At 44.2% G+C, this 144179-nt stretch overlaps 1 protein-coding gene across 1 annotated transcript; it reads right to left on the bottom strand.

Annotated features, from left to right (window-relative positions):
• Positions 1 to 25124: 25124 nt before the first annotated feature.
• LOC138497686 (carbonic anhydrase 2-like) lies at positions 25125 to 127882 on the bottom strand. Its single transcript, XM_069621298.1, has 8 exons — positions 127849 to 127882; positions 126815 to 127016; positions 122714 to 122911; positions 70476 to 70594; positions 50671 to 50763; positions 41155 to 41217; positions 40419 to 40574; positions 25125 to 25929 (listed from the first exon to the last, which is right to left on the bottom strand). Exons 2-8 carry the CDS (start codon positions 126846 to 126848, stop codon positions 25810 to 25812), a joined length of 783 nt encoding a protein of 260 aa, XP_069477399.1. The 5' UTR covers positions 126849 to 127016; positions 127849 to 127882; the 3' UTR covers positions 25125 to 25809.
• Positions 127883 to 144179: the final 16297 nt, after the last annotated feature.

Raw genomic sequence — 144179 nt, 5'->3', positions numbered from 1 at the left:
CGTTTTCGCCAGTCGATCCTAGGATTGTTGGTCTCCAGCCAGGGTATTCCCAATATCATCTGGAACTGAGAAGCACCGATGAGATCGAAAGTAATGTCCTCTTGATGCCCGTCCTAACACAGAAGCTTGACTTTCTCTGTGTATTGTGTCATCGGGCCAAATGATAGCTGAGAACCATCCACAGCAGTGACGTTTTCCAATTTCTGCTTCTGTCGGAGAGGAAGGCCTATTCGGAGAGCCAAATCTTGGTCAATATTGTTACCCAGAGCTCCACAATCAATATATGCCTCCAAGGCATGTATTTTTGATGGTTGCTTGTGATTCATCAAAAGCACTGGAAGGACTAGATGTGAGGTCTGTACGAATTCCTTTTTCATGCTCGACAAGCGGACTCCTACACTTGCTGGGCATTGGTGTTTCCCGAGTTCTGTTCTTCTTCTTCGTCAGTTTAGTCTGTTGCCCAAGCATTTTATTGTGTGGTTTTATCGGGCAATCACGGAGGAAGTGACCTGCTTGTCCACAATATAAGCAAAGCTGTTGTTGTCTTCTTTTTTCCCTTTCTACTTTGGTAAGGGGACTTTGTAATTCACCAATTTGCATTGGCTCAGACTGTTCATGTGGGTAAGTCTGATTCTGACAAGGTTGTACGTAAACGGACCGTCCCTCTGATCTAGCTCGATCCATTTTCCGATTCTGCAACCTATGATCGAGTTGCACTGTCAGGTATATGTAGTCCGCACACCTCTCAGGGGGATTCACCACTTGCGCCAACACATCCTTGAATTCTCCAGATAACCCTCGATAAAACAGTGTAGTTCTCTTCTCTTCTGGCCAGTTGGTCTGGGCTATGAGATGACTGAAGGTTGCAATATAGGTTAATAGATCTTGACTCCATTGTCGAGGTGACAACAACTCGGTGTCCAGAGCTTGTCCTTGAGTATGACGGGTAAACGATTTCTCCATCTCATGTTGGAAATTCCCAAAGTTCCAGAGTAAGTGGTCATCTTGATTTACCAAAGATATAGACCAGTACACCGCACTAACTCCTAAATATGAGAGCACAAACGCCACTTTGGCTTGGTCATTAGGAAAGGCCCTGGTCTGCACAAGAAATGAAGGCGACATTGGTTCATAAATACAGCAAACTTGTTTGGGTCGCTGATGAAGCGTTCGATAGGGGCTAGAGGCGCTTCTCCTGGAAGAACCACCTGAACCGGTGTTTATTATTGTGGTGTGGAAGAATGAGAAGAATTGGTCACTCCAGGCAGTGGAACCTGTCCTGCTTGTGCTTGTAGCATTTGCCTTGCCAATTTGTCAGTTCTTTCTCAAGTTACAATAAGATCCCTCCTTAATGCATTGGTTTCCTGTCTTGCAGCATGTACTTCAGCCTGTAATTCCGCTTGTAAGAGGGCTAACTGATCTGTTTCTGAAGTTTTCATAATGCCCATGCAGAGAGTATTAGAGGCTTTGCATTCTGTTATGCTCACCTGGTCTCTGCAGAGGTGTTGGGGCATGATTGCAGCCCTCCCTGAACTTGAATCACCCCTTCACGCCTCTCCCTCAGTAGAAACGCTGTGAGCACTGGTACGTGGTGATACTGCTCCTGTGAATTATGGAAGATAAGCTCTCTGTCCTGCTACTTCTGGCAGGGGCACGTCGAATGGGATCTAGTTCCTTCACTGATCCCTGATAAGGATTAGTCCAGTCCAGCTGCAACTATGCTTCTCCTTATGACTGGTAAGTATTTCTTGAGCTCTTGTGATGCTGTTTGTTCTGTTTAATGTCTTTATATGTTGCTCCTGTTTATGCCCGCAATCATGTCTCTCTTCTATTTTCTTCCCTTAGATGGAAATGCAGCCTCAATGCAGCTGTGAAACACGAGACGCGGCCGGATGGAAAATGGATGCTACTGCAATGTTCGACAGTAGGTAAGTGATGGTTTAAGGAAAGCACGAAGTATGGCGAAGCGTAACCTTAAACTGACTGTTTTTTCGATGTCTAACCTTGTCTTCTGTTTTTCCTTGCAGGCGCTGCTGACGATGGAGCGTGTCGTGCTGCGGTGCCAAGATGAAGATTTTGGCATTCCGGAAAGTGTAAAGATAAATACTTGGTTCACCGAAGAGATGTACAGGTAAGAACAGCTTCCCCCAGTTGGTAAGTGTGCTGGCAGGAAGCAGGATGTCCAGGAAGCAGGATCTTCAAAGGTAAGTCTGACCTCAGGCGACGCTGAGCGTTACGCTGCTTACAAGTGCAGAATAACGTGAAGCCACACCCTGCCACTCCTAGAGAGTGAGCACCTGAGAAGGGAATCCATTAGCAGCCACACCCAAGAATACACTTGGGGCTGCTTAATGGATGGAATGTTCAAGGTTAATGCATCCTGCTTAATGGACGGAATGTTCAAGGTTAATGTATCTTAAGTGCTATGTCCATAATATAAGCTTTTTGCTGTTAAATGGATGTTCTTGTTTACTTTTGTTCATGAGCGTGTTGCCAAATGCGCCAGGACAGTGTCCACCCAGGTCTCCTGTGCATGCGACCCCTGCATGCCTGTGCCCCTGACTTCATGACCATGACAGTCAGTCTCTTGGTCCAAATGTTCACCAATCTTCTTTATTTTTTTACTATTGTTCTATATTTATCATTCTAAACACAACAAACGCTTTCTATTGACATTTTTATAACCCCGCACATGTACATGTTTTCAATTTTACTGCGTACGCCTTCCTTGACTATTTCAGTAAGTTTAGCCCTTCTCCATTTTACTCAATTTTGGAGTTTGATATGCATTCTTCTATGGGCCTTGCCCCACGAATCATTAGCATCCCTATTTAGAGACTTTACTTTAGTGCGTACCCTTCTGACCTCTTGAAACTAGGAATCGAGGACTCTACTTCTTCTCTTTACAACCCCCCAAAACAAATCCTGTTGCTTTTTATACATATTATTTACACCACAATCCCTCCCCCTATTTTTGCCACCTTCGTCGTTCTACTTACATCTGTGACTCAGATCGAGTCCCTAAGCATTGACTCTCCCACAACCAACCTGTTCTCCTTCCGTCCACGGGGAACCTGTGGGGACCAGACAGGAATTTCATCAAAGGGGGACCTGCCCACCAATTCCTCTTACACGTGACTCTGTTTGCCGATCTCCACAGGAAGCTCTGTGGTAATGGCAGGAGGAGCCAAGCATCTGGGGGTCTGTGTCTGGGTCTGGCCTAGGTCAATTAGACAGTAATTATCCGCAAAGCTACCAAAATGTGCTCTAGCACCCTGAAGCACCTTTTGTGCTAGATGGAATTACAAATAATGATCTCAGACCAAATAATCGGACACACTCAAGGAATACAACAAAGTATTAATTTATTCTCATTTAATAAAGCAGGCCTGATGCATGCCCACTCACACAGTAGCTTGATTACATAGAGGTCTATACCACAATATGCGTCATCTATGATATTCTTTTTGGCAAATTAAATTAAGGGAACATATCTACATTTAGAACATATACAAATTAGTACATCATTGGCTGCCCCTTATATGTAGAGCATGCCCTGAACTACCTCTAAATACACATAGTACTGATTACAGTGGACAAAATACCAGTGGATCGGTCTATGCAACATTGTATGTTAGGTTGCCCCTTAGACCCACTAACTGGTTGGCATTCTATCCCAACCTTGGACTTTCTGCTCTTTTGCAGCACGTATATGAAACGTAACTTAGGTGTTTGAATCTTGTCAGACTACTCCCCGTTTTCCCGATTAATCTATCATCTCTCATCGGTTTTCCATAAACCAAAGTCTTCCATTTGTAGTTGACCTTGCAGCCTGCTCATTGTTCTGGAACATTCAAGGGAGTGTGAGCACACCACATCTTCATCTGAGGTTTTCTCCTCTTCAAAATCACCTGTTAGCAGACCACACATTTTTCCATTTTGACTTTCCATTTACTGCTATTTGATTTAATTATGCAGGGTGCTGTTACTCCTCTTGTCGTCTAGAGACGTGCCCACTCTACCTTGCATAGACTTCATACACTTTTAATTCACCAACCATTGGCTCTTGCAGATGTTTTCTTCACCAAACAATGAGGAATGTCACACATTCAGAGCTTATCCATAGAACTCCCTTTGTGCTATGTGCCTATTCCTTAATTTAGTATCCTTAATTCTGGGCCAACCTTGACTCACCGTTGGTTCTGCACACAGACCTATTCTTCTACATCTCCAGTTTTTACAGACTTGGTATGTCTCTGAGGTAGCTTGGTTGAAATCGACATGAGCCATTGTCCATTTTCCTATCATAACTGCCCTTGCCACATTATATATATCCCTCTATAGCAAGCCTCTATATGTTTCCCTTCTACCTTACGTTACTGTGTATTTACAATCATTGACCAGTAAGTTACTTCATCTTCTTTGTATTCACGATTACTTTAGCCTTAGGTACATATTTCTCTTGGTGCTTCAGTTACATTGTTATTCTTAAGTATTTTCATATTGTTTCAACATAGGTTTATATATCTTTGTCATCACATGACTCTGCTGTCGCCAGTTTCGCTTTAATGCTCCATAACATCCATAGTTGCGTGCTGGCATCCACCCATCTGGCATCCTTCCACACCTTCAGTGTAAGAGTGCATTCTGCATGGCTGTCTGAGTGCAAAACATCTCTCATACACTCGAAGTGGTATAGGAACGATGCAGGTGGTCCCATTTACTGCTGTTCTCTGACTATTTCAGTATGACAGTGGTGAGGGGATAGAAATTAGTGAGAAAGCATCCACCTGCTTCCCCACAGCTGTAATAAGGATTTGTGCAGGTTTACGCAGAAACTACTTCCCCGAGACAAGATCTTTTTTGATTAAGACCACATGCTAGTTGTGAAGTTCAATCCTATCCTTCCCCCGCCTTCCAAAGGGCACACACATTCTCTGCTACTAATTTCTGCAGTCATGCTTTCTCACAGATATTTGCTTTCTTCTGGGATTCCTTGCTGGGCAACATTTTATTTGTGGTAGCCCATTGGAGCTAAAGGTTAGCGCCAGAGTCTTCTGATATCAGTAGCCTGAGCATCCACACCCCAGAATTTGGATTATCAAGCAGCCACAGGCAGAGATATATCTGCAATGTTTGCATGGCAATATTGATTGCAGAAAGTCATTCTGACAAACCTGTTTACATTTGTGTCATACAATCGGCACGCTGAATAATGTCTTCACTTGTGTTTCTATGCAAGGGAATTATAATGTTTGTGCAATTATTGCTGATGGAGATGTGGCAGCATCTTAGAGCTAGAGAGAGAGAGAGAGAGAGAGAGAGAGTGTGTGTGTGTGTGTGTGTGTGTGTGTATATATATATATATATATATATCTTTGTAGGTGCAAAACTTTTTTATTTCACGCACAACATGCCACATATCGCCTTCTTGCACATATCTCAAACATAGTTTCCGGAGAACAATGTTACAATGTGAGTTGAAGGCTTACTTGGAATGCTCACCTTAGCATTCTATTTGTAGTTTACGTGGTTTCTGTTTACTTGTGGAGTAGGTTCCATGTTCCATGTAAAAGCAGTTGGTTTTGTGTTGTTGGAGAGTCCTGCTGGGCTCAAAGTTTGCCGCAATAAACTTCCTTCTCCACCCACCCAGTGTCTTTGTTATTACACTGGCGACAAGGGCAGCTAACCCTTTAACACCATGCATGCAAAGGCCAAGTACAGATCAGTCCAGTAGGATCACAGCGCCTTTACTGCCCGCAATGCATTTGCTGCCGTTTGCCTTTCCCAGGAATGCAGATCGGAAGGCCCACGGCGAGCGAACTTCTGAGGTAACCAGCGGTGTGTCCTGAGGCATCGAGCTGGTGCCTGCGCTCCCCGGAGAAGGAGGGGGTCGAGCGTGGCACCAGCAGCTGCATCTTTCAGTAGAGCCGTGCATCGGAGAGCATAGCAGTCCTGTATTGTGCCGCGCTGCCAGCGCTCCCCTGAGCAGGAGGGGGTCAAGCACAGCAGCGGCAGAAGAAACCGTCGTGCTGGCCAGCACTATCTTGTAGTAAACAAGGTTGAGCGCGGTGGGCACAGCAGAAGGAGAGCGCCCATCCATCTGCACAAAAGCCTACGGGAGGCCAACAAGGAGGTAAGCAGCAGCTTCCTGATCCCTTCCGGACCGAGCTGTGGGTGGAGCTACACACGCCCACGTGATCCCACTCACCAGGCCTCAGTCCGGATCACGTCAAGGGCGCGATCAGGACCTGGCGGCACATGCTGTGAGGGAGGCATGGCAAGAAACTGCACAAGTGGAATGCCCAGGAACGAGCTACAAAAGAGCTGCAGGGCATAGACGAAGTGTAAACTGGGTATAAACTGCGACATTTCAACCTTGGAACTAAAAAATAAAAAATAAAAAACAATAAAAGAAATTGGTGCACCTTTCTCAAGAGCAAGTTGCAGGTTATCCAAGTCACAGGCAGACTGTGCAATTTACAAGTATTAGAATAAGAGTCTACACTCCCTGCCCTATAAATCTCCACTTACCACTGCAGCAGTGTATTGTACACTTAAGTGATTGCGGACCTCCAATCAGACATAAGGGGCAATAATGCAACACAGCAATGCCCGTCCACCTCCTGCCTTTCTCCCTAGTCCAGGGGAGCCTCCCATAGCTTGGGATCTGTGGGTGGACACCTTCAAGGTGTTTTTGAGGGCGGCAGGAGGATCCAGATTGAGTGATGATGACAAAGAAGCTGCCCTTTTGAATTGCCTGGGAACTGAAGGGCTAAGAGTCTTTAGGCATCTTCCAGGGCAAGACGTGCGTGCCCCCCGTGCAGATGGAGGAGATGGTGGTGATGAAGGTAAGGGAATTATATTGGCTTATGAGACTGCCTTGGGAAAGTTGGAAGCACATTTTGGCAAGAGGACAAATGTGGTGTTGGAAAGATACCACTTTTTCTCAAGAGCTCAATGTGCTGGAGAGAGTATCGACACATACATGACAGCATTACGTTCTGTCATCGCATCCAGCAATTTCACCAGATTGACGGACGAGTACATCCGTGATCAAATCATGATGCGCACAAGTGACTCCAGAGTGAGGGAGAGACTCTGGATTGAGAGAGATCCACCATTGGAAAAAGTGATAGAGATAGCGGGAGCTATAGAAGAATCCAAGAGGAGTATCAAGTAAGTGACAGTTAAAAATAAAAATGTACATGTCATACTGACTAAGAGAGGGTTTGATGATCACAAAGCAAAGTTCAAGGACAGTAAAGGAGCGCCGGCACCAAGAGAAGGGTGTAGGAGATGTGGATGGCGGGGACATGCAACTGACTCGAAGGGGTGTCCCGCCGCCACCGTTAAATGCAGAAAATGTAAAGGGAGAGGGCATTACTCCCGAATGTGTAAGAGCATTGTCCAAAAGAGGCAGGCTGTCAGGATGGTTCATCCTGATCCAGATGAAGACAATGTAAATGTTGTAGGTTATGTGGGAGACACCAGATCTGACCCTGGGAGTGAAGTTGTACGCGTAGGAATGTTACTGAGTGTGGGAAGTGGTCACGGGAGGAAGGGTGCATGGGCCACGCTGACCTCGAATGGAGTGCCAATAAAGATGATGGTCGACACTGGTTCCCTACACTATGATATCTCCTGAGTTATATGTGGCAAGCTACCACAAGCAGGTGGCTGAGTTGCCATGTGCATATGGACCAGTGCCAATAAAGGTGTTGGGATGTGAATGGGCCATCATTAAGTATGAAGGGCGTAGTACCCGTGGAAAGTTGTATGTGGCCCACAAGGGGGACTCTGTGGTAGGGTGGGATGAACAGGCGGTTCTTGAGATAGAAATACGGCCAGGGAAGGCCATTCCTGTTCTAAGTGTGAGTGTGGATGGAAACATGAGGGGGCAAGAGGCGTTGTCTGCAGAGTATCTCAAAGAGGCCTTTCCCAGTGTGTTTACTTCAACCCTGGGAATACTGAAGGGGTTTTCCCATGAGATAGTGTTCAAGAGGGGTGCTGTGCCGAGTGTACACAAAGTGAGGATGGTTCCCATGTTAGCCCGAGAAGGGCTTAAGGATGAATTGGTCAAGCTCCGGGAAGCTGGTATAATTGAGGAAGTGGAAAGCTCTGGGTGGTTGGCACCCATTGTATTAGCAGTGGCAGAATGAGGATGTGTGTGGATCAAGGGATCTAAATGCCAGCATATGGGTGGACAGGCATCCCCTGCCCAACATAAACAAGTTACTCGCATTGGTGGGAAGGTCTTGATGTTTTTCCACTTTCAACCTTTCAACATATCTCTTGCTTAGTTAGGGTAAACGTCCATGAATATAGATTTTAAAACATTTTTACTAACAGCATGCTATCCATGAAATAGTAGGTAATACATTTTATAGTAAATGTTTAGCTCCACGCAATCAGATGACTCGATGTGCCGTGTTCACTCTTCACCTGTCATTGTTCACCTTTTGCAAGCACACAATGCTTCCCAGAACAGCCTATGCAACTGTTTGCACACACTTAGATGGATTTACTTTGTATTGAGTGTGACATAGAAAACAATATTTCAATGGTTTGTTTTCATGCCAAATAATGTTAACTAGTTGCCTGATCGGCTTGATTTTTGCTCAAGCGTACCCTTGAATTATAGAGGCTTGTTCGTCTGTTAGGATTTTCTGCAAGGTGCCAGACCCACACAGTCAAATCTGGGATTGTTCAGACAGCTGTCAAACGTGAAAGGTTAATGGGGCAGACACAAAAGGGGAAGAGTAGGGAGGTTGGGCCATCCCACAGAGTCCTGTGGTCCTGATGGGATTGGGATGGAATGGAGGGATTTAGTAATGTGATTAGTAAAGTTTTTGATCCGAGTGGCTAAAATCCATACTTGTTCACAAAACTTCTCACTAGCCCCCAATAGAGACTCATAGAATGAAATGCTTAATAAGGGTGCAAAAGCCAGCAGGCAGGAATATCAAGAATTACTTTTAATGGGGGTGCTGTTGCTCAGCTGAGCCATGCAGAATTAAGTGCCTGAGGTTCTGAGCCAACCCTGAATTATCCTGCCAACGATATCCATTCCGAGCAGAAAGAATGATGAAATTCCTGATGAAATGGGTTCCGGGAGAGAAGAGCTACCATGACGAGTGATATCCCTTCAGCAGGGACCCTCTCAGTAAGGGATTCGGATTGCGGCCCTTTGCGGTGGTGCAGGGCAGTGCCATTTTGTTTTCCTAGCAATGAAGCAGACACAGTTATCACTGGAGCAAGTGCCTGATTTGGAAGGTAGGGACTCGGGCCCAACTCCCTTCCTCACCTTGAGCATCGGCCAGGTGTTTGCACTGGAGAGGAGGGACACAGGAACTTGGTGAGTGGAGTGACAGTGTCCCATCAGCCCGTGAATAGGACCGTGGATGAGCAGCATCAGCACTCCGTGAAGTGAGATGCAACGGGGGGTGGTCTGGCAGTTCTGCCCAGGATCCCACAATGCAAGGGGTCCAATCACACCCTCAACCTGCATGGACTGACGGGATAACTGCCTAGTTCATGAAGGGTTGTCATAAAACCCTCATCTTCTCCTTCAATTATGATCTGCGGTCACCGGCTGACATCATGGCCCTCAGAGAAGAGAGAGAAGAATCTTTCAACTGCAACATCAACTAAGGATCTGGAAGTCTGGAAGATTGTGCCCTGTGAGGATAAGGAGTGGCTGGTTCAAGTTGGGACTATGTCCTTTTGATCACACACAGTGCTTTGGAAGCTGCCATCTGAGCAACCTAGATATAGCCAAGGATAAAGGGAAAAAACAGGGATTGCAATGCAAGATGGACCAATACACGGTGTCCCACTCCACCCCCACACAAACTCCACAACCTTTGGCTGGCATGGAAAGCGACCACGCGCCACCTACCGCTTTCTCGCTTAGAGATGTAATGAGAGCCATCACTGACTCTCGGACATCCATGGACGGTAAAATGGGTACTATCAGCTCAAATGTGATTCTGCTACGTCATAAGCTCCATAAAATATTGTCCAGGATCAGGGAGGCCAAGAAACCTATTTCCAAATCTAAAGACACCCAACACACAATTGAACGCCAAGTAATTGATATGTCTAAAAAAATTTAAATGATAGATGACTGAATTGAGGAAGTCGAGGGTAGATACCATAGAAGAAAAGTCAGAATACTCGGACTCACAGAAACATCTAAGGGACCAAGCCTGGAGCTTTTCCTTGAGCAGTGGTTGGTGGGGATGAGGAAATCAAAAGGGCTCTTGAATTTCTTCTCCATAGAGCTGGCGCATCAAACACCATCTGGCCCCCCAATACCCAGGTTCCAACTGAGAATTATTTTGGCCAAACTATTGAACTATTGTTAACTGTGGCGCGATTCAGCGTATGGCACACAACAGGGGTGCCACTGAATATAATGTAGCTAATATTGTATTTTTCCCAGACTATACTGGAGCAGTCCAGAAATCTTGTCAGTCATTTGAATTTGAATCCATCAAGAAGAAATTTCAGTCCCTCAAACTGAAATAAGCCCTTTTCTTTCAGGCTCAACTTAAAATCTATCTGAACAGGAAAGAAAATATCTTTATGGACCCTCAGAAAGCATGGACTTGGTTGGAAACACACTGATGGTGGTGAAAGAGTCAAATAGAGGTCTGGCAGGATACAAGCAAGAGCAGGCCGGAAACACCCCATACTACCACCGATCCTATCAGAGGAGACCACGGATCTACTGGATGGACAGGCCCCTGTCTCTTGGAATATAGGCTGAGAACCCCTTCCAATGATATGACAGTCACATACATTTTGCAATTGGACAAATCATGCCATCAATGCAGAGCCTAGTGGGCTTGGCAGCGGTGAGAATCCCCTCAAAGTTGACACTTATTGTTACTTGTTAAGTCAATCATGCTGGCAGGTTGTAAATTTGGACAAAGGGTACTTTGAGTTGGGAGGAATAAAATAGGGTGGAGAGTAAGCGGGTTGCATTGCTGTTGATATGGGTTAGCCATGCTACTAAGGACTCTTGGTAGATCACCCCTGGATGGTTTATTATGCTTTGATCATGCATACTGACCCTTCACATTGGTTACAGATACGCATAAATGCCAAACACTGAAAAAAGCAGGCTTTCATTCCTTACATAGAAAGTCTATGGCCTATGTGACCAGATTAAAAGGGGAATGGTCCTAAAATATAAATAACAGGCACACACCAGATGCTGTCCTACATCAAGAGATGCATTTAGCAGGGATGGAATGTAAGTTCTTTAGAAGGACCAGCTTTCTTGGTACAGTATCCAACCGATATGTGGATCATGGAGGGAGACTTTTATGATGTGATGAACTACGAGTAGGACATCATGCACCTTCAGGGTAGATCCTTGGGCACACATACTACATTTTACACCTTTACCTCGGCAATGGGTATGGCTGACATATGGAGATCACTCCACACCCTAACTAGGGGGTTCTCTTTCTATTCTAGGGAGCATGTCTCCATGTCACGGCTAGAATACTTTATTGACCGCAAACCAAAATGTATAGACTTACTGCAGCAAGATTCCTACTCAGGGGCATCTCGAACCACTCACCATTGCTGATTGAGTTAAGAGGAACTATCCCGAGATTGCAGAAAACTCAGAGTCTTAATGGTTACTACTTGGGGTTCTTTGAAATAACTAAAGGCTTAACAACCAAAACGGAAGAGTACTTTACCATTAATATGCTGTCAGTAGATTGTCCACTAATGTTGTGGGAGGGCTTTAAAACTGTGATACGCTGTGAGGCAATCTCACTGCTCTCAGCGTGACTCAAAAACAGGATGAGAATCATGGAGGAAGTAGAGGCTGAACTAATGCGGCTGGAAGGAGAAGTTTCTCTCCACAAACTGACACTCATAGAGTACTTCTAAACACTAGGGAGAAATAGCGTAATCTTGCTCTGGATAATGTGCACCAAACACATTGAGCCAAAATATAACGAGTATTGTGGATAAAGCGGAGAAATTGATGGCATAGCTAGAGAGACAGGACGATGAATAGAGATATGTTTGAGAAAGAAGATGAACGGGAGGAATAATAACAAACAATAGGGAGATAGCCGATGAATTTGATAAATACTATGAGTCACTTTACCAGAGTCCCCGAATCCCAGATACTCTGGATAACTTGGACATCCTTGACATTCTCATGTTGCTGCAAACCACAGCACAACAAAAAATGAGTTGGACTGCGGTATTACAGAAAAAGAGATTGCTCAAGCAATCTCAGATCTCCACTCCAGAAAGGTACAAGGACTCCTTTCCTGGTGGAAATCTGGAAGAAGCTCAGCAATAAAATAATGAAACCCATGCTTGGCCTCTTTCAACAATGCAGGGAAATGTACGAACTGCCTCTGAACCGTTACCAAACTTCAACAGTGATTAACCCAAGAAGAATAAACTACTGAATGCTCATCGTACAGACCCATATCACTCCTTAATGGTGAAGATGCTGGCCAACTGACTTTACAGGTAATTGACCCTGATCAATGCAGGTTTCTACTCGATAGGTCCACCCAAATTAATATTACGCAGCTTCACGTGGCTATAGACAGGGCCCCAATCATTTGATGCCGAATCTCACTCCTCTCCATCGACTTTGAAAAAGTGTTTGATTCAGTGATTTTCTATGGAAGTTAATGGTGTGGATGGGATTTTGCACTGACTTCATATGGTGGACTAGGTTGTTATACAAGAAACCAATGGCGGATGTCAATGTTAATGGAACATCCTCCAAGTCACTCCAGTTGGAAAGGGAGACAAGATAGGGCTGTCCTCTCTCTCTGTTCCTGTTCACCCAGGCCATTGAACCTTTGGAAATCAGGTTGAGATCCGACCAGGCCTGACAGGGTTTTGGGTGGCCCATGGGATACCAAGACAGAGTGTCATTGTATGTGGATGATCCCCTATTTTCTTGGGAGACCCCATTCGATCCTGTCCGAGTCTGACACCAATTCGCCAAGATTTTTGAGCAATCAGCAGACTCAAGGTGAACTGGCTTAAATCAGCACTGTTTCCCCTGCAAGGAGATGACCTAGCAATCCCCCGAGATGTAACTACCAAATAGCTCGAGAGACATTTAAATATCCGGGCTTACATGTATGTGGGGACCAGCAGGCATCTCTCATGCATAAGCTGGAATCGATAACTTCCTGCTTCTTTGGAAATAACTACCGATATCATTGTTGAGAAGGGTTACGCTCTACAAAATGCTTATGCATCCTAGATATGTGAACATCTTGCTAAATACCCCCATCGCTATCCCTAAAATTTAATTTGATAGACCTGCCCTGCCCTACTTACGTTACAGAACTCTGTCTAGAAGGGGTTGCGGGGTTCGTTTACCCAATATTAGGAAATTTGAATGGGCAATAATATAGCTTGATTTTGCATGCAACTGTACGCGACGATGCGATGATGTCATTCCTCCGCTATTTAAGGCGGCATCTCTCTCTAGCTTCATCATTCAACAGGAAGCGGTTCCTGTGGATGAAGGCGCCGGACCACAATAATCTCCAGAAAAAGAAGTAAGTAAATTGAGGATTTTGCTATGGCTTTAGGATTTTTTTCTTAAAACCACCATTATTTCTGATAGTATTTATCCTCCAACAGGAGGATCCATTCCTACTAAGGGATACAACTCGCTTCCTACCCTCCATAGTCTTCTACACCCTTAATCCCGGATGAGGGAAACTGAATAGAGAGGACCGTTGACTAGTTTATTTTGAATACAACCCTCCTTGGGGTAAGTTCTATTTATTCATTCATTTTTTATCCATTGAATTAAAACTATTCAATGTTCTAATTTCACTTATATATGTTTTGCTTTAGGAATCCCGCCATTCTATTGTCAGCAATTTGGTTGACAACAGAGACTTGAATTTAATAGAATAGATGGATATTCATCCTCCCAGATTGTGTACTTCCATCGTTGATGGACTGTTTTGGATAGAATTTTGCTAAATTCTCTTTCCAAACTTTTGCTCATCATTAGCTGCCTTTTTTTCTTACTAACAGACCCATTGGCCCTTAAATTGTATAACTACACATTTAAAAGATTTTACAATAACAAACCTATTCTTTGAAACAATAGGATATATTTTGTAAACAAGTGGTTATATGTTAAAGCACAAGCATCCAATATACTGTGAAATGCTTTGAATTGTTGTCTTTTGTACAAATACTGTGTTAATTGTCATTACCACCAGTACTAATGTATTTTATTTAAATATTGTTTTCTAGATAGAAAGTGTTGAAAATTTTTCCTGAAGAAGTGATTGTTCACGAAACGCACCGGGCCACCATTAAAACAGTTAAACTTGATAAGGAAATCCTATGGTGTCTATTTTTCGGATACACACATAAATCTTAAATGCACATGAACTGTCTATTTGAAGCTTTATGAATTAATGTGTTCTCACAGAAGAATATATATACATATAAAAATAGTATGTTTTTTTTATAATTTTTAGGACTCACTGTGAGCCACCAATAGTGTGCAGGGGATGGGAGTTCCCACAATTGGGAACTAGATTGTTTTTGTGAATCCTCTTTAAACCCATATGAAAAGCTTTTTCGAGCCATCGCTATGATGACTGTCAAACATAACATTGCAATGATAGGAGTGATGTAATGCCAAGCTATGCAAAGTGGTACTCCGGCATTGATTTTTGTATGATGGTTGAGGAACATATTTACAACACCCGGCGCGTGGCCCTACACATTTCAAAAGATCTGGGATAAGCGGAGGAATGCGTGACCAGACCGAGAGGACCGTCCTGGGGCATGGGGTAGCCCTGATGTTTTTTTGTTACAAGAAAAGGCCACAAAGGTGATGTTCCACCTAAGGGCCTGTCATGGGAAATATCAATAAAATGTTTCATTAATGAAAGAATAACTTTTAATTATACAGGCATTACCTGAATGGCTAAATGGGGTAAAGATAATAATGCATGGTAGGCTTGCTAAATAAATCAAAAGAAATATTCTGTTATGGACAACACTCAAACAAGGCAAGTGACCCGTATAATGCTATGCAATCCTAGTGGTTAACTGAGTGCTGTGGTTTATAGCATATCTCTTTCACAATATTCTCAGGGCTTAATTCAGCTTCTCAACCACATTGTGTACCTATGCTCCCTCTTCTTCCTCTTCACTGTCTCCTGTTGACTTTGCTAATTATTGTAACACTATGTTTTCTCTTCTTCTTCCTTTTTTTTCTTCCTCCCCTCTTTAATGCTGTATGCTGTCCATTCCACCAGTTACTTTATCCTCTTTATCCCCAGTTTCTAAATCCAATACTGTTATTCTTCTACCCCCTCTCCTCACAGCCTCCCCTCTCGATCCTCAACCTTGCCCCCGTGTTTCCCAGGTCTATTCCGTACTTCTCCCATTTCTAAATTCCCTTTGTGCTATCTCTCATTCTAGTTCTATTTTCCCCTCTTTACTAATATATGGCATTATGATTCCTAATCTAAAAGACCTCTCTTGATGTTTCTCGTCCAACTAATTTGCACCTGAGTCCCCTTCTCCCTATACTCTCTAAAGTTTGCAAAGATTAGTCTGAGTACTCTATGCTCAAGTCTCATTTTACCTTGAGCACCATTCCCTCTTTCATCTTTGTCAGTCTGGTTTCCATCCATTTCACTACAAATTGATCTGCTTTACTCTATACTTCTTCCATCTACTTTTTTCTTGTCACACTAAACTATCTTCTACCCTTGTTCTTCTTGACCTCTCATCTGCTTTTCATACTGTTGTTCACTCGACTCTTCATCTTCTCTTATATTTGTGATTTTCTGGTTCTGTTTTGCAATGGTGTTGATTATTCTTAGGCTATTTGAATTACTCTGGTTCCAGGGCAGGTGCATATTTGTCAACTTCCCCTCAACAATATGATGTACCTCAGGGTTCTGTGCTTGGTCCCATTCCCATTTCTCCTGATACTATTCATCCCTTCTCTATTATTGACTCCCTTATTCACTCTTGTCATTTCTATACTAATGACAATCACATTTTCTCTCCTTTTCTTCTTTTTCTGACTCTCTTCACTTAACTCTCTATATCTATCTTAAACAATCCTGGACGAATACCCACTTCCTTCATTTCGATTCCTCCCAAAATGAGGTATTGTTTTTTTCTGCATGATCCATCCCTCCTCCAAACCCCTCTACTTTCCACTCCTTTCCCTCACGCTTCATCTTTAGGACATGTAGATATATGTGCTTCAAATAAAAGTGTCTTCCCAAAATTAAAATGAGTGAATCTTATAGTGCCAAACTGCTTTTTCTTGCCCAGTTATTTAAAGTCTGCATATGTCTTCCTAAAGACCCTGTGTGGTAGGTTTCTTCATGGAACTATGCTTAATAGTCAACTTACTGACCCCCTATTTTTTTTGTCTTTCTTCACGCTGGGTTTTAATAAGCTCTCCCAGCTCAGAGTGCACCTCTGTGTTGTGCTGTGTATCTCCCCTGGACTGGGATTCACCCAACGCTCACAACATTTTCTCCATCCTGTACCCTTCCCTTTGTACAGCTTGTGGTGGACACCCCTGCAACTCCAACCATCTCCACGCTCCCTCTCTCCCTTCCTCAACTGCCTTGCAAATTCGGACCAGAGGAGATTCTGGCAGACAAACTCCTGCATACTCTCTCCTTTTTACCTCCCTCACTTACTTTGTGAATTTCTGGTGCCAATTATCCTGCTCCCTCACTGTCTCACTTTCCTGTTACACCCACCCTCCTCAACTCCCGGGGCTGCACAATGATGCTGCTGCATGGTCACAACCAGCACTGTGATGATGTAGTCCATGCATTGAGCAAGAGTTGATGATGCACATGTTGTGAAGTTGCAATCTGGCTTTTGTGGCAAGGGAAGTGACCAGGCCTTACTTTTGTGTGTGAACGGATGTACAAAAAGCAGCTGCAGGCTTTTCTGACTTCTTGTCTACAATGTTGTCTCCATTTTGAGAAATGTGGAGCTGAGCAAAGGCCAGTGCAATCATGTGGAGTATTAATAGAACCAGAGTGAAACATGCAAACAAAGGTAGGTTTAATAGAAGGTGCCTGCAGAAGCGAGGTTTAGTAGGAAAAATGGAAGCAGTCAAGCTATGATCAGGTGGAGATTGAAGCAGTTCCAATCCCACCGCACAGGTTTCCGGTTTGGGAAACTGGATGGAGGGCATGTGGTTACTATATTAAAGGCAGGGAAGGATATATAAGTACGGAAGGAGTAGAAGACTAGGAGATACCAGGAGGCTAAGAAGAATACAAGAAATGTCTTTGGGCTTCAGTGGTCAAGCAAAATGAGGTCAGAGGAGCAAGACCGAAACATACTAGTATTGCATATGAGTCAAGAGGACACAGAGTAATAGGGGATGATTGGATGCGTGTCACATATAAATACAGTTATTTGAAGAGAAAGACTGTAAAGATATGTGATAATGTTTTTTATTGGCAAAGTCAGCGATTCCAAGTGCATATAATATACCGTCAAATATGAGATAATTGAACAATTCTCTTACAACTGGGTTTGTACAGCATCCTTCTCAGAGCCTTTCCAGTCAGCATGGATCAGGACTCCTTAACCTTTTAATCCCAAACTCAAGCACGAGTTGGTGCACAAGTACAAAGCAAGAAAACACTCTTTGTACCCTGATAACAACAGATGATTGAGGGGGAACAAACAGGTAAAAGACAACATAGCAAATTGCCAATGTGATCAATTCACCATACATATTCCGGACGTATATTCATGCAAAGGAACGAAGAGCGGCAGGCGCAAAGAAGATACAGTTTATACACCCCCCCTGAACTGGTGTAATTCGAAGTTAACATTAGAGTGGGCTAATCAGGGGGACAGTTGCAGGGCATTTTAGGGCATACCACAGTATTTTTTCAAATACTATCTAGCTGCTCCTACCCGAGAGGGTGAACCCGGGAGAGGGCATCAGGGCCTGGTTCAAATGTGCATCATCCTGAGACCAGAACTGGAGCATTTCAAAATGCTATCAAGCAGCTCTAATTTGAGAGGGTGAACAGGGTGGGAGAGCTGGAGAGGACAGGCCAACTTCTAAGGAGTGGCACATCCATCATGAGAGATGGGGCATCAAACCTCTCAGTCAGGACGAGCCGCCAAGCCAGCCCATTGAAAACACAAAGCCCTCCCTAAACTGTAACAAGCAGCTGTGGGCGCACTCCTCAGCTGACTTTATTTGTTAAAAGGAAATGGGGAAGTGGTTTTCCCTGGACAGTTCGTGTACATTGGCAAACATGTACAATGGGCCATGCAAGGCAAGGGGCATTTTGGTCCCACAGCCTCGCATGGCCCAGCAGCTCTGAATATGCGTGGGAGGTACTCTTACCCCTGCCCTCACATTCAGATAACCTGGGGTGTCACTTCTTTCCATCTCTCTCCTCCCCGATAGTTCCTGTCTCTTTTTTCATTTCCTATGTATTGTATATACATGTTATTGTGGCCTTTCACCTCCTTGCCTCTCTACTCTGGTCTTATTCTTCTTCTCGACTTCTACCCTCACAATATCTCCATCTCTTAGCTGTACCTAAACCTCCCTGTGCTCCTTCCCATTTCTGTTCCTTTTCTCTTCTTGCCGCCAAACTTTGGAACTCTCTTCCATCCGACTTGTGCTCTTCTCCCTCTCTCCAAATGTTCCATTCCCGCTTGAAATCTCACCTTCTTTCCTCCCTCTCCTCTGTTTGGGGAGGAAGAATAGCTCAGGGGCAACGTGTTAACCTTTAAAGCAAGGCAGGAGGCCCAACACATGTTCCAATCCTGATCCCGCACTTAAACACCACTCACTGGTATTGAACGTGTTATAAATGAACAATAAAATAAATACATTGCGACTTGTTACATAATGTCAGTTTCTATGTGCTCGTTTTGTCATTTTCTGTACAGCATTTTGGTGAAACCGCTATTTATATTCCAATACTTTTTTTGTTTAAATAAATATGCAAATTTGTAGGGTAATTCTGGCTAGTATTGTTCCGGACTGCATGGATATGTACGGGAAAAGTCATCATGAACATGAAATAGAAAATGCTCCTGTGCACTGTTGGTGACTTGCATCTATTGGATTGTTTCATGTGTTACCCTCCAATACAGAATTCAAACTGTGCAGCTGTTGACCCAAAGCACTAGTCTAACCCATTATTTAAAACATGTTCTTGGTTGGTTCGGGCTCCCTTGCTACACTGGTGCCCTCGCACATTTTCGTGGGGCACATTTACACTCCTCCAATTAAAAAATGTACCAGCCGCTATTGCAGGTGCTGTTTGCTGGACCGCAGCATTTCTAATTTTCATATTACAAAGGACCAACCAGCGGGGGAGCTAGAGGACCCGTTTCCAATGAGCAGCACTTTCAGTGCTGGACCATGTAGGCCAGACTGCTGCATTCTAAAATACTATCTAGCAGTTCATGTGAGGAACATTAAAAGTCTGCAAATGGCCCATCTTCACCGCCATTACACAGATCTCCTTTCTTCTTTCATGGATAAGAATTGATCACATAGGAGATCTTCACACCTTTCATCCTTGGGCCTCTCAGCAGTGGGAGCAACAACACTGCATAGAACGCAGCATCAAAACTGGAACTGTCTTTGTCAGTGGCCTTGAGCTCCTACAAACTGCTACACCACATCCCATGTCCATATAGTGAGAAAAACATAAGTATATCTCAACATATTGTTGCATACATTCAACAGTCACAGGCAATTCAAAGTGTGAGTGGGCAAACAGAAATATCATGCAATGTGAACAATACACACCATTCTCTAGTGCTGGAAACCTCCAACCATCTTCCCCTGCCGCCAACCTTAAGCTACAAACGATTCTATGCACCATTCACAGCGTACATGCTTCAGGACCCAGTTTAACCCCATGGGAGGCCATGGGTTGGCCATCCTTTTGGATCTCTTTGTCAGGCAACCGCCAAACGGAGACCTGCACATCCTGTGGTCCATTGCCATGCCCCTCGTTTATTTGGGCCATCCACTCTTCGAGGGCAGAGCTGGGGTCTCAGATACTGCCCCCACCACCAAGAAAACCACTGCGACTCTTGACCCCCTCAGCCGCTCTACATATGCACCCTCATCCCAGACACGGAACATTTAACAATATTGAGATGTGAATCCTGTAGCCCCGAGATTAGAGTCCTTGCATGTAAAGTCCCCCACCACTCCCTCACTTCTCTGATTTAGGATATTGTGGGCAGTTTTTGGTATGCTGTCCCTGCGGCGGCCCTCATGTTCGGGATCATGCCCACGGCCCTGCTCCCATCAATTTCCCCAAAGCCTTCCTTGGCTACCACTGGCGTCAGAACCCATATGCTGGCCCGTCCACTGCTTCCTGTTCGTGGCCTGGCCGCGCCCGCAGGTTGCTCACATTGCCACGCTTAATCCCCAGGCTTCATTCATATTCCTGTGTGCCCATCCCAGCAAAGGCTGCATCGTGTTAGGCCCTCCAAGGCAGCCACACACAGTGAACAGTCTCTGTGGCTCACCGCCCACCTGTCACAACTCTTAAGTCTTCATTCCTTCACTTCGTGCACACTGCAGAATGGGTATCATTCCCTCCAACAGATGAATATGGTCATCCGATAGTCGGTCCTTTTTTTTAGTTTGGGCTATTAGGTGTCGGTTGTGACACCTTTAAGCCTAAACTATTGCATTAGAGTACAGATAGAGGAAAGACATGTGAGGAAGGACAGACTGTCTATAGGTGTTGTTTGGTTATGAGCCCACCCATTGACTGTCCATGGCCATGCTAATCCCTATGGCTCTTCCCGCCCATTTCTGCCCCTCTGCACCCAAACTGCTCCGTATGAGAACTCTTTGGGTTCACTTTAATCAGGCCTTATCATCAGACTTTGCACTCAAAGTGCCTGCTCGAGTTAATTGTAGTTGTAAACACACTGTTGGTGTAATACAAACTTCTTACCAGGACTGCCTTCAGCCACTCGATTTATAAGCACTCTGGTCATTCACTGAAGTCCTGCTAAAACAAGCATTGGCAAAGCCAACAGTTTTGACTTGTGTATAAGTATTAGGCATTTGCCAGGCCCTACTATTAGATGGTAGTCACGCCATTTTGCACTAGCATCAAAGGACACTTAATAACAGTAGGGTAGTGCCTGGCAAGTGCCTTTACCCTGCCTACACAAAAGCCTAAACTGTTGGCATTGCCAATGCCAGTTTTGTTTATTGACACAGTGGTAGTTCAGCAGCGTTATCCGGTTGCTTCATTCCTGCATAGTATTTTGTTTCGGTCGAGCTTCACAATCAGGAAGTTATTCCAGGTGTTAACTTCTGATAGTTCCAAGGTACATTTCTAGGAAAACCATTTCCTCGTTTTTTGTGAATCCGATGTTCTTGTCTGTCACTAAATTCTTGGATGTTTTCAATATTTCTTGTACAAAAATCTTATTTAACAGAATTTATATTTTGCATACATCTCTATTCGACAGTCAAGACTTTGTGAACCCTCTACAGATGTTTACAGCTAACAATAGTCATAATGTCCTAGGAGCCTGTATTTGTTAGCTATTCAAATCTTCCTATCTTTTTGCAACATGTATGTTCTGTATGACAAGTTCAAGATGATGGGAACACTTTTTTATATTTCATCAAATGTATTTTATAGTTTTTGAAAGACAGCAAGGTACACACGTTAGTGTGCCTTCTTTATCCTGACACAGTGGTTTCAGTGGAAAATATTCACTGCACACATCCATTTTTCAGTGGAGAAACATAATTACAAACAAGTGCCTGCAATATATACTTGTAAAAGAATTTACAGATAGAATGATTAGAAAAAGAGCTCATCGTTTACTTGAGGATGGGATGGGGTTTAATGGCGGGTTGCATAGAGTTTCATCCTCCATTTTACTTCTGCACTACATTCAGAGAAACCACTGGAACCCCTTGCACAACTGAAGACTTTAGAAATTCTGGCAAGAGAGCTGCATGAAGGTAGGGGAAAAGAAGGCTAAAGCGAGTGATAAGGATTGACTAAAGAGGGTGGAAACAGTATGAGATAGGGCCGGGAAAATAATTTGGAAAAATCCAGGAGGGTGGGTTGTGCACATAGAAATGTTGTTTCTCAATCTATCAATTAGTGTGCAAGTCCATACCATTGGACCAAATACGATTTGTTTTTTTTTTCCTGGGTCTCCAGTTGGATCACCAATCTTTTCTCAAGACCGGGAGGATAGCTCAGGGGCAACTCTCGGCTGGGAGGATAGCTCAGGGGCAACACGCTCACCTTGAAAGCAAGAGAACGTGGAGCAACACAGGTTCGATCATCAGGTCCGCACTTAGAAACCTCTGGGTGTTAAGTGCGTTATAAAAAAAAACATTATTATTATAATTACAGGCTAGCTAATCTGCCAAGGTCCATTTGCCCTGTTTCACTTCTTGCCCGTTTCCTACTTACTCTCGCCTCAAGACTGCTCTTTTTGCACATGTGAGCACACAAACAATTCTCAACATTTCCCCCTGGCTTGTTTTTATAGAGGGTTTGCTTACTATATTTATACAATATATTAACTCAGTGGTAATTTGGACACTAAGAAATGGATCCCGGGTGCCATTTTGAACATGGATTAGGGGTAGGAAAGAAAGAGGTCGAAAAAAAATGCAGCCACGTTTCTACGCTGGCAGAGTTTTATCTTGTATCTTATTATGTCGTAGTTTGAAATGTGTCATGGTGAGGGTTGACATTAAACACAATGCATATCTTTACTTGCTTGTTTCTAGCACGTGATAGAGATTCACCTCCAAACAAATTCTTTACACCTGCTAACCCCCACAAATGGAGAATTTCTGAAGTCACCGATTCTAAGCATGCCACCACGGGTCCCACAGCTCAAATGAGGAATGGATACCCAAAAATGAGTTTAAAAAAGTATTCAACTCATGCACAAACAATCGCTTTGTCCCCTCAGCATCTGCATAGATTCCCCCTTAAGATGCCATCCTAAAAGGTTCCGCGCAGTGCTAAGTTAGCTTGGTTGGTCCGCTAGAAAACCACTAGGCGCGATTTTAACCAGGGAGATGCATCCCCGGAACGGGGCAAGGGAGCACCACTTCTCTGATCCCTGCCATCACTCCCTTGCAAATACCACCATGCACATACTTTGAGGAGTCAGGATTGGGATGACACCCCAAAAACTCTTTGCTACATGACTATATCATCAGATCTTCGGGTTTGGACATGAGTGTGATATGTACCTGTAGTTAGTCCACAGCAGATTTGTGTGCGCAAATGGAATGTCTTTTTTATTTTCTATTCTTAAAGGTCCTTTTTGGATTGTCACTGTTTTGGAAAAATAAGGATGTTTTGTGGAAAAATGGTACGTCATTAATTTTGAATGATTCTGTATGGATTTATGATTTATTTTATTTAATTTCTATTAGATTTGGAATGGGATGTTGCCATACAATCTGCACTTAAACAAATGCATTTAATAAATTGCACGTATCACACTTCCCATAAACTGGGCCCAAATGTCACCCTATTCATTTGTGGTTGCATTCTTTTTGGGAAGAGGTGGAACACAGAGCGACTTGGATTCTTTATATCTTTCAGAGCGTTCTCTCTAAGTGAATGTGCGCGTGTCTGTGTGTGTGTAATGTCATGGTTTATTCTCAAATTTCCATCAGAAGACTTACTGGGCCTGATTCACAAAAGCGGTTTACAATGAACCAATCCCATTGAAAAACGCTTTGTGAAACAGGCCCACTGAGTATTAACCAGCCTTTGGGACATTAGAAAAGGGGTTAATCCCTGAATTAAGATGGCTGCCTTTTTACAGAAATCCACTGATGTGTTCTTCCGCCATAACTAGGCTTCTTTTCGGTGTTAACTGAGCAATAACTGGAGGACCTCATATACAAAAGCGGGTTTTCAATGGTGCAATCCCATTGGAAATTGATGTGCTAATGAGTAATGCATGTGAGAGTTAACCCCTCCATAGACTCTGGACAGGGCATATACCCCAGGCCAAATACACAAATTAAATGTTCTCAGAATTGGAAATCGGAAATATTTGATTAGATTACTAGAAACTGATGGGACAACGTTGTGGATACCAACAATTATTACTATCTCCGCTTTTAACATATTGACAAGATTGTGTTTTCAATCAGATAAACCACATTTTAACACAACTTTCTGATGTGTTTCTCGTACTGAAGAAAACGTTTCCATGTCATTTCGCTACCATTAGAAGCCTTCAGTTCAGACTTATAGGAGATATCGGTCTCCTTTTAGAACAGTGGTAATATACATATGAAAAACTATTCGCTGCTGCGATCGAATTCTGCGTGGGCCTCAGCCAATCAGGATGCTTTGAATGTGGTGTGACAAACCAGTGTAGATCTTAAGTTTCCTTAGAAGATGAACAGGTATGGGACTGGACACGAGCGGGGGGTTGCCATTGGCCACGTTACTCTGACATGTCTAGATGGTTTGGAGGATCTCCTCACTTCTCATATGTACCCACCCTGCCTCTACCCCCAGCCCCTGCGATCTTACAGACAACCATGGCTTGTGCCCCATCTATTTCTTCATTTAACAATATAATGCGTTGTCTGTCTTTTGGTCTCACCCACTGTTTTATTTTCCGGTTTTAGAGACTGAAAGAGGACTTTGCACATCCATCTTTTCAACTGTTATGGTCCTCTAAGAGGTTTTTGTTGTTTTTCCTCACACTGGGAAAAAAAAATCCCTCTGAATGTTGAAGTACAGATTGTTACACAGTGTTGCAAAATATTACCTGATCAGTTGGCATGTGGGCTTTACTGATTGTTAAATGTCACTATCCCTGTTTAACAGCTGGACACTCCTCATCATGTAAAGCATTTAACAGCCAGTATATTCTTCAGCTACAGGCTACAGGTAGGTCTAAATGCATCTGTACAGTTTCAGAATATCAGCTGTTTAGGTTTCAATTATCAAGGCTATCTTATAAAGTTTCCTCGTTCAATATATGTCATTAATGTGTGTTGGTGTCAGTTTTGACCAAAAACAGGGTGTAATAACCACAGCTTGAAACAATACTTTTAGTTTTCATTATTGCTATTTTATTAGAGACATATGGAAAAGATATAGAAAATACAATCTGCATTTCTGTCATTCTTAAATTAAATTTGATTTCGCTATTTCAATACAGCTTCTGTAGAGTGCAAACAAAATGTACAAACAACACATAATTTAAGACTGTCAAATGTAGAAAGCACAAGGCCTTCAATTACAAAATAATCTCATCTATTCATAAATTATACTTTGAAATATGTACACTGTAGTATCATAAAATAAATTATGTTTAATCATTCATACCAGGTGAATCCTATGTTGATAGAATGTAATCACACGGTCATACTTCACATTATTTTTAGGTCATTAAGCATTCCTGTAGTAAGAATAAAAGTTCTAGGGTTCAAAGGCTTATCAAAAGCAAGTAGTGACTTCTGCTAATGATTGTAACTGCTCTCATGGGCCATCTGCATGTTTTTGTAATGTGTAACATGCGTTGATGGACAAGCAACGTTAATAGTACCGGTTATTACAAATCGAATGGAAGTGGAGACTTTGAGCGTATCACCACCATTCCCATTACATTGCATAATAATAAACTAGAAGGCAGAGGAAGCACGCAGATCAGCGGACAAGCTATTGCCTTGTGCTTTATGGCAGGCCTACTTTACTTAAAGAAGAGCTATCCCATCGGAGAACGTAGTGCAAATTAATAGAAAGAGGCTCTAACTTCTCGGCCTTTAAGAGGTTGCGGCGGGCGATAATTGTTCTGCATGTGACAGGCAGTCTCGTTCTCGTGATTGAAATAGAGGCACCGCAGCTTTGCAATCTAAAGAAAGAAACAAAACCGGCATCAGTTTGCGAGTCAGGGGCATATTTTGTGGAACAAAAACTCTTAATATTTGTTAAAAACGTGAAACATTTGAAAGCATAATGCACAAAGAAATACATATGTAGATGTACTCATAGGAGTTTATCAATCACACGTATTTACGGACATAAATGCCAGTAAACATAATTACGGCTTTCTTTTTCAAGGAACACATATGGCATTATTGTAAAACAAGTCATTCATACTGTGTGCTAATATCCCACTGTTCTCCCCATCATCCCGTATGTAGGATAATTCAAGATGGATGCCAAAAGAGACTCTGCAGAGGCATGCAACGTTCTACAGAGCATCTTATGCAAACATACATTGGTTTAGCTCTACTGCAGAAATCTAAGATGAGAGGGTTTTTATGTTTAATTTCATTTCATTCAGCTTTATTTCGACAATAGTCATAAAAGCATAGCACCAAACATCAACATATCAAAATGTTCGATCTGTTAGTTTCTCAAGATATTACAATAGGAGTTAACATACGTTCAAATGTGCACACTAAGAACACAATACAGGAAACCCAAGCCTTCACAAATCAAAATGTTAATACATTACATTACTACCTTTTCTAAAGTTCTGACTGCATTTATAAAGCTTTTAGGTGATGGCCCTTAATATGCTATAACTGCACAACAATAAATAAACAAACCAGATGCTATAAAGCATCTTCGAGTGATTGTATCCTTCTTGGCTAAGAATGTGTGAGGTAGCCTGAAACCACGTCTATACTGTCCCTTGTGGCCAGTGACTTGCAAAGCGTCAAGGCGGAGGACAGGGTACTGCACCCATTCACCCTCAGCCATGGTTTCAAATGTCTCTCACGAATATCAATGTACGTCAGGCAAAGAAATAGAAAACGGTGCAGGGTTTCTGGACTTTCTTTACACACACTACCAGAATCACAACAGTCTGAGTTCCAGGTCTTTTACGTTTCAGAAACATACAATAAAAATATGTAAGGATATTTAAAGATATCATTAAAGAAGTGCAAACTGCAAAACAAGCCCGTAATGAACCAGAACAAAAAATCGACTCCGTTCTAAATTCTGTAACAAGAGCAAAACATTCCATATTTTCTGTGAAACTGCAAAGCACCTTCTTCAAACATGTCCAGTGTACCGCAAGGCATTTCTTTAAACACCTTGCAAAATTGTAGATGCCTGGCGCAAGCGATATTTTAGACATACAGGTGAAGGTTTGCATTGACACCCACAGTTTTCAGATGTGCGCCCACACATTCAGATGTGTGAACACATTGTGACAAGCAATGCTTTTGATCTCCTTTTGAACGACCGAAGCAAGATAATGATCAAACTACAGGCAAATACGTGATGCAAGTAGAAGGGAGGACAAAACAAATACTGGGGTAGAGGGAGACCAGGGGAGAGAGGAGGAGTAGGAGGAAAAGAGGTGGAACCAGCAAGTGAGCTGGCAATGAAGTGTTCTTTGAAGAGCGGCAACCTCAGTGCAGGAGAGCTGGCCCACAGTTAGCATCCATTGATATGTTCCTCCAGATTACTAACCAATCAGGGGGCTGGGAACACTGGCTTTACTGCATAGTAAAGCCCACATTATATGCAGGCCACTAGTGGATCGTCCCTGTGCTGTCAGAGCTTGTCCAATAGCACAGCTGAGTAGAGCACTCACGTTAACATTTCTGCAGAGCCTGCTGATGCAGGTTCGAATCCCGGGAGGGCCAAACTCAGCCTTTCATCCTTCCGAGGTCGATAAATGAGCACCACACCCCCTGGGTAATAATAAGCAGCGCTCAGATACCTGAGGTTTCGTAGCACTGTATAAATGCAAAATTATTATTATTTTCTTCTGACCCCTCCTGCCTCCAATACTGACCCCCACAGCACCTACGGCCACACGCACACTCCCCCTCAACGTTCACCCCTGACACCCTTCAGCACCCACTTACATCACTATCCATTCCCTATTCGACCGCTGGCAGCCGGTTCAACCATGGACATAGAAAAGCAGCTCTGTTCCTATGTCAACGGTGGCCATCTTCGAAGGGTATTCAGTATGCATGCTTGGGGTAAAGCCGAATTTATTTAAAAAGTACAGACATGAGACCCCAGTTTCCTTGCCCGGGTGGTAATAGCTATATACACCTTAGAAGGGGTCATCACTAGGTGGTAGCAGCCCAGGTCCATTGTTTACATGGGCACAAGGGCTTTTGCCAGCCAGTGATGCTTTCCTTTCCACTTAAGTCACAGCTCATAGGTAAACAGGAGCCAATCTCTTCTATGGTTCTTTTCTTTGTGCATATCTTAGATTCTAGTATGGTCATGATGTGGCTTCTCGTGCTGAGGGGTTTTAAGACAGCTAGGATGGAACTTTGTTTTTTTTATAGCTTTGTATGTAACGCACATATATATATATATATATATATATATATATATATATATATATATATATATATATATATATATATCTTGTGCTTTTTCGAAGGAGTCACTTCCACAGTCATCAATGCTTGATACGGTTGAGTTAAAAGGATTACTCTTCAGTTCTACTGGAGTTTTACTAACCTAGAACCAAAGAATTCCAGATCCATTCAGTAAGGAATTGGAGGGTATGACGTAAATCCTCGACCCCACTGGAAACTTGGCAAAAACCAATGGAAAAGAAATGGCAGGTACAGAAAGAAAGGGACACTCGGCGCTGTACCTACTGCTGCCCGTCCTCACCAGGAAAACATAGAGATAGCTTTCCAATAAGTGCACGCTCTACGGTGCCTATTAACTGCAGGGTTGTACTGGGGCATAAAATGGCCTCAGGCACCAATGAAAAACTGGCGCACAGTTGCAAATAGCAATTCATTCCTTTTGTGACAGACTGTAGAGTACCCAAGGGGGAGGTTTTGGATAAAATGTGATGTAAATTGTGTATTGTAAAGAATATTTATTTAGTTACACTGGTCAAAACTACTAGCCGCAGAGTGAAGTAACCACTTTGACCAAAAAACCGGTTCCACAGTACGGAATTAATTCGACTTCCAAAACCCGCGGCTCAGGATTGTTTACAATGTCCCACAGCTGATGAGAGCAAGCCGCCATTGTTTGAATCCCGATGGACAAAAGGCCAAGGGACAGCATCAGTGCCTATAGAACTATGGTGACCAGAATTCCCCGTTTTGCCTTGTCCCCCTATCTCAAGATTATGTTCCCATTGAAAACTGCAGTGGTCCCGGTTTTTGTAGGAGGTCTTCATAGCTGGCAGGCAGGAATGCACAATCTCGCACAGTAGAAATGCTGCATTTTACAACTTAAGACAGTGGTAGTTTCTGATACATTAATTATAATAATATGTGTTTCTTTGAACAGTAAGACTTAAACCCCCTTCTCCTCCAAACTCTACTGAAGTGTAGTGCCTGGACAGCCACTTTCAAGAGTTTGTCCTACTTCTATGTCAGTTGCCACATCCCGCTTTTCTTACTTTTTAAATCAGGTCACCCTGTATAGAACAACACCTGGCCAAATAATGGGGTTTGCTGCGTGTCTGTTTCCACCAGTTAGCGGCACCGTGTACTGTGCTTAAAAAAGTCAAACACCATTGTCGCACTCTCTCGCTGGATAGTTTCTTTCTAAACTGGTCGCAAGCACCATTCGGATTGAAACAACTTTATTGCGAATTGCAATGTAATTTTGATGAATGACTTTTAAGGAAACAGAATCTGTGCCAGGCAATGCTAGTGTAGTGTGCCAGTTCAGTACACGCTTGCGGCAAAGGATGCAGGTATAATTTTCCTGGAGCGTGTGTCCTCTGTTATTTTTAAGCTGTGTACTGTGTAAGCCGAACCGCATACACTCAAAGTGAGGTGGCTTGCCAAGATCGTGGCCGGTTACGCTCACGTAGAACCTTGCGCCCTTCTTCTCAACTCCTGCTTGTTTTTCTTTTGTGTCTTCGTGCTTTGTCTTGGCATTTTGTTGTTGCTCAAAAAAGTAGATCTTTGCTGTTGCCTTTTTTGCTTGGGCATAGTGTTGCCTTTCCTATGGATCTTCGAGAAACCATTTGTGGTGTCCCGTATTGTAAAACAAACGGAGTGCTCCCTAAAACAATGCAAATTGCAACATTTAAAGGAAGCGTAATGATTTGAGTTTCTATGGATTTGATTAGGCAAATCTTGCGAAATATATTACCTAAGAATGATCCTACAATGATTTCCAGCCAGGGGTTTTTAAATCATTAAATAGACGAACCCTTGTGTAGTTCTTTGTTCACATAGACCAGTTTGGCCACTTCAGGTATGTCTTGGAGTTAAGTCTCATTTGTTAAGTTCATAATTACAGGTACATGTTCAGTACATAGCGAGATAGACCCATCGGTTCCGAGCACCCAGGGAGTCCGTCTCAACTGACAATCCTGGAACCCCGTGCGCGGACCATTCTATGGATGGCCTCAGAACACACAACATCACACACTTATGTCACAGCCATACAGGAGAGGGAAAGAGCATGACACGCCCTCTTTTTTTGTTAGATCAATGAGTTGGTGGCAAATTCGTTCATTTTTGCAAAGAAAACACTATTTTATTGTAATTGGTTCATTTATGTACAGAATTCCAGATGGGAGTAATTTGAAACGTCAAAGTGTAGCACATTTTGGGACACAAATCACGCCATTTGATTTTTGACAAATTAAATGTTTACGGTTTGTAGAAAGCAGGCATAGAAAAATCTTTGTCTTCCTAGATTGCTCTCTTCTAAAGTGACCTTATTGAAATTTCACTGGGAGATTTAGCATAAAACTTAGAGGATTAATTGCACTCTAATTGACGCAGAGTAGGTTCTACGTATTGCTGGCCCATTCTATCAGGACTCTGCTACCTGCTGGTTTCTTTGGCAACGCTGGAGACAGAGGCATACACAAGGACGCCTTTTCCTCACGAGATGGTGTTTGGTTCATGCCATTTTCGGAACCTCTGGATGCGGTCTAGTGTTTTCAGGACTGCCATGCGCAGTGCCACGTTCTGCGGAAGGAACTGAACAGTCCGGCTCCATATTACAGAAGAGACCGGTAGGTTCGCTGCGTCACTTCTATCCTTGAACACTGACACTTCGTAGTTCGTTCTTGCCTCCATTCCTGTCTGCTGAGTCTTCTTTGCTTGCTCGTTATTCCTGTCTTCTCATCCAGCCCTGCCATGCGGTCCTGCCCGCACACCGTCTGCTTTTCCTCATCTGCCTTCTGTTTTCTTGGTTTTCGCTACATTCTCTTGTTCTGGACATTCTCCCCTCATTACGTATTCTGCTTGTGAGCTCCAACTTGTTTGGCTACATCTAGAGTCGAATTCCTTTTCTACTATCCTTGGATTCCTGCATTCTACTCATCACCATGACCAACTTGACTTGCAACCCTATCAGGCAAACTACATACGCAGAACAGGGTTCTTTCTCCACTTGTGGGTTTTCCCCTTTTTGGGCTTTGCCCAAGCAGCGCTCGTAGCCTACAGTAGCATTGTGGCTATTGCACGTCACTTGGTGCATTGTCTCATGATCAACACAAATTGGAAGTGCTGCTGCCACCAGGTCAGTCCTTTGAGTACAGCTCTTAACACATTCAACAGCTTTATCTGATTGGTGTTATCACTGTGAGCTGTTAGATAAATAGAGGTAATTTAGTTTCCTGTCCCAAGTCAAAACAATTTCCCATTGTAACTAGTTCAACCGGGTTGTTGAAAGACAGGAGTCTTTAGGGGGGGTTATTATATTTGAAAACATTTTATTTCGTATGATGTGTTGACTTTTATAGTAGTAGTTTTTTCAGGCAAAATGCAATAACGTATGTTTCACGATGATCATGTGGTGTGGGCCAACGAGGGCATACCTGGTGCCTAATGTACCCCTCTGCATCTCAAAAAAAGTAGAATTACAATGTAGGAACATGCATTCTGATCCACTGCAAGCTTTTAAGGTACATGTGTTTGCCCCAGAAATGCCTCAATTCCAGGACCTTTGAGCCTACTACAGCAAGAAGTTAATGCAAGGTGCAAATGAGTAGGCTTGGCTCCACAATGTACAAGATCACGCGTGTGCCATTCTGTTGTGGGTGCTATTTATTGCACATTTATCCAAAACTTGATGCTAATATACAGTGTTACGCAAACTCCACGACCGTTCACTGTGCACTGCATTTGTTCGATAAGCAGCAGTAATACACATTTTATACATCAAGCCCTGTGTGTCCCAGTAGGACTTTTATGATTATAATTGTTCTTTTATAACGCACTTAATAGTTTCTAAGCGTAATACCGTGTTTTCCGACCTGTCTTGCTATGCATTGTCTTGCTTCCAAGACAAATGTGTTGTCCCTGAGCTATCCTCCCAAACATCATTGATTTTGAGTGAGTGATGTGATCATTGATGGCATCACCACCTGTGTTGCCATCATATGCTGTAATGTAATGGTGTACATGCCACACTGACACCATAAACAATGGCTGAGAGTTTTAGTGCACAGGGGCATTGCACGGGAGCATCTGAACGCCTTCCTGTCCTACAATTTGGCAGCTCAACACCATGGATGCAGATCTAGAAAACTACCGCTGCAAGAAACCCTTACACCACCAAGACTGATACTCCCAACCACTCACACCGCAAAGTATGCATGTTAGCAAGACGGACCAGGGTGGTGGGCTGCTCAATGAAAGACCCCGCCGTCTCTGACTTTTGCAGGTGTTAAACAATCTGGCGACTCTTTCCACAGTGCAGGCATTGATCAGGAGCAATGGCGATCCCAACAGCTCAGAGTTGCCAGAAAGACTGTGCAGAGGTGGACACAGGGAACAACACCTGACGCCCCTCCCCCATCTTCACCGAGACTGGCACTCTCTATGTATTCCACGGATGTGGGAGGAGTGTGGACAAGGGGCTGCTAAAAGGGAAATCCTGTCCTGAGACCTCAGAGTGGTTGTGCACACATTCTGAGACTCGTACTGGAGGGGAGCAATGGTGGGGAGCATTCAAGGTCTTTATGCAATCAAGATTTGACAGAGCCACTCTACAAGCACATTAACCTACATCTCCCAGCACCCCCTGCTCCTCCAAGACTGACACCACCCAAATTAAGAAGGACCAAGGCGCTGTGCTCCTAAGTGGGAAAGGACTCTTAAAGGCATGCTCGTGCGAGGGTGCTTGATAATAATTTGGAGGTAAAGCAATGTTTATGCCTGTTTATGCCCAATTGCATATGGTTTCAGGAGGGGCACATCTGTCAACGTCTTATCTGAATTTCATTGTGTTTTTCAGGTTTAGCCTATGAAGGTGTCTCTAAACTGGGAAACGATCAGACTCCGGACTCTATGAGAAAGCTCTGAGGTCCCCATCAGCTTCCAGAATTCCTACTAATCAGCATGAAGGCAGAAAGGAAATATATATTTATTTATGCTCTGTCTCACACTTAAAGATGGCATGTCCGTTAGATGTAGATATATAAAACATCATTACATTGGTAAATCATGCTTGAACGTTCGACAGTTCATTATAGAGCACACCCCTGAAGTGTTGGCCTTAGCAGAAACCTGCTTTTTAACATCCTAGGACACACGGTGGCACTTCTTTTTCACAAGGATCTGAGAGTTTCCATAAAATATGTTTCACTGATAACTGTTGGGCTGATGGAGGAACAGCATAGTGTTGGACCATAGACAATGGTTTCATGTCTATAAGCTCAGGTTCATTCTAATTCTTGTCAAATGTTCACTCACTCAGGAAATTATGATTCTTCTGCGTTTTGAAAGAGAGAGCTAGAGGAAATATGTATGTCCCGGGTCAGAAATAAAACTTTGTTGATGCCTCATTGAAAAACTTTTGTGAACTCTTGGGAGGATAGCTAAGGGGTACTGTGTTCGCCTTGGAAACAAGACGACACGGAGCAACACAGGTTTGATCCCTGGCTCCGTGCTTAGAAACCTCTGGGTATTAAGTGCATTATAAATAACCAATCATATCATATCAAGGGTTGCCATCTGACAATGTTATAGAAGACCTGACTCTTTTTATTTTTATTAATTAAAAAATGATGTGGGTAATGTGTCTCTGAAAGGGTGGTATGCTAAACAGGCCAGCTCTTGCAGTAAGCTCCATGCAAAAGCATAGGGAGCACATGTCCCATGCTGCATCAGTCTGATGTGCATTGTCTCCTCTCTAGTGGGACACAGCAGGTTCAGAGATCACATGCCCTGTTTGACAATTGCTGTGACACTAAAATCACTGCAAACACAGGCTGCACTTGCATAAGCACATCTGATCCAAACCCATAATAATTGAAGAGAACTAACAGTCTGGTGGCAGGTTACTATCTAAATGTACACCATACCTTGGTTTTAGTATGGTGACTGATAATTCAATCTGACTTGTTGCATACTCATGTCAACAAAGGAAGTCCAGGCCAGCCATGTACAGGCTGTGTGTATTCTCCCCAGGCAGGACTCCCTGTTTCTATTGCAACCAGCAGGATTAAAGGTGCAGGAATTGGCTCTCTTCGATCCCTTATGAGGTTGGGGTTGGTACACCTCTCTCAAGCCCAGGAATCTCTCAGCTGGTAAATCCTGGGAAATAAGCTTTAAAGAGGCACACCCTAAACAATAGGTAAAGCCTCATACCAGTTTGTTGCATACCAAAGGGTCTTTGAAGTTGCAGGCTTGGGAAGGGGGCACGCTTAGATAGTCAGACAGAATGGAAGTAGGGCTAGTCCATCTTGGTTTTCTGTGAGTTCCTCTCTCTTTCCTGTCTCCTCCACTACCTGCACAGCAAAGCACTTTGTATATGATTCTAGAAGGCAATAGTCGCTTGTTACCTTATCTATCTCCTGGGCTGGTAACCTTTCGTCTTCTGCTCCTCTTCACCATGGTGTTACTCAAAGTTGGTACGTTGGACCCCTTCTCTTCTCTCTATATACCACCCCTCTTTTTAGATTTGTCAAGTACTTTGCCTTCTCCTGCCACTTCTATACCAATGAAACCCAGATCTTCCTTTCTTTGTACTCCTTTTTTAATGCAATTCATGACATTATCTCTGCTTGTCTACTGGCTGTACAATCTTGCATACACTAACGCTTTCTTTATCTTAATCCATCCAAAACGGACATTCTTTTTTTCCATTCTAATATTTCCTCCCCTCCTCCTTTTTTTATTTTTACTTTCCTCCATCTTATATCTCTATGTCCTATGCTCCTCGGCATCTTGGATTCACTTTTGATTCTTCTCTTTCTTTCACTCTCCACATTTCCAACATTGCTCAGGTTTGTCATTTTCAGCTTTTTAATATTCATAAGGTTTGCTCTTTGTTATCATTTCATGCCTCAGAACTTCTCATGTACTCAATGGTTCTTTCAAGCTGTCTTGCTCTCTTGTGCTCTATCTATAGTTCCTCTGTTTGCACTCTTTGCCCCCTCCACCATGCTTCTACTTCTAATGCTTTATGCACTCTATTGCCTGGCTACCTTTTCAATCTCCCCTGCTCTTTTATAACGTTTGCATTGTTTTCAAATGCATGCATGATTAGGCCCCCCTGTGTCTATCATCTTTGGTTTCTTTCTACGCTCCTATCCGCTCACTGCAATCACAATCTCACTTCCTTCTTACTTGGCCCAACAGCTCCTTGTGAGACCTCCCATTTTCGGTCTACCTCCCTACTCTCTTCCAAGTACTGGAATTTGCATTTGCTTTAGCTGTCCATTCTTCTCCCACTCTATCTTCATTTCGTGCCTCTCTTAGAACCCATCCGCTGGCATCATAAATATTGTTTTTTTGTAATACATCAATATGCATTTTATAGTTTTACTGTTCAGCGCTTAGGTGAATGAGCTATACAAATTCAATATATTAAATTCAATAAATTAAACAGGGATAGGACCCTGTAAAACTGGCTTGCTTTTACCCAATATCCTGGTGCCTTTTGCCTTTCTACCTAAGGGGTAACTCACTCCTTCGTTGATTCTTTTGGATCTTTACCAGAAGAACTCATTTGGATCCTGTTGGGAGGGCAGTCCTTTCCAAAGTTTTCCAGTTGTGAGGTGAAGGAAAGTGTTCCAAGGCAGAGGTAAGCTCTGTTTCCTACTAGTACCCAGGAAACATTGGGGCTGAACTGCCATTGGACTAGGATCTGCAGTCTCTGCCAGCTGTATTGGTACCCAGTCTCCTCACTGAAGGAGAAGGATTCCTGCTGGTTCTAGCCAGCCCTCTCTCGGGTGGACATCAAGAGAACAAACACCAAACAAGTCCTTGTGCCCTTGGATTGTAACTCACAGCACCAGAAAGAGTGTAGCATTTGGATTCCTGCATTCTTTTGAACCATCATTGAAATAGAGTTGACTGCATGTGAATCTCTTGAACCAAAAAGTCCTGCAGTGCTGGTTTTGGGCACTTCTTCAAATGTATTCAAACCCATGTTGTTGCATTCATCAAACCTACTTAATGGTGCATCGTACAAAACAGAGCATGTCAACTGTTCTGCTCAAACAAAGCTTGCCACTGACAATGACTTCAAACCATTGCCTCTTTGAGCATTGTATTGAGCAATCAGGATCACAGCATGAAACTTCCCTGGACCATGACTCAAACCTCTGGAAACATCTTGTCATTCATTCATCGACTAAATCCAGCAGTTTCCAACATCTTGAACTGAATCGATCTTCCCTGTGATCTTGGTGAGGCCCTCAAACTGCATTGCTCGAACACCGCTTTCGAACTGCACAGAGCTCCACTTTGAACCAAACTGAAGCCAGCTTGCTACTTGCAACAGCATGACTCACTGCCATAGTAATTGCATCATCTACATTTGGCATGTTATGTGTTCTTTCCACAGTGGTATGAGGGGGTTCTTAGTGTGTTTATAGACCATTATATTGTGCATTGGTGTGTTGCATTAATGTTTATATATTTTTATAGAACCTGATTGGACATTCCTTCGTTTTGGACGGTTGTACTATTCCAGTTTGGATTGCAAAAGTTATCACCTGTGCATCCCTCTTAAGATTGTAGCCTGCCCTCAGTCCACTTTACCACAAATGGCGAAGGATGTATTTCTTGATTGTGCCTGTTTCACCTGTATAGTTGGGATGACTGTTGGTTTGTAGTAGTGTGGTGGCTGAGTACATGTTTTAGCCACTAATCACCCCTTGTACTCCTGCAGGGCAATAGGCATTTCATCAAACTTACATTCAGGCTACACGGGAAGCCAAGAGCAGTCATTGACACATGGGGATTCTTCATAATAGTAAGTATCCTTCTGAGCTTTTTCACCCGTTGCAATCAATGCTTACTCCTGATTGTCTTAGCTCCCCCGCATATGATCTCTCTAGCCAGGAACAGGCAAATGCTTTCCGTAATACAATTCTACGATAGGATGTTGAAATGTCTTATAAGCTTGGTTCCAACTCAAGCTCGCCATTAGTCATGATCTACTATTTCCCTGTAGTTCCTTTGAACTTCAGCTCAGTGCTGGCCAACTCTATTCAGCTGCAACTGTGTACACAAAAGCCCACTGAATTGAGAGCCAATTTGCATGTTGCCCGGACTGTAGAGGCCTGCATTACTGAAATTGCTCTCAACAGGACCCAGTTAGTCATTCTCCAATTGAAGGACGTCTAATGAAGCCCCTTCTGAAAACATACACCCTTGACCAGGCGGCACAATGCTCCTGCCCATAGATAAAGCTTTGGACGGTGAAGTGCTAAAGCAAATATAAGCTTATGAAGAAGCTTGCAGTCTGCTTCTTCCCATTCAATGAGGCTTCAGACCTTGTCATGGAATATAACTGATCATCTTGTAGGTGTGTGATAATCTACTGGTGAATGCAGGCGCCGGTGAAGCCTCCCTGCCAGTGCTCCTGCACCTCTTTGAAACCTTCAATGCAACCGTTTAAATCATTTTTAGAGGAAGGACCTGTGCTGTACGCCTAGAGAGACCGTTTTCAGGATGGAATATGTCCATCTTGTGGCATGACACCAAGCAAGCTTTTTCTCCTCATCCTTTTCAACTTTTCAATATCTACATGTGTCTGCTATTGCACCTTATTTCATCTGTTGGCATGGACATTCATATGGCGACAATGCTCACCTGTATCTTGTGGAGGATGACAGGCCAGATGAATTTGAAACCTATGGGCAGTGCCTGGAGACAGTGGGCAAAGGGATGAGGACTAATTCCCTTCAAGGTAATGCTGGCAAAGCAGAGAACACTTGTTTGGGGTGAGTGATGACTTTACATCAAGTTCATGCTCGATCATACCACCTGAGTTCTGTGACGAACATATTCCAGTGTTGGATAACGTGAATAATGTAGGTGTCATGTTTCAGTCCAGTTGACTACGGCGATTCAAGCACAAGTGCTTGTAAAAGCTCTCTTTTTTCTACTCCACCCTCTTAACCTTATGATGAATTATATTTGCAGCTCTGATCAGGCACTTGGCGTGAATGTTTTAGTAAACTCTCACTTGGACTATTCCAATGCATTATATGTAATAGATCCATTCAGGAAAATGCAGCGATAACAAATTGCCCAAAATGTCACAGTTACAATGGTGAGTGGTATCTGTAAGCCTAACCACATGTCCAATATGAGAAGCACGCTGCATTGATATGCTGTGAAGGCCCACATTGATTGGAAGTTAGGTTGTTTGGTGCATTAATGCCTGAATGGACACACCCCATTTACCTCACATTGAAAATCAATGTGCGCACCTCACATTGGCCCTCCGGTCCAGACTTAAGTTGTAGTGCTGAAGCCCACATCTGTGGAACAGCCTTCCAAAGGCCCTTTGTCTGGATGTTAAAGTATTCACTTTCCTTTGGAGCTCAGTAGCTGCTCATTGTACCCCTGCAATGCCAGGGCCTAAGAGATTTCTCTAAAATCTGATGCTTGGAGGTGATTAGCTCATTCAGATTGTGTCTTATGAATGCAGTTTTTCACTCACTTACTGTTAGATTGCTATTGTTTTCCCAATGTGCATTGACAGCCCTCACAGTTACCCCTGCACCCTACTGAAGGACTGCCTCCACTGGCTTGGGTCTTACAGCCATCCTACACCGCCATTCCCATAGAACTGTGTTTCGTTGAGTAGCCCTAATCCTGGCTTTGGTGGGGGTACCAGAGGGCCGTATGAGGGAGGTGCCGTTTTAAGCTTCACCCCCATGGTTTGGTATAACCAGAGGATCGCTGGAAGCCTTCATGCCCAGTCTAAAGAGTTATGAGTGAAGAGGTGGTTTAAAAAGAAAACGACTTTAAAGGAAATCAATTTAGAAAGACTGCTCTGTGACCACACAGCGTGGTCTTTCCAAATCGAACTGTGACGCACCTGCCACACACAAGTGCATGCAGGGGCTGACAGGAAACCCAGGACCCGGAAGCCGCACTGAAAGGGAAGAGCTAAGTGTATGAGTGCGTGTGTTTGTGTGTTGGTTATTTGTGTCTGTAGGAAGATTGGAGGAGTCTTGGGTGAAGAGGGGGTAGCAGCGGCTGAAGGATGGGGATTTGGGGCTGAAACCCCCCGATTTTGTTCTAATACCGCCAGCGGGGGAACAGGAGGGTGCTGAGATTGGTGGGGGGAGAGGCAATGTGTTTTTTTTCATTTTTTGTAGGTCAACCTATAATCGGCTGATAAAAATATTTTTTTTTTATTAAGCAACCTATAAAAAAATCGAAAAAATCACAATAAACCGTTTAAAGGCATATACCAGAATCAGTTATTTGAATACCTGCCTCATTTATGATGTAAATCTGTGATGCCGTGAAGTTTTTCATGGTTTTTAATAGTAGGTTGGCAGAGAGGACTGGCTCCATCTCATCCAAATGAGGGAATGCATCCGCCACAAATATGCATCACAATCTTAAACTGTTCATTATCTAACAGCAGGGCATACCTAGAAGCTTTCAACAGGTACAAGGGCAAACAGTGCAAACACATTTCTTTACATGCAGTATTGCAGTAAGGCAATGTTTAGCCTAGTTGTAGTCATTTTCCCCCGGTGCAAAAACACAATTAGGCCCTGATTAATGGAATGATTTGCTTGTAAAAAAAAAAAAATGGAATTATTTGCGTGCAAAACTGGGATTTGCGTGCCATTCTGACGCAACGCCCCATTCGTCAAACAGGGATTTGCGGGCAGAATCAGGGCCTCAAAGTATATTGTTTGAACTAGGGAAATATTTGCACTAGTGCTAAATGCACTAGCATTGGTGCAAAGTGTTTGCAGTGCCGCCCCAGCTCTAGGGAAGTGGTGCAATATTGGATTTTCTTGACTTGTGCACCTGGTTCGGTCTTGTGCTGCCCTTGTTTGCTAAATTCTTAAAGTAACTCCTGCAAACCGAACTACAAACAATAGACATGGGGCTGATTCACACAAAAACACTTTACAATGGCGCAATCCCATGTAATCAGACTCATAGCGCCTCTGGTCCACTCATGTAAAATCAGAGTTATAGATACCTGTTCGTGGCTCACACTTATTGGCTCCTTCAGCACGTGCCATACAATGCATTCTAGGAGGGGAGGAGTCGTCAGGGATCCCTGGTAGGTCCAGAAATCCAGAGTTGCCGGCAGAAGACCCGAAGGATCGAAACCAGTGAACGGAGCTTGTTTACCCTGCAGAGACAGAACAACGTCAAATGTCCATTACATTGAAATTGACATGTGCAAGCATCATAGAAGGCATGATCTGAGGGAAAAAGCCTAGACCGTGCTGTGTGTTTGCAGTTTGTAGAAAACCGAAAGGCACAGCTGCTGCAGTGAACCCGCTACAGTGATCATAACTTTAAAAATCAATTCCTGCGTTGAAGATGCTGGTCTCAGAAGCTTCTAATAAAGGGAGCTGCTGGAGGTATGAGCTGTGGCGCTGCGCTAGAGCACGTGCACCCTCCGGCCATTCCATAGAGCGCCTGGAGATTGCCCCTTGGTGATAGCCAGGGACGTTGCTAGGGGGGGCTAAGGGGGCTATAGCCGCTGATCTTTTGGTTGTAGCCCCGGATAGAATCTCAGGAGCTACAGCCAAAAGACTAGCTAGCCCCCAGTCCCAACAGTTCCCATATCAGCGTAGCCCCGGGTCCTTTCCAGACCTAGCAACTCCCCTGGTGGTAGCGGTGCGCGGTACAACATAGCAGAACCCACAGCGCTGCTATTCTTTGCAGGAGGGCCTAGAGCGACTCCTTCCTGCCGAGTGCTCTACCTGGGTCGGAATGAGGTCCAAGGCATCGATAATTGTCTGTAAGGCCGCATTTGCTTCTCCAATCTGCAAGAGACAAAAAGAAAGGTTTGAAATTGTCTCTGACACACTAACCCTCCCCAAACCTCCTGCCCCCGCGCTGATGAAGGAACGTTTTAAACAATGATTTGTCGCACCAAAATACTATTGCTTCGCACGTGCATTCATGGAATTGTGCACAGTGCTTCAGCTGCGTGAGTTTGTCAGTCATTTGCAGGAATAAACTGAGTGAACATACTCGTGCCGACCTTTTATTTTATTTTGGGTGTTTAAAATCGTGTGGATCAGAACATTTACTGCAGCAGGAGTTTTTGAAGTATGAAACGCAGTGGATAAAACAGGGCCAAATGACAGCATCTCTGTACAGTTGTAAGTGCAATAAGAACTAGGGCAAAAATCGCTCCAGTGCAAAAACAATCTTCTTCAAGTGCATTCTTGCCCCCAGGGAAAGACCTGGGACTAGGACACAGATTGTCCCGGGATTCAGTAAGTGCCAGGAATGGCTATGACAAGACAGTGGGCCTGATTCGAAGAGGGTTTTCCTATGGGGTTTTGCCATTATAAAACACTTCTGTGAATCAGGCCCAGTATACTTAGGTCTTTCTAAGGAGTCTGTAAGCAAACTTCAGAGAGTTAAAATGCAGCTGGAAGGCTCTTCTGCACCAATCCAGCACGGAAAGAAACAACAGGGTAAGTTAAAGCTCAGAGAGCCAGAGTGGCAATTGCCTTCCCAAACCGTAGGGAGATACTGATACACAGGGAATGGTTTACTGGAGAAAAGGTTCATCAACTTGCCGGTAAGGGCAAGACCAAACAACTAATGGTATTTGTATTGACCGTGGACCTGTTCTCTTGGACACAGGGTAAGAAGCTGGTCTGATGCAGGGTGGGAGTGGGGGCAACCAGCACAATTATGTGAGAGAGTGCGAGAGGGGAATTAAATCTCGTATTCTTAAATCTAGGCAGCTAGCGGTCACAACTGCAAAGATTGAGGCATCGGAATAGTCATGTAACTTTATTTTAACACTGATGACTAGAAAGTTCCTTGCAAAAGGGTGATTGCCCAGGGCGTGGTTTCGGTGATACCAAATTATCACTAAAAAATGCACTGTCCCTCTTGTTGTGGGATGGGAAAACCCATGCTTTTTGGGTTTTCTCTCAATTTCATGCAGTAACCCCTGTTGGTCTTGGGGGTATCATAAAAATGTTGTGGTGAAGCCACAACAGGTGAGGTCGACCGGTTTCGATGGTTCATGAGTGATTACCGACCATCTTCTTCAGGACAAGATCGATCTTCATGCTGGGGGTCGCGTAACTAGTTAGCATGGAGGAGTCTCGTTCCGATGCCTCAATCTTTGCAGTTGTGACCGCTAGCTGCCTAGATTTAAGATTACGAGATTTAATTCCCCTCTCGCACTCTCTCACATAATTGTGCTGGTTGCCCCCACTCCCACCCTGCATCAGACCAGCTTCTTACCCTGTGTCCAAGAGAACAGGTCCACGGTCAATACAAATACCATTAGTTGTTTGGTCTTGCCCTTACCGGCAAGTTGATGAACCTTTTCCCCAGTAAACCGATCCCTGTGTACCAATCCAGCACGGGCCATGTTAAAATGGCTGCTTATAGCAGGCCATACGTTTCAAAGAATTCTGCTTGGCGCACAAGGCCTTCCTTCAAACAGGCCAAGGTTTTCAGGGATACATGTATCCATTACAAACACTGCTGCTCGCTTTGTTCAGAGGAACCCAGACTTTTTCAGGTTCCAGATCTTAGGTATGCCAAATGGGCAAGACACGCATTATTATTATTATTATTATTATTATTATTACTATTATTACTATTACTATTATTACTATTATTACTGTTATTATTATTACTATTATTATTATTACTATTATTATTATTATTATTATTATTATTATTATTATTATTATTATTATTATCTCACTAGAAATTCCTCTGCATATTTTGTGAGGTACTAATGATCAGTTGTGTTTCGGCAAGCATCGAACGACACACCTGTTTCCTACATTGACACGGATAACACATTGGGAAATTCATCCATGTTTGGTCACACCGTGGTGCCTTCTGTAAGGGGTACGCTTCTGCTTTAGAAATCTTGTTCACATAACATACAGGATTTGGCGAATGAGTAGAAATGGGAACGGGACTGAGATCTGGGGCAAATTTGTAAGCATCAATTTGATACATTTTTCGAAAATTATATTTCAGTGCATTTTTGACAGAACCTATATTTATGAAGTCAGCCTGGGGATCCCTCGCGAGGATGCGAGGAGTACTCCACTGGTTGGAGTAAATACATTGAGCACCATATTGCTCAGGTATGGTTATATATGAAGCACAGCCCACTATTGCAACTGGATTGAAGTCTGCATAATGTCCCATGAGAGAAGATCTGATTGATCATTAATATATGCCTAATTATGTTTGTATTACGTCGATCGTGATCAGGGTCATAAAGGGCTATGTGAATAACATGAAGCGCAACATTACATGGAATTCTCAGTGAAAGCACAAGCCTCACCCACGCCCCTGTCTACCAATATGAGATTAAATGCAAAGTGCAGAAAAGTGCAGCAGGGTCAAGGCAATCAACAGTGCCTGCAGTCCTTGATCATCAAAAGAAAACACAGACAAACGATGCGAGTCATCACAAGATCAGCACGATCACACGAATCGTACCCCCAATTTCGGAAAAAGTGCTACAGGTACTTAGTAGGGAATGGTCAATTCAACCAAATTGGGCCACTGAAATGCTAGAATTCATCATCTGTCCAGTCAAGCTTGTTTGCGGTCACACAAGCGCATAGGATTAGGAGCCTCTAACACAGATCCCCATAACATGCCCCGCCGCCCTACTGGGACCCGGCAGGATGGCATTGTGGTATTGATGGAACAGATGGAACAGATTGAACGGATGAAGTGGTGGAATAGATGGAATGAATATAGAACGGATGGAGTGAATGGAAAGGATAGAGGGGATGGAAAGGATGGGATGGATGGAAAGGATGGAGTGGATGGATGGAGTGGATGGAGCGGATGGAGTGGATGGATGGAGTGGATGGAGCGGATGGAGTGGATGGAACGGGTGGAGTGTATGGAGTGGATGGAATGGATGGAGTGGATGGAGCGGATGTAGTGAATATATCTCTGTATATCCATGTATCTCCTATTTATGCTATTTATATGCTATGTACCTGTATCCCCATGTTATCTGTATCACATGTTTACCCCATCCATCGTGTCTCTTTATATACGTATGCCGCTATGTACAGCCCCCGTCCTGCTCTCGTGCTTTGTCGCAGGTGCTTTGCTTATAACCACCATATTACACTACTATGCTTACTCTCTCCTATACACCATCATTCAGCTAGAACACAGCTATACTATGACACATTCGGCCTAGCTGTTCTCATACTAATCTGACCCCACAAACACCTCATCATCCTAATTAAAACCAGCTAGCTGAGCACATACCGGCTAGCTTAGGTGTCTCCTCGGGCCTAACGCAGCCAGATCTCAGTCTGAGTGTCCACCCTCCAGACTGAACACATCCAACTGATTCCCTCAGCACCACACCTACCGCTACGAAGCAGCTATCATGCAACAACCACTAGAGTGGGGGTGCTGGGAGTACATAGGGAGCAGTGAGAGATGGGTAAAGATATATGGTTGTTTTGAAGTGGTGTGGTGGGGGCTGGTTTATAAACCGAAAAGTGGCCAGCGAAGATGTGTGTATCACTGGACATTTGGGTTGGTGAATCGGGAAAAGGTGCAGATCACCTCTGGGACTCATATTCTTAGTAGTCCTTCCTGCAGTGATGCATGCTGCTGTTATATGCCAGCCCCTCTCACCATTGGCCCGATGCTTTTTCAATAAGGTGACATATCGATGCCAACTGCGTGCCAGACTTACTAGCTGTTCAGCTATCTACCTGACCGTCAATCTACTCCATAAGAAGTCCTCCTTCCTCTGGACAACTCACCAAAATAACTCTTTCTACAAATAACAGTGCCAGTGCTTGCAACAGTTTCCACCCATATCCCAGACTGCACTGAAGCCCACTGCACGTTTTCATGTCTAAATACCCACGAACACATACCCCACAGCAAAGACGAAGAGGTAAAAAGGAAGGGTGGAAGACACCAAATATTACATTGCAACTAAAAACTAAAGTAATCAGTACAGATGAGGAAGGTCAAATTACAGTAATTGTCTCTAATATTTCAATTTTGAAAATGATTATCTGCACAAAGTATTGCGTTTTCAAAAGGAAGCCATCCATTCTAGATGGACATGCTAAAACAGGGTCATCATCCCGTACCCCCAGCACCCTAAAGCTTTGCTTGAAATTGCTCAGTAGAACAACGCAGTGCGATTATGAAAAGGTGAGGAAGACCCCATATCTATGTGATCCCATTATGTCCGCATTAACAACTCGGCATTCCCATGTTTTCTCCCTTTTTCTCCCTCTGTGTATTTCTTTGAAAGTACTCCCTTTCTCCTATGCCCCACTAAGTTAATATGTCTTTACCCTACATGCTGACTGTGGTGTATACATCTTACATGTTTTCAAATACCAAACTGTAGCACTGTGATATATGACCTGTGAAAGTCTAACACGTGCATAGATCATAGATATTCCATATGGAACACATATTTATTTCTTGATCATTTTTTAAGGCGCTTTATACAGCAGAATTGTGTTTCAAAGCGCCACGTTGAAAACATAAATATAAAATGTATGACCAGGGTTAGTGCGTGGCTCCCCAAAGCCTCCTACTGCTGCCAGAAATGCAAGCTGATCTGACACTTTTGCATCAACAATGCAATGCTTTTCAGATGAAAGACACCCTGACAGCCGTAGTTTAATGCTGCTCTGGGCCCCCGCACGCTACCCAGTAATGTCACTACGCAGTGCTTTGGTCGGGTTCGGCATACCGCACCCACAATGCAAGGGACGCACAGCCTTCATACAATACATCACTTTTGCACTTCATCAGAACAGGCGTGGGGTCGCTGCGAAAAAGTATGCTGCTCTCACAGCACTAGGATCGTTATAAAATAGGGCCCTCACTCTGGAGATGTCAGCTTTGCACTCTTTACAAAGCGTTTTTCAATGGGATTGCGCGATTGTAAAAGACTTTTGTAAATCAGGCAATGCGAGCATTGGTGCATTTACGGCTCTCTGCCCTGATAATCCTTCTTCTCTACATCACTCAGCTCTGCATCCAAGACATTACCAAAGTAAACACTCACGCATTCTGCCATTTCTTCAGGAAATGAACATAGTAAATACACCTTCATTCTGCTATTTATTCAAGAAATTAACATAGTAAATACTCATGTGTTCTGCTTACACAGTGCCAAAGCCCTTCTAAGTGAATAATAGCTCAGAATGGCAGAGACAAACATAAGGAACTTGAGGAATGGAAATCTGTCATCCCCACTGTGTCTGAGAGTCTGAGATAACCAATGCAATCCATTTTTTAATGGAGAACATGTATAGAAGAAATAGTAAACACTGTAAAAAAAACACTGCATTCACTTTCAACTATTGTGAGACACTGCTTTCTGATAGTTGGCATTTAAGGTGACACTAAGGGGTAATTCATGGATTATTTGCGCCGAAAAAAACGGGATTTGTGTGCCATTCTTCCCGCAAATCCCCATTTGTTAATGAGGAATTGCGGTCAAAATGGCGCACAAATCTGGGTTTTTTCGGCGCAAATAATCCATGAATTACCCCCTGAATATGGCACATGATATTATGGCTATCACCCCTAAATCCGGAGGAGAACATGACCAGTAACAGCCCGCCAGCCCGAGCCTAGGTAGGCCAGAGAAAAGCAAGGCCTTGCGAGGGCTGTGGGCTAGTACTGGCCATGAATGCCCCTGCCCCTACCACCCGACAAGGGGGTGATTGCAATTAGCAGCCCAGGCTCAATCTGATGTGTGAATAGTTTTATTTTTTGTTTTCATGGGATTAACGAGCTCCACGTGTATTGCATGAGCCCAAACTTCCATGAAAACAAAAATACAAGATGGTCTCCGCCATAGTAAATACATTTGATCTTATATTTATTTATATAGCGCTATACGCAAAAGTACTGTACAAAAAGTAAGAACGGTACAAATAATGTGGAACAAAATCGAAAGGCATAGTTTAAGCAGTAAGGAGACCAGAAAACAGAATGAGAAGACAAGGATCAAAGAGAGAGAGGAAGCACTTTCCAGTGCTACGGTGCCAAGAGGAAAAATAAGAACGTAAATGAAAATTAGAACAAAGGGGATGAGGAATAATAATAAGAATATGGGAGGATGTGGTGGGACATGAAAAGAGATAAGAGTTGAAAAATAGACCGGGCAAGGCTGTGCAGACATTTAAAAACTAAATACAGAAAATGAAATAACAGCTGTGACTCAAAGGGGAGCCATTGAAGAGAGGCAAGAGCAGGGGTGATAGAATCCCAGGAAGAGAAGGAGAAAAGAAGACATATAGCACAATTATAAATAGAGCGATGAGGAGAGATATGATGCAAGAAGCAGAGCGGAGCAGTAGAAAAGTCGAAGAAGGATTAGAGAGGAGTCAAGAATTCTTGTTGTAGAAAAAGGAAAGACATGGTCTATCCTTATGTACATTGAAGAGCTGGAACCAACAGGAGTGGGAGAGAGCAGAGATATGAAGAGAAACAGCACAGGGTGAATCAAGAATGACTCCAAAATTCTGTGCAGGAAGACAAATAGGAAAGGAGGAGGGCAAAGGAAATAGAGGGGGGCGGCAAAGGAGGAGGAAACATTGCTGCAATAAACAAAAGAACTTCAGTCTTGGAGAGATTTAGAAGAAGAAAGTGAGCCGCCACCCAAGACTGAATTGCAAAGCGAAAAGAGGTAAGAGAAGAGAGTATAGAGGAAAAAAAGAAGAGAATGAAAGAAAGAGCTACGTATCATCAGCATGAAGATGATGCCAAGAGCCAAAGGAAAAAAGGAGAGAGTCAAGTGGAATTGTGTAGAGAGAGAAAAATAAAGGACCCAGGAAGGAGCCCTGAGGAGCCCCATACTGGAGAGGAAGAGCAGAGGAGGAAAGACCAGCTGAGGACACTGAGTAAGTGTGGTTTGTCAGATAAGAATGAATCCATTTTAGCACAGCGCCGCCCACCGAAACCTAGACCTGAGAGGGAGCGGAGAAGAAGGAAATGGTCAACCGTATGGAAAGCGGCAGAGAGATCAAGTAAGACTAGAAGGGAGGATTGCAGAGAATAGCGAGCAGAGAGAAGGGAGTTACCGATGGAAAGAAGAGCTGTTTCGGTGGAGTGAAGAGGTGAAAGCCAGATTGGTAGATCGGAAGAACAAAAGAGGAGTTAACATAAGAAGAGATTAAAAGCAGCCGGAAATACAATTATTGTATGGTGAAATGTTTAAAAATGATTCCAATCATGCATTTATCTACAGGATCTCATATACCTTTTCTTGTAAGCGCACACTATGAACAGAGTGTTCTTTTTGCATTATGGAGACTATGGGCCTGATTTATAAAGCGTTTTCTAATGGGATTTGTAAAGGTTTTTGTAAATCTGGCTCTGCTATCCTCATTAAAGGAACTTCTGCACTCTGGCTTATTAAATATGGTGCTGGGCTATTACCAGCCTATACGACCTGGCAAGCACACACCTGATCTTTAGACATGTAACCTCAGCCTTGTTGCTACTAACACCCCAGGCTAATGTTTGCATTTATCAATGCCATTTTCCGTGTAGTAAATAATGGCCACGTGAGTGCAAAGCAAATATATTTCCCATCATAGAAATGACAACAGGAGACCAATTTGGGGCTGCTCGTCCGTTTCCATAGTCGCAGACAAGAAGGAGCGGAGGTGAAGGAGGAACTTCACCTCTGGTCTCTGAGAGCAGATAAGTTGGGCAAGGTTCATCAGGGAGGAAGGCAGATGGAGTTCAGGAGGGTGGTCCGTGGCCATGTATCAGTGAGCGGAGGGTGCAGACATAGGGCCTCATTACGTTTTTGGCGGTAGCCATGCCGCTATTGGCGGAATGGCTGATGCCAAAATTGGGTCCGGTTCCGGGTTCCCAGAATGGGGAATTACAGGGCCATTCCGAGTTCGGAGGGCCCAGTAATTCCTCCCTCCAGGAACCCGGGCCCGGACCTTCCCCATTCCCATTTCAGCCCCCAGAGGGCTCAATGGGAATGAGGGAGGGAGCAAACAAGGGGCCGATTACGAGCAGCCCGTTGTTTGCTCCATCTTCCCCTCGCGGGACCCGGTAAGCACGCCTGGTTTGACCAGGCGTTACTTACTGGGTCCCGCGAGGAGAGCTTGTAATGAGGAGGAACGGGTTTAACGGGTCCGCCTACTTTAGCTGGTCCCGTTAACCCGTTCCGCCTCACTTCTTATGAGGCTCATAGTCTTTGAAAATGGATATTTGAAAATGGAGATGTGCTAGTGGTAAGGTTTACATACAGGCTTTAATGAACGAATAAAGCCTGAATTCTTATGATTCTTATTGATTGGAACCTCTCCTGCACATGCTAATTAAATAAACAACAATGTGTGTGGGCATTACCTAACAGGAAATGGCATGCAGTCTCAGATTCCATGATCAGGCCTTAACGTGTGCCCCGGCAGCATTACCTGACTGGTAATGCCCCAGAGGAGTCTACAGCTAATAACGCCCCAGTATGCTTTCCTGGGAGCTGAAAGTTTTCTTTTTTTTAAAGTTGTGAAATAGAAATGATGCTGATGTCATTTCTCAACTTTAAAAACCTACAATAAAAAAGCCTCCCTTGGCCACAGGCATAAGTGATCTACATGCAGCCCTTACTCCCTTTCCACGGAACCCATTGCCGCTGGGGGGCAAGGGGCGAAAAGTAGGAGTCGGATGGGTCAGTGAGGCCGAAGGTAAGTATGGCTTGAGTCGGGATGGCACAGGGAATGGCTAAGGGTGGTGGAAGTGGTTAGGGGTGGGTTAAGAGGGCATCGGGGAAGTGAAGGCTTATCCCCAGGAGGGAAGATAGTGGCATCCCTCTTCTCAGAAAGCTCCAATCGCGGGCATTACCATAAGGTAAAGCCTGCATTCCAAGCTCCCTGATTGGCTGTAAGGCCCCGTTACATTCCCTCGATAATGTTCAACATGGATAAGCAAAGCATAATAAATGAATATTTTTTTCCGAATGATGGTTGATCACTTTAAGACAGGAAGGATAGTGCGCACTTGATTACATTTCTTAAGGCAGACATGCCAGTGCCTGGTTGAGGGAAATCAATCAGTTGTTGAAGTCAAGGCAATGACGCCAAGAGGCAAACGGAAAGGTAGACTATCATCGAATTCAATGCAGGTCAAAGCAGTGTTCTGTACATCATAGGAAAGTGAACGAAGAAGCAAAGAGAAGGCACCCAGCATGGAATGAGTGAGGAACCGGGTGAAGATGCCGGATACATACTGACCTTCAGGAAAACACCGATTACAGCGAGACCATCACAGTGCTTCACAGCTTCCCCAAATTTGGAATATTTTGTGTTCCAGTGGACCAAATGAAGCTGGAAAACATCAAATGTACTTTAATAGTCACTACGTGTGCAGCAGTAGCCTTTTATCAGACGTTTTGACAGAGAAGTTTGTTAAATAAGCTGATGAAATCGCATTAATTTTCACCTGAATGCTTCTTCATTTTTTCAACACTTTCTCCACTGGTTTAAGACCAGTTCAGCACCAACAGATATACCATCACACCTTTAGGGTCTGATTTGCAAAGCGTTTTTGAATGGGAAAATCCCGTTGAAAAACGTTTGTAAATGAGGATCTTAGTGTTGAACGCACACATGCTAACATTATCCATTGCATGCAGGAGAAGCTGGTTTCATCCTGGGTTTAATTTTGCATTCTGGGACTTGGAGCCCTGGGATTATAACGGGGAAGTCGAAGACTACAAGTCGCAGAATGCAAAGTTAAAACTGCGACTGGACTCATGCCTCCCGATTGGAAAGGATAATGTTGGCATGCATGTAAGCGGACAATCCTACCCTCTGAAACCCTGGAGGAGGTTTCCCTTTCCTACATCTGGGTCTAATATGTCGGCAGGATTCCAATTGCGCACCTCTTCATTCATAAAGGTTTGTCTACAGGAGTACATTGTGGTAAATGATTCATCAATAATTCAAAGTCACACAAATGATTTCTTTCCAGCGAGTTGGGCTGCATGGCTTCTGTCGAGAAGGCGCGATTGCCTAGAGTAAGGCTTTAGGCTAATGTTTAAACAAATATACGCAAGGCGTGAGTACAGATGGAAAAAAACTTCTATTCTGCCCCTTTCATGTTAGTCTCATTTATTTCTCGAATGCAGGTGCCAAGCCCCTTCGTGACAGTCTAACCCGTTGTCACACCATGTGTTACAATGAATTCATCTCCGTTTCAAAAGGGGAGTTTTTTATTCTGCGGCGTGAAAGTGCATGGGAACCCACGCAGAGGAGTCATCTTAGTTTCGGAGCCACGGCAGAGCTGGTGATTAAGTAACGTTTATGGTGCTGCAGGCAGATACAGAGGCAGTTTTGGTGCACTAGGTGGCACTCATTTGTTATAAAATCCACTGGACAGTTGGTGAGGTTCGTGCCAGGCATTCACTTGTTCATGCTGTGACTTCAGGTAAACGTCCTATGACAAGTTGACATATATGACCACCACGTTTGTCTTTGCCACTAGGTGGCATCTGACATCCTGTTTTCCCAATGCAGGTTTCTTTTCTTCCATTCCCACCTGCTTTATGCCTTTACTGTCTGGCTGGAATAACCCAGATCGCTCTTTTTGTGTAAATGCATCCCTGGGTAAACCACTTTGGTTGTCTTTAGCTTCCAAATGCACCTGCTATTGTCGAGCCCTGGTTAGTGCTATAAGCAAAACACAGCAGTAAATTACTATACCCACCCTCCGTTTGCTGTATTGCAATAGGGTTACTAATACACCTATTAAATGTGCATGCCCTGTGGCACTGACTTTCAGTTGCATTGTATGAACGTTTGCAGAAGCTCCACAGTATTTGCAAACATGCCTTAAGAAGCTTCCGGGAACGCTTATCAGTTGAACTTTGCCTACTTCAAGTCCATTCACGCACTGTTAATTAACCAATAGATTCGTCATGTCATTGCTTGTAAAACACTTGGTAAGACTGAGGCTGCTGCACATTCCCTTACTGTGTGCCCCAGGCTTGGCATGTGTGGGTGCCATCATTGTAAGGATATCTCAGTATGTTATCATGGGTGATATCCTTGTGGGGACGTGTTGACAATTTGCAACAACTATTTTATCTTCCCAAAGGGGCATCTTCAAACGAGAAAAGTGTGCTATGTACTAAGTTACTACATGTCCTTCCCCATCACTGGGACCTTATAATCTTTAAAGTTCTTAATATGTCTGCATGCCTTAAAATAATTTGATATATCACCTATTGCATATGATACAGGGCGTCCCACTGTACCAACCAATACATGCTTAACTTTTAGACTCCACTAATGAAACGAACTGTAGCACTTAATGCATGGAGTGTTGATTCAAGTCTATCATCTTGTTTTTTAGATCTTGCTGCAGGTAATATATTAACTAAAGGGTATACAGTTCTTTTGCCGCTGGATTTTTCGTCGCAGGACTTTTCATCGCTGTTTTTTTATCGACAAAAAAATCATCGTTTTTTTTTGGGGGGGGTTAAAAATTAAATAAATATTTGTGGATGAAAGGGAATATATTTTTTTTTTAAAAGGGCAGGTTGGAGGGCAACCCCCAAAAACAATTTCTATAAAAAACAGCGATGAAAAGTCCTGCGACGAAAAATCCCAAGCCAAAATAACGTAGAACCAACTAAAGGGTTTCCTATTTCCTATTCCCTAAGGTAGTGATACTTGAGTTAGGGAATGATAGCCCCACCCCCAGAATACTACGCTGGCTCCAATCAGCCTAAGAGTGACCTTCAAAGCCGTATGCATTACACACGAGCCCTCCATAATACAGAACCAAAGTTCCTACAGATTACAATCATCCACTATCAATCCCCCAGAAACCTCTGATTGGGCTCAGCTCTCCTCCTCAATATCCCCCCTTACAACTCCACCAGAGTTGGTGGCTCGGCCTTCTCTATCCTAGCTCCCACCATCTGGAACACTCTTCCTCTGTACATCCGATGCACCAAGAACTATCTTTCCTTAAAAAAAGTCCTCAAAACTTGGCTATTTGCTGCATTATCCTAAAACCTGTCCTTAACCTTCTAATTCCCAATCCGAGTACATGTACCCTCAGCACCAGGCGGCCCTGGACATTTCTGAGGCTGCCTGACCTCGCAGCAACTGGTGGTGCCGCCCATTATCGCGGTGGCCCAAACCACACACACTATCAAATAACAATCATGACCCTGGTTTCCCATAAGCACCACCAGCTGAAACACAGCCCTTCATATAGTTTTTTACAGGATTGATTAGTCACTGCACCTGGCATGTAAAGGAAAACAAGCAAATCACACTCAAAGTATTTGTGATAGAATCACCACCATTGCACTCAAACAGGTTGGGATGCACAGCAGGGACTTGTCATAAGAGGAATTGGGCCATGTCGCATGCCAGAAGTACAGGTGGGGGTTTCTCTTGCATCACTCTGGGAAGGCAACCAAAAACCAGCCCCGGAATCATGCAGGAATGACTTCAGGGATGGGCGCATATCGTGCCTGGATGAACCATAGGATGGGCCGCCTATGCTAAAAGTAACATTTGAGAAGGTTCAGTAACCACACAATATCTGGGTAGGTTCGCCATGCTATCCACCTAGAAGAGCCTGTTAGTGTAGCCCATGCTCCTCTGGTTGCAATTAGTTGAAACATAGACTGTCACTGTCGCTAACTGGCTTATTGCAGCCACAAGAATCAAAAGAAGAAACAATACCTGATCAGGCGCACACACAAAAAATCACCACTGAATCGGCTAGGTCCGTATAATGCACCACTCCGGTGGACACTGGCCGCAGGCATGGCTACCCAAACAAATGAAAATCCTGCAAGGACTATGACAAATTTGGTTGTGCTGGTCACATAATTCTATGCCTACTTATACCAGACTACACCTCCAGACCTCTGACATCAGTATGCAGTGAAGACCTATAACATGTTTGGGCACAATGAACACATAGCAAGTCTCTAGCACTCACCCCATCTCCTGACTCCTCTCCGCATCCATCCACACGCCTGACCACATGGGTTGCTCTCCACTGGAGCCTGGCCAGCCCTGCTAAGCCTTATTTGGTGAAATACACACACGCATTCTACTATTGCTGCCACAACCAGCCCATTGAGACCATAATAATGGTAAATGGCACTATATATAAATGACAACTACAATACAATACTCTGTCGATTGGAAGCCTGAGTTCAACCCACAGCAATTAAGACCTGTGACCTGCTGGCTGTACACAGAACTCTGCAGTAGATGCTTTTATCAGTTGTGTCATTTTAAGAGAATTATCAAAGTGGACCTTCTTGACCACAGGGGTGAAACATAGCACAAATATAAGCAAGCGCAAAATATTTTCTTCCGCCCTTCTGTACTCTTTGACAGCTTTTTCTGTACTCTTTGACAGCTTCCCCATCTTTTGAGGCCGGGTAGTACATTCACTCTGGGCCTCATGATAATAATATTGTAAGGTTACTATACATTTGGGACTACATTTTTCCAAGTGTCACAATAATTAATATAAGGGCACCCTTGAAATATTTCCACCACCAAAAGACACACACTGCCTTGTGGTCCTGAATGGTGGGAGCCGACTGCCAGCAGATGGGGTCTTTCCAATGGAGCTAGGTATAGCCTGTTACATTTGTATTTTATCACCCACAGCCAATCACCTTGGAAGTAGTCAGGCAACTCTGCCAACACAGGGATGTTCTTACCACAACCAATAAATGGTACGACGTTCATTCATCACCCGTCTTGTTTTTTCGCAGCACTTTTTGCCGAAAAATGTTTTGTAAAAAAAAAATAGTCAAAAAAAATATGGGGGGGGCTATAAAGGCTAGGTTTGGGTGGTGTATAGGTAATAAATAATAGTGGAGGGGAATTCGGGGGAACCCCCCAAATAAAATAAAAAATGCAAAGATGTACAGTACGCATCATTCTGTAGATATACTGTCTATGATCCAGAGGAAAGTTCAGACTGTTTCTCGAGTTTGTACACTCGGGTTTCTGCTAGCGATTTAGCCCCGAAAAGTTATATAAGAGAGAAGATTTTTGCTCTTTGGTAATGTTCATTTTATTTTCATAAAATGCATCAGCAATGCACGTTCGTCAACGGCATTAACGATTTCCTGTGGGAGGACTCTCCCACTACCGCCGCTCATTCCCTACTTCAGTTGTCTGCTGAACGTTGCGTATAGCAGCATACTTCCTGTGCTCGGTGTCCTCTTACTGTGGAAAGCTGAATTTTGCTACACAACTCTTACTCTATATTACCCCACACTACTGTATTTTCTGGGATCTATGAACGTTTTCCATATGGTTTTGGGAGAACAGCAATTTTGCACAATTTGTTTTAGCTGATTTTGCCGCTTTTTTATCACAAACAGCGGGGGATCCCCCCCCCCCCCCCCTTGCACAATACGCTTCCACCCCCCTCCTTGTGTATACCATACCCCAATTTACCAATTTACAAAAAGACCTCCCTGGACAACACCCTGCCAACCCCCCTCCTTGTATATACCATACGGCAATGCACCATCTGTAAGTTTGTGGTAAAAAAAAGGTGGCACAAATGGTGGCAAAAACGATTTGATGAAAATCGCTACTCGGCAACATTGTATATATTCTTACTCCCCGAGCCCTTTGGCAAGCGGCAGTTATAGCTGTACAGTTGAGCTCCTCCTTTGAGTGCCCCCCAGTCGCTCCTCACCACAGGGTTTATGTTATACTCACATCACAATACCCTACTCTTGCAAGGCTCCTGGTGGCAAGATTGCTCCCTCTCTGCCATGTTACTGTTCCAGGCATGGTGCTCCCAATATGACACCTTTACAAATGGCAAAGTAACTTGACTATTCTGGATTCTGCCCCTAAAATGCCCCTTTCAACGGCAGGTGGAGCACTTGTCTGCGTGGAAAGTGGAAACCCATGCGCCGTTGCCAGTTCGAGTCGGTGGAACAGATTGAGAAAGGAATGCTTCTGCGCTTCTATCTCCTGTCAAAGTTCATACACTTCATTGGCTTAAGTTAATAGTCAACTAGGACACGTCGAGTTGAGGGTGCGTTTTCCACAAATGATTAAAGGTGCCTTCTTACTTTATACAGAAATGCCACTGTCCTCTTCGCTCAGGGGTTCCATCCGGGGGGTGTGCCTAGGTCTAGCTGTGGTCTGTCACAATCATGGTGTGGTCTCTACCCCCAGGGGGTAATCTGTGCTGTGGCATTGATTTCACTGGGAAATGTGTGACTTCATACGTGAGATAATTTGGCCTAAAGTTCCTTGAACTGCTAATGCGCGCAGAAGCTTCATGTTTTGAAATGGGCAATCCATAAACGAATACTTTTCCGAAAATTGGCAAAAATGCAAATGAGCAATGTATTATTGTATGTTATTCTTTTACGTACTATTTAAAAAAATACAAGGAACGTAATTTAAAATTAAATCATGTTCACCCTGTGTTGCATTAATAAAATTAACCAGAACATATGCAACATATGTATAGTGTGAAGTTGTTCATGTAAGGTTGTGTGGGGGGAGGCAGAGATTGTGCTCAGTAATGGTTTTGGGCGCGTGAAGAACAACAGAGTTTTGAATGAGCAACAGACAAGTTTCCACAGAACGATGGGCACTAGTTAAAAGTAGACACATGTTTTAAACAATTTTGAAATTTTAAAATTAGGTTTGACCTGACCAAAAAAACATATTTCTAGAAGTTACTTAAAAGTGCCCAAAAAGGAGATCAAGATGGCCTCCAGCGGGAGGCGATGCAGTGTAAGGAGCTCCACTCATCCTCCCATTAGTATAAGCCATTCCTGATAAAACTGGAAGTACTCCACCACTTCCACCGACCGCCAGTGAGGTGGTACCCCTTGTGACCATGTTTGCCGAGCAGGCCGACCTAGGGAAGAGCCAGGGGGAGCTGGGAGACAGGGACAGAAGAGGAGCCCAGGCGTGGAGAACTCAAGGGCACAGAGGCGGACCGCCCAAAATCTGAGGTCACTGAGGGGTGAGCGTGGACCCTGGTGCAGGGCTGCAGCAAAGGGGACCGTTGATGCTGGGAGGCTCAGTGGGAGAGGATGCGTGACCCATAGAGCAAAGTGCCATTGGGAAGTCCGGAGGACAGAGCGGGCAGCCAAGTCAGGCCCTGAGGATGGACCGCTTGGGCTGATGGTGCTGTGTCAGTGGTGGCAGGGAGAAGCCGTTTGCAAACACCACAGGCCTGGACGCCATCAGCACCAGGAGACGTGACATGGGGATGGCATACATCAGAAGGGGTGATCTGTGAGAAATCCCTGTGGAGCCCTGAGAGCCAGGAAGTGCTGCACAGGAGTTTGTGTGGTGAGGAGAGGGGCCATGTGATGTAGATGTGGGGTATGAGGCAAGCGTCAGGGGCAGGAAATGGGGAACAAGGATTATTTGGTCAACACTAGTTGTAAGTGCCTGACACTGAATGTGAGCGGACTAAACTCCCTTCTTTAGAGGAAAACATTGGAGCTGATGTTAAGAGACCATAAACCGGACGTAGTGGTGCTGCAGGAAACCAATCTTCTGCACCGAGACCATGGAGGAGAATCCTTACTCAATTACTCATTCACACTGCAGGCCTCGGCCAATACCAAAGCTGCAGGGATCCTGTTTGCTTTTAGGGAGGGAAATGATGTCCAGATTGACAAACTATGGTGGATAGAAACGGCCGATATGTTGTGGCTAGGGGAGCATGGGGGAATGTTATTCACAATGGCATACATCTATCCCCAGATTCAGGTCAGGGTCGATTAATTGAGGGTTATCTCAGACACTTGGAGGACTTCATGAGGGGGAGGTAAAACTAATGGGAGATTTAAATCTGGTGTGGTCCCAAGATTTGGATAGGAGTTCAAATAGGAATCAGGGGGGCTGGATGGCTTCATTAGTATTGAAGAATCCATTCTCTAGCTTGCTCCTGATGGACGTTTGAAGGGAAATGAAAGGGAGGGCACACGGCTGCACCTTTTTTTCCAGTGTGCATAAAACACATTAACGAATAGACTATATTTGGGTGTCAACCATGCTATTGGGAAAGGTACGGAAGGTAGACATAAGCTCATTGGCATTAGTAGATCATGGTCCAATCTCAATGGGGCTGAACGCCCCAAGTAAGAGAGACTCCCTATGTCGCTGATCTGTTCTACTCAATTTGTTTAGGGATCCAGTCATAAGGGATTTAGATTCAGGGTAAAATCTCTGGTTTGTTTAAAGATAACTACTTTAACTCTACTGTAGAGTCAGTGAGGGTGGATTGATTTAAGGCAGTGTTGAGGAGGGGAGATGATAGCGCTTAAAGCTCAAAGAGGGGAGCAGATGAAGCCCCTGGAGATGCAACTATAAAAGGAACTGGAGGAAAGGAGATTGAAGGTGCATTCTTTTCCTTCCAGAGAGATGTATGGGAGTGAACAAGGTGGACAAAATGCTTGCGAAACATATTCCGGCACGACAGGGATCTACGGTAATTAGCTCTATTATAGATAATTAGTGCACCACAGTAACACGCACCGAGGGCATTGCACAGGCATGTGTTTAATTCTAAGGAACTCTATACACTTCTGAAAATCCAGAGATGATTGCGCAAACAGGCTATTTAAAACAGCTAAACCTGCCAAACTGGGGCTGGACGGTTTCCCAGCGGGTTTTTACAAAACTTTTAGTCAGCTCTTAGTTCTTTTTCTAACCAGTCTTTTTAACTCTTTTCACTCTGAGGTAAAAATAACTGGATCTATGGAGGAAGCCAAAATAATAAGAATACCAAAAAACAATAAAGACCCAGCGAAATGTGGCTCCTACCGCCCACTATTTCTGGTAAATATTAATGCTAAGATCTATACCAAAATACTGGCAAACAGGTTGTAGCCTCTCCTTCCAAAACGGATCCAGCGAGATCAATCTGACTTCATTAGAGGCCGTCAAGCTTTTAACAATTTTAAAAGAGTAGCGCTTTTTCTGGTAAAGGTCAAGACTAGTGATATCCCAGCAGTGTTGCTCTCCCTGGATGCTGCGAGGTCTTTCGGCGGTGTAGAATGGTCCTTCCTCTTCAGTACATTGAGGAGGATGGGCTTTGGGAGGGATTCATAACCATGATGATAGCTAACTATGTGGCTCCAATGGCCAGGTTCCTGATTAATGGCATGCTCTCTGAAGCAATAGGACTATGTCAGGGAACTAAGCAGGGTTGTGCCCCCTGAACAATGTTATTTGCATTATATCTAGAACAATGACATTTTGTTAACTTTGGCAGACCCCAAGCGCTCGCTAAGAGGAGTACAGAAGGAATTAATTTGGTTTGGGTGTGTCTTTGACTTAAAGATCAATTTAGGGAAATTGGAGATCTTGAATGCGAAGACTGCCTCATCAATTTTCTGGAAGACAAAAGGCATCAAGTATCTCAGGGTGGACGACCATGATCCCAACCACAACTAGAGGGCTTTGCCAAGCCAGCTTTCTGAGTCTCCTAACGTCTATAAAAAGTGACTTACAGAGGTGGAATCCACTTAAGATATCATGGTTAGGTGGCATTGCTTCTCTTAAAACAGTAATATTGCTGCAACTCCTATACTTGCTCCAAGCACTCCCTGTACATATTCTGAAGAGCTTATTTGATGCTTTCCATAGAACAGTCCAATCTTATGTGAAAAGATAAAAGTCCTCGTCTCTCGAGAAAATGACAGGCGAGTCCCAGGGGAAAAGGTGCCATGGGGTCTCCCAGATTTTCAGCTCAATTAGGACAGCGTGCAGATCTAGATAATTTGCAAATGGTTTACCGGGGACTATAGCAAACTTTGTGTTACAATGGACACAGCAGTGGTAAAACACCCGTTACTAGCAGTTGTAGGGCTTCCCAGGAAAGGCAGACCAGCTCATATGTACCCAAGTGATCACCAGCTGGTGAGGGACATTTGGGATAGATTGGTTGGAAAATGTCGCATTTCCTCATTCCCCTGCCCATTGACCCCATTGTTTAAGAACCCACAATTATTTTGCTGCGCATGGAGACAGGGGGTCTTGAAAGCTGGCCGGAAGGAGGATGTCTCAAACTGAGAGACTTGTACTCCGGCTCGGAAATCAAATAATTTCCAAAATGAAAACAAAGCTTCTCTTTGGGTAAGCGGGAACGTCATCACTATTTTCAGTGAAGACATTGGGCCTCACACGTATGATATGATATGATATGGCATTTATAACGCTCCTATACACGTGTTTCAAGGTGCGATGAGGCAAGGGAAGGGAACAGAGGGACGACAGAGACAACGATCTTACTAGACCAGGTGACATTCAGATCGTGCAAGTGCCGGGGAGGGGAGGAGTGGAAAAGTGTGAGGGGGAAGGGGGGGGGGAGAAGTGCAGTACATTGGATAGATCATAAATAAATAGAAACAATGAATAGGAACAATAATAAGAAGGACGGCCCGCTGGTGGCAGGTGCAAGGGTAAGTGCAGACATCAGGTGGCAAGTGTTGGTAGGGAGTTGTAGGGATACAGAAACAGCCCCAGAGTGCAAGGGTTGCCATGGGGGCAGCGCAGGTGTGCAACTGACATGGAGGGGACCTGGGCCTAAGAACAGAGGGTAGCCAGGTGACCAGTGCAGTTTCAGATTCCACCAGGTGTTCACAATAGTCAACAAACAAGCAGATACCAGAGCACTGACACTGTTAAAGAATTACCTTATCACGAATGGGGGTAAAAAAGGGTTGATTTCGGACATATATTGGCATCTCAATCTGGTGAACAAATAAAGTGGCCATATATGAGCAGGTATGTGAACACTACAGACAAAGACATCCAGGTGGCACAGTGGGAAAAACTGTGGAGACACATCCCAAGGCTGACAAAATAAACTAATGTATAGATGTCACTACACCCTGGTTAGTTTGCAGAAATGTATCCAAACTTGACATTGCAGTGTTGGAGAGAGTGTGGCCAAAGGGGTACATGGGCTCATATATGGTGGGAGTGTTCAAAGCTTCTGAACGTTTGGTGCGAAATTCGCGACTCGATCATTTCAATGTATAAATTAGATTTTGGGGGAAATCCCTTGAATCTCTTGTTGGGGATCCAAGAACAGGTGATGGAGCCTCCATTGAAAGCAGTGTGAAGGGCCGTGTCCCTATTGATCCAAGCGGCAATGCTAAACATAGCCCAGAGATGGAAGGGAGTGGAAGTGCCTACCTTCCAGGATTTGTTGAGTAGGATCTGGGAATTGGTACTGTTGGAATGGGTAACACACTCACTCCAAAATGATCACAAAAAAAAAAATCCCTGTGAATGGAGAGAACTCTTGAACTTCCTTTGGGGGCCGATTACAGATTCCCGGGATGTCCGCAGAGACTTAAAACACATTGGCTATTTGTTAGGAAAGTGTTCCATTCCTCATTGCTTGATCAATGACAGGTGTCCCCATGCAAAGGCAGCGGTGGTGGAAGAGGGAGGATTCGGAGGCGGTGGGTGGAATAAATGTAATAGAAGCATATTGTCCCCTCTTATCTGACGCTCTGGGAGTCTCATTTAAACAAATCAAGGAATGGTAATGCTGTGTTCTAGGTCCATTTACAAATAATAGTACTCTGGCTGTTGATTCCTGGGAAGGAGCACTTGCCTAACTTGCCCATTGAATTGTGTAATCCAGTGTGGAATCGAGAATGCGGAAAGTAATTGCAAACAGTTTCCATTGTAATGTGTTGCAGGTCCGTTTCTGCCATGCACCTTGATAATGGATATCCTGCAATCCTAACCTGGTGTTTTACGATTTGGTGTGTTTGGAAACATAGCATTGTGAAAAGTTTAGTATTTCCTTTGTATGTAGTGTATACTCTTTAGGGGTTAATTACTGGACAGCAAGGTTAAATAGCTTCATTTTTACAATATTTTTGATGAAGCCTTTTTCTTTAATTGCACATTTATCTTTTTGGGCTTGATTCCATGAACTGCACTTGCTGGAGCAAATTGATGAATGTGTCCCATTGCGTTTCTGCATTATTGTGGTTCAGCATTGCTAAAATGCACAGGGAAATATTGCACATGGTGGTAGCATATTGCGCTAGTTGTGTCCTCAGAGTTCCATGACCTTGTTTTATGTTTTATTTTTATTCATGGTTTACAACACAGACCTAGCTCGAGAGCAGCAGAACACTGTAATGAGTGTGGGTAGCCAGCGTTTAGGCTGGCAACTTTTAACAGTAGCGCAGCGCTCAGAGTTGAGGTATGTGTGTCGGTATGTGTGCCCATTGGAATTAGTACTTGGTTAGGTGTTGTTGAAAAGGTCATGTTTTGAGAGATTTGTGACATTTTTGAATTGTGGTGGCATTCAGAGCTAACACCAGCATTGAGTTCCAGAGGGTGGGTGCATGATAATAAAAGGATTGTTTGCAGTTCCACTCTTTGCAGACGTGTAAAGGTGCAAGCTGCTTGGTCGATGTGCTGCATGAGGAGTGTGTGCCACCAGATATGTGGAGTTTAGCTGGGGAGCTGCTAATGCTACTTCGGCCTCATTCCTTTATTTGGTGATGGAACTTTGTGGTGACTTTCAATATTCTTTTAAAGTATGAAATCCATGCATTTTCGCTTTGTCATATTCTTTCACTATGTTCTACCCTTTTAAAAATATTATTATGATCGATCCAAACTTCACACAGTAATTTAAATGTTTTCCATGCGCTAATATTATGTTTCCTCTCACTCTGGTCGCTATAAAACAGAGTTGTGGTTAATATAGTTTGTTTTTCTACTCTTTAGCTATTCATATCAATGTTATGAAATGGCTTCTACTCTACAGGAGTACAGGGATGAGTATTGACTGTGCTCCTTACTCAGCCCCATGCTACTACTAAACCCGCAGTGGCCCCAATCATAAAGGTGAAACAGGCACAGCATGAAAAGTATACCTCCTTCGCCTCTTTTTGTAACGTGGGCAGAGGGCAGGCTATATCTTCAGGGGGGTTATGAACTGATAACAGAACCTACGCAAACAGCTTTAGTGCAATAATTCGAAAAGAAAAGAATTTGTGATCACAGTTCCGTAAAATATAGGATCTTTAGTAAAAAAAAACAATGCTCCTGATTAACTAAAACATTAAAAACCAACACCTGCAAAAGAAACACAGAGCATGAAGAACTTTGTGTGAATTGTTGGTAAGCAGAGGTGTTCAGGTAAAAGGCTTGGCAGTCACTATGGTCTCAAACATTTGACCAGGGGCCTGGGGGGGGGGGGAGGGCCTCTTCATAGTAGCTTTGGTTTCTTTTCTTTCGAGGACAAAGAGTGTTGAGACAGGCTGCTAGGAGCTGTCTGAGGTCATGATTCAGCATGGGCTGGTGAGTTGGTCAACTGGATCAACACACAGTATGGTCGTGTAGAAATATCACTTCGCACAAAGAAGCTTGGGACAGGCTGGTGATGTCCGGGATGGTGTAGATCACAAACAGTTTAGTGAGGGAATATGGGCCCAGAGATGCTCCTTGCTGTCTGGGTTGCAAAGAGACCCACTCAAGGTTCTCCAGAAACAAGGTGAGGCCTTAGTTTTGCACCTGAACTCTAGGACGTTGCCTGGCATCTAGAGAGGGCAATTGGCCTCCACTGAGAAGGTTCCTGGTTCCAGTGCAGAGAGCAGATAGGCTTTGGTGCAACAGTAGTATCACTGGGGATGGTTAGGGGACAGAGCTCTTCTTTGCCTTGAATGACTTCTGTCTTCAACTCTCTGACAGAGGACTTTGCAGCCGGTTGTACTCCCAACAGAGGTCTAGTAAATCCTTCTTGCCATTGTAAGAATCAAAAAATGAATAAGAAAATGTGAGGTTTCCTCTCCTCATAAAGACAAATTATCATGGGTGATTGGTCAAGAGCAAGCCTGTTATAAGGGAGCAAAATCCCTACTGTTGTAACAACTGCCCTTTTCTGTCTGACATCACATCCAGGCTGCCTTGTCTCTAGGAAATGGGGAAGGAGAGGAGGTAGAGAGTCCTAACAGAAACCAAAGTAATGGAAGCCTTTTCTCAGGCTAGTTTTCCCTCCTGGTTTCTCTAACTACACCCCTTCCCATGCCTCATGACTTGAACGTGACTCTAGTGTTCAGCACCCTGGTGTGAGTGTGACTTTGATATGTCCATGCTGCATTTGAAGCACTGGTTCCAAGGAGCGCTACTGGGGGAGGTCCCTGTGAGTTGGGAGGCAGTTGTCCTTCCTACATGGCAATGAATGATGCAGCATCCTGGCATTTGTTCCGGCGGGAAGCTGTGGAGCCAGTCAGACCAGACACCAATATACATCAGTCCTGTGATAGCTGGTCCTTGCTCATGGATCATGATATCAAATTTCTGTGACAGTATAACTGTGTGCTCTCAGAAGTCAGCATGCCATAATTAGGCATGCCTTGTATTTACAAATGTATGTACCACCAGACTGGCTAAGGAATACCATTTTTAGATTTGGAAACAGAATTGCAGAAGATTTAAACGCCTCTGCCTACAGGAACTTGGTACTTCAGCAGCTGTGACCTTTAAACCTGTTCTGTGCCAAGGCAGGGGCTGAGCTGGTGGTGCCTGCAGGCAATCTGAGCGAAGGCATCTATGTGCATGTTAATTCTGGTAGGAAGCATTTATTTGGGAGGTGTCTGATTTGCAGACTTCTTTTTCAGAAACATAATTAACCCCATAATTTTATGAAATAAAAATGTAAAAAGCTGGAGCTACTCCAGCCTCACCTGATAGCATTCTATCACAATCAAGTTTAATGTTCTTTGTTACATCCAATTTCTCAGGAGATGTACTGCAACCTATCTACCTGTCACAGTGTGTCAAATCTTATTTTACAATGTTAAACATGGAGTTCATTGCCCAACGATCATATATGTTAGGTCTCATAACATTTGAGCCATTCGAGTTTAGTACTTCTCAGTCTTCTTCAGTGTGTATTGCCATGTTCTGTTTGGGTGTCATTACCAACTTTTATAGCAAATCTTCAGACCCCCTCTACATTATATACGATTATTTATCATTCACCGTTATAATGCTAGCCCTGAAGCTACTTGCAGAGGTATTTCACAGCATCCTTAATGACAGCTATATTTGACTAGTGAGTGCACAACTTTATTTTTCCTTTTCTTAGTAAGAATGGACACTTGGGCATATGGCTGCCTAGATCTGGGTAACATCGTGGATCACTCCAAGATATTATTACCCCCACCCTGCACTTTCTACTGTTATTTTTTCATCTTAGTGCAGCAGTATTAAAACAGTGGAGCGCGGTCCCGTGGGGGACCGCGGCCGCATCCCTGGGGGGCCGTGAGAGCCCATCATGAAATGTTAAAAAAAATATATATATATTTTAATTTTTGTTTTTTGTTTTTTTAGATTGGAAGAAATGGTCAGGGGCGACTCACATGGTCGGGATGAAGCATGGCACTGTTTCAGGAACCAATGAAAAAGTGGCCCACAGTTGTAAATGGATATTCATTCACAGACTGTTTGAATAGTACCCAAGGGGGTGCTTTGTGTTAAAATGTAAGTACGTTGTGATATTTATAGAATATTTATTCAGCAACAATGGTTAAAATGACTTACTGCATTGTGAAGTAACTCATCAAACGGGCCCACATTGGCCAAAAGGTGGCCAATTTTGACTGACCCACACTAGCATTTTGGATTTTTGGCACAGGCATTGCCCTATACACCAGTCCGAGCCTGGCAGCTCATCCATAATGGCGAGGGGGCACCCACCCAGTGGCCCCCTCACCCATTATGGAGGAGCTAAGGAGCCAACCCAGTGAAAAAATGAGCACTCCCTCAGTTGCTTTTTCCAGCTGAGGGAGTGCTCCTTGGACGGCTGAATTGTCAAAGGGAAACACGATTTCCCTTTGACAGTTCATTCCCCAGCAGCACATGCTCACTGAGCCATGCAAGGCTGGGGCGTTTTGCTTAGCCAGCATTGCATAGCTCATTGGAAATGCTGGCTGGGGCACTGCATGTCTGTATGTGTGATGGGGAGCTCCTGCGCCTCCTCGCACATACAGACAGAGCAGCCTGGAACAGGGCGCTTCAGCACCCACATGCAGGCCAATGCAGAAGGTATGTTTATGTTCATTTATTTTATTGAAACATGTGTATGGATTCGTCAATGCTTGTGTTATGTGTGAGTGTATGGTGAAGGATGCTCGTGTGAATGATCGAGTGATTGTTTTATGAATGTGTGTGTGTTAGTTTGTTTTGGTCCATTGAGCTGATTTTGGCAAGTGGTGAATAGAGGGGGGAAGGAGGGTTGTACAAGAAAAGCATTTTAAAAATGCCTAAATGCCTTTGTTGCACAATCCCCCTACCCACCTGCCAAAATCAGCTCTCCTTCTGAGGTGCTGTGGAGCCCAGGGGACAGGGATGGTATTTTTTTACTGGATTTCTATCATAGATATCAGTCAAAAATACCATGCTTTTCCCCTTGGCACCCCAGCGCCTTGCATACACACATAACCATGTTGATTGTGTTAGGCCTAGTGGGCCCAGGGGACGGGGAAGGTATATTTGTGCTGGACATCTATCATAGATGGCCAGTAAAACATGCCATGCCTGCCCTCTAGGCCCCCCGAGCAGTAATTGCAAACTGTTTGGATATTTACCCATTTTTTTTAAAGAATGCTCTGCAATGCAACATTTTAACCCATTATTATATAAAAGAAATTAATGGGTGGGACCCCCCGAACCCCTCCTTGATTGGTTCGGACTCCCTCACCGCGCTCAGTCGCTATGGCATTTTTTGGGGAAAAATAGTTATGCCCCTCTACTTAAAAAATTCACCAGCTGCCACTGGCTCTCGGACTGTGTTGGGAACGCGACCAGGGAGCCAAGGACTGTTGTGGGAGCACGATGAGCGGGAACCATGGGATAGTGGTGGCAGCAGGGTGGGGAGAGCCCAGGGACTAGTTAGGAGTGAGATGAGGGAGCCCAGCCACTGTGATCGGAGCAGGTGGGGGAGTCCAGGGACTATACTGGGAGTAGGGTGCAGTGACGGTGCGTAATACATACTGTCCATTTGGCATTTTTTGGGGGGCCCTGGCCCACCCAAACTTTTCTCAAAATTTTGAAGACCACTGGCATAGTGGATTTACAATGTGAGGCAACTTCTTTGATTGGCATGCTCGCCAGAGTCTCATATACAAAACAATTCAGTGTGCTTGTGTAGGGACATCTCACATTCCGCAGATATCTCTATAAAAAAGTTAACACCAACACAGAGGGACAGGGGCATGGGGGTCCCGAACAATTTATTGTTTTGCTCATGAGGGCCTTGGCATAAAAAGTTTGAAGACCACTGTCTTAGTGTGACAATTGTACAATGGGAAGTAACAATTCAGCCTGCTCCACTATTTTTGGCTGAGTCGCTGCCTCACTGGTACAATAGTCAAGTGACTGGAAACTAATTTGACTTGACTAATTCAACTATTCACAGGCCCCTTTTCCCAATGGATTTGTTAAATTATCGATTGGCATGTTTTCCACCGGGAATAACCCTTATCTATGTAATTCTGAACATTACTTAGGAGCTCTAGAGAAGACTTTGAAGCACCACTGTTGGGTGGATGCAGGAAATGCCTATATCAGTAGTTTCTACAGAAGGTTTAGGGGCATTCTTTGCCTTCAGTCCTGACATCTTACTCAGGGAAAAGTGTGGGTATCTCCTGTGCACAAAGGAAATGATTGTCCTGCTATGGGTCAGAGCACCAGAAAAGAATGCTTTTGCTTTGACAGAACGATTGAGAAGCATGAAAAGGTCAATTCCTGCAACTGATGATGCCCCATGACCACTGAGTGACTCAAGGGAACTCTGACTTCATAGTGTCCACATTAATCCTAAAAAGAAGTCTCTATGTTGCTGCAATTTGCTGAAGCTGTTTGGAAGTAGCCCTCAGAATATTTCTACAGCTACTGTTACCAAGTGCTCACACCTGAACAACATGAGGCAATCAGTTGTGATCGGATCAGAATTCAATAAGCCTGGCCATACATCTGGAGCCAAAGGTTTGGAATTCAGAAAAGCATTAAAACATATCTTCTTACTTTGCCCATTTGATGACCTCATGTTTACAACCCGAAACTTGTTTCCAGCTATCCACTCTGCGGACTTGCTCTTCATGCATTTAACTGCATTATCACCACTTAGCAGCTCTTGGATGCTATGTGGTAATAGGCAAACCTAACATTAAATATACTACTTAACCAAATTTTGATCTAAACCAAAATGTTTATTACCAGGTCAAAATGTTTGTATCCGTTTTCATATAAATTTGCTATATGTCGCAGATTAAAATGGCTTTCAGATTTGAGATTTAAAAAATCACCTACCTACCACTACCATTGCATGGAAACATAATGCATTGTCATTAGCACCTGGGTTTCCCACCACTTCTAAATATTTACCCTTTTCTTTTTCATGCCAAGTTCTAAAATGTGAACCCTTATCTTTGCTGAAATAACACAGCCACTTAAGGCCTCTGGTGCAGGGCGCAGGCTCAGTTCCAAGCAGGGATCACTGAGCCCCTTTCTCCTTATAAGGTCAATACATGTGGAACCATTAAAATGGGTCTTAGCAACACATATTATTACAGCACTTGAGAGCAGGAGGAATCTGGCATAAAGATGCGGTTTAGATGTGTGAGTAAAGGGGACAGAAGATTTGGCGTTTACGGACCAAGACTCTGGAACAACTTACCAAGAACTATCCGAGAAATTAAAACCCTCACAGCATTTCGTAGAGCCGTAAAGACCTATTTGTTCTGCTGAGAGAATATCATTTGGTATAGCTACTGAACTGTGTATGGCTGTTTCTGCCTGCTAATAGCCTCTGAAGAAACTCTGTTGTTGCATTTGTTCTTTGACTTCAGCGCCCAGATACGATTGATTTTCCTCAGGTGCACGGTATAAATAACTCAAATCAAATCAAATCAAATCAAGAGCTATCCTCGATACGCAGCAAATTATCTTTTTGAATGCCTTGTATTCAGCCCTCTTTGTTTGCCAAGTAATGTATAATTGATCACAACCACCCAAGATTAGCACATTCTGATCATATTCTTGCTTATGGGGATATATGTTCATGTTGTTAGTTGTCCATTAACCCATTCTGGCTTGGGGGACCCCAGCACACTGTTCAGTAACATTATAGTAACCCATTATGGTTGTATACTAATTGACCTTTTCACAATTGACCTTTTCACAATTGACCTCGGGGGAATTGACCTAATTTAGAAGGTCAATTAGGACATATATGCTGGGCAAACCCCCCGCAACCTCCCACCCAATCCAAAAACCCCTGCAAACCCCCATCCAATCCCCTTATATTATTTATAATCCAAAAACAACCCAATACATATATAAAATAACTAAAATAATATGAAGGTTAATTGTGCAGTAGGTCAATTAAGACCACTATAATTAGGTCAATTGTGCAAAAGGTCAATTGTAAAAGGTCAATTTGGGTAATACCACTCATTATAACATATTCCAACTCATTGCAACGAACTGTAAAGCACGGTTTGCCTCTTTCATTACACAATTTGTGGGGCCATTTTAATAATAGCATCAGATTTAATTTTTGAGACCCGCTGTTCAAAAATATTGTTTTGTGCAAATTGGGAAACCTAGCACTAATGCAAAACCAGACGTTCTTGGTGAATGTGGGGGAATTGGATGTGGTATTTTCTTTTACATATGTCTCTCCCTCTCTTTTCTAATATTCTGCTCTTGGTATTAATGTAGTTGTGTTAATGGACACGAGAAGGCAGCAAATGTTCACTATTTCTCAGTACACCATACATGCTTTCCAAACCCACGACTGGAAGCGATTATGCAGTGGTTTGCAACATTTGGCTCTCCAGATGTTTTGGACAACAACTCTGGTCAACCCTAGCCAGCATAACTAATGGTGAGGGGTCGTGGGAGCCATAGTTGAAAACCGCTGGAAAGACACAAGGTTGCAGAATCTTGTATGCTGTTCACAACACAATGCCACCTGTTCTGCAAGGATGAAAGCAAGAACCTACCTCTGCAGCATATTTATGTCCATTAACAGTATGTTCAGAGCCGTGGTCATCACAGTTTCCCCAGTGAAAGTGAAATTGTTTCAGCCTGTACATTCCAACGAGTGCTCCGCCGCTCACCACTGAAATACAATGAATATATATTTATATATATATATTTTAGTGTCAGGCTATTAGACAACCATGCTGATCCACGGTCCCCAGTGTTACGCACCATAATATTTTACTCATTGCCCCGGCATACAGTTGTAACAATAACAATCAGGCTTTTCAAGACGATATTGTCGAAGATGTAGGCTCACACTCTCTGATCTTGTCACCTATGTCCACTATCCTACATACTAAGCCACAGAAACAGTGGATGGATCATATCTGTGTTTCTATTCACCAAGGCACTGCTCTAACTGGAAGGGCCCTTACTGAGCAATCACCGCCGCTTGAGCAACTATCTTGATGCAAATGGTTCCTTTCATTTTCTGAAACTCCACTCCTCGAAAACTGAATGTCTACTCATCTCCCCACCTCCTCCCGGCTAAGTGCCCCCAGACTCTTTTCGGCTCTCTCGCGTTTGCATTCTCTCATGCATGAACTTTTCTGTCAAAGCCCATGGATTCCCCCAACACTTATTCACCCTGCTGGTCTTCAGGAGAATTAAGCGCCCTTTGAATTTGCTCCTACTGCCCACTCCCTGGTCATCTCCAGACTGCACTCACCACTCATCCCCTCTCCTCTTGTCTGGCTGCTAGTTTCTTTCCAACTTCAATACAAATGGACAACTTCTCTCAAGTCCTGACCCATCTTCATTGTCATCGTTTCGATACTCAGATGCTTTCCCACTCTTTTTATATATACTTGTCAAGGCTATCAAGCAACCTACTTACTTTGCATCTAAACCTGTCAACCCATGAGGGCTTTTCTGCACTCGAAGCAAAGGTGTTCTTTGGTTTAAGCAAATCCCAATCCATGTCTGAAACCAAATCAGCAAACACATCTCTATTCTGGAACTGCATTCTCCGCAACATCCCCCGACTCATAAATTACATCCTTTCAGGCTCCTGTTAAAGACTCACCTGGTCTCATCTGCCTATAGGTCCTGCAAATCTCTACCCCCTTCCAAGCCGCTTATGACCCAGTAAAGTGGAACTGTGCTAATGAATGATTCCTTTCCTTTGTCCAGGTTTAGCATTGTTTTCTCCTTACACTCACTCCAATCCTTTAACACTGGTGTCAGCAACCTGCAGCTCTTTGTGAAATTGATTGGAAGCCCGACCACAGACCACAATGTGTTATTTATGTATGAATTTATTTTGCATTTACAGTGCTAACGCACGAGGAGTGGATGCTGCCAAGGACTTTAGCTCTAACGTGGTTGCAGAGGCTCCCAAGTGGGAGCCAACCAATAGAACACGTTATTGGGCCATGTTCGTTCTCAGTAGAGGTGCTCCCACACCTTTTTGTATAAATGTTTAGGGATTTGGTTTTCACCCTAAATTACCCAGAGCAATCTAGATATGGACCCCTTGCTCACGGTGCTTAGAGAGGAACAGTTTCACCTCATTGATGAAGCTGCACAAGTCTGGGGTTGCTGTTGGTTCTCTTTTTCATAGGAGTATTGCCTTGCATTTTCCTGCTGGACTGTCCAGGTGGGTGGTACCAGACTGGTATGCACATGGTTACTTATCCTTTGTGATAGGTACAGTGAGCTAAAACATGGTTGCAGACCCTCCAGAGTGGGAACTGACCCATACAACAGGTTATTTGGCTATGTATGTTCTCAGGAGAGTGGCCGCCAGACCTTTTTGTATAAATATAAAGGACTGTGGGTTGAAAGATAGTGAGGATGAAGAAAGGAGAGAAGCCAACATGTCTACAAAAGGAAGGCAAGTATAGAACAAACATTGGTACTGCCAACAGTGTGAGCTTTTCTGTAGGCAGGGGAAAGGCACTTTGCATGCGCTGTCCTCGTGGTGTTACCTAGCCATTGATGGTAGCAGGTGCAAAATGATGACTGTACTTGGGAATCTAATAGGAGTGCCTGGCAAATGCCTAATTCTTATACACACGCCGCAACTGTGGCTTTGCCAATGCTTCTTTTTAACAGGACTTCATGGAAGGACGTGCATAGTGCTTATGAATTGAAGGGCTGAAAGCAGACCTTGTTAAGGCATTTTGATTACAGCAGTAGCAGGCTTACTGTTCCAATAAAGTCATTAACTCTCAGAACAGATCCCACGAGAAGGTGCTTTGGGCGCGGATCGCCAGGAACTGGATGGGAATGGCCATAGGGATTAGCATGGGTTTGGACAGTCAATGGGTGGGCAAATAACCAAACAACACCTACAAGTTTTGTGCCCCGCCTCATATGTCATTTCTCCCTATCTGTACTGAAATGCAGTAGGTTCAGCTTATACATGGCGCTAAGTGCCACCTAACAGCCCAAACTAATGAACCATTAATTAAACATGTGTTGAAGAGCAGAGTTTCCTTGTTTTTCTGAAGAATAGGTGCCCTTAAAAACAAGTACTGATGACTGCTTGAAGGGTTTGCAGAGCGTTTCAGCTCTACATGCCACTGGCGCTAACTGTTTAATTTTACTGGGCACAGCTACAGCTGACTACTTAATGCATGTGCATGTTTCTGTATTATAAGCATAGGCCAGGCGTTTCATAGTATGTGCAATCTAGCAGTATGTACACCAAACTGGTTCAAGATGTTTACATCTTTAGCTTTAAAGCTTGTTTGGAAATGTAAAATAGTATACCTTTATATGAGCCAAGTCATATGACAGAAGCAGCAGGTCTTTGAGTCCAACAATGTATCCACATCTGAATCTTATATTATATATCTCCCCTCTATGGAATGCATGTTTTCCTACTGAATATCAATAGCCAATTGCTTTGGCTTCATGACAAATAAAAGTGACACACTATGGAGCATTAGACCCCAAGGCCGTGAGGGGTGGCAGAGGGGGCAGCTAATCAGCAAAACATAGGGTTTATGTGCTAGTACAAGCTCTCATTGCAAGCTTGCCGGTGGCAGCAGTATCTCTCTTCCCGCTTCCCCGCAACATCTCCATCTGTGTAAATAGGAATACATGAAAACGTGGCAGCCTCCTCACTTCCTCCCCTACTCATTCAAAGCTGCTCCTTCTACCACACTGTAGGATGGCCATGGAAATAGAAAAGGGACTTTGGAACTCCTTTGTATTTTTTTCAAGGAATTTACATTGTGTTTGTTGTATTTGTTTTTGACAGCTAAATCTGCAAACTCCACACACACACCTGTTTTCCAAAACCAAACAGGGTGCTAATGGCAAAGAGCACACCTCGGTAGTCTGTTCAGACCATTAGCAGGACCACATAACCCTTGTGGAAGGCAGTAGGCCACTGCTGGATGTGTCGACCCACAGAGGTGTGCTTAAAATAGTAATTACAAGTACTTTGTACCATCCGTACAATACTTCCTCATGCTGTGTCCTACACTGTGCCATGCGGTAAACACAAACTTTCAGATAGGCCTGATATTGGTGCGTAAATATCTAATATGAATAACTGGATTCCAAGCAAAGCTTTTCACCGTGATGTCAGAGGCTAATATGAATAACTGGATTTCAAGCAAAGCTTTTCACCGTGATGTCAGAGGCTAATATGAATAACTGGATTTCAAGCAAAGCTTTTCAGAGGCTTCAGCAATTAATTGTGGGTGGACTACTTTGGTGAGTGTATTTCATATTGTAAAAAGCACGAGCGTGCAGGTTGTCTGCGCTGTTGGAGGTAACTTATACACTTGTTTTCAACTTTGAAGCAGCAATGAGACTGGCAATTTACCATGCTCAGATTTCCAAGGAGTAGAAAGGGGACCTCTAGAATAGTGCAGTCTCTTGAGGGCCCGACATACTTCTGCCATTCTTCTTAACAGCTGGTAATGGGGGAAAGCCCTTCTCCGTGAAAAGTTTAGGTGACCTGGAAGGCAAACGCAGGGCCCCTTTGCGCAGGGGAAAAAGGGGCATTATTCTAAAATAGTTGCCCTGGAGTGTGCGATGAGATTACTTTGGACATTGCCAGTTTGCAGCTGCTGCCACATTTATTTTCAGTAGCTTGGCATGAAAGATGCCAGTAGAATAAGTTCCATTCCTATACGCAGAGCCAATGCAAGGATTTATAGCACCCCGGGGTATGTGCCACTCTGGTGTCCACCTCCCTTGGAGTGATGTAGGTTGGTATTTGTTGTGCCCCCTGATCTCTCTCTGCTGAAGTTGTGCTAAGCGGCAGCCTATGTCTGCATGGCATATATATAATACATGGCAGCCTGAAATATCTGTATAAAAGCCGGGAAATAATGATCTTGACATCACAACTGACCTATAATAAGAAAATGACAACACAACTGCTCAGTAATCAGTTATTAAATTTCAGTTGTGATGTCACATTTCCTACTGCTTGCAGAAGTTCATTAAAGCAGTTACAAGCTTTACAAATTCCTTGCTTGTTAACTACTTTTGTGTAACACTTTACAGAGATGAATTGCCAAGGAACTGTTTATAGTACAATATTTGTTTTGTGCACTGCTGAAGTTCATCACGTGAGCAAGAAGCTGCATGGTATTACTTATCTTAAAGTACAAAATGAAAGTGTTTATTCAATGCGTTTCATTAAAGAGCTTAAACTATTTTCCTGCAACACATCTGAAGCTGCATTTTAGCTTTTTGTTATCCAGACAAGTTCTGCATTGATTATATAGATCAGCTAATGGAAGATCTCTTAATCTATTACTGCCCCCCCACAACCTGGTCACTACGTCCCTCAAGCTCTCCCCATTGTATAAAGCTCTCCGCCTCCCATCAAATCTGATTTCTTATCTATTATACGTTCTTTTGTGATCTTCAAATAACATTTTCAAACAAAAGAGCATTGTTCCTCCGGTATATAAATAAATGTCACAACAGAAATGTTTTACATTAAATCAAGGCAAAACAAAAGAGGTGATGGCTTGGGTGTTTAGAATTAATGTTAACCTCTGGCATTGGTCTGAACTGCCCTTTTTGGGGGGGACCAAGCCGGATTTGCATATGACCTTTCCCCTTCTGTAATGGCTTGGCAGGCAGAAGAGAGATGGTCTGGAGGGTTGCCCAGAGCAATGCAAGAGGTTCAGATTAATTCAAAACATTCCAGCCATCACCACTTTTGTTTTACATAAGTCACCCTGAGTGGGACGGGTATGCCCAGACGTGTGGCCTGTGCCTGCTGGGTCTAGAGACCCGAGCTACTCCTCACTGATGATGCTCAATGAGGCCAAAACATGTCTGAGGATGCCTGTGGTCTTGTGCAGAAGGGATGTGATCTTGTAGTTTGAGCTGGACTGCCCCTTTACGGGTGGGATCAAGTCTGATTTGCATATTGTCTTTCCCCATCTGTAATGGCTTGGCTGGCTGAAGAACGATGGTCTGGAGGGTTGTCCAGAGCAATGCCAGAGGTTAGAATTGATTACAAACCTTCCATCCATCACTTCTTTTGTTTTACATTAGATTAAGCAAGAGGTCATGTATTAAAGAGTAGGACAGTGTAGGGAATAATGGCATCATTATTCAATTAAATTGTTGCCTATCAAAAGGGGGTACACTGTGATGATTCAGACCCACTTTTCAGCATAACTTTTCAGTGACTTCCCTTCAGTCAAGGACAAATGGTGGGACAATGGGCACACTTCACAAAGGACTTCTCCCACTAAAAGTCTGGCTTGCATCCCAGCTGTTTATAACTGGAATTAAAATGTGGCCTGCCTGAAAGCTGTTGTCACTGAAGGCTGGGCTCTGTGCAGAGACAAATAGTGTTGACTGGTGAATGCCCAGAATGTAGAGTGGAGGTGTGATAACAGGGGCTATAATTAAGAGGAGCTTAACTTTGAAAGCCATACAAGAAATGGATGCCTTTCAGATTGAAATGGTGGCCCTCTTCAGATAAGACACAGTCCTTGTGACATCACATGGCCAGCCCAGCTCATTATCTACAGTGGGGGATTTCTGTGTAGCAAATGCATTCCCCATTTACGATCTATAGCCACCAACTTCAAGCAGCAAAACCTCTAACACAGACTAATAAAAACTTTGATTACAGGCTGGTCCAGATAGAGAGACAAATGGCCTGGAGGCAGGAGAGCTACCATTTGCCCAACCTGAAGATTTACTATTAATTTAAACTGACTATTATAACTCATGCCATTTTCTCAGCAACCATAAGTCGTACTGATTACATGTATGTTTCCTTTTTAGATAATTTCCAAGTGATTTTGGTGGTATAAAATGCATCTACCCGTGACTCAGGGAACTGTAATGGCCATCTAAGATGGGTTTCTGGCTGATCTGAAAATGTTCCAGGTTTAAGAGTTGGTGAATGGGTGGAGTGTAACATTAGGAATATGGATAATAAATTGCATGTTCCTGATAATTATGCTTTGGTGGAAAATTGCCAAGCGTCCATGCACCATGGTGTGGACCTGACTATTGTTCTATTAAAGTCCCCCGATTAGCTGAATCAGAAACATATATATATATATATATATTATGGCAGTTATTAGTAAATCACACATTTTTTGATTCATAAGTAATTTTAGTCAAAAATGTGACATGAGAACAAATGGCGATTACAAATGAGAATTGCCATATGTCTGCTCCAGACTCCTAAACCAATCCTTAGAGATGAGCTGGAGTTAGGAGGTGAGAGAAGGGTAACTGTCCAATCCTATTTGCGAGAATTCTTGTAGGGTACTGGCCAAGATTGTAAACTTGATAGTGTCATTTCTGCTATAAAAAAAGTAGATTCACTATCAGGAAGGGGAGGAGCTGCTGAAACGTACCATCATATAGCCACATGTAATCACCAAGGAAGATTGCTGAGATTGCATCTTGGTAGAGCTGTCTTTTTCAGAGAAGGCCTAAAGGCTGACTGGGTCCTTTGGTGGAGTGACCAGACTCCTGCCCTATTCTCCAAGAAGGATCTGAAATGCAGCTGGCTTTCCTGAACTTTAAACAGAGCCTTTCTATGTAAGTTAAACTGAGCCCTATGAAACCAAAAGGAGTCTGCTTGCCTTAAATCCCTTCCCTTTGTAATGGTTTGGGGGTGCAAAACTTTGTAGTTCCTTAGCCTAATTAACTAAAAATATTCATTTAGTTAATTCCCCTTGGCACAACACCACGGGGTGATTTTTTCGAAATTAGCAAAGCTCATTCCCGGTGTGCGCTCAAAACTATAGACTGTAATTTAATTGGGTGATCCTATTTGTCGTGTTGACCCCAACTTCTTTAGGAAGAGGCATGTCTTTGTCCCTAAACTAAACAAATCCCAAAACTGTCAGCTTCCCCAAGGCAGGCCTTGAAGTGGAGTAGAGGGAGTTCTGAAATCCCAAAATCCTCCAATCATCCCAATTTTTGCTTTCCAAATTTCCCAAATCAGTGCTTTAAGTGGAGGGGGTTCTGAAATCCAAAATTCTCAATTCATCCCAATTGTTGCTATCCAGCTTCCCCAAAAGAGATCTTTAAGTTGAGGCTGGTCCGAAATCCAGAATTCTTCAATCATCCCAATGTTTCTGTCCAACTTCCCCAACAGGGGTGGTCTGAAAAACCCACTGCTAAATCATCCTATGCTTATTTTGAGCAAAGGGTGTGGGTGAAATCATAATTGTCCAAGGCATTTTTACAAATCTGTATCCTAATCTGTAACCTAACTGCTAGCCTTTTAAACGTGCAGGAAAATCATAATTGTACAGCATTGCAAATGTAAAGTGATTTTATGCATGGACCAGTGTTGATGATGATTTAATTTGAAATTTGTAGAAAGAAAAATATTTTAATTTGTGTTTTTCCTAACCCATTGGTGTAATTCACTTGTGGAACAAGAAGTTAATTGTGAGCCACAAAGAAGGTAGTGTGTGTAGTTTAGTGTGATGTCTTTTACCTATAATTAAAATAAATACAAATATATTTCCTGTACACAGCCTGGTTCTTGGCTCACTGTGGGCACAGAGGGGGAGATTTCTGTGACTCTATATAGTCTTCAGTACGGCCAGTGCTAAAAAGAATTATGCAGGTTTTGCAAGGTTCCTTGATTGGGGGATGGGAAGGAACTCCCCAGGTTAAGGGTGATCTTAATATAACACAATAACAGTGTGTGGCCATGTATTATATGTTCTAAAATGCCTCCTAACATATGTAAAAAAGATATTGCTAGTCAACTCAGAGTTCTGTGACCTTATAGAGGAAGCTGGCCTTCAGACTCATTCCTCTATTTCACACAACTTCTCAGTGGCTTGAATATCTGTATAAGCTACGGCAGGGGGTACTTTATCTCATATATTATAGCACCAGTGCTGCCCATATGCTGTACGCTGTTGGCACAAGCTACCTAAACTTGCCCTTAATTGCTCGCAGAGAACTCTGTCCATTAGGTTCCAAACACTGCTTTTCCACTGCTTTTAATCTTGCAAGCCGGGAAACCATTTGCGGCCTTATGTGGCAGGTTCCTTACTTTGAAGTAAGACTCATGTTTGCTCACAGACTGCTAAATCCCATCCCCAGCGCCAGCTTCTGACAGTGTCTGGCAGGTTGACAATTTGCTCAAGGCTGCAGGCGCAATTGGTGCTGCTGCCTCCGCTTATTGGTTTAGCGCATTCAGCACACAATAACAGAGGAGCCAGTCAGAAAAAGGGCTGCTCACTAGTTTACTATAAACTCTCCAGTGCAGGGCCAAGTAAATTGTGCCGTAATGACTCATCAGAAACAGGTTTCCCTCCACAAAGATGCACCTGAGGATTATGTCCTATTGAACACAGATTTAAAAAAGTTTGCTATTTCTGCATGTATTGAAATACGCTTATTTGGAACAGAATGTTTTTTTTTTTTAAAACAAGTTTAGATGGTCTAGATAGCAGAGCAAGTATGAAAGGTTTTGAAAGCGCATGTTCCTACAGGAAAGGGACAGGGGCAGAGCCGGGTGTGGGGGTCTAGATGGCAGTTTTAAAAGCTGGTAGTGAGTGCGGCGATTAAACCTGCTGTTCTATCGACCCCTCCCCTCTGAGCCAAGGAGGCTACATAGCTATTATGCCTTGGCACATTAAATGCATCCCCTGTCCGGTCAAACGGTCGAAAATAAAAGATCGAATGACCATTTGATCGAAAGTCAAAAGGTCGAAAAAAAAGGTCGATTTTTTAAATTTATTTATTTATATATTTTTTTAATTTTGTTTGGTTAAAAAAAAAATATAAAGAAAAAGGGGGGTAGGTGGGGGAACCCCCCCATAAAACAAAAAAAAATTAAAACAAAAAAAAATCGACCATTTTTTCAACCATTTGACTGTCGATGAAATGGCATTCGATCATTTGGTTTTCGACCAAATGACCTACAACCAATGCATCCTTCATCCAAATTCATGAGCTGCTTAGTTACACAAAACTGCTCATCACTGGATGCCTGGGCCATCCAAAACCTGATCAACACAGCAAACTCTTTGGCTTCATCAAAGGGGGTCTTTTGATATTGCCTGGGCCGGCTTTTTTCCTCTGCCACTCTTCGTTTGATGCTGTCATCACGATAACTGTTTAAACATTAAGTACAAACACCACTCTTGAGATGATAAATTTGGCATACTCTTTCCATCAAACCCTTTCTCAAAAGATGGAGGCCCTCTGACTCAAAGTGGGGCTGGCACCGCCCATGGGTTTGGACCTGTGGGCTGAAATGCTTTGACAACAGTATTAAGCTCGCCACGTGACAGGGTGAAAGGCATCTGCAGGAATGCCTGACAACAAAACCCGTGAACTCTTCTACGATAAAGCATGGTTTTTGTTTTTTAAATACAGACTTGGCATCTGGGCAGATTGCTTGCGTGTTAAGTACTCGTCTCAACATGGGGCGATCCTGCACTTTGCAAACGCACGCATAGCCCGGCCAAATGTGGCCTTCATCCATTTGAGCTTCCGAGGTTGATACGCTGGGCAAGAATAGCATCTCTTATTGCAGCACTTAGAAGCGGTGGGAGGGCGGCACGGATTGCCATCTAAAAAGCCCTGGAGTAAAGTAAGGAGTAAATTCAGAAATCAATGATTCTGCGAGACACGCAATCAACAGGACACAACGCTTCCAAGATGAGCCTTGGGCCGGAAATGCTCTCTTGCAAATCCAGGCCTTGACTCTGAAGCAAGTCCTTTACAATCCCTTTAATTTCCTTTGTCTGAATAGCCAGACATACCCTGCGAGTCTAACAGTGTATAATAGTATAATCCATACAATTGCTATTGAGGTTATGGGTATTGGGGTGACACAAAATCCCCCCAAAAAATCCATCAAACTAAAGTATAACATATTATATTTAACCAAGATTCACATCCGTGGTTAAGATCATGCCACCATTTTGCTCTGTGGTATTACTGATTTAAACTTAATAAAATAAAAAAAACATTTAAAAAAAGAAATCAAGCAACGTGACTTTTTCTACCAAGAATCCCAGCAATGGGCCTTTACATTTCCCAGTTTCTGCATTGGTGGACTCTTGACATGGTCCGACGAGTAGTCATGGGCGGATAACCAGCAGATCTTTACGGGGCATGAAGATCTGCTGCTGCTACCTCTAAAAACCATGGGCCAGATTGATAGAAAAAGCACAAAGTCCCTGCAAAGTATTAAATGTATAAAACAACTTTGTGCCTACTTGTGCGCAAACGTGGTTTTCATGGAATTATAACCACAAAGTAACCCGAGGTGCAAGTCGTGCCCGGAACGCCCCCAAGATGGCCCCACGCAAACCAAAACCAGCGACATATACCAACCTTTGCGCCTACTTCATGCCCAACATCAAGCAACCCAGCAATACTGCGGGCCGTAACCCCGCAACCAAGGCAGCACCGTGGCGACACTGTGTACGAACCCCCATAGCCCAAAACTGCAACCCGGAAACCTGTCTACTATTTCTCGTAACTCAAGAAAGAGCCTGGTTGACCTGCGTACGAACCTCCAAATATCAAGGCAGCACCCTGCTAATCTGCATGAGTAACCCCTAACTCCAAGCGGCACCTTAAATACGTGCCTTCACCCCTAAATTGCTATGTAAACGTTACCTTTACATGTTGGATCCTATGCACATAGTGTTTTGCACCTCCTATCCTGTGGCTGAGAGTTCATGAGTTTTGCGTGTGACTTTTCCCGACGTGACGTTGCGCATTGCAATCCATTCATATGGTATGTTTGCGCTTGACTGGGTGTGTCATTTCTCTGTGTGGCCAGTCCATCAACATACCCACATTATTCCATGTTCTTCCTCATTTTGCAACGAGAATCGGGAATATGCATGTTACGCCAACTATTTATTTCAATGCGTAGGCATGTTCCACACTTTGTGGAGTGTTGCACAAAGCGCTCGACTGAGCGCAAAGATGTTATGGACCCGCTTGAAGGCCCGGAAATACACGCAAAGTCCGACCCATGAATCGATTAAAGGAGTTTTGCGCACTGAAAAGTGCACCAAGTCATTTTCAGCATGCAAAACATTCTTTGAATCAGGCCCTAAAACCTGTCATCCCCATGAGCCTCCCTGATGCCTTCTTCCACTTATCAAATGGACAAGCGCATCTTCAAGCCAACTGCTGTCACCTGATATCATTCAGAGATTATTCTCTTTAGGCGCTTCCATTTCTACCGGCAGGTTATCCTGCATCGTTTGTGCCTGTAGTCAGCTGGCCAATAGCTACATTAGGTGAATTCATCCTTTCTCTGTGAAGCGGTGGCAGACCCATGGAGATGCACCAGAGATTAAAGGAGAGTGGTGTCAGGTTTTCTATCAGAACCTGTCCACAGAGCTGACATCGTCTAGCCTAAGCAGCGCTAGACACATTTTCCTCAAGACATTGTTCATCTTTCTAGCTAAATAAATACTTGGCTGCCAGTGTGGGTTAAAAGAAGTCGACTAGCTATGTTTGTTAGCACTAGTCTCATTTGTAAATGTTGATCTGAGGTCAAAGTGTGCCATGCCTACAAAAGCAGACATAGCTTTGGTGCAACAGATACTTAGGTTGCTAATAGAAGCTCTCTGTGATAATATATAGGATAAAGCACCTGCTTTTTATAGCAAGTCACTGAAGAGTAATGTGGCCCAATACAGCTATGAGGCTGAAGGCTGAGTTCCTTTATAAGCTCACAGAGCTCTGAGGTGACTTGAAATATCATTTTACGTAGGAAAGGGAATATTGTATTTCTTTTAATACATGGCCATAGATTGGCATTCCCTTTAATACCGAGTGATCTAAGTGCTCGTAAACGATCAGGAGCGGCGTTCCACTACTTTTATTGTTTTACTGTTAACAGTTCCACTACTTTTTACAGCCATTTCGACCATTCTGGAACTGTTCTTTATGAAGTTAAAGCACCCTTCTCCAAAACCCGATAGCAGTTACAGCTAAACTGAAATCTGTTTCAACTCATTTGGCTGTCAGCCAGCTAGGCTACAACCCTTGAAAAATGTGCTGCACTTTGCTCCCTTCCTGTCTATTCTCATTCCACTACTATTTTACCTACTCTTCGATCACTGTTATTACCTGCCCTTTTGCTTATTGTAATGTAAGAGATCTTCCCCTTGCTGAAACATATCATTTTGAACACTAGATGAAAGGGAAAGAAATCAATCTGCAGCTCATACTGTGTTGCAAAAAATAGTTTAAGCGGTTTAATGACGTGATTGTAAAAAAGTGTTCATTTTGTACTTTAAAATAAGTAATAACATTCCAATTATCATGTGTTTAACTCCTGCAGTGCACAAAATAAACACACTACCATAAACAGTTGCTTATCAGTTAATGGCTCTAAGAGGTGACAGAGAGCCTTTTTCCAAGAAAGGAATTTGAAAAGCTTTTCACAACTTTAAGCTGTCACACTCATTAAGTGCTACAGTGGAAGATGGAATCCTGCTCTGTACTGGTTCAAGCAAAATGCATCATGACGTCACACCAGAAGCATAGTAAGTGATTACAGAGAAGTCGTGATGTCATTTTCTTATTACAGGTCAGCATTGATATCACAACTGGTCTGTAACAAGAACATTACAGGTTTTATACAGGTGTCATGCGCCAGATTACGTTTTTGCATTTGCATCCATTAGTTCTGGTTGGGCTTGCAAGGTCTTTACAGATAGGCAGCAAGTTCCCCTTGAAAATGGCTGCATTCTTGACTTAAAACAAGGCTTCAAGCAAGCATGTCCCATACAGCTCTCTGCGTCCGTAGGTCTGCTGCTGTTCAGCGGAAGCTGAATTTATTGAGCTGTCGCAGCAGCAGGTGGGTGAGGATACCATGAATAGGGGAAGGGTATTTCTACCTGTAGCTATCTGTGAGAGGGGTGTATTCTATATGCGTCTGGCCTTTTGGAGACTCTGGTGTATATTTCTGGGTCAAATGACCATTGATTCTGTCACCTGCCCTGATCACCCACTAAAAGCCACACACACGGACTGAAGGCCCAACTGGGCACATGGCCTGAGCAAATTGCAGTAATGTTTGAGACTGCTCTCTGCCTGCCATCCAGCATTGTAAGAAAGGTGAAATGAAAGCATGTGGCTTTAATGTAACAGGCAGCTCTTTATTTGATCCAATACGTTACCATTTCCCTAGCCCCCTAGCACTTCACTTCCAGTCAACCACATCCCCTAATCTGTCATGCCCTGATACTTGTTGAACACAGGGTAAAGTATTTCTTTGAGGGAAACAGAAAGGGGGAGAGTGTAACAGTGGCAGCATGAGAAAGGGAACATGGGAACCATTCGCAGAAGCCAGTGGTGCAGTGTACTTGGGTGCCATATTTTACCTGGTTATGCCTTGCTATTGCTTTTAATGCTCTGTTATCCCTTGCCATGCTTTTTCATGTCCTATGTTATTCCTCACGACAAATTGCTATGCATCGTTAGGCAATATTATGCAATGTTAGCGTCTGTCATACTATGTAAGCCCTAAATCTAAGGCCCTAAAATTGTTGTCAATGGACTGGAGCCTTCCATCCGACCACCCACTGATGCCTCACTGATATTCTAACTGCAACACCATGCAGGCTTACATGGGTTAACAATATAATGTGACCAGACACACACACCAGACACTCATTTTGCACTTGCCAATGACATAGCCAACCACACACCACATCAAAGTGAAAAATTATCCTGGCAGTGGAAATGAGAAAGGGAAATCCTACTGTATTCTAGTGATTTAGTATTCTCACCTGAATGCAAAGTTATGTTAATGTCCATTTGCAAATGCAATACATGCACCAAATGCCAAACGTTCTGCCATGTCTTGCTCAATGCCATGTTTTGTGTGACAAGTTAGTGCCACTGTTTACCCATCCACTAACATACCTGCTTTGTCAACAACTACCCTCACACTTATTTGCGTAGCTGGGTGTGCCTCTGAGTATCGTAGCCCCATATCTAACACCACCAGACAGGATCACAGACAGCTGCACTCTTTGGCTTCTGGCAAATCGCACCCTCACAATACCATATAGCAAGGTGATGGGATGCATGGAGGAAAGTTTGGAACTGGCCATTTTATGTACTCCCTTTGCATACTACTGCATCATAATATTGAGGAGATACTGCAAACTGCCATTTTTAAACAACAGTTGTTTGCATGTGTGAGGTGAAGCTTTAAGCTTTACTGTGCATGACTTTGTGATGAAGGCTCTTCACCTAGAGTATAGCTACACTCATCTTCACATCTTGCGCTTCTGACGTGTTTCCCTGTTGGCATATGTATGCGTGTTTTAGGCTCCCGCTTTCTTAGGAAAAGCGACTTTAGTAGACGGAAGTCATCATACTGCAAGTGTTCTCGCCTTCCTCCAAGCATATGTGAATTTTTGATGAGCATATGCAACTTCATTAAATGTATCACGTTATGCTTTCCTCCCTGATAGCACTGACTAACATGTAAGACTGCAGCTCGTATCAAAGGCTTGTGTAGTGGGTCTTTGTTCCCTGCTTGCAACATTGTTTCAGTATGATTCCTTGCCCTTTCTGGACAACCTCTTCCATTGCAATGCATGTGTTCCTTTGGGTATAAGACAACGGTGCATGGAGGGAGGGGGCTCTCCCTTGCACCAAAGTCTCGTACTGTCATTGGTTTGATGTGCCCTGTTGCTCACTTTTTACTAATAAACTGTTCACCAATCCACTGTAATAGTCAGTGTTAATTTTTCCACGATAGATTGTTACTAGTTTACTGAACCCTTGCCAGGACCATCTTCTCATCTACCTTCAGATATACTCCATGACTGCCCACCACACCCCAGGAATTAAGGCATCACACAGGAACATCATAAGTGCCACGTGGTTGAGTATATTACTGAGGTTTGCGACACAAATCCCACAACAGATAACATTTCCTTGTGTTTCACAATTGGTCACTGCCTGCCTTTCATGCCTGATTGTGACTCCTTTGGCAGGTGACATTTCCTTGTCTTCTAAGTATGATTTCTGCATGTTCCCATCATTGAGCACTCTCTGAGATCAACATGTTACTTCCTCTTCAGACCAATGCAGTATCGGTGGTGAGCACAGGTAAGCTCTCTGAATGAGCCTGATCTCTGGGATCACTTACTTCATTTTACGGCCCTTATCCATTGTATTTTTATTTGTGTCCCTCCTAACCCTCCCTCCCATATTTCACTATGCCCCCTCAACTATTGGCTAGCCGTACGTCAATGGGTTAGGTCAATCCAGAGCTTGACCCTTGGTCCACCGGAAAACTAGGGAATGATTAGTCCAGCACCAGAGGCTTAGCTTTAGGATTACTACCTTTACTTGGGGACTAGGTTAACTGTATTTTCGGCCCTCAACTAGAATGGCTCTCTTTCCCAAACCTCTCCCATATTGCTTCATGTGCTACTCACTTATTAGATGGCTGGCTGGGCTCATGTGGTTCACGACTTCCCTCTACAAATGTAACTTCTATAGAACACCCTTACCCGGTGAGCGATGGCTGTTTGCTGTCTCACCATAGACCTGTGCGACTACCCTCTCAATCTCAAGGACCACTCACTCAATGTCTCCTTGCAACTCTAAGGTGAGGAACTTTGATGCAACATAACCGTCTTTAAGTCACTAGGTTTCACTGATCAAACATGATTGAGTGCAACCTTCCCCTTAATTGCACTAATGTGAACCCCTTGTGACTAAAGCCATATGTTTAAATGCATAGTGTAATTATGCCCTATCGTTACTGCATGTCTAGGATATTTGCACCCTGTTTTACAGTAGAATTGTGCACCCTAGAGACAGTGGCAATAAGCCACGAGACTGCGGGCACGCTGGGAATACTCTGTTCCCAGCGCGTCTGCTCCAGAGAAAAGAAGAAAAAAGAAAGTAAGTGGGGTGGGGAAGGAAGAAAAAAAAACGTACCGCGTTCTCTGGCGGGGGACGATGGAAGCCTCCAGCCGTGTGGAGGCTTGGAGCGGGGATGCCCCCGCTCCGAGTCTCCGTGCGGCTGGAAGGTTCCATTGTCCCCCCCAGAGACTACGGGATAGAAGGTAAGTGGGGTGGGGTGGGAGGAGGGAGGAGAAAGGGGGAAACAAAAAGAATGTCTTACCTGAGTCCCCGGCGGGGGACGAGGGAATCCTCCAGCCATGCGGAGTCTCGGAGGGGGGATTGCCCCGTTTCTTCAAGCCTCCTCATTGGCTGAGGGGCTGCCACACCCCTCGCCGGGAACAGAGTAGCCGGCACGCATGGCGTAAAAGGGAATACCGTGTCGTATGGCTCGCAAATGAGCCAATCACCACGCTGTATTCCTGTTGTGCCGCGCGTGCCGGGTACTAATGTTAATTAACTAATTAATACTTTTTTATTTGCTAAACATCAGAGACCAGTCACTAAATGCAGAACCAGGATTCAAACCTGTGTTGCTCTGCGTTGTGTTGCTTCCAAGACAGTCGCATTGCCCCTAAACTGTCCTCCCGGCCCAAGACTGTTCCTCTGTTCCTAGACCATGCCCCATGACTGCTTGTCAGTAACTGCATGTTTTTTGTATATTTCGTCTCGATTGCTGCCTCATGTACATTTAACCTTAACTGAATGCTGCATCATGAACACCATCCCTCTGCTGTTGCAGCAATTGTATTGCTGCCTTTTTGCCTTTTAACCGCTAGTCATTGATGTTTCTATAGGTGGCTTCTAGATTTCAGCCATCACTAACCAGCTTTCCACCTTACACTACCCACATAGAGAAGCTGTTCACAAACTGCTGGGGATCACATTCTAGTACTCCCGTTCTCAGCACACACCAGATAAGAATGAGCATTACACCTTCCCCACCACTTTCTCACACACAGCCCTGTAGCAACCTTTGACCCCCTCCTCTCTTCAAGAGAAGATCTTATCTAAGCAAGATATCATCCATGCCTGTGGCTGGCTCCCTTCCATATATACTAAAATTACCCTCACCACAGCCCACCTAGAAACACACCAGCCCGCACACAGCCCCAATTAACAGCTTAAGGTAACATAACAGATATATTTGTAGAGCGCAGGCTCATCCCTGGAGGGGCATCTTGGCGCTATTGACAGATAACATATCTTTATTGTTAACCAACTTAATATTACTGTTTTTTATCGACCTGAGAGGAATGAAGGGCTGAGTGTCGGGATTCGAAGCTGTGACCATGAGGTCAAACACAGGTCCCTGTAGTGGATGCATTAGTCCACTGAGCCACAGACCCAGCTACGGTATTGTTTCTTCCTTTCGCCATCACCTTCAGCATCTAGTAAAAAAAGGTTAGCTAAAATGGCAGATGTTGCACAATACAAGATTATAGTGGCATGTCTTGGCCATGCTACCCTTTGCAGTGCAGGCGTTAACAACAATGGCTTTGCCGCATGAGTGTTTACTGCACGGCGATGGCAGCCCAGGCTCTCACGTGAGTATAGGTGGGGAAGAAGGTGGCAGAGTGACGGGGTGAGAAGGGGGGGTGAATGTGAGTGGTTGAGGTGGCATCGAACAAATGGATCAGGTGAAGGAGGTACATGAGGGTGCAGGGAATTTAAGGGAGGAGAGGGGGTAACAATAGGGGGCAAAGAGGGAACTTCCCATCAAAATCGAAGGATGTCGTAAAGGACGTGCGATAGACGAGGTAAGGATGTGGGTAGGACAAATAATGGGTACGGGTAGGGGGAGGCTGGAAGGAACCTGACAGTTAATGTGATGAGTTAAAAGCATCACGCTTAGGGCATGGGACCAAGGACCACTTTACATTACATTGCTAGATGCGACAGGCTTGTCTGCACTGCAGCCAAGTTGTTGAGACAGGAAAATATAAGTTCTGATGTGGAACAGCTTCCACCTTTGACTTAACGGCACAGGGGCAGGGCTATTTAAAACCAACATGAATATACACCATCTTCCAAAGCAATGCACGGCCACTGCAGTCCGAGACATCAGCTAATTTTATTTAAACAAAGATGTCATCTTTAAATCATACCCTAATGTTTATTTGAAAGTGTGTTTTATTCAGATAAACATTTGCGTTCCCCACTTCAAGATGTCTTCAACATTCTCTCTAGAGAGTTTGGCTGCATAGAAATGATAGCCCAGTAGGCAAAGAAACGGTTGCCGGATTTCTGCCTGGCACACTGAGAAGGAATCTCACGGAACAAAGGGTTTCAAGGTGGCAGAAAGAGGACGCAAGCCTGGCTGGAATCCGAGCAACTGTTGATGGTGTTTCAGCAACCAGAGAACCATGCAGGGGTTGGGGTGGTGGGGTGGGGGACGATGGGGGCAGATAGAAAACAGAAAGTGTCATGGTCCAATGTCACTGCACAGTATAGCCAGGGTTGTGTGAGCTGTTAGCCCCTGCACTGTGACAGTTTTATTTTCTGCAGCCACTGGTTTGTATCTTAGTTCTGACTATTAAGTGGTGGAGTAAGTGCCCTCTGCAAGCCACAACCATTGACATTGGAAGTGAAAATAAGAGGGCGATGGGATGTGAGGAGGGACACTGCTGGTGTAGTTTGGGGTTTTTACTCATCCATTGACCATACATGGACATGACAGTGTCTATGGCCATTCCCACCTGCTACCTGCCCGCCTGCACCCAAAGCACTCACCCCAGGATCTCCTTGAGAAAGCACTGTGCTTTTAAGCAGATGGCAATGATATATCTAAGCATTTTCTAAAAGGTAATGGCTTAATTGCAGCTGTAAACCAGCTCCGGGTGTAATAAAAGTATCTTAACCAAGTATGAATTTGGCCACTTGAATTATGAGCAATACGAGTGTCCTTACATCTGGTTATTCCACAAAATTCCTGTTAAAAACAAGTATTGGTATAGCTAACAGTTTTGGATCTTGCATAAGGTTTAGACATTTGCTAGGCACTGGCAGCCACTGTCATAATATACCCCAGGTACTAACATCATTTGCCAACTGTTGCCATCCTTTGGCACCTATCCAATACCTACACAGAAGCCAAAATTGTTGACTTTACTAATGCTCGTTTTTCTTGTATAGCTGTATCTGCCATGCAGGATGTCACACAATTTGCACACAGAGACATATTCTCGCATTGAATAGCCTATTGTGTTTTTCTGCCACGTTTCTAACGATGTGTTACATTTCAGGACTGCATCACGGCTCTCCCAATTCACAACCTGCCCAGATCCAAGTGTAACTATAAAAATATGAGGCACGTGCCAATATGCTAATCAAGAATGGCCCTGGCAATGCCAGTAGATTCCTCAAGTTAGACTCGTCATCTGCACGTAGGCTGATATTTCACACATTCAAAGAGAAGCACCTCCGCCAACATCTGGACTGGCCCCAGAAAACATCGGTGTGATGGACTGCATGGGGTTTGCATTTTTGTTTGTAAACGTGCAAATGTGTTTTGGAGAATGAATGCTCTTTCTTGCAATACTAGTTGGCAATTTGCATGTATTAAGCTATCCTCCTATTAAAGACCACCAAGTGGTGTTAGCAGGGTCGGATTGGCCCCTTGGCCTTCCGGCCCTGGCCGAGCCGAAATCGTCCGTGGGGAGTGGGGGCTGGTTTCTGGCCGTGCCTAAGCCGGTTTGGAAGAAACAAAAAGAAAAATAGAAAAAAGAAAAAATGTCAATTTCTTTTTTTTTTTCAGAAAGCCTTTCATTCTTCTTAGGTCGATAAATGAGTACCAACACAGGTTGGGTGATATTATATGCATATTTGTTCTATAAAAAAGTGCTTAAGCGTAAGTGTTATACAATAACATTATCATTTGGCCTTGGACCTCTGCTTGGATTCACAGCAATTTAGTGTACTTAGGAACAAGGCTATTTGATGCCACTTCCTGTTTTGTCAAGGGGTGAAAGGTCGTGTTTCATCGCTTCCTGGGATGTCACTTTGGGGTGGGGTCAAATGACATCACTTCTGGTGATGTCATCAGAGGTCAAGGGTTGTGCGGCGAGGGGTGAGCCACTTTTTTGAGGTGAGAGGTGGGTCACTTTTTTTTGGGTGACCGGGCCTATTTCTTGTCCCAGTCCGACCCTGGGTGTTAGTCTTTAACTGAATGTGAATACTTCTCACTACAGGGGCAAACATTCATGTGTTATATAACCCAGAGACTTAGGATACTCCTAGAGCACCTTCCTACTTATTTCACATCAGAAGAAATTGCAAGGCTTGATAAACTCATGTGTCTGGTCATATAATGCCTAACATTGTCCGGGGGAAGCACATACGTTAACTGAAGAATGACAGCTGGGCATTTCTGCATGTCAGCTATCTAACTAGGATTCCCAAATCAAGTGTCAAGGAATAATGTTTGAAAAATCCCAACCAAGCTTCTTAGAAAAATTAGGTGATACCTCAAGCTGTTTCTTTGCCAGATGTGGACCAATATCAAGAGTTAGCTGAAGATACTAATATTTTCAAAATAGTTTTTCTGTGGATTCAGCCCATTTCTACTCTCTTTAGTGATCCGTTTCTGAAGTCGTTGTAAAATGCGCAATGAAATCCATCTTCATGGAAATTCAATTAATATCAGGTCAAAGGGGGATCAGTGTCTAGTGGCATCACGTGCATGTCCAGGCTTCTCACTAGATGATAGATGTGCCCCAGTGCAGAATCAGAAAAAGTGGCTTTACTTTGTTTGACCCCCCTCTACTGCACCGGGCACAGGTGGTTGGTACAAGGATGGAGTGGAATATCGAGCACTCACTCCCAAGGTGGTTTTCTGAAGACTTTAACAAAACACGGATACACCTCCTGGATGAACAATTCTCCAATTGCAGTACTTTTGAAAGCAAAGTGTAAAGGTAGCCCTGTTGTTGGAAAAGGTTACAACTGCAGATAGGACTGGCTCTCTTCATCCTAGACTATAGGAAGGGCATGGAGAACCGACTCTGCGAAGAACATCTAGCCAATCACTGATCGCTCCACTCAGCGATTCTCCACTTCAGAAGCCACCACTTGCTGCATTCCAACTTCGCATGCCAGCAAACTCTGCTACCTCACACCCTACCTTTACCTCCCCACGTGTTTTTTTCTATGCCAGCAACCTCTGCTACCTCATGCCCGACCTTTACCTCCACAAATGCTTCCTCTATGCCAGCAACCTCTGCTACCTCACACCCTACCTTTACTTCGCCAAGTGTTTCCTCTATGCCAGCAACCTCTGCTACCTCACGCCCGGCCTTTACCTCCCCCAGTGTTTGCCTCTATGCCAGCAACGTCTGCTACCTCATTACTTCCCAAGCTGTTTCTTCTATACCACCAACCTCTGATACCTCACGCCCTACCTTTACCTCCCAGTGTTTCCTCTATTCCAGCAACCTCTGCTACCTCACACCCTACCTTTACCTCTCCGAGTGTTTGCTCTATTCCAGCAACCTGTAGGGTTCAAGTGGGTCCCCCTTCCATCATCAAAGAATGCGCAGACTCACTCACCCCCATCATCACAGCATTCATTAACGCATCCTTCTCCTAAGGAGTTGCACCACAAAGTCTAAATGAAGCCTGGGTTCGCCCTCTCATAAAAAAACATCTCTAGACCCCACCTGCCCCAACAATTACCGCCCATCACCACTGTTCCTTTCCTTCTAAAAATCCTGGATAGAACCGCCCACATATAAATCCAACAATACCTGGAAGACAATGCCATCCTAGGCAGAAGACAATCTGGCTTCCGCAGAGGACATGGTACAGAATCCGCCCTCTTAGATCTAAAGAACCAAATAACCAAAATAATGCACTCAGGCAAACCTACACTCCTCCTCAATCTCTCTGCTGCGTTTGATCTTGTCGACCATGATATTCTCACCTCCCACCTCTCCAGCGCTGCCCAGTTCTCTGATAAAGCCACCGCTAGGATAACCTCCTTCCTAGAAGGAAAGGCCATGAAGGTCTATTCTGACCAAGCCATCGCAGACCCCATCACCATCAGCTGCAGAGTCCCCCAAGGATCTTGTACGATCCCCACCCTCCATAACCTGTTCACCAAACCCCTGTTTGACCTGCTGGACGCGCTCAGCATAGCTTATACAAACTATGCCGACGACACTGAAGTGCTCCTGCCACTCACTGGAGACTATGATCAGGATGCCACAGCACTCCTCCAAATCTATACCACCATTCAAACTTGGTTGGCATTCAATGGCCTCTGCCTAAACCGGGACAAAACTGAGATTATCACCCTATCCTCTATTCCAGCAACCTCTGCTACCTCACACCCTACCTTTACCTCTCCGAGTGTTTGCTCTATTCCAGCAACCTGTAGGGTTCAAGTGGGTCCCCCTTCCATCATCAAAGAATGTGCAGACTCACTCACCCCCATCATCACAGCATTCATTAACGCATCCTTCTCCTAAGGAGTTGCACCACAAAGTCTAAATGAAGCCTGGGTTCGCCCTCTCATAAAAAAACATCTCTAGACCCCACCTGCCCCAACAATTACCGCCCATCACCACTGTTCCTTTCCTTCTAAAAATCCTGGATAGAACCGCCCACATATAAATCCAACAATACCTGGAAGACAATGCCATCCTAGGCAGAAGACAATCTGGCTTCCGCAGAGGACATGGTACAGAATCCGCCCTCTTAGATCTAAAGAACCAAATAACCAAAATAATGCACTCAGGCAAACCTACACTCCTCCTCAATCTCTCTGCTGCGTTTGATCTTGTCGACCATGATATTCTCACCTCCCACCTCTCCAGCGCTGCCCAGTTCTCTGATAAAGCCACCGCTAGGATAACCTCCTTCCTAGAAGGAAAGGCCATGAAGGTCTATTCTGACCAAGCCATCGCAGACCCCATCACCATCAGCTGCGGAGTCCCCCAAGGATCTTGTACGATCCCCACCCTCCATAACCTGTTCACCAAACCCCTGTTTGACCTGCTGGACGCGCTCAACATAGCTTATACAAACTATGCCGACGACACTGAAGTGCTCCTGCCACTCACTGGAGACTATGATCAGGATGCCACAGCACTCCTCCAAATCTATACCACCATTCAAACTTGGTTGGCATTCAATGGCCTCTGCCTAAACCGGGACAAAACTGAGATTATCACCCTGGGTCCCAAGGAAATCCTCTCCAAACTAAACAGAAAATACACCTATTTCACCATTGACAACACCATTATACCAGTCTCTACTTCCATAGAGACCCTTAGAGTCTACTTAGACTCAACACTCTCAATGACAAGACAGGTCAGTGCCATCTCTTCTGCCTCTTATAACTGCAATTAAACCCTTTCTAACCGCTCAAAATTGCCTATCCATAGCCAGAGCCAAGGTAGGAGCCAGACTCAACTACTGCAACACCCTTCTGGCAGGCACATCCACTAAAAACATCAATAGGCTCTAAAAAATGCAACATAACGCACTCTGTGCAGCTTTACACATCCCTAAAAATTACCACATATCCCACGCTAGACGTGAAGCCCACTGGCTCCCGGTCAAGGAAAGGATCAACTTCAAAATACTCACCCTTATGCACAAATGTATCAATCTTTCCGCCCCTTCATACCTCTCTGAAACCCTATCCAAAAACACCTCTACCCGCCCCACAAGAAGCCACCATGCTAACCAACTCTGCGTTCCATCCATAAGAAGAGCCAACACCGGCGGCATTAGCTTCCCCTACATAGCACCGAAGCTCTGGAATGCCCTTCCAAACACACTTAGAGAAGAGCCCTCCCTACTTGTATTTTGCAAATCCCTCAAAACTACTCTATTCACATAACCTTTCTCCTCACACTGACGCTCCAGTCTCTCACACTGTTGTACCACACCAGCTGTAACATATCTCCTAGTGTGCTATACATGTGTACTACTATAACCTCTAAAATGATCGTCTAAGAATGCAACTTTCTCCTTGCTATACTATGTAACCTCAAAATGTATCGCAAACTGCAAATATCAATGTAACTACTATGCACTTCCTTTGTATCCAGACATGCCAATATGTAACAGCACCACGATGCCCCTGGGCTGCTGTGTGCTCTTTAAATCTGAATAAATAAATAAATACATCTCTGCTACCTCACTCTCTTACTTTATCTCCCTGAGCGTTTCCTTCTTGCCAGCAACCTCTGGTACCTCACACCCTACCGTTACCTCCCTGTGTGTGTCCTCTATGCCAGCAACCTCTGCTACCTCATGCCTGATCTTTACCTCCCCAGGTGTTTCCTCTATGCCAGCAACTTCTGCAACCTCATGACCGTCCTTTACCTCCCAGAGTGTTTCCTCTATGCCAGAAACCACTGCTACCTCACGTCCTTCATTTACCCCCCAGAGTGTTTCCTCTATGTCAGCAACCTCTGCTACCTCACGCCCTAACTTTACCTCCTCAAGTGTTTCCTCTGTGCCAGCAACCTCTGCTACCTCACGCCCTACCTTTACCTCCCAAGTGTTTCCTCTATGCCAGCAACCTCTGATACCTCATGCCCTACCTTTACCTCCCTGAGTGTTACCTCTATTCTAGCAACCTCTGCTACCTCACGCTCTACCTTTACCTCCCCGAGTGTTTGCTCTATTCCAGCAACCTCTGCTACCTCAAACCCAACATTTACCTCCCTGAGTGTTTCCTCGAGGCCAGCAACCTCTGCTACCTCACATCCTACCTCTACCTCCCCGAGTGTTTCCTCTATTGACAGGGCTCTGTTGGTTCCAAGCTAGGTTTGTGCTTTGCAAATGCACAGGCAAACCCTACATATGAAGCTATTATACTAGATGTAAACCTCATTTCTTTAACATGTGTCTAATGTATTAATGGCTTCAAAGACAGAAGCCGTCATGTATGGTTTCGTTATAGGCTCATTTTAATCCTCAGTCGAGCAGGGTGAGATGATTGCGTATAATCTCTCTACACCCCAGTGTTACACTTGAGCAGAACTCAATATCGCCATGGAGAGCCTTCATCTCCACAGACCCCTTTGGGTCATGATCTCAAAGTACCAGGAAACCTGACATCTGAAGGTAACTTCTACATTGTATAGTTTCCCATTCATCACATTTTTCCAAATACTGTTTTACTTTTACCATGCACTACTCATTTCCTATAAGAAACTATCCAATACATAAATACGAGCGCATGAAGAATAAGAAGTCATGACATTTCTTCACGCAGCTTTTTATATGTCAGAAGAAAGGGATTTGTTTCCATTAGCCGCACTCAAAGCAACACTCAAAGACTCATTCTACTGAATGGGGAGGATAGGACTTAAAGTGACTGACACCTTCCACATCTGCGAGTTGGACTCTGCATGCAGGTTTCTCTTGTGATCTTTACCCCACTCAATAGACCACGGATTCCCTGTGAATGAGGTATACGCAACTTAAAGCGACTGACCCCTTCCACTTCTGCGGGTTGGACTCTGCATGCAGGTTTCTCTTGTGATCTTTACCCCACTCAATAGACCACGGATTCCCTGTGAATGAGGTATATGCAACTTAAAGTGACTGACACCTTCCACATCTGCGGGTTGGACTCTGCATGCAGGTTTCTCTTGTGATCTTTACCCCACTCAATAGACCTTGGATTCCCTGTGAATGAGGTATACGCAACTTAAAGCGACTGACCCCTTCCACTTCTGCGGGTTGGACTCTGCATGCAGGTTTCTCTTGTGATCTTTACCCCACTCAATAGACCACGGATTCTCTGTGAATGAGGTATACGCAACTTAAAGTGACTAACATCTTCCACATCCATGTGTTGGACTCTGCATGCAGGTTTCTCTTGTGATCTTTACCCCACTCAATAGACCTTGGATTCCCTGTGAATGAGGTATACGCAACTTAAAGCGACTGACCCCTTCCACATCCACGTGTTGGACTCTGCATGCAGGTTTCTCTTGTGATCTTTACCCCACTCAATAGACCACGGATTCCCTATACGCAACTTAAAGTGACTGACACCTTCCACATCTGCGGGTTGGACTCTGCATGCAGGTTTCTCTTGTGATCTTTACCCCACTCAATAGACCACGGATTCCCTGTGAATGAGGTATACGCAACTTAAAGTGACTGCCATCTTCCACATCCACGTGTTGGACTCTGCGTGCAGGTTTTCTCCTTGTGATCTTTACCCCACTCAAGAGACCACAGATTCGCTGTGAATGAAGTATATTCAACTCAAAGTGAATGCCACTTTTCACATCCACCTGTTGGACTCTGCATGCAGGTTTTTTCCTTGTGATCTTCACCCCTCTGCATAGACCATGGATTCTCTGCTGAATGAGGAATACACTACTTGAAGTGACTGACTCCATCCACATCTGTGGGATCGACTCTGCATGCAGATTTCTCATTGGGTTCTTCGCCCCACTCCATACAACAAAGAATAGCTGAATACGGGCAGAGATTACGTGCAGAGATTGCTGGTTTTCTCTCTGGTGCACAGCATGGTACATGGCAGGAAATCAAGCTTTGTTCTAATTTTCCTACATCCACTAGGCTTCTGTGGCCAAATATGGTCTCATAAATGGTTCACTGTAGGTCTGGGGTAGAGTAGGATCAAGTTGGAAACGCGACAAACTTGATGGCAGTCAGCCAACAGTGTGTCCTGGTGCCGAACTGAATCCACATGCATGGGGAAACAGCACTAGCAGACTCCACACATTGGAGAGTCTGCAGAAACAGGGAGAACATTGGGCAAGCATGCTTCCACATTAACATGACCTTTCCTTATCCACTGTCTGAAGAACGAGGCCTAAATGGGCCCAGGAAGAAAAGAGGGATGCTAATGTATCAGGTGTCCCTTCTCTTCCTTTGCCTTCGCTATCCTCTCTGTAGCATTGTTTTTGCCTGAAAGTGGTGCCAAAGCACCATTATATGTGCCAAACCCAAAAGCAATAATCCACTCAGTGTCCTGAGTTATACAGTGTCTGGGCCCGATTACAAAGCATTTTCCAATGGGACTGCACCATTTTAAAAGGCTTGTAAATCAGGCCCTCTGTGCATGGGTAGACTGGCCTATAAGGAACTCTGGAGATTTCCCAGTGCGCCTCTGCACCCTGGGCCTCTTTTTTGTGGTATTTCTAAATGTTATCATAGGGAAAGCATTGGGCTTGCTGAGCATGTGTCATATAGGGCCACCTTGAACTTTATTTCTAGGACCTCTTTTGGTCCCCAGTAATTATTTCCAGGGCCTCCTTTAGTTCCCAGCCCAGCCCTGCCTCTGGGTGATTTTTTTGTAAACTGTAATAGCGTCACTGACAGATCATTTACAGGACTTCCAGAGATACCCCTCGCCACAATGACTCTGGTTATGCTAGTTCTCCTTTCCTGTATTAGTCTAACATTCACGGTGAGAGATGATGTTCCTCGCAATGATGAGCTTTGCCCTGACGGGTAGGCGTTGCTCCAGGCTCCAGCTGTGCCGCTTCCCTCTTGCCGGCAAGCGAGGCTCGCTGGCGCCGAAGTAGCCTCATTAATAAAGGCTCTTTGGATTCATCAACAGGCTGTCACCTGCTAGAACCGCGGTAATGCGAATGAGAATGGTGACTCTTGAGATCAGATGTCAAGCCTTTTGTTATTCAAAATGTGTAATATATGTCACAACTTGGTCTCTAGCAAAAGAGAGGGAGAGAGAGAGAGGGAAAGAAGAGAGGAGGAGGAGAGAGCAGGGGTGTTGCTAGGTCTGCAAAAGATCTGGGGCTAGGCTGATGTCGGGACTGTTGGGACTGGGGGCTAGCTAGCCTTTTGGTTGTAGCTCCTGAGATTCTATCCGGGGCTACAACCAAAAGACCCGGGGCTATAGCCCCCTAAGCCACCCCCTAGCAACGCCTCTGGGAGAGAGAGAGATGAGAGAAGAGAGAGGGTGAGAGAGAAAGGAGAGAAGAGAGAGAGAGGGAGAGGAGAGAGAGATGAGAGAAGAGAGAGGGAGAGAGAGAGAAGAGAGGAGGGGAGAGAGATGAGAGAAGAGAGAGGGAGACAGAGACAGGAGTGAAGAGAGGGAGAGAAGCGAGGAGAAGAGAGAGAGAGGGAGAGAAGAGAGAGAGAGGGAGAGAGAGAGCGATGAGAGAAGAGAGAGGGTGAGAGAGAGAGGAGAGAAGAGAGAGGGAGAGCAGAGAGAGAGATGAGTGAAGGGAGAGAGCGAGAGGAGAGAAGAGAGAGAGAGAGGGAGAGAAGAGAGGAGAAGAGAGAGAGAAGAGAGAAGAGAGAGCGAGAGAGAGGAGAGAAGAGAAAGGGCGAGAGAGAGCGAGAAATACGAAATGGCACGTTGCTGAAAAATTCAGCAACGTATTTAAGGACACAGTTTTTGTTCGCTGTATTGTGGATGTGAGCTTTGGATCTAATTTACGAAAAAATGTTGACATGGGAAAGTCCCATTGAAAATATTTTAATTGGATCAAGAATTTTTCAAGACAAAAGTAAAAGCTCAATGCAGTTTTTTATTTTTGTGCTGCCCAGACTTTGTTTATGGGTAGAAGTGCACGTGCTCATCCATACAAAATGGTTCATCTGGTTCTTTTTAGAATCAGTTTGGAAGAAAGTGTTGACAAAAGTTCATTAACTACAGTGTGTCCTGACAATATAATTTGTCCTTTTACAAGGTTGTTTTAAGCCAGATGTTTCTAGTGATAGATAGACTGGGCAGTATGAGAAGAAAAAGGGAAAAAGTACCAGTCCAGCTCTATGGTTTTAAAAGAAGTTGGAAAGGAGGATGTTTTGAGTACTCACATTGAGGTAACAGACAAGGAGAGTGCTTTTCACCTAGATAGGCGGCCCATCAGCGCAGAGTAGGGTTAGCCACCCTATGAGGAAAGTTAGAGTCATGCTGTATATGATATTAATCATTAGTACCAGGCGAGGGATGAATGAAACAAACATTCAGATTGGCCCTCGCCGGGGCTTTACCCGGCCGAGAATCCCTCGATTCTCGGCCGGGATTCCAGCTGCCTTTTCCACGGCAGGGGCGTGCATCCCCTCAGCCAATGAGGAGACTCGAAGCGGGGCCATCCCCGCTCAGAGCCTCCCCACGGCTGAAAAGCTGACTTCGCCCCTCGCTGGAGAATCAGGTATATTTTTTGTTTTGTATTCCCCTCCCTCCCACCTCCCCGCGCTCCCCACCCCACTTACCTTCAGCCTGCTTTGTCCCCAGTGAGGGACGATGGCAGCCTCCAGCCGTGTGGAGACTCGGAGCGTAGCCATCCCCACTCCAAGTCTCCACACGCTGCAAGCTTCCATCGTTCCCCCGTTGGGGACTCAGGTATTTTTTTTTTTCCCTCCCTTCCGCCCTCCCAACCCCACTTACCTTCTTTTTTTGGGGGGGAGCGGACGCGCTAGGAATGCTTCTGTTCCCAGCGAGTCCGCTCCAGATGGCTGCCATGGAAAGGGAAAACAGACTCCGTTTTCCCTTTCCCGGCGGCCATTTTCTTGGTCGTTTTTTTTTCTTCTTCGTTTCGGGACAAAAAAAATGCTTTTAGTGCCCCGGTCGCACATATCTTGTGGGCCGGGGTACTAATAGCTATATGCCCCTCGCAGCAAGGGCATTACCAACTCTGGTAATGCCCCGGGGCCTTCGTAATTAACCATTGTAATATCACAACAGCTTTTGTATAACCTTAAGGGCATTACAAAAAAGAAAAACATATTTTCTAAGTGATCTGATATTTGTTTACAGATGTTATCTGCCTCATTATTTAGTCTAGAAATAGCTGTACAGGTGTCACGTTAGCACTTTAATATCATTTGTTGACTTGTTCTATTATTATTATTATTAACTGTAGAATGGCTTTGTGAGTATATGCTTATATATTTGTGAGTGTCATTTGTGTAACCACTGACAGGTGTTTTTGAAAAATATTTATTGATTAAAACTTGCTATTTTTCTAAATATCAAAACAGTTTTTCATTATTAATTACTTCTCCATTAATTTGGAGTCCAACACTTATATTTAACTTTAGATTTGACTACTGTGAACACAAATGTAAACTCCTGACCTCATATATTTGTTCTTTTTGGTGTTTTAGTGTTAAGGGACCGTGACAAGGCTGTAGAATGCAGTCGTAATGAGGGACTGTGATGAAGATGAGTAAGTGCAAAGATGGGCTGTGAGGGGAAGCTGTGGTAATAAGGGACTGTGACGACAATTGATGTGGTTGTAATGAGGTGGTAATGAGGCACTGTGACAAGGAAGGCAGATACTGGGATATTGAGGGAATGTGATACAGGCAGAAGATGCTAGGGAAAGGGCAATGGGGTAATGGGATAAGGAGAAGAGATGCTGTGGTAAGATAATGTCGGCTTGTGACAAGGAGGAGGTCAAACAGGGTACGGGTAATGATACTTTTTTTGGTAAACTTTGTATGTTCATATATGGCATTATTCATAATGAGTTGTCTTATTTGTATGTTTCAGCTTTTTTGTAAAAATACGCACTATGGGTTGTCTACCTATTAGCATGCGTGTGTTTGCTCATTAAATTGCATGTTAGGTGTGTTCTGCTGAGTTATTTGCACATTTATGTTCATAATATTAAACCTTATGAATGTTCATATGATTAAGCCCATCTTGCTAAATCACGTTCTAAATCTTAACTTGTTGCTGCCTGCTCGTGTCACTTATTCGTCCTCCCCCTTGTATAGATTGACGATTCTCATTCTCCTCTCTTCAGTCCAGGCCATCATTCATTACTCTCTACCATTAAATCATTCTCTGTCGTTAGTGCACTTGCCGCCTACAGTCTCCCATTGATGTATTAAATGTGCAGGTGTGTGATTTGGTTTCCATATGCTGCTCTTTCAAGCTTCCATGACTGCTGTGAAGTGCTTTTACAAGGCAGGGAAGCCTGCCCTGCTAGCAGTGTCATTTCGTTGTATCAGTAACATCATCAAAATACAGGGAAGAAGGAAGTGTGGTATTATGTCAGAGCAATTGCCTAAGGGTGAAACTGGGAACATGCAAATTGCCCAAATGTGTACAGGCCTGCATTTCAAATACCATGCTGCCTTTTCCTGGTCCAGGAAGGTTGGTAAATAGCATGCTTTTTATTTGACAATCATGTTGGGCAACTATCTTACGAAGGGCCTATGCGTCAGCCTGACAAACGAGAGCTAGGTTCCTGAAAGGAGCTTGCAAACCATTGTTTATTTTTGGGAACAATGGAACACTATGGGCCCGATTCATGGAATATTTGCCAGGTTCAAAATGACTTTGCACCGCTGAAACGTGACTTTGCACTACTGACACAAACCCTGATTCATGTAACTGTGCAAGGTGTATTTATTTTTCAGTGCACTGACTTTGCCCTGAACAAATACACTTTGCACAGTTCCATGAATCAGGGTTTGTGTTGGCAGTGCAATGTGACTTTGCTCCATGCAAAGTAACTTTGCACCAGGCAAAACATTCCATGAATCGGGCCCATAGTGTAAAGGAGCTATGTCAGCAATGGTAGGAGCTAAAATCACAATGCAGGACTCCATCAGTTCAGATAAAACCTGTTTTACGATTAATGCTTTGCAGCTTTTGAATGAGAATAGGAAAGAAACGAGTTTTGGTAAGTTTGCTCTTATCTCAATAAACCACCTTTTTCTGTAGCTTCACAGATTCCCTGGTACAGATCCCAGCAACCAAGTTGAAAAGGAAGCAGAAGTGATCTGATCAATCCACTTTAAGGCTGAGTAGATCATAAACTTCAGTATTACATAAAATAACCCAGTCTAAATTGCATCCAGGGACTTGGGTGGGTGATTGCACTCTACAATTTAAAAAAAGAAGTCCTTGAAGGATGCCCAAATCTCACAGGAAGAAAAGTCCATGGCATCTTCAAAGCCAAGATTAAAATCACCAAGAATAGCAATTTAGTTATTTATCTTCTCAATTGAGAGAAGGAGTTCCAGAGGTTCAGCTACCAAGACTTGAGAGTTCCAGGAGAACATTAACTAGCTAATACTTGTTTGGCCCGTGAGCTATTAATAATCTTTGTAACAATTAGCAACCATACAGGTGATAGCTCGCTGCGACCTGAATATAAAGATGCAAAGATCAGTGCTTCCCTCTATCTCCCGCCCATTATGGTTGTCTTCCCTAAAGGTGAAATAACCATAGAGGTAAAGCCAAGAAGAGTGTCGGACCAGAGTGAGCCTGAAGCCATGTCTCTGTGATGGAAATGAATAATGCACTGCAATTCGCCCCAAGAAGGTCTCTTACTTCTAGCAAGTGACATGGTAGAGAACAGACCTTCTCTACCATCTCTACAAGGCCTCAACATGGCAAATAAAAATTGTCAAAACAAGTCAATGATTTGAATCTTGAATGACGGATAGAATCAAAAATGGTCAGAATTGACTAACTCCAGGTGGACCACTACTAGACATCGGCACAGTAACACCGGGCGGATGATCAAAATACCCACGAGGTCTCCACTCATTGCTCCCCACAATAACACACTCATCTTCTATATTCCAGAACCCAATGCACACACCAATGAAGCCGCTCGCAACGTGACAATTGAACACTCTCGCAAAACATACATCAACCTAAACCTCTCCATCCATCTTAAATGTCACAGTCACGACCAATGCATCCTCACACTACAGGCGCACAATGCTCCCCTTTGGGCACCAATACCTCAAGTGATCCCAACAGTAACGACCTACAAAAAGACGCACACAAAGTACCCAGGAGCTCCTGAACTTCACGCATCAATACAATAGCATCGCTGTACTGCATGTTTGCTCTTTCCCCACCAACCAAACCTATTCCCTCTCCCTTAAACATCCAACAGAGAGCTAAGAGACCATTCGAAATGGCTGCAGGGTGTTGCACAATACCCATAATATAAAATAACAGACTATTAGGCAAACTAATGGATTGGTATGCATAGGTGCTAAGTAGCAGTGGCGAAGATTGAAAGGAGGGGTTCACAACAATCAAGGAAAGATGTAAAGCCTGTGATAGGAGTAGCATGAAAGTGTAGGCCAGGTGTATGCAGACACAAATTAGACTTTTTCTGAATGTCTGATTATTATTATTATTATTATTATTATTATTATTATTATTATCAGTAGTATGGTATTTATTGAGCCCGGTCCTAGCTTCAAGAAGCAACAGCGTGCTTCACTGATGGATACAACCAGACAGATATACCTCGAGGGGCAGGATACAGAGGGACACAGAGGAGGGGTACAGCTGTACTGGGTGGTGTGGAGGAAAGAGGCGGACAGCATCTAGCAAGTCTGGTGGCACAGGGGGGTGGTGAGGCGTGAACGTAGCCACTGTGCTTGTTAGCATATATCTGCCTAGGTTTCTTGATATAAACTGAGAACATGGCTGTGTTAACAGTTCACATATTGGGATTGTCTGTGATAAAATGGAAAGACCTGGCGTGCAGGTATCTTGAGCCGTGTAGTTCTTGCCGCATCGGACTGCAGTGTTAGTGAGTGGAGAAGAGGCCCGCGTCAATGTTTCTGCCATGTCCCTGCTCGAACACACACTGGTAAAAATGTAAGTAACAAATTACAGTGGCAGAGGTTTGACACTGGTGTGTGATTGAAAAACATCACAAGTTATTATAATAGTTGTGTGCTTATTGTAAACTATATGTAGCTGTTTGCTTCAGAACCTTGTGGCATTATTGTGAAATAATAGTTGATGTGCTGGAATGTGTGTACACTGCACACTGGCGGCTCTCCCGGTGTAGAACCTCAAGAATGTACTGCACCTTTTAATCAAGCAGCCGTATTTATATGTTGAGCCTCAAGACGACCTCCAATGAGACAAGATGGCCTCGCACGTGAACCATGGATTACAGAGAATATCCTGTAACCTTGTCTTTCTGTCTCTAGCTGCAATGATTATTTTTGGTTCAGCGTAGAGAAAGCAGGGTCATCAGATGTGTAACACATTAACGTGGCATTCCCACATTCTGTCACACACTGTTGCCTCAAGTAGAGCAAGCATACAACGAAATCTCTAAGGAGCCTCTCTTGTTTGCTTAAAACAGGGTTTTGAAACTTCTCCAATGAAAGACACTAAGGGTCTGATTCATGGAACTTTGAGCTCGGTGCAAAGGAACTTTGCACTTGTGCAAAGTGACTTTGCACTGCCAACAAATATCCTGATTTAGAGAGTGCTGCAAAGTGTATTTCTGCAGTGCAAAGTGACTTTGCACCACTTTTGCGCTAGCGCAAAGTTACTGTGCACTGCAAAAATACATGTTGCACCACTCTGTGAATCAGGGTGTTTGTTGGCAGTGTAAAGTCCCTTTACCATGGTGCCGGAATCAGCTTGGGTGGAACATTATTCGGATACCTTCTACAACAAAAATGCAAAGTGTATTAATCCAAAGAATCCAAGAAATGAGTGGTCGATAACAATCGACAAAGAAGACATATACCACAACATCGTAAGACTCAGCACGTCAAGAGCCCCCGGACCCGACGGGCTAACAAACCAACTTCTAAAGCAACAACCAGAGCTATGGACGGTCTTCTGTCACTCCTTATTTCTTGCGATTCTGCAAGAGAAGAAGATCCCCACCACCTGGCGAAGTGCTATCATCGTACCAATCTTTAAAAAGGGTAAACGGACAGATCCAAAGAACTATCGCCCAATAGCCCTACTCGATGTGGTGGGGAAAATCTTTGCCACCCAGCTTCAAATAAAACTGCTGAAATGGATACAAGAAACAGGTCGATATGATCCCCGACAAGCAGGATTTGTTAAGGGTGTCGGTTGCAGTCTTAATCTCACTATCATACATTTTCTAAAAATGGAAGCTGTACGGCAAAACAAAAAGATCTACATAGCATTTGTAGATCTCTCAAGTGCATTTGACTCCGTTGATCGTGAGATGCTCTGGGGTAAATTGAAGAAATGAAAATGTCCGGAAAGCTTATTAGAGCCCATTAAAGAACTTCATACGGATACTGAGATTAAGATTAGACTGGACGCCAGAGGAACTCTTAGTGAGTCGATTAAGACAAATCAGGGTGTGAAGCAGGGTTGCTCACTGGCAGCTGCACTGTTTGGCCTTTTCTTATCTGACTTTGGGGAATCTATAGAAGCAGTGAATTCTCATTCTCTGCAAATAAATGGCATGAGTGTAAGTTGGCTGCTATATGCGGACGATATCGCTTTACTCGACCTAACACCAATTGGTCTAGCAAGAAAGCTTAAAGCCCTGGAAGGATACGTGTTAAAAAACAAATTGAGAATTATTATAGACCTCACTCGTAGTAAAAACGAGGCCAAAAAAAACAAGTTTACATGGAGATTGAATGGGGAAAACCTGATCTGTATAAAAAAGCTTAAATATCTCGGTATGTGGATCAACAGCAACATAAATGATGCTCCGTGGGCTGAGAATGCCAAACTAAAATGCAAACAACTAGCATGCCAGGGAATGCTTATAAACAAAAAGTATGGAAAGTTCTCCCTGCTGCCTGCTTTGGCCCATTACAACCAACAAGCAGTCCCAACAATAATCGACGGAGCAGAATGTGCCTTAGGAGTAACCTCCAATCTCTGGAGTCAACTAGAAAACCAGTATTGGAGACGAGTGCTACAGCTTCAAAAAGGTATTCCCAGTGCGTGCCTATGCTATGAATTGAATTGAATATCTATGAACGCACGGGTACTGTGGAATATGCTATCTGTGTATAGGAAAATAATCATTAATGACTGTACACCTCAATTTACCATACTAGGAGATGCTATGAAAGGAAACCAAGAATCAGTTTTGATAAAATGGCCAAATTAATGCAACAACCATCTTGCTGAGATAGGTACGGACCCTGAAACTTTAAAATCTAACCCAAATCAGGTAAAAAACAAGCTATGGGTTCGAGATTGGTGCGCAACAGTAGACAACAGAAACCGTTATAAATTGATGGAGGATGCAGTTGAAGGGAAAAATCGTAAACAACAGATGCAATACTGAAAACAGCGAATGCCAGGCACCGAAGGATGCTTCTAAAATTCAGACTCAATTTGTGTGACACAAAAAGAAGCCTAACCCTGAGATTCCGAAGATCAAATGAGACAGACAATTGTCGATTCTGTAATCAACATCTTGAGACCCTAAAACATCTTACGCTGTTTTGCCCCAGTCTAAAGAACCTGAGAACTCTGCGCTTAGGTCAAGTAGTCAACCAATATGACACCTTCTCTGCAGAAGAGATGTGGCTTAAATTTGCCAACCCAAGAGAAAAGGATGTCTTTGGTTTGACAAATTTTCTGAAAGAACTCGAACGGAAGCTGACTATCTGAGATCAAACGAGGCTAACCCAAGGTATGGAAATTACCTGAGAGGCAGAGCAGTTGATAAGCAAGTGGAAAAATGAAATTAATGGACACCGCTTGGAGGAAACCTCAAAAGTATGAGAACCATCTAAAAACTGTTAGGCTGATTAGAACTGGGATGTCTTTGGCATGCAGCCGATCACTGAGATAATTGGTTTGACCCCCTTTGTGTTTCTTCGTTGAGTGCCTTGTGTCATTGCTGTTATCCTCTGCTCTGCCTTTTTAAGATGATGTAAGACAAGATCCTTTTCAAAAATTGGTATAAACTAAATGAAAATTAAAAAAAAAAAAATAATAAAGTGACTTTCCACCGCGCTAAATGTTTCATGAATCGGGCCCTACGTTTTCTAAAACCAAAAAAACCCAGTTGGTATAACTTAATGTAAGTTTAGTTTTTGTGGGAATTCAAAATGTATTCATATTATACATATTGATAAGGTGCAATTCTGTTTGAAATATTAACTTAAAGCCAATCATGTTTCCACACCAGTGTGGGTATCAAAGACATCTCAAGTTGTCCCATGTGAGATGTGCCGTGAGTCCTGGCTTTTAATTCAAAATCTTTTTATTGCTTTTCCAACCAACAACAAATTATACAACATATCCCACCCACCCCCTTATCATTCCCCTTATTGTCAAAGAGAGTACACAGGTTTTAGGTACTGCTTCTTCACCAAGGATTCACAACATTTTTAAAATTCTGATTTTGTGGGACACCATTGCAACATATAGTCACTTTGTGTGTATGACAACACCATACCCCAGTCCTGTCGAAATGCTTCATGATCTCTTTGTAGATTTTATGTGACCCACTCCATTACCATCACTCCCCATACCTTTTGAAGCCAGTCCTGATCCCTGGGGGTGCCTCGCTATTTCCATCATTGAGCTATTGCCAACCATGCTGCTATTATCAGGGTCCTAATGCACCCCTTCTGGGACTTAATTTCGGGTCCTATATACCACACGTCCACACCCTCTTTTCCAATCGCTCTGACAGCTTATTTGTATATCTAGTCCTTTGTTTCATACTGGCTAAATAAAACGACAAATATTGTACGAGAATACAGAATGAGGCGAGCTCAACAACTAGAACTTGACAAGCATCCATACTTACTCAGGGCAACTAAAGATTCAGCAGAGCACACAAATGTGCTAACTATACAACCAGAAAGCCTGGCCTTGCTGCTAGGCTTCACCATTGACAATACGTGATCCTGGGCAAATCACTCTAAATGGATCTTGTTTACTTTCCCTGCTAAAGCGTGTATCATTATATAGTGCACATCACATGCTGAATTGTCCTTTTGCTTCATCAACACTCATGGTACTATCTCTTGTGAAATATTGTACCCTCCCAATAGAAAAGTTAAATAAATCATGTACTACAATGTTTGGTTGGTGATGGGGCTTGCTTCAGCCTTGACTGTATAATGCGTTTGTCATTCTGATCTTAATCTTAGCACCGACCATCAATGTAAGGACATTGCACATGGGGTCTGCATTTGCTACACAGTTTGTGAGTAGGGTGGTGGATAGGAAGAAATGTATTTTAGGCGTGGGGACTGCTTGCCTAATCCTGAGACTTACTATCATCCACAAATTGCTTTAGTTTTCCTCCCATCTTTCCCACTATCCAGGACATGTGGGTGCCACTTGCTGCCTGCTGGGGGACAACCCCTTCTAGCAGCTCTTTTTGCTGCCTGACTATCTTTTCCCAGACAGCAATGCATAAGCCAACTTAATGTTCCTCATGATATCAGTCTCAGAAGGAATACATGATTTGCCAGCAACTCCACAATATAAATGTGTGACCGTGTCGCATGTTCACAGATCACTGCAGCAAGTGCATTGACTAACTGATGTACCTTACAAATCATATTCAAATTGTCTATTCCATGGATTTACCTACTTGAGGATAGATGAAAATGAGGGTTGATATATGGGAAATATAATTCTGATGGAGTACGCGAAATAGAATTTAAAAAATAACGCAGTTTAATGTAACAGTGTTGTATAGATCAACATTTCCATTTGGGCCAACACTTTGTAGCAGGAAAGTGAAGGATTTAAGGTGTTGAATTAATCATGACCACTACTATCGCTCTGACCAGTCTTTACAAGCCATCATTAATTAACCTGCCTGTCCCAATAGGAGAGGGAACCAGTCAGTTGTAAAACAGTATTGGTCCTTCCAGCAATGGTATGAAAGGCTGCCCAGAGCAATGCCAGTGGTTGTGATTGATTTACAACCTTAAATCCATCATTTTTGTTTTGGTTTTGTGGCAAGCAGACTGTAAGATAAACCAAGGCCTAGCCAGAGTGTCACCCACAGGCACATGCTTATGACGACCTTTCCTGTGATGTCGTTCCATATAATGTCCCTTCACTTGACATAATGTGTGTGTACGGGTCACTTTTGTCAAAGTGGGTGCCAATAGGTTTCTTCCTGCCTTCAATTATAAAAGTTTGCACCGCTGCCTGTGAATGCCCTCTACACGACTTCCTGTCCTATCCCTCACACATGGACATTGACTGTGAGGTAGGACAGGAGGTATATCAGCCTTAAAAAGACTAAAGCCAGAGAGAATTGAAACAGAGGGGCGGGGGTGTCCTTTCTCTAAGCATGTTCTGAGAACTGTCCCCAGGTAAAGGTGGACAGGCAACAGGAGGATTACCCAACCACTCCCATTGCGAGTTGCCAAATCTCCTTTACAGAGTCACAAACTTTTACACAGAATATTGCCCAAGATCACACAGTGTCGGAGTACAATATTATGAAAATGACCATTGTGCTGTCAATTAACTCAACTTTCTTTGCACCTCGGAGGAGATAGAAGGCCGATGTTATGCACCAGTCAAGATGCATGGTCAGTGTGAATTGTCAGCTCTGGCGGATACTGGATCGCAAGCAATCTTTCTGTCCAAAAAGGCATTTGTTCAAATAAACTCAGGATGACTCCAGAATTTCGACAGGAATGATAATTCTGTCGAAGGGACTGCGGATCTGGAAATAAAAATTGGACGGCATTGGCTGAAAACATACAGTGATAGTCGTGACTCTTGAGGGCAGACCTTGTTTACTGGGGAACGATTTACTGAGGGTGTTATAACCTATGATAGGCTGTGTAAACCAGGTCCTCTGGACCCAGACTAAACGTCCTATAAAATAAAAATGGGTACCAATCATGTGAGCAGGAATGGTACCTATCATTTAATTGATCAATATTCTGAGAATGTAGAATTCAATTTACAGAATAACCAGGTCCCAGACATTGCAGTCATATCTGTAGCAAAACAAGCTGGGGTTGGGGACCCTTCTCCATTCTGGAAAATCAACCTTCCTCTCAGTTTTAAGGGGCAATCAGCACTGGAAGGGAATACCCTAAAATGTTACACCAATCCAAAGTCAGAAGAAACATTGAGTCCCTTGAAACCAGACAAGAAAGAACCCGCTCAAAGTCCAATGGACATTCAGAAAAAGGGCGAACAGTTGTCTTTCTCTAAAATAAGAGTAAGGGTGAGTTTGAATAAACCCCTACTCTGCCCTGCTCTTCTCCATGAAAGAATCATGAAAGAATGGGGGGCTTATGGGGTGTCATCAAAGGCCCTGAACCAACCAAACTGAAGGCCCCACTGGGAAACTGACTTGCCAGGACTTCTAAGAAGACTGTCACACCAGAAATTCACCTATTAGGGCAGACTGTAGGGCATCTGCAAGGAACACAAGGTAGGGCCTTGTGAAAGGCCTACCCTTCATTACAAAAGGAAAAGCAGCTTTTTAATGTATAAAGATAGAAGACATGTTTAATACACACTGACACAAAAACGTCTTTACATGTGTTTTTGCAAGTGAAAGCAAGACATGAGAAAAATGTCCTCCTGCCAATATAAATATGTCAAGGAAAAGACATGGTGTGTGTTGACAAGACATAAGGTAGATTATGCTTCACATGCAAAATACCAGAAAACATTTGAAAAGCAAAGCCCATTTTGTTTCCATGAAAGGTTCATTCAGGCCCAAGAAAGACCCTGTTTGCTTGCTGTGGTATAAATGTTCCAAAGGACTGCCCCAATGAAAGCCTGTCATGCATCCTAGTGGTTTACAACAGCAATAAAATGGGGCTTGCTTGAAAGGTATGGAAACCTAGTGTCCTTCAGACTTGCTGTCTCTAAAGGTGGTTATATGCAGGCCAACTGTTGTGTTTGATGCATGACCAAAAAGTAAGAAGGAGCGGTGAAAACAGGGGCTACAATTAAGGGAGGCTGAAACTCCAACTTCAAACAGCAAACTCCAAACACAAAGAAACTAATTTAAAAAAACTGGTTGCAGGCTGACTCAGACAGGCAAATGGCATATAGGAAGAGAAGCTCATATTTGCACATAAGAAAATTCTTTGTTTAAAATTAATAATATCATTTAGGCATTTTTCTCAGCAACCGTAGGTTGGATTTTCTTTATTCATGTGTCATTCTTTAGATAATTGCCAGGCAATTCTGTGATATAAAATAAACTAGGTTCCTGACTGATCTGAAAATGTCATGAATTTAAGAGTTGGCAAACTGGTGGAGGGTGAAATTATGAATCCGGAGAGTAAATTGCATGTTCATAATGGTTATGCCTTCTGTGAAAATGGTGGAAAATTGCCAAATGCTGGTGCTAAATGCTGCTAACCTGGCTGTCATTGTATTCAGTTCCCCATGATTAGCTGATATATATATTTATATTTTTTGCCAAAAATTTGACATGAGAACAAAAGGGCATTTTAAATAGAAGTTGCTATATGTCTGCTCCAGACTACTAAGCCAATCCTTAGAGATGGGCTGGAATTGGCAGGAGAGAGAAGGGTAACTGCCAATCCTATTTCAGAGAATGCTTGCAGGGTACTCCCCAGGATTGTAAACTTGATGGTGTCCTTGCTGCTAGATTAAGGTGATGCACTGTTAAAATTACCACCAAGAGAGCTGTTGAAACTTACCATCTGATAGCTGCAAGGAAACACCAGCGGCGATTGCTGAGAGTGCTTATGGGTGGAGCTGTCTCTTTATGGGGAGCCCTAAAAGCTGACTGTGTCCTATGGTGTAGTGCAGGGGGCCATCCTTGAGAGATGAGTGACAAGACCCCTGCCCTATCTTTTCAGAGGGTCCTAAAAAGCTGGCTTTCCTGCATTTCAAACAGAGGTGTTCTATGTAAGTAGAAGTGAACCCTTGGCAACCAAAATGTGGGGGAATGTGCCAGCCTTAAATCATTTTCCTTTATAGTGGGGTGAGGGGTGGGGGACTGTGTAGATCCTTAGCCTATTGAACTAAAAATAGTAATTTCATTAATTCCCATTGACAGGAAACTGCAGGGTGATTTTTGTTAAAATTTGAAATTAAAAAGCTTACTTCCCAGTGTGTGCTGAAAAACTATAGCCTATATTTTATTTGGGTAATCCTTTTTGTCCTGCAGACCCCGACTTCTTTAAGGAAGAGGTGTGTCTTTGTTCTTAAATAAGTCCAAAATGTTGTCCAACTTTCTCCTAACAAAATAAAAGAATGTCTTTCTGGGGTGGGAGGCCCACAGCAGTACCATCTGCCTCACCACCCCACCAGTTGAGATCCATTTTTTGTTTTTAAAGAAAGCCCAGAACAGGCTGCTCTTGATATTGCTGCTGTGCTGCCAAGCCCCATTCCAAAAGAATCTTTGCACAGAGCGAGCTCCAGGAATGCCACATCCCTCCCGATTTCACTGCCTGCCCCGCTCCCATCCATTCAAAAGTTGATTTGCGTGGACCCCAATGGCACCATCCGCCTCCTTGCCCTTCACCTCAAAATAGAAGCCACATTTGAGAAAAGCTCTAGATATGTAGCCTCTGGCATCACTTCTTGTCCCCCCGATAAAGGTTGTTGCCGATGTTTCCCTAGAAGTAACGCCTGTATCCCCACCCACCAAGTGCTGGCATTAATGTCTTAACTTGTGTTGCACTAATTTGCTTCTAAATATTGATTTGCATTGTGTGTTAGTCATCGATTTTAGTAGCAGTTTGCTTGGATAGCATAATATGTTTCGTGGACTTTATGTACTCCGTGTCCGTTGAACATTATCACCATGATTTCGTGGCCTGTACCCTGCTTTTACATTTTTGTATTATCCTGGTCTCCTGATTTAGAAGCAGAAGATGTGGACAATGCCAGGGAATGCAAATAAATCTACTAGCTCTTAAACTGGTGACCTGCCTTCTGGAAAATCAATAGCATGTGATGAACGTGTTGATTTGCTTAGAAGGCCAACCTGAGAGCTATCTCGACTCTCATTGGCATGCATTGTACATTATACATGTATTGTTGTGCAATTCTGCAGGATGATGCTGAAGTCTTCTTGTGACGTGAATTCAGTAAGTGGCCTATATATAACGTTTGTGGCAATACATTGGACAAAAAATAATCAAATAATGGACTTTGACTCAGAGATTTTTTTTCTGGCCTTCTGCAGGATAACAAAGTGGATTCCAAAATGGCAGGCATCAAATCACCTTGTAGCCCACACACTCTCCTTCACTCAATGCCTGTTGATTTCCATTTCCAGTTCTCTGGGAAAGCACAGTGTATTTTGGGAATGGTGGGATCGTTTGGCCTGATTAGAAAGTCTAAAGAAAAAGTAGTGGAACAGTGACCCTAGTTGGGGCGGGGTGGGTTTGTGAAGTAATACGTGTTAAGGAGTCAGAAATGGGCAGGTAGATTGACAAGTGGGTCGGTTGGATCAAAAAAGTTAGGAATCTTGGACTACTTTTAATTGTTCTCTCTTTAATTAAAAAAAAATCAATGTAGATGTAATTACTATGGGGGGTTACAGCAGATGTCTTCCTGAACATCCTCAAAATTCTGGAAATGCACTAGTATTGACCATTTCAAATGTTCTTTCATTGTCAACCCTCGTATGACATTTTATATTGTTGAAAAACAGTCTCACATTGTTTCATTGCATGATCATTCATGTGTAACAAAAACGAGTAGTAAAGGTGGGACATGGTAAAACATGTCCCCACCTTCCTCTGAACAGGCTGTGCAAGATGCTTCAAAATTTGCCAGTTGGACTTACAAAAAAATCGAATCACGAGCACCTCAAACTTATTTGGCGGAATTCACCCTATATCATGAGTCTAAGGGCCCGATTCATGGAATTTTCTGTGTGTCAAATAGGGACATTGCACACCAAACGGCATGTTTTTTTGTAGTTTGCTGGGACTTTGTGCGTGCTCGGCACATCCCTGTGTGCCGTCGATCGCCCTGCGCGAGGAGACACCTCGCCGAGCATGAGCATGGCCTGCGCAGAGGCCAGAGTAGGTGGCGTAACATGCAAAATGGGGAAGAACATGGGAAAATGTGGACATTACGAGCGACGGGCCGCAGGCATTCCAACGCACGCACACAAATTCACTGAACATAGAGTATTCATGGATCTGACTGCGCAAGCTCTTGTCAGAGAAAGGCCCACGCAAAGCCCTCAATCTATCCTCCACCCAAAGGCAGGCGTACAGACACTTGCGCATATGAATTATGTCTGTGTGGTGCGGTTGCATGTTGGATTTAGCGGTGTGTGCATGCAGACGAAGTTCAGCACTAACTTAGGGGTGTACGTACGCAGTGTAGCATGATGCATGAACGGTTACGGGGGTTCGCACACAGATTTTCCTGAGTTTTACCTGAGATATGGACATTTCTATGCATGTTGTCAGGGTGCAAGTAATAGTTACGGGGGACCCTGTGCAGAGTCCCTGAGGTGCAGACCTGGTTGCGAGGGAGCCCACGCACTGTTTCAAGGATGCATGTGCTTGTAACCGAGGCGCACGCAATTCTAGTTGTATCTGGCTCTTTTTGCTTTGTGTGAGGGCGTGTCAGTGGCGTTCCGGCCACGACTTGCATATACGGTCACTTTGCGCGAACAATTCCATGAATACATGAAGCTCGATGATAAACTTCTGCGCGCAGGTGCACGCAGAGGTGTTGTGGCATGCGGCCATCACGGGATCTCTGCACATTTTTTCCATGAATTGGGCCCTAAAATAGATTTGAGGTATGGCCAAACCTCAGGTCGAACTCGTGGCTGACTTCCGGGGTCTCTCACAATTATTCATCGTTCTTTATCTGGCATGTTCGTTAGGGTAAGTCAGCAAATTAGGGCACTCTCTTGCTGATTCGTAGGGTACATTCAGTCAGTAAGGGCCCTTGAAATACATAAAGGATTGCCTAGCCACTATGAAGGGCCCAGCTCACTTACTGTTCCTTTGTGAGTCTTGTTAGGCTATGAAGCAAGGTGTAAATAAAGCAGGTTCACACTTAATGTGTGTTTAGAGTATTTCTGAGTGCTATGAGCACAGTTTTGGATGTTCAATGTGTGTTTGTGTGTAGTTTGTTCGTCTCAGTCGTGTTTTGTTGTTCATTTTGTGCCCCTTTTCCTTACTGTTTGGAGGCAGGCAAAGGAGGCTGGGACTCTTGTGGATGTCGCCAAAGAGGCAGGGATGGTGGAAGAGCATAGGGCATGCAGGCTGAGGTTGCTGAGTGGATGGCCTATCAGGAGGAGCCTCTGGGGAGCAGCAGCATGTGAAGGTGCTGCAGCAGGTGTTGGGCCTTTCCGAGGGCAAGGGGATGATGCCCTTCCACTGAGGAGGGGCAAGGCAGGCAAGCACAGGAGGAGTCCCAGGGTGCAAAGACCTTAACCTGCACTGAGGATGCTGTCAGATGGGAGAAGGGTGAGGTCTTATGTAGGTTAGAGGGATGTGGGAAGAAAGTCAGATTGTGGTGGAAAGGCAATGGCCATGCATTAGGTTGATGCCCAAGAGAAGCCACATTGATCGGGGGCATAAAGAAACTTTGAGAAATTGAGACCCATGCCTCCCCTGAACCCACTATGGAATTGGCTGAGAGCCCCACCACCTCCAGTGGTAGTGAGTAAACTGGTTCTAGTACATCCCATGGCCAGGAGGGAAAGGGGACTGATGGGAGAGGAGTTCTCTCTTGTCAGTCAGTGTGTTCACGTTGCTCAGCATGACCACGCTGACTGATAGGCTGTAAGAAAGGGGCAAAGGTCCTTGTGTGGGGGCACCTAACATCTTTCCACATTTCGAATGAGACTATTCTGGTGAAGCTTCAATGTTACAAGCAGCTACCTCTTGCCTTCATTTCTGAAACGTCACACTTAAGGACTGCTGTGAGAATGAGATGTCTCATGTCACCACTTCCCTTCTAATCACTCCCCTAGCATGCACGTGCTAACCCCACATCACAATTTCAATTACCTAAAAACGTATGGATATGAATGCAGGTGCTAACATTGAAATTACTTCTCATGGCCACGCTAATCCCTATGGCAATTCTCACCCAGTTACTGCCCTCCCCACTCAAAACACCTCCTCACTGGAACTCTTTGAGCTAGCTTTAAACATGCCTTGCCATCAAACTTTGCCCTCAATGTGCCTGCAAGTGTTTCCTCAAAGGAGTCTTCGGAGAGTTCATGACTTCATTGGAGTTGTAAACATGCAACTCGTGTAATAAAAATGTCTTAATCAGGTCTGCCTTTGGCCACTCAATTTAAAAACACCCTGCATGTCTTTCGCTGAAGTTCTTTTAAAAATAAGCATTGGCAAAGCCAACGGTTTTGGCTTGTGTATAAGTATTGGGTATTTACCAGGCACTGCTATTAGATGCTCAGGTACTCAAACCATTTTGCACTGGCACTATCAATGGCCAGCTAATACCAATACAGAAGTGCCTTTCCCATGCCAACACGAATGCCCAAACTGTTAGCATTGCCAGTGCTCTTTTTGCTTTACCCTTGATGCACAGGACTATGCATCAAAGTTAAAGCAAACATACTACTTGGCTAAATTGGCCCACATTGAATGTAGGCCAATCCAGCCAGTAATAACACTTATGGTACACAGTCAGCCTGGCTATACTTTCTGTGGCATGGCATGTTTACTGGCTGGGAGTCTGTACATGGTAACAATGGCATATATTGATGCAGCCTGCATCGACATAATTAGAACAACCAGCATGAATACATGTTTATACTAGCATATCTCTCGTGGAAAGGCGGCAAATTGAAAACTGTATGGATTTCTACCCAATTTTGCAAAGAAAGTGCCCTAAAATGCATACTTTTAAACCAATGTTTCAAACATTTTCTTGGGAGTGAGAAACCCCCTCAAGCAACCCTTGTTTGGTTTGGGCTCCCTCACTGTGCTCTGTTGACCCTGCCTAATTGGCACAAACATTTAAGCCTCTTAAGTTCAGAAATGTACCAGCCTCCACTGTACATCATTTGTCACTGTGTATGATGTGTGTTTTAATGTACACACAGGGGCAGGGTGTTCCTTAATGATATGATATGGCATTTATAACGTGCCTGTACACAAGTGTTTCTAGGCGCGACAAGACAAGGAGGGAGAAACAAAAGAGTAGGACAAAACACAGATCTTACTAGGCCTTGTGTCATTCAGATCACGCAAGAGCAGGGAAGGGGGGAGGGGAGAAGTGTCAAGGGTGGGGGGGTGGGGTAGGATGCAGAAGTGCAGTAACAAAGGAGAAACAAGAGTGCAGCCAACAGGTGGTATGTGTGGGTACTCATAGGTGCAGCCACCGGGTGGAGAATAAGAGCAAGAGCGGGGACTGTAGGGTTACAGATACAGACCACAAGTGCAGGGGAGCCAAGAGGCAGTGCGGGATTGCAACATGACAGGCAGGGACCTGGGCCTGAATTCAGAGCTTGACCAGGTGACCAGTGCATGGAACAGGCAGGTGATCAGCAAGGGAGAGGAAGAGAGAAGGCAGAAGCAAAGAGACAGGTCTTGAGGTGCTTCTGGAACCAGAGATGGTTCTCCTCAAGTTTCAGCGAGGCCGGGAGGCTGTTTCCCTGAGGGAGGCCCCAGCCGAAGAAAGAGATCTGCCCTCAACTCTTTGCTTGGAAAAGTGACTGACCTTCAGAGAATTGGAGGTGGCGCCGTGGAGAGCTCATGCCATCTTATATATATATTTATTCATATGATAAAAAAAGTGCGGCATGAACCTTTCTTCAGTAGAGAAATCTAACTTTGCTGTAGTTGATTTGGAGTTGAAGTAATAAACCATATTTGGGATCCTGCACACAAACTCAAGGGGAGATTTCTCGAGTCTCCTGTTTGCGGATGTGCCGCTGCTGGCGAAGTGCAAAAAATTGTAAGGGTGCCTCACCAAATGTTTTGCCCCGGGCCTCACCACATCTTCTGACAGCCCTGCACACAGGCACCCATTTCCCGTATTGCATGGTGCCTGTAAACTGGGGAGACACACATGCATCTATACCATCCTTCCCTCCTCAAGTTCACTGTTCAGGGGCAGTAACGTGGGAGGCAGTAATGAATTACTAGTGAAGTACTTCCACTGTTAGATTTTTCTGTTCATAAATAGAGAATCTAAATAGTCGAATCTGTCGACTTGTTTCGCTGTGTGCCCCTCGATTGTTTTGTATGATCTAGGTGACTTTTTATATGTGTGAGGTCTATCAATCTATTTTGTTTTTAAAAAGTTGATTGTAAGACTACTTTCAATGCACCCTTCATTGAAATCTGCGACTTGTTTGATTAGGCCAGAGGGGCACAATGAAATGGTCGATGAAATCGCCCCATCGGCGAAACCTAGCAGAGGGATCTTGCCCAGCCCCTACCTTGGAGGATCAAAGCACGTGGTCTCAAGTGTATCAATCAATCTGTTTTCACAAATGGCAAAGAGGGTAGGGGCCAAGATGAAACCTTGTCTCATCCCCGTTTTGATGTTAATGGGGCAGCAGTGTTGCTTGCTAACTTCCATATCTCACTCGCTTCGTTGTTGTGATACAGGCTTATGATAGCTTGCAGCGAAGGACTGGGAATATCCGGCTCTTTCAATGATGTCCACAGTTTATTCCTCAGGACCGCACTGAATGCTGCTCTTAGGTAAACGAAAACAATGTACAGGGAGGAAATGTGGCACTTGTAGCCTACATTATATGGACAGGGCTCCCCGTTTTCTTTGGGCATGCCAATCTTATAATTGGGGCAATTCTGGCATATATCGATGAGGCAAGACTCATGATAATCTTTGGGCACAACCAGCATGAAAATGTGTGAGTGTTCGTATAAATTATGTGGCTAGAGCTCCCTGTTTTCTTTGGGCATGCCAAGCTTATAATTGGGGCAATGCTGGCATATATTCATGAGGTAAATTTCATGATAATCTGTGGGGACAACTAACATGATAATGATTATATTATATGGACAGAGCTCACTGTTATCTTTGGGCATGCCAATCTTATAATTGGGGCAATGCTGGCATATATTCATGTGGCGAGAGTCATGATAATCTGTGAGCACAACTAGCATGAAAATGCATATATTATATGGACAGAGCTCAGTGTTATCTTTGGGCATGCCAAGCTTATAATTGGGACAATGGTGGCATATATTCATGTGGCGAGACTCATGATAATCTTTGAGCACAACTAGCATGAAAATGTTTCAATGCTAGCATATGTTATATGGACGGGGTGCCCTGTTTTCTTTGGAAATTGCCAAGTTTATAATTGGGGCAATGCTGGCATATATTTATGAGGCAAGACTCATGATAATCTTTGGGCGCAATTAGCATGAAAACACCGGAGTACTAGCATATATTATGTGGAGAGGGCCACACATTTACGAACAGCTAATATGTTCTTTCTCTTCCATCATGGACAATGTGTGTTTTTCTTTTATTAAATGCAAGCCTTTAAAATCAGTTGTGTGGCACACTTCAGCCCCGCCCCCAGCTCCTCCCAGGAATGTGAAGAACTCCCCTAATTGCATGACCGGGACCCGGACTAGGTAGGAGCTGTCAGTGGAACTGCATCTTCTATGTCACAAAGAGCAGGCGTGTGCACCCCAGCCCCCGCTCCTCACTCCTCGTCCCACTGTAGCCGCTAGAATGGCACTAAGTTAAAATGGGCCTCCTGCCAGTCTTCAGAAATGCCCAGCATTTACACCACACCACCACCAGCACTGGAGCTGGCCTAGGTGTGAGTCAGTGAAAATAAGTTGACTTGAATAAGAACTCATCAAAATATACATTGTACAAACATGGTAAATACTACACTCTCAAAAATTGATCATATAATATAGAATATAAATAAATTCAAGCTATCAATTCATATCATCACGTTAATCTCAAAGTTGTCTCGGGAGGATAGCTCAGGGCAACGTGCTCGCCTTGGAAGCAAGACCACACGGAACATCACAGATTCGATCCCAGGATCCGCGCTTAGAAACCTCTGGGTATTAAGCTCGTTATTAATAACTTATCACATCATTTATAAATTATTCGTTCATGAATTTTCTGTGATAATAAGGTACAAATAGGAGATTCTCTGGACACGTAAGGCGGTGGCTCCTCGGGCGTGCTGCTTGCTACCACCCCACACTGAGCGGGTAGAGTGCTGCAGCAGAGCTCTTTGGGGTCCCGATGAAGTGCACGGTTAGTCACTGGTGCGTATTGTAAAGTTCACTTCTAAATAGAGAGGAGAAGTTGCAGCTCTGAGTGGGGCACACGGCCGTGGCGAGCGTGACGTGATCCACTCTATGAAAACAATGTGCCCTTACAGGACACGGGCAGCGCTTTAAGTGGTGTGGTAATTAAGGGGGGGCTCTCCTTTGGGGTTGTGGACTAAGTATGAGTGCTTAGCCCTCCACCCCCAACAAGAGTCCCCCTCAGCCCTTGCATTTAAGGTGTCGGGATTAAAGAATTGCCTGCTGGAGTCGCTGACCCTCTCAGGTAACCCTTTAACCATGTGGCTCCTTGAATGCAATGGGCTGCCTGCTGCGTGAGGTCTCATTTTTCCAAAACAGTTGGAGGGCTGGGTTGGTCAGCCTCTCCTTTTGTTTCTGAGTAAAGAGATAACATCCAGTGGAAGCCATTTGACCAAGAACAGTTAATGGGCTTCCTGCTGCATGTTAGTTCTTTACTAAGAAACAAAAGAAGAGGCTGGCCAAACCAGCCCTCCTCCTTTTCCTGAAAAGACATCACACAGCTGGTTTAGTCGAAGTGATGCTCGGTTACACTGCTGACTTTTCTTTTGTTCTAATACGAAATGCTGACAGCCGCAGGCAGCCGAGTAACTGTGCAGCACTCGGCGAAACTGCTGCCTCAGAAGTCGGCGTGGCTGTGGCTAGTTGGGGTGAGCCCCGGCATGGGAGCCCAACTCAGATACTGCTGGGGATTGGCTCCACCTAGCCCCGGTCCACTTAACACCCTGCACACGAGCACATATATCATATAATGTTTCGATTTAAACGGCGGCCTGTACCAAGTCTACTTTCCACAAATAATAAATACGTGTTGGTGGCATGTGTGCGTGCTTTTCCGCATAATTACACCGTACTGTTTTCCTGTGCTGTCTGATGCGCACACAGACTAGTTCTGCAGTGCTGTTTCCTGGCACACTGCAGATAGAGCTAAACCTACTGTCATGGTGGCCTGGGAAGGCACAAATCCACTAAGGCCCTGATTCATGGAATTATTTGCGTGTAAAACGTGGATTAGCGTGCCATTCTGCCCGCAAATCCCTGTTTGATGAATGGGGATTTGCAGGCAGAACGGCGCGCAAATCCCCGTTGTACACGCAACTAATTAGTATCACCCGAGAAAGGAGGGTATTATTTCCCGTGGGAACAGGTATCGAATCGCCTTCCCACTTTCCACAAACTCAAAAACACACATACGGGCAGCGCCAAGCAGCCTTGTGCAGTGGACACCCTGGGCCAAACCTAGACAAGCAGGCGCAAACAGGGTGCACCCACACGCCCAGGCCTAAGCAGGTCACTCGGGTTCCAAGTGCGCCATGATTAGGCACACGCAGATACAGGTACCCTGCGCCATTCACAAATGCGCATATGCACACACACGCATAACTATATTAACAGTGAGGTCCTGATTTACACCGCGTTCTTCACTGAGATTACGGCAATGTAAACGCTTCTGTAAAATCAGGAACTCTCTCTCTCTCTCTCTCTCTCGCTCCCTCTCCTCCCGCCGCCCCCCCCAGACTCACCTGAGAGAAACGCTGCGAAACTGGCAAGAACCCAACGGTGCACACACGCACCCAGGTAGACACAGAAACGCACGTGCACAGACATCCCGAACACTGAAACGAACTCACGTGCACGGCTCACAAATACACACGCATGGGAGCAGAAACACGCGAGGCATAGGAATACAATCCTGGCGACTCCCGGGCCCTGGAGCTCGCGGTCCTGCCCATATTGAGGGAGTCGGCCCTCATGTAACGCTTGCACTCCTGCTACACCCCGTGCTGGGCCCTAGAGTGACCCTGTGCGCGTGCCCCGCGCGGCCACATGAGCGCATCTTTGGGTTTGCATGCACACTGAATCCCCAGTACCCGGGCCCACGTTCTCCCAATGCTGCTGCGCTGTCCAAGGCGCTGCACGCGCTGCCCGGGCGAAGGCGCGAACTCACCTGACCGGTCCTCGGAGTCCTCGAACTCCACGTTGAAGGAGTGGCCATTGTTCACGATGATCTGCGAGGTGGACTCGTCGTATTTGATGCGCAGGGGTTCCAGGTTGTGGTCGTAGTTGGCCTCCTTGATCCTGATGTCGATTGGAGATTGGTGGTCTCCTGTGGCGATAGGGAAGGACTTGTGCCAGTGGCTGGGCCCTGTGGTGGAAAAAAGATGCAAGGATATTAATAATTAAGATTATATACACGGGGAGAACAACTAGAACTCGACCCCTAGAAGTCGATGCCTCCGTTATGAAGTGGCGAAGCTGTCGGAAGAGTAAAACACGGTTTAAGGAATGTTAGATGGGGTGCTGTGTGTTGGGTGCATACATCCATGTAAAAGCGTGGGTACCTGCTATCCCCAGACCAGGGGCTACCTGCAGGCGATTGCCGGCCCATCCTGATTCTGAGTACTGGGCCATACTGAGCTGTGCCAGTACTTCACAGTTATTATTGTGATCAAGAAAGGTGCTTAATGTTTTGTACGTAAACTAAATGCACAATAAAAAAGTGTTTTTTTTTTTTTAAACTTCACGGTTGCCCCCCCCCCTGTTTAGAAGTGACTGTATTCGTGCATTGGGCGCACAGGTCCTCACAAGTAATGAACCCCGACCGAGAAATGTCCTCAGTCTTCCATCTCAACTATTCAGCCACGAATGAAAAGTGCCAGTACCGCCGTCCCAAATTACAAGCACCGAACCCCTGCTGAGAAGCCACAGAGGGCCTGATTCATGGACGTTTTAGCGTGGTGCAAAGTGACTTTACACCGCCAACCAACACCCTGATTCAGAGAGCAAAGTGTAATTTCCAGTGCAAAGTCACTTTGCTTTGCAAAAATACACGTTGCACCGCTCTGTGAATCAGGTTGTTTGTTGGCAGTGCAAAGTCACTTTGCACCAATTCAAAATCACTTTGCCCCGCGCTAAAACTTCCAGGAATCAGGCCCATGGATTCCAGCTACTGAACCGCTGCCGCGAGGTGCTTAACACCCAACCCCCAGTCCAGAGTGTGCTGCCTTCACCACTGTGGGTAGTTAGCACATGGATCAGAAGGGATGACCCTTTGCCACTGCGAGTGTCCCTTCCCTGCTAAGCAGCACTTGAAAACATCAAATCACGGGTGGGGAGTGCCGGTGCTGCCCCACAGAAGTACTGACATCCACGCTGAGAAGGAACAGTTCTCCACCCGCTCACCTGCTAGATTCCTGCTGAGAATAACCAGTACTGCCCCGTAGAAAGTACTGAAACCCCTCCGATAATTAGTCCTCCCCCATTTAAAGTACTGAATGCCTGTTCAAAAGTACCAGTACTGCACCAGTGAAGTTACTGAAATCCATGCGGACAGTATTTCCGCATTTCAAGTACTGAAAACCTCATGGGAAGTGCGAGTACCCCCACATTGAAAGTATTGAAATCCATTCTAAGTTTCAGTCCTCGCCCATTTCTAGTACTGATTTCCTGCTGACAAGTGCCAGTACTCCCCACTGAATGTATTGAAATCCACAGTAAGACGTGCCAGTACGTCCCTTTTCCAAGTACTGAATCCCTGCTGAAAAGTATCAGTACAGGCTAAATGAGAGAACTGATATCCACGTTAAGGGGCAGCACTTCCCCCATTGCAAGTACTGAAACACTGCTGAGAAGTATTGGTACTCCCACATTGACAATATTGAAACTCACAATGAAAAGTGCCATTACGCTCCCTTTTAAAATACTGAGTGCCTGATTTCCAAAAGCCTTTTACAATGGTGCAATCCTATTGAAACACGCTTTGTAAATCAGGCCCTAAATCTCTGCTGAGAAGTGCCAGTGCTTCCCTATTGCAAGTACTGCATCTCTGCTGAGAAGTGCCAGCGCTTCTCTATTGCAAGTACTGCATCTCTGCTGCAAAGTATTGCAAGTACTGCATCTCTGCTGAGAAGTGCTAGTGCTTCCCTATTGCAAGTCCTGCATCTCTGCTGAGATGTATTGCAAGTACTGCATCTCTGCTGAGAAGTGCCAGTGCTTCCCTATTGCAAGTACTGCATCTCTGCTGAGAAGTGCCAGTGCTTCCCTATTGCAAGTACTGCATCTCTGCTGAGATGTATTGCAAGTACTGCATCTCTGCTGAGAAGTGCTAGTGCTTCCCTATTGCAAGTCCTGCATCTCTGCTGAGATGTATTGCAAGTACTGCATCTCTGCTGAGAAGTGCCAGTGCTTCCCTATTGCAAGTACTGCATCTCTGCTGAGAAGTGCCAGTGCTTCCCTATTGCAAGTACTGCATCTCTGCTGAGAAGTGCCAGTGCTTCCCTATTGCAAGTACTGCATCTCTGCTGAGAAGTGCCAGTGCTTCCCTATTGCAAGTACTGCATCTCTGCTGAGAAGTGCCAGTGCTTCCCTATTGCAAGTCCTGCATCTCTGCTGAGATGTATTGCAAGTACTGCATCTCTGCTGAGAAGTGCCAGTGCTTCCCTATTGCAAGTACTGCATCTCTGCTGAGAAGTGCCAGTGCTTCCCTATTGCAAGTACTGCATCTCTGCTGAGAAGTGCCAGTGCTTCCCTATTGCAAGTACTGCATCTCTGCTGAGAAGTGCCAGTGCTTCCCTATTGCAAGTACTGCATCTCTGCTGAGATGTATTGCAAGTACTGCATCTCTGCTGAGAAGTGCTAGTGCTTCCCTATTGCAAGTCCTGCATATCTGCTGAGAAGTATTGCAAGTACTGCATCTCTGCTGAGAAGTGCCAGTGCTTCCCTATTGCAAGTACTGCATCTCTGTTGAGAAGTATTGCAAGTACTGCATCTCTGCTGAGAAGTATTGCAAGTCCTGCATCTCTGCTGAGAAGTATTTCAAGTACTGCATCTCTGCTGAGAAGTGCCAGGAATCCCCCAGTTAACGCATTGAAAGCTACGCTGAAACGCGCTACTCTGCCCGAGTACTGAGTCTGACTTCACTTGCCCGGTGCAAGCACCGATTGTGTGTATTAAACGCGACCTTTATTTAGATAAAAACACCGCGAGAGAGATGCCCAGCGTGATATGCACGCGCCAGCGCCGCGTTACTCTCTTTAGTCAACATTCGCTTGCCTTGAAGGTCAAACTCCGGCAAGATTCAAGGTGGTTTCAAGGCGTCCCATGAATGCAAAGTGGAATCGCGGCGCTGCAGTTCACAAGTAGGAATAGTGCCCAGAAATAAAGTGAACTTCCGAACGAGCCAGTTGTCTCTTATTTATAAGAGAATGTTATTTTGCACGTTCCTTCCATGTCCTAGATCTGTAAACGGGAATTTTTTTTTTTAAAAAAGACAAAAAATGGACAAAAGTCGTGAACATATGATATCCCAGCGTTGGTGCTTGCCGTGATATGACTGCCTGTTGTATGCACGGCAATGCGTTAAGTTGCCAATACATGCATTGTTGCACGGCACAGGTGTAACTGTACGAGGGTGAACAGTGCCCTGCAGCAATAATCGCCATATCCCACGCACCTTCGTGCTCTGTCTATATACCATCCTTGCCCCCAGTAGGAAATATAGGACTAACAGCAGCCCAGCGTAGTATTCCAGGGCATAGTTATCCCGGTCCTTTCCCAATTCGAAAAACGCATTGCAAGTATATGCTTTTCATTGGGGTAATGTTGGTTCTTGTGATAATTGCTCAGGTGTGTAAAAAAGGAAAATGTGCGCAGAGGTGGTATCTTCCGCAGCTGCAGCCAGGGGACACTGGGGTACACCTCGGAGTCACAGAGTGACTTCCTGCACCGCAGCGCAGGTCATGGGTCACACCTGAAAAGCGGTAGACTGACGGGCACACTCGCCTACCTGACGGGACTGGCACACCCTGGCACTTGCAGGTGCACTGCTACCGGCCGCAGACAGCCACGGTGAAGGCAGGACACACAAGTCGTTGAATGGCTTGCGCTGCCACGATGGACGCCTGGCAGAACGGGTTTCCGCCCATTCTGCAGTGCACTGCCCAGGCATTAGGCCAGGGCACTCCATGCTGTTCGTTTCCCTTGCCCTGCAGCTCGGCTCCTAAAAGTGTTCATCCCTGTGCATGCCCATGGCACCCCTGGGACGACTCACCGTTGTGCTTGTCATAGCCCCACTGGTGTGCCATCTCGGCTCGGCAGCTAGTGTCTCACTGTGCCCTCTGCTGGACAGTTCTGGGCCTCTTGGCTCTCTGGGTCTCTCTGCCCGTCCGCACTGCGGGGGGTTATATAGCCTCCCACCAACTCCATGTCCCTGGTATCACGGCGGCAGGAGGGCTTGGCTTTCGGAGCTCAGCCTGTTTAGGGCGGAGAGAAAAATACATAATCCTCTTTTAGTAATGTGGACGACCAGCCCCCTCCCTGACTCCCTCCGCCCCCACACCACCTCCATCCCACCAGCCTTTAATGAGCGCCTCATTGCCGCAGCCACCTTCAGGGGTCACAGACAGTCCTGAGCCACTGAGAGTTTGCCAGTCCCCCGCAGCACCCCACCACCTGAGCGCCAGCGACCCTCTCCAGAACAGAGCCACCCCTGCCTTTCAGATGCAAAACCTACTGAGCACCCCTAGGGCAGGGGCGCCCAGCCACTACAGGGCAGAGGTGGCCGACCCTCTGTGGAGCGCATCTAAGCAGAACCCCAGCCCCTCCCTCACCTTCCCGCCCCCCAATGGCAGGACTGTCCGACCCTCATTGGAAACTCTCCGAGGAGCCTCCCTCGCGCCCCCCCCCTTCTGCAATACATTCGCATCCGCCTCCACCTTCTGCCGAGCCCGCCGAGCTACCTCAAAGCAGAGCCCGCAGCCCACACGGGACCGCACACGACCGCCCCGGCCGAGCCCGGAAGAAGCAGGCCAGGGCAAGAGACGGCACCGCGCCCCCCTAGACACGGCTCGTTCCTGGGCATGAACGGGCCAGCGGGCAGGCGGGACACGGGGAGGCAGCGGGCGAGGGCAAACCAGCAGACCCCTCTACCCCCTTACAGCCCCGCGCTCTCCTCGCCCATGCCAACCACAAGCCACATCCTGCGCAGCCGGGGAGGGGGTGACACATGCCAGGATGCCCAGCCACCGTGACCCATCCACGCACGCACTGAATTCCTCCTCAGCCAGTTCCACGGACGCGCAGTACCTCGGAGATGCCATCCCGTTGCCTTCCAGTTCACTCAGTAATTTGTTTAATCCCATCCTGTTAAATTATTGACCTTGCCTGCCTCGGAAGAGCGCCCTTAATGCATCAGGCGTCCGTGATCTAGTTTCAATTAATAGACGCGAGAGAACGGGGACGCTATGTCTGGCTGATAGCGCCCTCTTCCGGGAGAATCGAAACCTGCAGCATGGAGGATTAAGGAACTGCTTAATGCTCCACTTACACGAAACACTGTATTTTCCAACAAGGGAGAGTGTGATAGATAATGCCAGTTCAGTGCAGATGGGAGCGGATGTTGCCAGAAGCAGTGTCATCTGTAAGTATGGCGTAAATATCAGTGTGGAAGCCAGGAAGCGTATCCAATAACCTCTTGCAGGGAGTGCCACACCGTTTCCTCCGGCGCCTGCTTCTAGGCGCTTCTAAGCTTCAGGGGCCCCGTCACACGCAGACAGACAGATCAAAACCGCAACACACAGACCGGCTACATTTAATACACTTTCAAATGGTGTCAATCAGGTGGTTCGGGGAAGCAACAGGCAGTCTAATTGTTCAAACCAAGAAATAGCATTCCAAGGAAAGCATTGAGTTGTTCATAACACATACAAAAAATAGAAGCGTGTGTGTCACTTCCATGTGCGGTAAATGTCGGGTAAGACACGCGCACTCACGCACAGATATTACAACATATCACGATTGTTACCCAATTCCCTCGCACTGCTCCTATCCCTCAGTTAGTGAGCACACACCACGTGATTTCTCTTCCCCTGTGTTTCACGCACCTTGCGCGCTCCTACTCCCGGGCTGCGGGCGATGCACTGGCTTTGGCTTCACTGCGTCCAGCCAAAGAGCACACCTGCTGTACTTTGTGAATAATAAACACCCCAACTCAGTAGGGCAGTCAGTGCACGAAAACAACTCACGTAATGTTGCATTAAGTTCTCAAAAAATCCCTTTAACATTTTCCTGATGCCAGCTGTAGAGATATCGCGAGAGCTCTTTCACAACACCAGCTTGTTCATTAATCAAGCTGAGCGCATAAACTCAAGAATTGCCCCACCATCGCGGTTTAGCCTTTTTTGAATCCACACGCAAGCTCAGCTATACAAGCGAACACCAACTGCGCCCGCAGACATTTTCCTAACATGAAATCCCCACTCAGTGATAAACACATCGGTGGAAACGGAAATAATTTAAAGAGGGGTCCCACGAGGGGTGGAGCTGGCAGTGGAACTCAGCTCAAAGACAATGCTCAAAATAATAGTTTAAAAATGGTACAATTTCTTTCATGCTGCTTTTTGCCAAACTCGACACTGTACATCAATTCCACTTTAAATCACTTCCATGACAGTGGTGTAGCCAAAGTACTTTTGGTAATGTAGTGATTTTTAGTATATTTGGGGATCCATAGACACGTTCAACAGTAGAAGGCTACCAGAATAGCTCAGCAGGTTGAGAGACTGTTGCTGAGATGTTATATATTTAAAACTGGTTGTTAATCATATGACTTTTTGCAATCCCTTTTATTAAAAAAAAAGAAGTGCTATAAAATGTGTTTGGCCAGGGCATGGGTTGTGCTGGTTGCTTGCTTATATTCAGGGGAGAGGTGGGGGTATTCAAGGACGTCATTTAGGGGTCGGCAGAGGTCAGAACTTCAACCTCTAAGGTCTCCCTTGCGACCTCTGTGGTCTCCCTTGGGACCTCTAAAAAAAAAATGTCTTTTTTTTTCTCATTGTAAATCCAGCTCCTGGGCTGTGGCCAGCACCATGTGGCTCTTTAGTTCGGGAGTGGCTGGCTTTCTTGTTCTGGCCCCTTAAAAAAAGAAGAAAAATAAGAACAGGAGTGGCACAAGTCTAACACTTTCAGCACTGACCCTAAAAAAGAAAGAATAGGAATACCAAATAACGTGTCTTTCTGGAATTCTATACAATAAATGTTAGACTCATTAAAGGTTTATTTAAGGCACACTTCTAGGGGTGAGTCACTAATTTAGTCTGTTCTTAAATGCCTCAACTCAGCCTTTCATCCTTCTGAGGTCGATAAATGAGTACCAACACCAGTTGTGTGATATTGGGTGTATATTTTTTCTATATAAAGCGCTTAAGCGTAAGTGCTACATAATAACACATCATTACCATTTGGTCATGGACATCTGCTTGCATTCACAGTAATTTAGTAATATCGGCTTATACACACTGATCTTAACGATACATGTGGAGATCTATTCTTGTATGAAATGTACATCACATTATAGTGATTTCATAACCATATTTTTCAGAGTGTACAATGCTATGTGATGCCACTTCCTGTTTTGGCAACGTGTGAAAGGTCATGTTCCATCGCTTCCCACGACATCACTTCGGGGTGGGTCAAATGACACCACTTCCTGTGATATCATCAGGGGTCAAGGGTCATGTGATGTCACTTCCGCTACCCCAGGCATTTTGGTGAAATGACACCCCTGGGGGTATTTCTGTCGATGTAGTGACATTCAAAAGTTGGCACCCATGAACCCACAGTTTAATGACCTAATAACTGCTGTCAGCACAACAGAAGTATTTATTTGTGATTAAGCAGTTTGACAAGCATATACAATCTTTTATATATCATATGAATGAATGAACCCTAAGCTATTCAGTCATACATTTAAATGATGATAGAAGCATAGCCCGCTGGGATTTAAAAGGCAGAGCTGGCGAGTGAGCAGTAAGTTAGATTGTAAATCTGCATCCGCCATGGTTGCTAAACGCCTTGTATAATATGCAAAGGGTTTGGAATTTCATCACCGCCAAGACTGGCTGCGAGTGGGTGACATCAGCATGAGAGAGATGTAATAGACCTGTGTAAGTTCAGGGAGGAGGCGAGTGGCAGAGTTTGGTGCTTTTTGGAGGAGACGCATCCAGGGACGTCATTTGGGGGTCACCAGGGTTTACACCTGTGTTCCCTGAGGTCTCCCTTGCTACCCATTGTGGTCTCCCTTGCTACCAAATACAAATAAAAAAATAAACACATTTACAAAAAGAAAACTTGAAGCAGTTGTCAGCAGTGTGGGCTGTGTGTGGTGTTTGGCGAGCAGCAGTCTTTTTTCACTGCCTATTGAGAGGAGGAGGCAAAATCACTGGCAAAGCACGGAGCGCCGCAGAGTCTGCTGAGTCAAACAGCAGTTGTCAGCAGTGTCAGCTGTATGTGGCGTTTGGAAAGCAGCAGTCTTTTTTTGCTGCCTATTGAGAGGAGCAAGAAAAATCACGGGCAAGGCACGTAGCGCCGCAGAGTCTGCTGAGTCAAACAGCAGTTGTCAGCAGTGTGCAGCAGGGGGTGGCCTCCCCTCCCCTATTGAACTCATCTCTTTTGGCAACTCTGCCCAGCAATGATGGACCTAGAGAGTGAAAAAGCGCAAGGTTGGATGAGGTGGCAGACACATATTCAAAATGAGATTTCTCACCCTCCTAACCTTTTCCTCAAAGCGGGGATCTCGCCTCCTCCTTCCCCGCTACTGGATACAGTGGGAAAAATCTTTCTCCCACTACCTCACCTTCATGACTTCCCCGGCCTTGGGAAAACTGTAAAGTCTTCCCTCCTGGCATTTGGTAGAAGGCCCTCAGCCCCCAGAGTGGACATTACCGACTAGGAGATGCTGAGCGCGGAGGATGGTAGCCCCCATGATAAACATGAATCAAACCCAGATGATAGGTTTTGTACAGGTAATCTCGATCCAAATGCATCTAACTCGCCCATATTGAACAAGCTTAATCTTTCTAAACACCCTAGCTCCGCTCCGACTGTGAACAACAGATTATTTGAAGAACTCGCTGAGCAAGGTGGTCAATGACAGTGGGTCTATGGCGACACCAGTTGAATCCCTTACGCCACTGGCCAAAGCTACTCTAATTCTGAAGAGCCCTCTGAAGGCTAAAATCGTGGACAAAGCTGGAAGTGTCCCCAATGGGCCTATCGTCCTCCATGTTAGGTCTAAGCTTGTCACAGGATATAGCCCTCATCCAAGCCTCGTTAAACAACAAAGCTAATTGGAAAAGGAGCAATCACCCTTCACAGGTGACTGAGCTATTAAATGACCTTGCTTCTCCCATTACTTTAGGGAGATCTAATATACTGTGCCATTTATCGCAAAACTCCAAACTCTTCTCCACTCAGAAAAACATCACGTCTGCTATGGGTAGTCCAAGTGTGAGGATCCCAGAGGAGACCCCGAATGCTGATTCATCACCTGTGGAGATGGTGATTTCATCCACATTCATTGTTAGGCGCTCAACCCTTATTGTCTGCAATCTCTCCCAAAACTACACTGGCTTCGGAAGCATCTACCCTGAATGATTCAGTCTTCTCTGCGAATACTCAGACTCAAAAGTCCCAAACCGGCATTTCATCGATGCAGCAAATTCAGTCCCTGATTATGTCAGCACTATCGATCTCCTTGACCCCTTTTATCAAATCGTATGAAGCAATAAATGAGGATTTATTATGAACAGAGGATAGTACAGGGGAAGCAAGACCATGCAGAGCAAGAGGTTCGAATCCCAGATCCGCGCATAGAAAAAAAGCTATACATGGTATTAGGTGCGTTATAAAAAAACAACAAAATATAATTGAAATATAAATAGATTTTAAGGACCAAGCCACCCTTCTGGCAATGGTCCATTCTAAATTGATCTATTTAGAAGCTTTCTGAAATAAATTGTAAGCCAGGCCAGATCACGAAGCTGAAGAATCTAGCAAACGGCAAAACAGACTATGTGATTTGGCCTGTGTAGAACAGATCGATAATATGGCAATGATGGAAGCAATTTTGGACTCTCAAAAATGTATTAGAAGATCCTTGGACTTGAGAGATAAGTGGGACCAATGTAGAGATGACAAGAGGGAGATAGCCTCTCGGAGCAAAAAGGCTGAGTGTAAAAGTTGTTTTCACCCAAAATCATGTGCACATTTATTGAAGAAGGAGGGACCCCATAACCATACCAACAAAACTAATGTTATAACAAAATTCAGAGGTTAAACTCTCTATGGATGCCTCGCCATCATTGATTGAAGTGGGTGGACAGGCATCCAGGTCTATAACATCTAATATCGAGGCCCCAGAACCAGTACTGGTGTCATCAGTGGGAGACAGTGCCTTAATTGAGGGCCATCATGAACCTCCTGGAGTAAAGGCGTCAAAAGAATCTGGACTACCGTCCAAAACTTCAGATGACACAGAGTCTACTTATTCCATCTTCAGAAAGAAATGTAAATCCAAACATGTAGGCATGCTAATGCAAAGGAAAATAACGAAAAACATGCACGCAGGGAAAAAACAAAGTCTAATTCCTCAAGAGATTTCATACAGAGTTTGAAACCCTTACAGGATCGTCCTAATAATACTTCCAACCCGAGGAATGTGGACAAAGTGATTACTGATGAACCTCCTACATCGACCACAGGGCCTAGTGCTCCATTCAGTGTCCACAATCTGAAAGAAGCGGGAGGTCAATGCCCAGATGGTGATATGAACAAATCTGTATCATCAATCGAATTTTCCACACACTCTATTGAGTCATAGGGAACCATACAATGGGTAGATGATCTAACCCAGAAGGGGGTCACTGGGAAGACAATCCATGCTCCTCCTCTGGCTCGGAATCCAAAACAGACTGATTACTCAGGATTGTTGATACTTATTAAAAGGGACATTTCACTAAAAATCTTAAAACATAGCACTCCTAAGCTATGGGTTCAAATAGTAACAGCCCAATGGACCTATGCAGACTCTTTTGAACCAGCAGTGTCTGTTTTGATTAATCTGTATTGGAACCCCTCTAACGTGGATTGCAATCTATTTATATGTACTGTGATGGAGGCAATTGATGAGGCCAGGCTGGCGACAGTAGATCCATGCATTATAGTAGTTGGTTATTTATACCTTAGGTGTTTGAATGTTGAAATGCCCACGCCATTGGGGGATGATCCAAACAAGGCTAGTAGACTAAGTATGAAGGCGTGGCTTCAGGAAATGAGAGCCAGGGATCTATTGATGCTAAATAACAATATGGCAGGTGAAGTTCCTGACAAACATACATGGGGCAGTGGTTCCTCTAAGGCAGTAATAGATTACTGCTTTGTTTCTCGCAGTGTTCAGGAAAAAATGGATTCATTGGCAATTATGGAGATGGGCTCTAGCGATCATTCTCTCCTGAAATATATTGGGTCAGCCTGCTTAGAGCAAAGAGAGTTTCCAAGGCTTTAAGTGTATATGTCTCTCAAGGTCGTAATAGACTCTGCTTTGTCCACAAGACGTCTTAGACATAACAACCATTGTAAACTCAAGATTTGAAAAGGACAATGATGCACTAAACTATGTGCCATTGTTAGCTAAATATGAGCAGGTACATTACCCGGGATGTAGACCAGACTTCATCCATAAACACAGGTTCAACTGCAAATTGGTGGCAGAGCGCAAAACGGTTTAGGGCTGCCATGAAAGCCTTAAAAACAATGCCTTTGGTTTACCGAGCCCTAAATTTAAAAAAAAGGAAGCAGCAATATAAAAACTTGCTGTATGGCTTTAAAGCAGATCGTATGCAAGTGGAGGGGGAAAACATGCTCAATGTATTGAGCAAAAAGAATTCAAGACTAACATGGGAATAGATTAATAAAATGAGTACTCCCAAGAATGCCTTACATATGCAAATGGTGGATGAGCAGAAATGGGTTCACCATTTCAGATTACTTCTTTTGTCTAAATTGAGTAATCTGGTTACCCAAATTCCCAGACAATCCTCCCAGTGGTCCTTGAATCTAAATAAACAGGACATTCTTGACTCAATTCCAAGGCTGAGTACCTTCAGGGCCCCCGGCCGTGATGATCTATCCAACTATGCACTGAAGCAAGCACCTGAGGAATGGTCAGAGTTTGCCTATGTTAAGGATTTCAATCAGGCGACACACATCTTAGTCTCGGCCCAGTATGCAGCGCACGATTGAAATGCTTATGTTTTAATGTTAGATTCAATATTGAGATGGTACACCACTCATATCAAACCCACTTTTCCTATATTTTGGGTCTCAATGGACCATGAACCAGGCTGGTTGATAAAATGTAATAATTATTTATTTATTTAAAAGTTCAAAAGAAATCATACAATGTTTAATATGGGGCAGCAATCACCAATGGGTGATAAGAACAATAGGAATGTAAGCAATGCACTTAGTTTAACCTTCTATTAACACAACTACAAAACACCAGGGTATAGGAGCACTTTTTGATTTTAGGTAAGATAGCACTTGAGTTAAAATGCCCCCCTGCAATGTTCCCTCAACCCACAAATAATCAATTCTAAGTGGATAAACAGAAGGAGCAGGTAATCAGGAATGACAAATGGAAAACAGAATTGAAATCCGACTTTCCCTCCCAAAACAAGAGAGAAAAAACGGATTTTAAACCCTGGCAATGCTAAAAATGACACTCGGAAATGAATGAATAAAACAACGAATGTGTATAAAACTCTTGAAACAAAAACAATTCTGTATTGAAGCAACACTGGAAAGATACTAGCTATTACAAGCAATGGATTGAGCAAAAGCATACAATTAGAAGATGAATGGAAGATTTAAAACAGTTTATAATCAAAATGACACATCAGAAATGTAGCAAACTTTTGCAAGTCCCGCCTGAATTTACCAAAACGGTTTTTAATAAAAATGGGTGAAATATTGTGTATTTGTGTTGGGGGTAGATATGGATCATAGGTACAATATGGAAGTGAAATGAGGTCTCTAGCTGCTAAATTGAGTGAGTTATGCAAGATCTAGTAAGGTGCATTTTCAAGAAAATGAAGGCGCGAAAAAGGAAAAGAAATCAATTTTGACAAGAACAGTTTTACTCTACACTAGAGCATTCAGGAGAGACTTCCAGATTGAGACACAGTAAGCTCCAGGGTTGACTCGCACATTGAACCCTAGCACCTCCGCGCCCGCCCTGGCGGGACCAGTTCGATCACCCGAAAGAGGATTAAGGATTTAGGATTTCACAAGACGAAATGATTAAAGAAGTTGGCGCTAGCACAAGAAATCAAAGGCAGGGTTTCAAGAATGATTTTTGACAATATTACAAGTTTGAAATTTCCGGACAAAAAACAAATGCAGACCCTTTTGAGAGCCCGTCTGAACCTAATGCTCACACGTGAAATTCTCAGCATTAGACTTCAGTCGCCGTCTACAGAATGCAGACTATGTAAATCACTAAAGGAACCAGAAAACTTGAAGCATCTGCTGCTACACTGTGAGGCGCTCTGTCAAGAAAGAAGCGCCTATTTTTCACCTCTTGGGATGCCGGCCTCAGTTTTAGACTAAGGCATTTGGTGGAACAGACTAATGTCGGGAGAAAAGACCAAATGGACCATTGTGACAGCAAAACTTCTGACAATTGCATTTGATAAAATGAAGGAAAGTGCAACATAGAGGAGGGAAGGTTGAAACAATCAGAATAACCATGTTCCTTTCCTTTCATCACATCTCCTTTTTCATCACCTATACTTCTACCTATACAGAGAAAATTCACAACATAACCACTCATCTTTGTAAAAATCACAAGCTGATTATATGCAATAAAACAAAAATATTACAAGTTATCAGGATAAGGATAGGACGACTTAGAGAGTGTAACTAAGAACAAGACAAGGTATGCTATGGTTGTCTATAGTTCCTATTGATACTCACAGTCCACTTTTAAGTTTGGATTTTGGACAGTCAGCACACGGTCACCACAAGGATCTGGTCTAACAAAGGACAGCCAGACAAAATCAGCGGGACAGGATCAGCTGGGCAGGGACTGATACCAAAGGATAGTTCTTCTGGACTGGTAATTCTGGTTACTGGATACTATAGAATAGCAGTGTAGCAGGAGCAGCAGCATCCAGTGAGTGGCAGCAAGCCAAGCTGGATTAGGATGCCAAAAGTACCACCGTTTTTCCTGGTTACTGGGAGATTAGTGGGTTTTAATATTGTAGGGTAGGCCTTGCTGGAGCAGGATCAGCAATGCATGGGTTTTGCACCGGGCCCTGGAATATGATCAGCAATACTTTGCCTTGTAGTTGGAGTCTGGAGTCTGAAAGATGAAACAGGAACAGGAACGCAGTGCAGGAAATAAGGAAGAGAGTTTCTAGGGTCTTGTCAAGGACCCTTATTTATAATGCAAAATGATATCATCAAGGTAGAGGCTGGGCAGGGTTAACTACGCCTGGCCCTAAACTACTTGGATTGGGCAGGCTAGCTATTCTTTGCCTTGCTCTCAGTTGGTTGGATTTCTACGGGAATGATGTTAGATTTATGAGGTGAGGTTTACAATGTCCAAACACTCCCACATTTACTTTACTTAAAATCCGATTTTGCCAAAAACATACATTTCTTCATTTGCAATCTCCTGGCAAATTATATACACAGGTTACATATTATGTGCAGCCCAGATCAGTCCAATCCTCAGGTCTGTGCGATCTTGTTTAATCTTTCTGACACATTTTGGTAATTTTACAAATTAAAGATTTGACCTAAAATTCCATAAGTGTGTACACACATGCAAATTGTCCCCAGGGATGTATGTATAAAATGTTATGTTTGCCACATTAATACTTTCCTTAGAGTCTGTCATATTTCGTAACTTCTGTTCCCCATGTGGCAATGGGTTCTACCAAGTTTTAAAAGATAGCCCACAAAATTAGATATAAAACTGCGAACATTTTACACTTTTGCTAATTCTTGCTACAGAAATTAAAGTCTTTAAAGTTTCTTTATAACATAGTCTTTGGCACCAAAATGCCGTCCCTTTGTTACTAGATCCTGTTTTATTTCTTCCTCCAACTGCAAGCAGCTGTAATTTCCTTCCAGGCAAGAGGGTTTCCAGTCTTAATTGAAGGATTTATTGCCCCTTCACACTTGACAGGTGAGTGTCCCAGGACTGCTATTGTCCCAGCCTGGATCACAGACTAATGTCTGACGAGCATGTGAACTTTCATTGTCCTGTCCCATACAAAGTTTTTCAAGCTGGCACTTCGCACCTACATGTCCTGGATTTATGGTGTATCTCCCTTCCTTTGGGAAGTTTCATGGCTGGCAACTGGAATAACAGGTTTTTTCTGAGAGCTTGCAATTCCGGCCTATGTGTTTTAAACTGTTTAATTACTTACTTTGTGTCTTGAATTAAACAAACCTGTGATGGAAGATAGCCTATGTGCATGTTATCACCACTAACACAATCCCTTTATATTGCTAAGTAAACAGGCCTTCATTAACAATTGAGTTTTAAACAGGCCATTTTCTTTCCTCTTCAGTCAGCACAGCACATTTTTCCACATGTGTTAAAAACTGCTAGCATGTCTTTCTTTAATTCAGTTTGCAGCTACTCAGATTGCCAATGTCTTTGCAGCTGTAGTTGTTTTCCTTGAAGCAGGAGTCTTATCTAGAGTATAGATACATTTATACTTGACCTGGCTCAGAGAGTAAAAGTCTCTTTGAACTACTGCACCTGGATACATCTTGGCAAGAAATAAATGTGTGTTCCTGTGTGAGTGAAAAAAAAGTTGCTTGTTAATTTCTTTCAAATATACTTTGACAGGACCTGTCATTCAGGAATTATTATTGGTTTTTCTGAGGCACAATGACTTATCCTGGGCCTGGCAGGGCCGTTTCCATCACAGTGGTTTCAGAATTCACAGATGGAAATAGCATAACACAGCATTTTGAAAGGGTGAAAAAAAGTTTCATTTTGCAGGGGAATATTTGGCTTTTGCAGCAATGCAGTGCTGTCTGTTCACATAATTCCATATATGTTTCAGAACACACTGACATACCTTTTCTGTGTGTACCCTTGTTCCATTTTGCCTGAAGTGTGCTAGGCAGGCTGGGCAACCATTTTTATTGTTGCTGCCACAGGACGTGCACAGGAGCCAGCATGTCCAGGTTGCTGTTTCTTGTGCAAATGAAGCTTGGTGATGTGGTGCAATGCCGTTGAGTGGGTCAATACATCCCAAACCTATGCTCTCTTTTTTCAAATCTCGAGAGAAAGAAATATCCCACCTAGCTGGAAAAAGGCAGTTATTATATCAATCTTTAAAAAGGGTCTACGAACGGAGCCGAGTAACTATCAGCCTGTAGCTCTACTCGACAGCCTGAGGAAAATATTTGCCACTATTATATTAAACTGCCGGACAAAATGGGCTAGGAATTTAGGCCATCAAGATCCCAGACAAACTGTGTTTGTAAATGGTATAGGCACTAGCCTGAATCTATTTCTGTTGAACCTGCTCAAACTCCAGGCCATTTAAACTCTACATTGCCTTTGCAGACCTGTGGCAGGCTTTTGACAGTGTGAACCGAAATAGATTATGGATAAACCTGAGGGAATGGAATTGTCCTGAGGATCTAGCGGATTCAATGGAAGCATTGTATTTGGATACAGCAATGCAGGTCAACCTTAATCATCAGAGACTACTGTTGGAGGTAATTAAGGTTATCAAGGGCCTAAAGCAAGGTTGTGCCCTAGAGCCCATTCTTTTTAATCTTTATGTCTCGGATTTGGAAATTATGCAAAACGCGGTATGCAGTTTTCTGCCTAGGATCAATGGGAGACTGGTGCTGTGGATTGTATATGCGGACAATCTGCTTCTGATTCACAGAATGCTGAGATGCTTAGATGCCCTGCAGTCCTAAATGACTCTAAATGAGTTGAAAGTCAAAGTAAAAAAAATCAAAATCCTAGTGTTCAATGGAAAGGAAAGAGGGAAACAAACCAGGAGATTCCAAGGGCAATTAAACTATGAACCATTTGAACACGTTGACTCCATCATCTATTTGGGAGTATGTATCAATCAAAGTGTGGCAGAAACTCCATGGGTGAATATGCTAAGATCTAATATAATACATCTGAGTTCTGAAGGCATGATCCTACATCAAAGATTTTGAAAATTCTCTATGGTTCTGCTGATTACTTTTTACAATCAAAAAGTAATCCCCATTGTATCCTATGGAGCTGAATCAAGCATGGCAAACATAGGAAATCTGAGAAGGAGCTTTTTGGAAGTGAATCCTATGGCTTCCAAAGAGTTTGCCCACGGCATGCATTAGATTTGAACTACCCTCATTATATTCAGTTTCCCTGTGGAAAACTCTTTCTCTTTTCCGCTAAGGTTTGCTGGCTCACACAGCCCCTCAATTGACCCTCTTGGGTGACAATGTATTGCCACACTCTGAACATCTATGTGTACGGAAGGTGAAATGTGTGAGTATTTGTTCTGACTTGGATTTGACAGTGCTAACCTTAATATCCAATCCTTTCCTGGGTAAAAATAAACGAAATCAACAGGACTGAAAATTGACTAAAACCAAGCAGAACACCTTGGTTTTGATGAAAGACTGTGCTCTCAAATGCAGGTTCTTAATGCAGGTACCTAAATATCTGAAAAAGTTTCCCTCCCCAGCCATTAGAGTGAACTTTCTGAGAGTGTGTCTAAATCTCTTCCCTACCCGAGAGGTGGTAGCTGCAAGGAAACAGCAACGCAAGTCCAAATTTGTATGTTGATTCTGTATGATACCACGTGAAACAGAATCACTAAAACATTTGCTAACTTCTTGTGTAGGCCTAACAAAACTCTGCACTCCGTTTTTGGGATCCATTATTGCAATGGCTCTGACATTGTCCTTGGATGAGTGGTGGCAAAGATTTCTGACTGGAATCTTTACTGAGTCATGGTGTTGAATGCATGTCACAAGTGGACATCCTGTCTCATAGAAAGGGAATGTCCCACCAGATCTGTAATTTGGTTGCTAAAAGGAGTGCGAGGAATGTAGGGCACAAACGGTAAAAGGAGTGTGAGGAATGTAGGGCACAAGCGGAGTGCTCATTTTATAGAAAGTGGATTGCATTATCAGATTTGTGATTTGGCTAAAAGGAGTTACATGTTTTGTTTTCACTTTTTATCTTTTTAATGGAACATATGGAAACATATTTGCTAAAGGTTTGAAATAAACAAATAAAAAAATGCAGTCATCACAACAGAAATATTTATTTGTGATTAAGCAGTTTGACAAGCATGCAACATCTTTCATATATTATATAAACAAATGAACCCTAAGCTAATCAGTCATACATTTAAATGATGATAGAAGCATAGCCTGCTGGGATTTAAAAGGCAGAGCTGGTGGATGAGCAGTAAGTTAGATTGTAAATGTGCATCTGTCGTGGTTTCTACACTATGCAAAGGTTTTGGAATTTCATCGGTGCCAAGACTGGCATCGAGTGTGTGATATCAGCATGAGAGAGATGTAATAGGCCTGTGTAAGTTCTGGGAGTAGGTGAGTGGCAGAATTCGGTGCACTTTAGGGGAGACGCATCCAGAGACATCAATTGGGGGTCACCGGGAGATACACCTGCAACCCCTGGGGTCTCCCTTGCTACCCCTGTGATCTCCCTTGTAACCCCATACATATAAAAAAACACATTTGTTTTTAAACTTGAAGCTCCTGGGCTGTGGCCAGTGCCATGTGGCTCTTTGTTTCTGGAGTGGCTGGTTTTCTTGTTCAGGCCTCTTAAAAAAAACAGGGTGTTCCACAAGTGTAAGTGACCCTAAAGAAGAAAGAATAGGAATAACAAATAACTAATATTTTGTCTTTCTGGAATTCTACTCAATAATTGCTAGACACATTAAAGTTGTATTTCAGGCACTCTTCAGGGGATGAGTCATTGAATAAGCATCCATTTTGGACTATGAGCCCGATTCATGGAAAAGTGCGCATAGATCCTGCAAAGCCTGTGCGTGGAGAACGACTCTGCGTGAACCTGTGGGCATAAGATCTTCTGTGGGATCCACACCACGTATTCATGGATTCTAGAGCGCATTACAACCCAACCCACAAAAAAAATGAGCTGCTTGAGGAACATCCACAACATGCCCCCACACAAATCAAAAATCAAGCCAGGTCCCAACCTAGGCGAAACCTCTGCATCCACCCTGAGCCACCACCCAGCACCACTGTGAAAATGGGAGCTCCCTCATAGGTCACGGCAGTACCCCTGTGAAAACATGGATGCTCTCCTGGAAGTCAAGGCTGCACCCCCTGTGAAAATGCAGGAGCTCCCTCGTAAGTCAAGGCTGCACCCACTGGGAAAAAACTGGAGCTCCCTCATAAGTCAAAGCTGCACTGTCTGAGTAAATGCAGGAGCTTTCTCGTAAATTAAGGCTGCACCTCCTGAAAAACTTTGAGTACTTCCCTCTACCCCCAAGGCACCGAAACAGCCACTAGATACCCCTACTGCACATCGACCCCTCAAATCCAGACACCACCCACCAGACCCCTCACCTCCAACACTACCCCCAAGCAGCACACTGACAATACACCCCCTCCCCAGAGTTCTGTGTGGTGCATTTAAAGGCCACAAACAGAAGTGCCTTTCACATGAATAGCAAGATTTTAAACACTGAAACAAAAATGGCCTGTCCTTTGTTTTTGTTTTTCAAGTAAACTGAAAGAGCCATGTGAAAAGGGGCCAAACCCCTAAAGCATGCCAAACCGATCCAGTCAATCGATGATTTGGGGACCTCCAATAAGATGACCATCTATTGGAAGAAGATAAGAGGTAATTCCAAGATAGAGGTGGCAGATAAGACTGGGAATGACCTGCCTGACCAGCTTGCTAAAACCAGAGCTCTAAATGGGGATTTCATAGAAACTGAATCGCTACTGGGTAAAATACAAATGGCAGCTGTTATAAACATGGGCTAACAGTGAGCTCTCAACAGCCCAGTGGAGTAAAGATACCCCAGATGCAGATTTAATCACTGCACAGAAAGAGAACCTGATCATTGGGAAATGTTATCAACACATTGAAAACCCTCTAAGCTTTCCTCTAACAGAGTTGGATTATGCTGGTAAAGAGGCTCTCCTGGTGCTATTGAAGTTTTCTAAGAGGTTCCGGATCTAAGATGGTTTGTTCATAAGGAGAGCCCCATTTGGCCTATCTGGCTTTGACCAGGAGGTGGTACCTATCCCATTCCGGAGCCTGATGTTGACCACTCCCATGCGCAGCCACTGCTGGTCATAGGAGGTTTCATACAACATTGAAAATCTTGCACAAGGTTTCCTTCTGGCCACACATGGGCCAGGACCTCGACACACACCTAAAGGGGTATCTTGTGTGTGCTCAATTCCAACCCAGTTCACTCACAGACAGAGTTCCCGTACATAAAAGGTTAATGACACTGCCTTGGTCAGATATGTAAGTTGGTTTCATCGGGCCAGTGATTTGCTCCTCTAGAGGAAACAAGTTCATATAGACTGTGACATGCTTGTTCACAAAGTGGGTGGAATGTCTTCCAGCCCCGAATTGTAAGGCAGGGACAGCTGCTGCATTAATGATCAACTACAGCTTCTCTCATTTCAGCCTCCCGTAAAGTATTGAGTCAGACCGAGGAAGCCATTTTACCAGTGAGGTGATGGCGAAGATGTGGGAGATTCGAAGGGTAAAAAGAAAACTCCACATTGCCTACCACCTATCCTTAAGTGGTTGGTAGAGAGATACAACAAAACAATTGTAAGTATCTTAAAGAAGTTTGTGGCAGACTCAGGGCCCAGTTGGGCCACCTTATTGCTGATTGTCCTGATGGCTATTAGGTCTTCACCATCTTCTGCAACAAAGATGTCTCCATCTGAGCTCATGACTGGACGTAAAATGGTGTTACCAGAGCATCTGCTCCATAGGACTCAGGAGCAGACATTGATAAATGCATCCACTACCATGAGTACATTGCAAATTTAAGGAAGCACCTCCAGAAAGCTTTTGCTTGTGCTCAGAACAATTTATAAAAGTCAGGTAGGGAATGATGACCTACTATGATCTAAAGACCACCAAGAAAGAGTATGAAGTAGGTGACAAGGTTTACCTCTACAATTTTCAAAAGAATCAGGCCAAGGAGCGGAAATTCCTCTCATCTTGGCATGATGTCTTTGAAATTGTAGATAAAATATCATCTGTTGCTTACAAGATCTGCATCCAAAAAGGAGAACTGACAGAAGAAAAATGGGTCCACATAAACAAGTTGAAAAGCTGTCATCCCAGATACGAACCAGAGGGACTTGGAAAGGAAGGAAGAAAGGGGGTGCCGTGCCACGCCCTCCAACCCAAAGATGCAAGGAGAGGCTGGAGTTCACACTCCCAAAAGAAGCAGGAAAAGGGGGTGCCAAGCCCTACCACCAACACTGAATTGGAAGGGGAGACAGGAGTGCCCACTCTCTTATGAAGGAAATTACGCCTAATGAAACGCCACTCTGCCCTG

The sequence above is a fragment of the Ambystoma mexicanum genome, chromosome 5q, assembly GCF_040938575.1.
Source record: "Ambystoma mexicanum isolate Mex_15411 chromosome 5q, UKY_AmexF1_1, whole genome shotgun sequence".
Taxonomy (NCBI): domain Eukaryota; kingdom Metazoa; phylum Chordata; class Amphibia; order Caudata; family Ambystomatidae; genus Ambystoma; species Ambystoma mexicanum.
The sequence above is the reverse complement of the archived record's forward strand: the minus strand, read 5'-3'. Positions and strand labels throughout refer to the sequence as shown.

What these genes read in the sequence shown, in the direction of transcription:
- LOC138497686 (XM_069621298.1), bottom strand. Translation starts at nt 126,848, where the DNA reads ATGGCACACCAGTGGGGCTATGACAAGCACAACG. An exon ending in GGGCTATGACAAGCACAACG is followed by an intron (nt 122,912 to 126,814) that starts GTGAGTCGTCCC and finishes TTTCCACCACAG; the next exon opens with GGCCCAGCCACTGGCACAAG. An exon ending in GGACTCCGAGGACCGGTCAG is followed by an intron (nt 70,595 to 122,713) that starts GTGAGTTCGCGC and finishes ATTGTATTTCAG; the next exon opens with TGGTGAGCGGCGGAGCACTC.